Source organism: Rhinatrema bivittatum, chromosome 16, assembly GCF_901001135.1.
Source record: "Rhinatrema bivittatum chromosome 16, aRhiBiv1.1, whole genome shotgun sequence".
NCBI lineage: Eukaryota > Metazoa > Chordata > Amphibia > Gymnophiona > Rhinatrematidae > Rhinatrema > Rhinatrema bivittatum.
The window spans coordinates 20,799,925-20,937,295 of NC_042630.1; the positions used below are offsets into that span (position 1 = coordinate 20,799,925).

Here is a 137,371-nt window from a genome sequence, read left to right on the forward strand (position 1 = left end):
ATATCATGGCGATATTAAGTCGGAGGTCCCAAAAGTTAAAAAAAAAAGTTAAAAATAAAAAAAAATTTTAATGGGCCCGCAGCTCGCGGGTTGAAAACCGGACGCTCAATTTTGCCGGCGTACAGTTTCCGAACCCGTGGCTGTCAGCGGGTTTGAGAACCGACGCTGGCAAAATTGAGTGTCGGCTGTCAAACTCGCTGACAGCCGCCGCTCCTGTCCAAAAAGAGGCGCTAGGGACGCGCTAGTGTCCCTAGCACCTCTTTTTACCATGGACCCTAATTTAAATAAATTAACTTACTGAGTCGCGCGCACAGGAGGAGAGTGGCCTGTGTGCATGCTCTCCAGCGATTTTTACTGTATTGGCCCGACAGTGCAGACCTGCCAAGCAAAGGGGGGTCTTACCCTGATCAGCATCATCTCCACATTAAATAAGTGCTCTGCAGTACCATAGCTCTCGGTGGAAGCCTGCATGCACTTCTAATGTAACTGCTTAGCTAGCTACACCAGAAGCATAGGAGGCTACTGCGAACTGGGCTGAAGAAAAAGAGAAAGATAAGGTAAAGCAAAGGTGAGAGAATTAGCATTTGGCTGGGAGGAAGGAGAGGAACCCCAGAGGTTGACTATTTTGGGGGAGAAAAGTAAATTGGACCCGGGGGGGGGGGGGGGGAAAGACCTTCACCAACCCCGGCCTCTGTTTGGTAAACCAGCCAATAGAGGGCATTTTTGGAAGCTGGGAGCAGGCAGAAGGCTCTTTGGGGCTCTTTGGGGCTTTAGGCCCACCATCTTGTTTTTTATTTATTTTATTTTATTAACACAGCAGCACTTAAGTGGCTATAGTCGTTTGAATATAGCTGGTTAAGTCTCTTTCTAAGCTGCCTGACCGATCAAAAGCTCTACAGTAATTCAACATAAAATATAATCAGATAAAACAAGCTCTACATCAAATGCAACAAAGAGAATAACCCCAACACAAATGATAAAATTAAAAGGAAAATACCGAGGTACTCAGAGCAAGGTACAGCATATAAAAACATAGCAGGATCAAAATTACATATATGCTAAACAATAACTTCTAACTAATGAGATCCTTTAAAATAAAGGCACTCAATGTTCAGAACAGATCCCACAATCATGTAGAAATACATCATATAAACAAAAGAAGATACATTAAGTATACAAACATACTATCAAATACTATATAAAATCTTTTTTAAACTTGTTTTAATATAACAAACAAAAGCATGGAAAAATAGAAATTAGGAAGTGAAAAATAGTCATTCTAAAAAATTGTTCTAGTTGTAACAATCCTTCACCTTGTAATCATCCTGGATAAAAAAAAACAAAATCCCAAAACATTCTAAAAGAAAACAAATGCCAAAAAAGCCAATCTTCCTAAATTCCCAGCACATAGCAATGTATTTTCCTATAAGTTGCCAGAAAAAGTCATTGAAAAAAATCCCCAAACTTCATAGGGTCCTGGGAACCAAGAACATAAAGTATATGCATGCAAAAATGCCTGAAAAACTCATTCACAAAACATCCTGACAAAAGGGCCTTTTGTCACCCGAGTATTGGCTTTCTCAAGGGAACAGGTTTAAAAAAAACCCAACACAAACATTTATATAAACCATAAGGAACAAATAAGGCTACATAAAAAATAAAACAGAATAAAAAATCATAGATAATCCAATATCGCGGTGCACTTAGAGGGTAACTTTCAAAGGCACATTTTCAGGTTAAGTAGTGCTCTACCCGCAGAATTGGCTCTTTACAAAATTGTGCACAATTTACATGAGCACACACTGTGCGTAGTTTTACGTGTGCATAAGGGAGGGGTGGAGTCTGGATGGGGCTGGGAAATAAGCACACACGTTTTTTCATTTTATGAAAGCTTTTCATTCGCACGTAAATTCTCTCAGCAAAACTACACGCACCAAACCAACAAGTGCCATTGTGCAGGCATAGCTTCACCGGGATCATTTTCAAAGAATTCACACTTTGAAAGTATCCCCTAAAAGAATGAAAACATTCTTTAATAATTACAATAAAAAGGGAACAAAGGAAGGTACTGGAGCACCTAGTGGCTTGCCTTTTAACCTTTTCACTAGAACCTGTCCATGATTTTCCTCAAATTCTGGCATAAAAGAATTACAGTTTGAGTATTTGATTAGTCTAAGCCCAGTGAATCTCATCTTAGGTACCTCCATAATTGCTCTGGAATTGCTATTTAAGAATCTTCTCTTATTTTTGGTAGGAGAAGTGGGGAGAATTGACAGTTTCATGAAGCTCTAAAGAGTTTCACTATCAGATACATTTCTCTTATTCTCAAATAAACCACCCGCTAATTGCCATGATTGCTGCTCAGAGAGTCTTTGCCCCTTCACAACTCCACCCCCTCCCCCACCCTTTTTATGGACATTTTCCGCTATTAAATCATCAAACCAAGCTGATAGCATGGTTGGGGGGAGGTGGAAAGTCATTGTATGAGCAGTGAGTGGAAAAAGCCAATACTTTCCAGAAAAGGGGTGTGTGGGAGATTAGGTTTGTTCAAGGAGCACTCACACAGCTGAAGAGCCTGAAGTAATAAACCATGACACTGAGCAATAAGGCGGGGGCGGGGGGGGGGACAGAAGTAGGTGGGATCCATCTGGTTCTGGACTGCTATTCCCTGTCATATCAAGCTCTCCATCTTTACAGTTTACCCTTCTGCTGTAAAAGGCTGTCCAGAGAAAAGAGTCCAAAAAGAACAGAATACGTTGTGAGAAGATTTTGTAGTAATCCCCAGCACGTCCTTTCCTAGAGAAGTGATCCCTATTATGAGAACATCCCCCAATTGGAAAGAAAAAAATAAAAAATGAAAATGAAAGTCTCTAGTTATTTTGTACTTGTATTCCATCTCCTTCAAACTGAAGTTTGACCTGAGGTGGTTCACATCAGTAGTAAAAAAAAAAATCATCAAATTAATAATACAATACAGTAGTACAATACAAAACTAAATCAGATTATAAAATGCATCTGTAATGTAGAGGTTCATCCGAATAACAAAATAATTCAGCAATAAGCTATAACAATAGCAAAATCTAAAATAATTCCCCAGCTTATAAATACATCAGCAATTTAGGTCACCAGAATTACAAGTCCACGCAGGCAGTAGGGAAAACCAAGGTTAGATCAACATGTCCTGAAAATCTGGATCCAGTTGTATCCTTCAGTTACTGAAGGAAAAAAGGATCAAAGCCCTTTCTGGCTCTAAACTGGAGGAGTAGTAGGAGAATTATGTTTCTATGTAAGAAGAAGTTTAAGGACAGTTCAATGAATCTTTAACTGGAGAATCAGGTATCAGGGTGCACTTCAGATACAGGAATTCCTAGAGCCCAGTTCCAAAGGAATTTTTGCCGAGGAGAGCAAAAGATCTAAGAAGAGTGACTTGGCGATTGTACATTTGTGCAAGAATATGAATTTTTCACCAAAAAAATGTGTACTCTGTTAAATCATCACCATAGAGCAAGTTGTGAACCAGCAAAATTGTATTTGTTGGAACATTAGCTTTGGTGTGCCCAGTGGTTTTTGAACAACTAATTTCTTACTCCCTAAGGGCCTTAAAGGCTTAATCTTTCCCCATATTCAGGACAGACCTAGGTCTGGGACTTCAAAGTCAGGTTCCAGTACCCCAATGTGTCCCCCTCAATAGTGAGAACACAGGAAGAGGGATATTTACACAAAATGCTGCCCAACATGAGGCCTCCGGGGATTCCGGACTTCACTTCCGGTGATCTGTTGTTGAACTTGCCATTCTTCCCACTATGCAAAATTGCCATTTCAACCCAGGGGAAAAATTCTGGAGTGCAACAGCATGGCCACTGTTTCTGCTAAAGGAGAAAGTGCACAATGATTCAAAGAAGGGTCTAATGCACATGACTGCAACATCAGCAAGATCATGACCACAATGGTGGGGATGGGGAGTCATTCGGTTGTTTTGTTTACACTAAAATTTTCAAAGTTTGCTTATGCTGATCTTCATTCTCCTTCTCACTCCAAGTTATTGATTCCCTGTTATATGTAACTGCTTTTCTGCACTGTTGTTCAAATTGTAAAGTTTGTTATATTTGCACCCCGTGTTTCTTGTGAACCAGCATGATGGGACTACAGTCTTGAATGTTGGTATATAAAAAAACTTTAAATAAATAAATAAATAAATAAGGGTCACTGATTTATAATGTCTTTATGGGTAGTTCAGGGTGCTTCTTATGGTTTAAGAAGAGTGCCCTTACATGTGGATGAAAGGCATCCTGCTCAACAGGATTCCTCTTAAACTATAAGAATTACTTCACAGCGGCTTTAATGATAAAAAGAAGGGGATATACAAGGCCACCTATTTTTCTGTCTGGGGCTGTTCTACTACTTCAGTTCATGTCTGCTTATCTCTCTAAGGGCCTTATTTTCCAAACGTATCGCACACGGTAAGGGACGTTTCACACGCGAAATGTCCCTTTTCGCGGGCGATACCAAAATGGGGGCGGAGTCGGCCCCGGAAGAGGAGGAGTCGGGGCATCACCGGGGCCGACTCCACGACGACGGCGCGCACAACGAAAAGGTAAGGAGCCTTTCCGCTGCCGGTTTCGCTCCCAATAGCTACACACCTCCTATGGTGGCGCTATTGGGTGCGAAACCGGCAGCGATCGCATCGCAACAGTACGATCGCTGCCGGCTAGCGCAGGCCTGCCCCCCTGTTTCGGCCCCCCGCCCCTCATCTTCTAAAGTATCGCAGGCCTGCGATACTTTAGAAAATGAGGCCCTAAGTCTCTGTTGTAATTCCCAGCTCTGCCATTGACTGTGTGTGTGGCCTTGATTGAGTCATTTTATCTCCTTTTGCAGTGCCACATTAACAGGCCGATGCAGAATTTTGCGTGAATTTGAATGCGTAGTTTCTTTGCACAAAACTTAACTGCCAATGCAGCAAGGACTTTTGCGTGCAAAAAATGTGTGTACCTAAACGGGAGTACTGCTTGGCGCCCTCGCATGGAAATCCTATGCAAATGAGGGCATTAAGCACTACTCCCCGATTCAGAGAGACTACATTTGGCCAGTACACCTTAGTAATGAAACTTAACCCCGGGTCAGAGCTGGAGGTTAAGTTTCTAGGGCTACTGCACTAACATTTAAAACCCTTAAAAATCGGGGAGGCAAAAAAATGAAAAAAGTCCAGAACATTTATTTGGGTAAGCGGCGCTAGCCACCACCACTTAACCTGTGTTAGTACTGACTTGTCTGGCTATGGTGAGTTGCTTATCTACTACTTATTGAGCTATCTGTTATAGTTTGCCGCTAATTAGCCAGATGAGTATTAGCCGCAGTGCTTGACTAACGATTAATGGACAGATTTCTGCTACCTTTGAATTGAAAGGTGGTACTCGGCAAAGATGTCTGCTCTCCCCTTTCTTATATAAATTGATGATAGAGCCTTTAGCTATCAAACTTCGAGACAGTTCTAAAAGCAGAGGCCGGTTTGGAGCAAAAAATCTGTATGTTTACAGACAATATTTTCATATTGTCTGTATGTTACAGACAATATTTTCATGAATTAGCCATGCTGTATGGATACGTCATCCATGCCCCTAGGTGGCGGAGCTCTCAAAGTCTAGTAAAGACTTTAGTAGTATCTAGGTACTTCCCTCCCTCCTGTATAGAGACAGGATTACCTCAGGCTCCCTCAGTCAGTTTTTTTCCGTGCACGGAGCTCTTGCTCTTCTCTTCAAAAAAAAATAAAAAAAAATATATATATATATATATATCTCAAATAAATCAAAGAGACAAATTTCTTATTATAATTGATAGGATCGACAGATCTACAAAAAAAAAAAAAAAAAGAAGAAAATCTCCTGAAGACCTACCCTCGAGAGATCCTTTTTACAGATCTCTGGGCACCCCCTTCCCCCACCAGCAGATTCGATGCCTTCTCTTACTTCCTCGGTGAAACTCCGGATCGATACTGACTGCAACCGGGGGAAGGGCACCTCTGTTCAGTGGATTGTTTTTGCCATCGCTAAGATCTCCATCACGGCCATTAAAAAAAAAAAAGGAGACAAATCCACTTGGGAAAATCCCCTGTCCTTTGGAGACTTCCCTCATCGGGCCTTAGCAGCCCCTCGAACTGCTTACCTCCTTGGTAGCCTCCCAGTTTGACTGGCCTGGCACAGAGTTGAGCTCCCACACACCTGGGGCAGTAGCAGCGGTGATGCGCCTGTGTATCAACGCACTGCCATGTACGCCAGCTCATTGTACAAGGCCACGTGTGTCGGGCCCACCGACGCATTAAAGCACGGCTGCGTCCGCCAGTTCATCGATACAAGGCCGCGTGTGCCGGCCCATTGATGCCGGAGCATCGGAAAGCAGGCTGGGCTACTGAAGCATCGATGCGCGCTCAGGGCTGCCGACGCACCCACACGCGCACAAGGCTGCCGGGCGCATTGACGCGCAGACAAGGCTCCCCCAACATTAGCGCGGACGTGTCACGGACACGCAGCTGCCAACGCATGGGCGCAGATGCGTCCACGTATACTTCTATACACGTGCGTTCACCAAATGCTGCAGTATCCTACGGCGCATCAACGCGTCCTTGATCCCAACAACCAGTGCCATCCGCAGCCACATCGAGTACTCCGTTGGCATGCTGATGCGTACACTGGAAAAAAAAAAAATTCACAGAGCCCCAAAGCGACAGCCACGGAGGACTCAAAAAAAAAAAAAAAGAAGCCTGACAGCGAAAGCCCAGAATGGGCATGCCTATAAAAAAAAAAAAACCAAGTACCACCCCTTAACGTGTACCTTGAGCACATAGCTCCTGCCTGAAAACTGGCTTACAAACGACTCGATGCGTTCTGGGTCACTTTCTACACAGTCCTGTGCAAAATCAGCCATCACACACGGTCTGTCGGAGTCTCAACTCACGCACACAACTGCAGCTTGCATGATGATTAACCGAGCTCACAGGCCACAACACCAGTGGTAAGCCTTCATAGAAGGGTCTTAGAATAGACTTCAAATATGGAATGACAAATTCTCTTTTCCACAAAGCTTCAAAGCTACCTGGGTAACATCAAGTTAGGTGGAGAGAACATTGCCCAAATCTCATCTTTGGGTGACTTTCCTCTATCCGTAGGTCATCAGATCTTCACAAGGGACCACTGTTCTGTTCGTATGTCTCACGTTGAATGTCAAAGTGGCCCCTAACCCCCTACACTAATACCTAAACCTCACCTCGAGTTACTAGGTGGGCCACCCATAGGGATACAAATACCTATCTAGGGAGAGGACATTATAGTTAGTGTCTCTCTCTCTCTCTGAAAAAGGTGTAGTTAAAATTGGTGTTAAGTCTGTGCAATAGCACTTCACAGACTGGGAAAGCCACCCCTAACTCCTCTTTTTCAAATTTGCATTGCACCATACAATATGGTGCTATTGTATGCATTAACGGGGCTTTTCGCATGTGATAAGCCCTTAGCGCATTTTGATAGATGACCCCCTAAGTTTGTACCTGAACCACTGCAGGATAAAGTGACTTGCCAAAGGTCACAAGCAGCAATTAATCCACTAATCTGTAGTAATTAATCAGCAATGCAAATGGATCATAAGTACAGAATCCGTTCCGACATACCACCGACTAGAGCCAACTTGGGATGACTGCGCAATACGTCATTTCATATCCGCTGCTCAACGCCTGCATTCAAACCATTAGTTTTATACAGCAATATCCCTTTGATACTCTACAAGACTCGGCTAATGCCTGTTACCTCCTCAATACCTTCTCGTTGAGGGACGGTCGAGGTACTATTGGTGATCCATTTATGAAGCATTAAGGTCCCTTCTACGACTTCAGCAAATGCCTATGCATCCAGATGCCTTACAGAGTTACATACTACCGCCATCTGATATGATGTTCATGTCAAGTGGGTGAATTTACCAAGTCATCCAGTAAATTACTTCATAGAAACATAGAAACATAGAAATGATGGCAGAAGAAGACCAAACGGCCCATCCAGTCTGCCCAGCAAGCTTCGCACTTTTTTTTCCTCATACTTATCTGTTTCTCTTGGCTCTTAGTAACCTTTTGGTTCTATTTCCCTTCCACCCCCACCATTAATGTAGAGAGCAGTGTTGGAACTGCATCTAAGTGAAATATCTAGCTTAATTAGTTAGGGGTAGTAACTGCCGCAATAAGCAAGCTACAGCCATGCTTATTTGTTTACCCAGACTACTAATTCAGTCCTTGTTGGTTGTTGTCTGTATATAGATCCACTTTTCTTCATTCCCCTGCCGTTGAAGCAGAGAGCTATGCTGGATATGCGTGAAGTATTGGTCTTTTTCCCCTGCCGTTGAAGGCAGAGAGCTATGCTGGATATGTGTGAAGTATCGGTCTTTCTCCTCTGCCGTTGAAGCAGAGAGCTATGCGGATATGCGTGAAGTATCGGTCTTTCTCCCCTGCCATTGAAGCAGAGAGCTATGCTGGATATGCCGTGAAGTATCGTCTTTCTCCTCTGCCGTGAAGCAGAGAGCTATGCCGGATATGCATTGAAGTGAAATATCAGGCTTATTTGGTTTGGGGTAGTAACCGCCATAACAAGCAAGCTACTCCCCCACTTTTTTGTGAATGCAAATCCTTTTTTCCACATTTCCTCTTGCCGTTGAAGCTTAGAGCAATGTTGGAGTTGCATTAACCGTGTGTATGTTTATTGAATAAGGGTATTTATCTCCAGGTAGTAGCCGTCATTCCTGCGAACCACCCACTCTTCATTCATGTCCTCTAGACTTTATGGATCCACAGTGTTTATCCCACGCCCCTTTGAAGTCCTTCACAGTTCTGCACTTCGGACATCAGTCCACCATGCTATGACGATACTCAAAGAGCAAAATGCACGGGTCCTCTCCTAACATTCCTCAAGGTCCATCCACATTCCGAGGTCAGTTTCAGGCCCCCTACTGAGGGTTGGCCTTTACCACACTTAAGCCATACCTTATTATACGCCTCCGTCTTCTCAACAATTGAGACAGAAGGCTTAACAGTGTCTGGCACCACGCCAACACACTGGACAACCTGGCTAGCCGAAACATAAAACGGACTTTCAATCTGCAAAACCCAATCAGGGTTTTAGCCATCAATATGACACTGTTATTTCCTGGAGGAACGGTGTCCTGTTACCTTCCACCATGAAATCAGTTTACAACTTGCCTACCTGAAATCCTAATAAAGATTTCTTCCCATTATTTCCTTGTTCCCATGAACTGGGGACCTTTGTATCTCAACATACACCTCCACAAGGAGAAATCCAAATACCTTCTATCAGGTCCATACTTTCCTCTTCACTGCAAAGATTGGATGAGCTTATTCACCTTACAAGATGCATAAGCTCACATTCTGATCTACACAGTTCTGGCTGTTCCTCTGTTTTCCAAGCAGACGATCCTCACTTCCAAGACCAGTTCTTCCATTCGACATAACCTCTGACCCAAGCTTTGCACCATATGCATCGTACGGTCGGGGTCACACCTTTTTCTTCGGGAGTTGAGAAAAAAAAATTTTTTTCTTCCCTACCTAACTGATGGGCTCCTACTAACATTCAATCAACCACTACAAGAGATAATCTTTGCAGACGTTTCTTGCCTAGACAATCTAGGCCGCCAGAGTGACTACAATCAACTGGAATTGGAGCCCACTCGCTCTTACACTTCAAATATGCCCGCATCGACATGATTCCAGTCAAATTTCCTACATTACCCGAGAGCAATAGCTCTCCCCACACTGACTATCATTCTACTTCACAGGACCGTGGCAACACCTCGCCAAGTCCTACCTGGATTGGCACATATGGTGGTAGTCATTTACTTACAAGTTTACATATACGCCGCCTTCAATGGGGTCTCAAATACTATCATTATGGAAAGACACCTCCATCTGGTGACTATTCCTGTAAACAATATCGACGGGCTAACCTCTGCACTAATACCCACCGGGAATTACATCCCTTGAAGGGAATTCATCTGAAAGACTTACGGACACAAGGTCTATGGGCTTCGTACAAACGTACACTGCACAAACACCTTCTGGTTCCTAGAAGGCAATCAACGCCCTTCGACACTTCAAAGATTCCCTACACGTGAACATAGCCATGATTCACATATACAAACAAACTACAATGTCTTATATAAACATAATGGAGGTCTGAGTTCAGGAAACGTCTGCAAACCAGCAATTCCAGTACACTGCAATTCCATTTCACTGCAAATAATTTTCTCTTCCCAAAATTTACAATTCCAGAGTGGCAAACTCAAGAGAAAAATTTTCTCCCTGCTACTGACACTGAAATTCGAAGTAGCTCATAAGACAGAGCCTCTCTACAGTCGATATCTTTCCAGCACACAATGGGCCACTGCCGATATTCTTCGGTTTAACCGAGCCACTCTCTGACTCGCGCCTAACGCTTGTATCATCAATTGGTCACAGGCTCCACTCTCTGCATTCCCTTCAATACCACTCCTATCTCGCATATCCAAAGATACAAAGCGAACCGGTGGGATCTGTTTCTCACCCCGCTCGCATGGCCAACAAAACCAGGCTACAGTTACCTACTACATTTCAATCCGCAACAAAAATTCCCTAGTCGCCACCTCGCAGCGTCTACCCAGGACAAGTGAATCACTGCAGCATCTTCATCACTCCTCCCTACTCCTCAGGGCATAGGGATTAATCGAGCTCGATGGATACCATTTTTAATGTTTCTTCTACCCTTCGGGATGTCTTCTCCTCAGGAAGACTATCCACTGGCCTCAGTTACAAGGAAAGTAATTCCGCTATGCTTCCTGGTATTCATCACCGGGTATCGATCCATTCACCTGCCGCCTACCCAATTCGCTCATACCTCCATCGACTTAATAGCAATGACCTTGCTACTTCCTCGCTACGTTCTACCTTAGGAGCCATACCACCTTCTCACATTCATCTAGATGGAGAACACATTAATTCCAGATTCATGAGGGAGGTATTCTACACACCTCCACCTCTGCATAAGCCTTCGGTACAGTGAGCCATTACTTTAGTTTCAAACAGCTCAACAATTTCTCCCTTTGAAACTTTTGGACACTTGTCACCTTCGCTACCGCATGAAAGGTATTTTTCCTGATTGCTTAACTTAAGCAAGAGGACCAAGTAACTTCTCAACATTAGTTAACTAACCTCCTTATTTCAATTTCACCACGACAGGATGACCTTCTGCACTCACCCTTAATGTCCGATAACGACAAATGTCAGTTTCCACATTAGCCAAGATATCACCTTACCACGGCTTCTTAACCCTCATGCAAATGACTATGCAAGACGGTTACACACCTTACCTGGTAAACGTGCACTAGAATACCACACGCAGCGCACTTCTTCACCCAATCGACCATCACTGCTACGTATTTGTTTCACTCCAAGCGCACAAGCTCATCCACTAACAAAAAACACTTTATCCACAGGAATATTCACCTCCATCCAGTTTGTTATAAGACAAGGTCGTAAGCACGATCTGCGACCCAAGGACACATCAGGTGCGTGCAACGGCAGCCTCAATTGCCTATCTCCATCATGTACCTCTTGGGCATATGTCAAGCGCAGATGTTGTCTTCGCTACACACTCCACATCCCGCCAGTGTTTAGACACACAAACGGGGATGATGCCCTATTGCGACGGACTATCCTACAGAAGAGCACTGCTTCCACGCAAATACAGCCTTCATGGGAACTGTCCGCCCTTTTTTATCGTATTGAGCAAAAAAGAAAAAAAAAGTGAACTACATAGCACTTCACAGATATTCATTGCTCAGTACATCAGCTGGGGACTCCCATACAGCATGGCTAATTCATGCTGCTTATCTACATGAAAAGAGCAAGTTTGCTTACCATAAATGATGTTTTCCGTAGATAGCAGATGAATTAGCCATGCTGACCCGCCCTCCTCCCTGGACAGTTCTTGCACACATACCTTGCTTTGATACTGACTGAGGGAGCCTGAGGTAATCCTGTCTCTATACAGGAGGGAGGGAGTACCTAGCTAAAAGTCTTTACTAGATTTTGAGAGCTCCACCACCTAGGGGCACAGAGGATGTACCCATACAGCATGGCTAATTCTTCTGCTATCTGCGGAAAACACCATTTACAGTAAGCAAACTTGCTCTTCTTTTATTTGTTACTAATCCTATAGACCCCCAAACAAGACAATATTGGAAGCGAGAGTAGAGAACAACAAAATTAATCAGCTGAACATTCCACGCTTAAGCAAAAGAGCAAAATAGGTGACTATGAAGATCAGCAAACCAACCCCTAGATTCATCAAAATATGTTAATAGATTGATAACGCCCATGTTAAGAAAAAGGGGCATGTTTAGGGAAATTTTAGAATTACTGCACCACGCAGTAACTTACCACTTCGCATTGCATCCTGTGATAATCCCAATTTTTCACATCTTGCACAGAGAGAGAGAGAGCGCCTATCTACAAGGCTCTCATAGTAGTGAAGTATTTATATGTCTATGGGAAGGCCATCTAATAGGTCGAGGAGAGATGGTGGTGGTGGTTTAGGGGCCAGTTTCACATGTAGAGTGAGATGCCCAAACAGCACAGTACACCTTGGTGAAGATTTGAAACGAGGAAAGTCTCACAAAGATGAAATTTTGTACTATGTTATCTCACCCTAGCTTGATGGAGAGTCCAGTAGTTTAGGGGCCATGCAAAACTGGCCCCTAAACCCTAAACCACCACCAACACCTCATCTTGACCTATTAGATGGCACTCCTATAGAGAGATAAATAGGTGCACACAGTGCAGCCCTCCCCAAAGGCTCTCTCTCTCTCTCTCTCTACTCCACTCCACTCCACTCCACCCCTCTCCCCTTCCCAAGCCCAGAAATGGCCAAAATACAATTCAAAAAATGTATCGCAAATTGTGTTATGGCTATTTCGGGCATATCGCACGGCCTAACCTGGAAAGTTATGACCACAAATGCTCATAGCCTGGGCAACTAAATCCAAGATGTACAGGCCCCAATGGTGGAGGCGGACTTGGCCATTGTTGCCATTATGGAGACATGGTTCACGGAGTCTCACGATTGGGATACAGCCATCCCGGGCTATAACTTGTTCAGGGGCCCTTTTAAGGAGATGGCAGTCCCTTGAGGTTGGGGGCCGCCATTGTGTTAAAGGGCTGCTCACATGTGTTCTTTTGTGTCTTGGTGTTTGGCTGCGACTCAAAAGAATGCTCTGTTCATTCAAAGATGTTGTGAGACGAGGTCGTCCTGTTTGAAGAGAAAAATGTTTTTTGACAAAGAATCTTACACTCTAGCTCCTGATGAAGCAGCATAAGCTGCGAAACTTCGGCCGGTTGTTGAGCTAATTTCGAGCTAATATCGGACTTTGTCAAAATATCTTGTTTTGAAAAATATGCTCTAGGAGGAGCGTTTTGAAAAATATGCTCTATGAGGAGCGAGCTTTGTTGAAATACAATATTGAATATTTGAAAAGAAGATTTAATGAATTGCTTTTAAGAAAGGCTACAGAATCATAATATATAACAAAAGAATATCAAGGACTGCCGCAAATGATTAGAAGTCCGGGCGGCTCTCGTTTTGAACATCATAAGAAAGCACGCCGACAGGCTTGATGATGCGGCTAGATATTATATATAAAAAATTAAAAATTAAAATTAAAAATTAATAAAACTCGATTGGGAAGCGGCATATAGATCGATATTTCCTTTTTCATTGTTGATTTGTTTTTGATGGAAATTGTTTGAGTTCTTTTTTGAGTCGACTCAAAAGAATGTGCCATGCAGCCACCAAGCTTTTTCAGGGGAGGGGGCCCCACTATCTCAGTGACAGCCCCCACAATAGTGGGATCCCACCTGCGAGAAAACATCACGGCTTAGTGCATCTAGGGATTAGATTGTAAGCCCTCTGAGGATAGTACCTGCATGTCATCCGCTTTGAAGTGCCAAAAAAGCGGAAAATAAATGCAATTAAAATAAATGTAACTATTATTGTAGCAGTTTTAAAAATCTACCCATGCAAAGTGCAGTTATGCGGGAAAATCCTATGTATGATTCAATGGCACATATTGTAGCAATTTTCAAAAGCCCACTTACATGGGAAAAATGCATTTATACGCATAAAACCAAATTTTAAGTGTGTAAATAAATACTTTTGAATACAACAATGGACTCCTAAGCTGTTTGCCTCTCATTCAGTTGTTAAATTATTTCTTAGCTTGTGACCTAAAGATAATAAAATATCTAACATCCCAAGTTAACTAGAGCACCTTTGGTGAGATTAGCCACTAGATGGTCTAATGTAATTGGTACTACAGTCACTAAAGATACTTTGGAATGCTACATAGGGTTACTGTGAATTCCAAATGACAAAAAATGCAATGTAAATTTTAGGTAGAAGCTATTATGCTCTGAATAGAACAATGCAAATGGATATCACCACTTCTAATTTATCTGTTAAATGTAAGATTCATAAGAGTAATCTAGCACATCATTTTTTTGCTCTGTATAACACTATATTCTTTTTGGGATGCGATAGTAATGGCTGTGCTGAAGATTACGTCCATAAAATCATGTTTTTTAGGGAGTCTCTTTGTTGAGGGCGACAGCTTGAGCAAGACAGTTATCTAAGGGGATTTTTTAGGTTTGTGACACAGCCCTTATCATTGTCAATTGAAGTTATCCTGACTTTTTGGATTAAGGAATAAACCACCTCTCCTGTGCGTGCATGGTATACTTTATGTTCAAATAGAAGCAGATAGAAGAATTGGATACTAAAATGTTCTCATCAGTATCGTTCCAAATATTATGTTACAGTGGGGGAGACGTTTGCTTTAGGTAGTCCAAATATTTGTATAAAATATTGAGTTATGATCCAATTCTGTCAAGGTGATTTATTGTGTGTATGAATAGTTTTACTTGCTGTGTTTATGTAGTTGCCACCGCAACAAGTTATAAAGAAAAAGATATAATAGACAATGTATATTATTTTTGTGTTTTACATGTTGTACTTTCCTGTGAGATGTATTGTTACATGTTTAAACAAACATAATAAAAAAAAAAAAATACCACAACTTAGTGAATCAGCCTCTTTACCTCCCTGTTCCTCAGTTTACTTAACAGTAATGGAACTATAATAAGTGTCTCCTCTCCTGCCCTTTTCCTTTTGGTGGCTGGCATGCAGTCCAAATGCCAGAATTGTGCTATCAGATCATGACCCCAGAGGTGGCTGCATGACAGTTTCTGCATGTACAGTGGGATGGATGCTTGACTGACACATGCAAGATAAATTGTAATTAATGTTGTTACGTTCAATAGGGACAGAAATATCAAGTCACACCTCTCATTGACACCTCCTGACCCATCTGTGTTCAGCTCAATTCTTCTGTCTGGGTCTGGGTTTATAGAACTATTTACTATTGTAGTTCATTTCTAGAAGATATTTTGTGTGCTAACATTGCCAAGAACTCCTCCTTGTGTACATCACACTGAAAATTCTCCTTCACCCTTTATCTGTTCCCTCTGCTGACTTCTATCATGTGCTCCCATTGTTCCATCATGTGATATCAGGGCCCCAAATCCTGACTCTATCTTTCCGGCTTGAGCAGCCAGTTCAGGGCGGTGGGGATCTGCCAATGATGTTACAAATGCAGGTTCTCTCCTGATGGACACAGCCAGGGCCCCTTCCCGACTCCGAGGCCATGTCTGCTTGTAATAAATAGGCAGGGAGCAAGGGCTAAAATAGAGTGAGCAGATAAGCAGTAGGACTTGAAACATGGGTGTTTACAAAGCAGAGGGCAAAAGGTGAAAGCATACCTACCCACTTTAAGCTATTTATTTATTTATAAAAATGTATAGCCTACTGATCCGAAAATCTCAGCAGGGTATGACATACATACATACTTATAAAACTCATATAGCACAAAAAATACCTAATAAAACAATACAATAAAACATAATAAACTGCATTAACAGTCATGTATAAAAAAACTTAACTAACACAAAACAAGAGCTGCGGTTTATAGACTGATAGATATGTTAACAAAATATGAAAGCCTCATTAAAAAGATATGTTGTAAATAATTTCCTAAAACTGTACACGTCTTGGGTTGCTTTTACATTTTCCAGAAGTGCGTTCCAAAAAGGGACCTGCTACCATGAAGATACGGTTGCGTGATTCCTGTAAATTAACTTGTTTCAAAGGTGAAGCCTCCAGCAAACATTTAGTGGCTGATTGTAGTACCCAGGAAGGCTGATAGGTTCGTAAATCAGCTTCACAACCTGGTTAGAGGCCTAGTATACGGTATTTTCATTACACTTCAGTTATTATTCTCAGTGACAAGTGAGGCCCTCTAAGAAGGCTACCAACTTTGTACCTCCAACACAACTTTATTAAAAAATAAAACCTTTCAAATATATCATGCAGTGCAGGAGATGATAGTGGTCGTACTTGTGAAGTGCCCAAGCCTAGAATAAGAATCATATGATGCTGGTTGGGGACTCGGAGCCTACGTGATAGATTGCTTTTGGCGGGGAAGGGTACTACTTTAGCAAGATGGAAGATGATGGCACCTCCTACTTTTCCCGACTACTGTCTTGAATTAGAAAGTGAAAAAGTGCCTGAAAGATCTGATAAAGTGGACCCTAAAAAGTGTCTACTTTAATGAAATCTGCTAGCCTACAAGTTGCCACTAGCATCTCCGGCCAATGCAATATCAGTGCAGAGAAAATAAGCGCTCATGATTGAGCGCCTGCTCTCCCAACACATGGTGATCGACATCTCCGGGGCACCCAATTTAATATTTAAATCGGCTGCCACGGTAAAAAGGAGGCGCTAGGGGAAATTATGTGCTCCTAGCGCCTCATCAGCAGCGGGCGCCCAGGAGAGCTTGGCTGTTAGCCGGTGACGAAAACAAGCGCTCAATTTTACGAGCATCCATTTTCCTAACCTGTGCACAGCCACAGGTTAGGAAAAAGGACAATCACTAGGTGAGCGTCCTTTTTCCTAACCTGACCGCCGGCACTTTTTTTTTTTTTTAAAGGTTGTCCTCATTTTTGTTCCTCTGAGTTAATATCGCCACAATATTAAGTTGGAGGAAGTACTGAACAGCAGTATTTTCTGCTTTTCTGCACACTTTCTTGGACTGCTCAAAAATTAACTCCTACTCCTGGCAGGCATTAATTTCTGAGGGTAAAAATGTGCGTGTGGAGCACACTTTTTAATTGGAGGAGAATAGCTAATAGCCTCATCAACATGCATGGAGGAGAATAGCTAATAGCCTCATCAACATGCATTTGCATGTGATGAGCCTTATTAGCTTCACAGGGGGTTGGACATGCATTTTGGACGCACTAATCCCCTTACAGCATAAGGGGCCATGGGCAAGCGACCAACCACAGGTTAACTAGTACACTCAGCTGAGTACACTGTATTGCATTGGCCTGTCTCTGTTATTTTTGCCACTACAGATAGGCTACACCTTAAAAAAATCTGGGCACCCTTCACTGCTTAAATCAAAAGATAATCAAAGACATGTTCAATGACTTTAGGCCGGAGCAGGTGCCAGGGAGCTTCCCATTACTTGTAGAGTCACGGAGGGACTCAATGAGGGGGTGAAGATGAGAAGGAGGCTGGCCTTATTGGAGTTTAGGGCAGAGAAGCTTGGTTCACCTGCCAGTATACTTGGCATCAGATTCATGTTTCTGGCTAAAGTAGAGCCAGAAAAAAATAAAAAACTTGCAAAAAACCTAAAAGTCAGTTTATTTGCAGAAACTTTCAAAACAGCAGCTGTTCTTATGCAAGGATTTCATTTTCTACAATTCTGGGGCAGGAAAAGAATCTACAGAAAAAGGATTGAGCAGAAAGCATAATTATTAAAAAATTAAAAAAAACTCTCCTGCAATACTTTGGCCAGATTTTTCTTGTCTTTTTTTGCTGTGAAAATTGTTCATTCTTCTAGAAGTTGCAAGAAATGGCCAAAAGACACACCCTTTCACAAATGTGCGAGCAAGGGGATAAAATAAATAAATAAAATTTGTGAGCTGGTTAAAAAATAAAAATTTTAAACCCAAAACTTAAATATAGGCCCAAGCACTCTGGTAGATATGCTGGTATTCTTTGCTTAATTTCTTTTTCATTTAACTGGATTGCCTTGATCTGTGTTACGAGCTGATCCAGACTGAGGCCCCACTGGTGTCCTGTCAGGCCTCTGGAAGTGAATACACGTGGAGGCTTCTTATGCAGTAATATAATAGATACCCAATTATTCCTGACCATGCTGCTGGGGATATAATCCTGGCTGCCAGCCATAGGAGCATGGCCGCTTGTAAGATATCGTTTCCAGTAAAGGGATGGTTACGAGTGACCTGGCTAAAGTAGATCGTGGTCTCCTTCTAACTTGTCCTTCAGCTCCTTGGCAGCGTTCCTATCTCAAAGCCAAGAAGGCTCACTATTTCAAATCCTCGCTAGAAAAAGAGATGGCCTACTGAGTGTGAAACCTTCATAGGCCCATAGGATTGGTAACTGGTTCCATGTCCTAAGGAACAAGCAAATCCAGCCTTGTGCTTTATCCTATTACATGCATGTATTTGCATTTCTTATTTTTCTTAGGAAAATCAAAGGGAGAATCAGAATTAGAAGTCAATAAATGCAATACAGCAAAATCAGGACTGGAATAACATAATCCTTATGACATGGTGTCAGTTGGCAACCCTAATGGTAAAAGCTATTTTGTGAGATCATTTTGATTTGGAGAGCGACTTACTGTAAATCTCCTTTGAATCACGGCCGGTGCAATGGTATTAGGGGCTCTAGGTGAACCTTCGATCTTGCACACGCTCCTCCCCCCCCCAATTTTCACACTTGCACAACAGTGACAGCTCTGGCAGCCTCCCCCTCTTTCATTGCATTCAGCATCCACCTCTAACTCTCCTCTCATCTCTCTGCCAAGTCCTGCAAACCCCTCCCTTTGCCCACAGGGCCTCCTTCTGTCTTTTTCCCCCAGAATATTTCTTTGCCCCCTTGTTGTAGTGCCCAGGAACCTCTTTCTCTATCCTCTAGCTGCTCAGAATTCTCTTTCTACCCCACCCTCACCTGCTCAGCACCCTCTTTCCACAACTTCCCCAGTTTCCTCTCGGTCTCCACCTCTCACATCTGCCCAACATCCATTCCCTTTCTCTTGTGGTGCCCTGCCTTTAAAGTGGAGCTTTCTGAGTACTTTGCTGCCCCATCTTCCCCAAATTTTGATGCCCTAGATAACCCCCTAAAATCTGCCCTGCAAGTCACTGTTTCAAGTAAAAATTGAGGAATCCCTTCAAATGCAGGAGTGCTGGCCGCTCTAATCATCATGGAATGGAAGAAATAATTAGTCAGCTGGGGGAAGTGGGGAGCAGTGTGCCTTTCTTTTCTCTCACTGTAATGATGCCTAGAAACCCTGGAAAGTACAAGAAACATCCCTGATAAAAGTTTCCAGAGTTTTGCCCATTAGAGGGGGGTATTTGAACCGGACATCTGCAGTATTAGGACCACAGCATGTAACAGCATCTGCGGATTCCTCGCAGCCCATTGCACATCACTGTCATCTGTTGAAAGCATCTGGAGGTGCCAAGGGAACCAGTTTGCGCTTTCAGCACTATGTAAATTAGCTGAATGCGAGGGAACTAGTAATGCGCTGCCTGGCAGACTTGAGATTGCAATTGAGAGCCACAATCTTTTTTTTTTTTTTTTACCCACCTGTAAAATATATGAGGTAAAACACAATAAGCAATTTTTTTAGGCTTTGTATCTGGGCAAACTGTGTGCCAGCTCCTCTGCCAGCCCTGTGACAGTACAGGTGTCCCAGCAGCCTGCAGCATTTCACAGAGCTCATTCTGCAATCATCACCTCATCTAAACCAGACCCTCTAAATTCACTCAGGCAGGGCTCACTCAGAATGGGTGGGACCAGTCCAGTCCTGCTGGTGGCTGGAATAAGAATATAAACCAGGCAGAACAGGACTGGTAAAGGTCTCAGAGAACAGCAGCATCTGACAGAGGGTTCCCCTGACGTGCTGGGAGCTGCAGGTGTACCTGGACCCTGGGAGCCCTGGTTAACTCTTCTCTGAGCCTGGAGGAGGAGGCATGGGCCTTACAAAGAGCGAGAAGAGGGCCCCGCCGCAGGAGGAGCAGATGCTGGGGGATCCCCTGGCCAGAGAAGTGCGCCTGAACAGCCAAGCAGAGAGCGAGCTGACAGAAGGGGACCTGGGAGACCAGTATTTTCCAAAAGAGAACGAGTCAGTAGTGAGAAGAGTAGCCAGGAGCTTATTGGCTTTTTAAACGTGAGTAAAACGGGAGCTTACAAATTGGTTCTTTTATTTATTTATTTTCTTTAAGTGATTTTTGCTGTTGCTGAAAGTCACTAAAAATTGAAAATCCTCCATTTACACAGAGTACAGGTAAGAAGCAGCAGTGCCAGTGTTTCACACGCAGGCTACAAATAATAGAAGACTTTTAGTAATTTACAAAAAAGAAATTGAAAGCATGGACAAAAAGTTCTGGAAAACAATTCTAGAAAGAAAATACAATGTTTTTAAAATGCTTTCTTTTTTCCTGTTATACTTATTTCTGATTTTGTCATATTTTATAAAGCTTAATTTATAAAAATTATTTCACATAAACTGTATCTTTATAATTATTTGTGTGTTTGATCTGCATAAAAGCAAAATCTCACACACACACACATTGCTCGATCACTGAGCAGGTACAACATGAGAAGTGACTGGTGTAAGAACAGGGGATTGTATCCCTGAGTGTCTGGTATAAGAGGAGGGGACTGGATCGGTGAGTGAGTATAATTTATCTGCATTCTACTTTCCAGGCACTTCAAAGCAGATAACATTTAGATACTGCAGGTATTTCCCTTTTCCCAGTGGGCTCCCAATTTTACAGGGCCATTCATCAAAATGCCTTATTGCCCTAATGCCTGCCATATTTATCGCAACACCAGCGCACATTTTTTGAATTTATTTAAAGGGGCAGGATTAGGGAGAGGTTTGGGTGGGATCAATGAAATTGAGGAACCTTATTGTTTTTACATGCTTAGTGAGACGTACAAACAGCACAGTATACCCTGGAAGAGAGTCCATCAAGCTAGGGCAAGAGAACATTGTAGAAATCTCATCTTTGTGTGACTTACCTCACTCCATATCATGTCAAATCTTCACTGACGTGTACTGTGCTGTTCGTACATCTCACTGTGCATGTAAAGCTGGCCCCAAAACCCTAAACCACCACTAGCTGGCCCTCCTCGAGGTGAGGTTTTGATGGTGGTATAAAGAGTTGACTACTATGAAAGCCTTATAAAGAGTCTCTCTCTCTCTTCACATTTTGATGAATTTAGGCCTGAATTTGTACCTGAGGCAATGGAAGGTGACTTGCCCAAGGTCACAAAGACCAGCAGTGGGGTTCAAACCCTGAGTTCCCTGGTTAGCAGCCTGCTGCTCTAACCACTAGGCTACTCCAGTTCAGTGAAAGGCAAGGCACTATATCACCCATTGTCTAATACAAGGGGAGGAGCTGTACCACTGAGTGCCTGATGTAAGGAGAGGGTCTCTATCGCTGAGCATCTGATATAAGGGGAAGGAGGGGTGGCGTGGCCTGTGCTGGCGAGTGTCAGCTAATGGGCTGTATCCTGAGCATTTGATGTAGGGCAGAACTTCCCAAATCTATCCTGGAGAACCCCACATCCAGTTAGGTTTTCAGGATATTGACAATGAATATGCATAGATACATTTGTGTGCATTGAAAGTCCAGTGAATACTGGTATATCTTTTACTTTACATAGATATTACTTTACATAGATATTGACAATAAGGAGAGCATTTAGCAACATTAATTTATGTGCCTCTTTGTTAACCGTTGTGATGGCTCCCAGCTTAACGACGGTATATAAAAGAATTTAAATAAAATAAATAAAATAAATCTGGAAAGAGAGAGAGAGAGATGGAGGGAGAGCAAAGATCCAGGATGGTTGGAGAGGAAGAAAGGACTTAAGATGGAGGGGGAAGGATGCAGAGAGAAGGAGACAGAGGACTGAGGGAGGGAGAGACAGAACCGGTTATTGAGTGGAGGGAGGGGGAGACAGGACCAGGGAACATAACAGAGGGAGAGAACTAGAGATGGGGATGAGAGAGAGAGACAAAGGACCCTGAATGGAGGAGGGAAGGTGTGGGAAAGAATCAAGGAAGATAATATAGGAAGAAAGAGATGAGAAAAGAAGCAGAAAGCATAGGATATAGACGAAAATAGGAAGAATGGCAAAAGAAGGAAGAGAATGTATTAAAATATCCCCTCCAAAGGGAAGAGAGAGAACTAAAATGGAAAAGAAAAAAGGGCACCAGAGATAGAGAAAACAAAAAAAGGAACAGAGAAATTGAATCCAACCAAAACAGAGCTCTTTTGGATTAGTTGAAGGAACAGATAGTTATTGTGTCCACCAAAAGTGGGGGATAGATCACTTGTTCCCAAAAAACGAAGTCTGGAGCTTAGGAGATTGGCTAGATAGAAAATTAACTATGAAAACACAGGTTTCCAGTGTGTTTAGATTGCCTTTCCTATCCTTAGGCAAAATTATCTTTCAGACCTGATTTGAAACAATAGTGCAACAACTAATTACTAATAAATTAGGTTACTGTGGTGGGGTATGTCAGGAGCTGCCAGGAGTGATCCTGTTCCACCCGCTGGCCTGCAATCGTTCAGAATACTGCCGCTCGTTTGGTAGGAGCAAAAAAAAAAAAATATATATATATATATATGCATGAGCACGTTTCGCCTCTCTTGCTCCATCTTCACTGGCTGCCAGTTATCGATCACATCCAGGTTTAAAATTATGTCGCGGCTGTTTTAAATATTTGTGAAAAGATTTTCCAATGTACTTGGCAAGGGTTGGTAAAATTTTACTAACCATCTAGATCTTGATGCTCCTTGCAGAAAGCCCTTTTGGAATTGCCAGTTTGCCTGTTGCTCGGCTCACAGCGCTTATTTTTTTTTTTTTTACAGTCCTAAAATGTGGAATTCTTTACCTTTTGGATATGAGGCTGAAAACTGAATATCTAAAATTCAGAAAACAAGACCTGGCTATTGACTCAGTTTGGTTGGTTGATCTGTTTCAGTCACTTCATAGATTCACAGGATAGATTAGATTAAGAAGATAAATAGTTTTATTTGGGTAGGGTATTAATTTGGTTGATTCTACTATTGTGTATTTTAATAATTTGTTAAGTGGATAGGAGGAAGGGGGAGTCAGTTGTGGGATTCGGAGAGTAGTTGTTATTTTATACAAATGTATACCACACTTTGATGTTTCTATGGATGTGAAATGTGTAATTAAGTTTTGATAATAAATAAAAGACCACAGAATGAGAAAAAAAAGTTGCTGAGCCAGAAATTCAACTTGGGACACCAAAGGCTAGAAACTTGTATTGCCTGATAGAGAATATTAATATAAAATATCCTGGAACCTGATTCAAAGTCTCTGACCTGTACATGTCACCTATACCAAATGTAAATCTTACACAAAACGGCTCACTGCCTCAAAATTTATCAACTAACAAAAGACAATTATATTTGAGGATTAATGCTTAAAGGCATGTGTTGTGATTTGTAACGCTTTAACAAACTATACCGGGGAAGGTATCAGATAGAAGTGCTCACAGTCTCACAGGCTCTTGCCCTATACAGGGCTACAACCCTTCTCATGTATCGGCACTGTTAAATCACGTCATCTACCATTGCCCCATGGTAAGCCTGTTTTATTTGTGTTCTTTATAATAAATCACCAAAAACTTTTCTTAAAAATTTTTTTCTTTTTTTACCCGTGAAAACTAATCACCATTATATTGTTATGTGATCTCCCTATTCAATAAAATTATTTAGTACTGTAACTTAATAAAATTACTTATCTTCACTTATTGTGTGCTCATTTGTTTGTTATCGGCTGGCTTCCTGCCCGACATTGTCAATGTTTCGGCGCAACGAGTGCGCCTGCTTCAGGGGCTTACTGCTCAATATTCTACAAAAAACACATTTTTGTTATTATCTTCTTATAGATACATTTCTTAATGACTAAACACTCAATGGTACTCACTATTCACGTTAGCACTTTTTCACCCGCTTTCTCACAGCATTCAAATATGGCGCCTAAACACCTTCTCTATCTCAATGCCGGAAATACCTATGCTCTTTATTTCCTGTCAAGCATTGTTACAACACCTATCAGCTGATTTGTCTAGAACACTGACCAATCGACCTCCTTATTAAGGCCCGTCTGGGGCTACTGTTTGTAATTTAAAAATCCACTTTTGCTCATGTTGTAATAAACGTAAGTTTAAATTGCCTCCTCTTTCGTCCTGCTCCATCACCTCTAACACCGTACTTTTAAATTCCAAAAATCATGTGATTTATCTACACAGTGGTTGCACCAGCGGGGCCTCTAATCTATTACGTTTCAATGCACTCTTATGCTCTATTAGGCGAGTTTTCAACTGTCTTGTGGTTTTACCAGTTGAAAACTCGCCTAATAGAGCATAAGAGTGCATTGAAACGTAATAGATTAGAGGCCCCGCTGGTGCAACACTGTGTAGATAAATCACATGATTTTTGGAATTTAAAAAGTACGGTGTTAGAGGTGATGGAGCAGGACGAAAGAGGAGGCAATTTAAACTTACGTTTATTACAACATGAGCAAAAGTGGATTTTTAAATTACAAACAGTAGCCCCAGACGGGCTTAATAAGGAGGTCGATTGGTCAGTGTTCTAGACAAATCAGCTGATAGGTGTTGTAACAATGCTTGACAGGAAATAAAGAGCATAGGTATTTCCGGCATTGAGATAGAGAAGGTGTTTAGGCACCATATTTGAATGCTGTGAGAAAGCGGGTGAAAAAGTGCTAACGTGAATAGTGAGTACCATTGAGTGTTTAGTCATTAAGAAATGTATGTATAAGAAGATAATAACAAAAATGTGTTTTTTGTAGAATATTGAGCAGTAAGCCCCTGAAGCAGGCGCACTCGTTGCGCCGAAACATTGACAATGTCGGGCAGGAAGCCAGCCGATAACAAACAAATGAGCACACAATAAGTGAAGATAAGTAATTTTATTAAGTTACAGTACTAAATAATTTTATTGAATAGAGAGATCACATAACAATATAATGGTGATTAGTTTTCACGGGTAAAAAAAGAAAAAATTTTTAAAGAAAAGTTTTTGGTGATTTATTATAAAGAACACAAATAAAACAGGCTTACCATGGGGCAATGGTAGATGACGTGATTTAACAGTGCCGATACATGAGAAGGGTTGTAGCCCTGTATAGGGCAAGAGCCTGTGAGACTGTGAGCACTTCTATCTGATACCTTCCCCGGTATAGTTTGTTAAAGCGTTACAAATCACAACACATGCCTTTAAGCATTAATCCTCAAATATAATTACCTATACCAAATGTACATGTTGATAACAGCTGGATTTTGTTGACTTATTTGAATTTTTCTGGGGTAGAATGAATTCTACATAAATATATAAGAACTGTCATGCTGAGTCAGACTGCGGGTCCTTCAAGCCCAGTATCCTGTTTCTAACAGTAGCCAATCCAGGTCACAAGTACCTGGCAAGATCCCAAATAGTAAATATATTTTAAGCTGCTATCATGCAGTGGCAAGTAGCAGCTATTTCCCAAGTCTACTTGACTATAGTTTATGAACTTCTCTTCCAGGAACTTGTCCAAAACCTTTTTAAACCCAGCTAACTGCCTTAAGCACATCCTTCAGCAATGTATTTCATAGCTTAATAGTGCATTGTGTGGAAAAAGAATTTTATCTAATTTGTTTTGTTTTGAATGTGCTACTTACTAACTTCATGGAGTGTCCCTTAGTCTTTGTATTTTTTGAAAGAGTAAATAACCAATTTACATTTACCTGTTTTATTCCACTTAGTATTTTATAGACCTGTATGATGAATATATCCACCAGCTCTTAGGCTTTTATATTGGATCCAAAATATTTTGTAGTAACAAAGAATGTGCTTTTAAGCATACCTTGAAAGTACATTATAAGTTTTCCATGGGGTCAGTCCATCAGAGAATGAACCCCCACCCCAATGAACTGATTGCTCACTACTGAGACTAAGGCTAGGAAAAGTGTCCCAGATTCACCCAGGCAGCCTTACTCTAACCCCACCACACTAACCCCTGTAAGCAGAATTTAGACACTTTCAACATTGTTGAAAAAAGAGAGAAGCCAGTGAAGGGTTCCGATAGAATCTACCAAGGAAGGAAGAGGGGGAGGGCAACAAAACACCTAGGGTTTCAACTAGGACTGACTGGATCAACCTATTGTTTAAAGACAAAATGGATCCTATTGGAGATGGGCCCTGCCAGCTGGCATTTTGCCATTGCAGGCCCAGGTGGCAGTTAGGAGCTAACCAGAGACCTAGAGTTGAGCTAGAAAGCCCTGAAATCCCTGCTGAGATTCTGCAAGTTCTCAGCTGTCATAATGATTCTAGCTCTAACAGCTTATGCTTTCAAGAAGGCATTGGTGTAATAATCTGCAGGGCGCGGTGGTTACAATTCTAACAGCGGTGGTATGACTGCATTGGACTTCCAAGAAGGCATTAGGGTAACCCCTCATGGAGAGATCATGCTTAAAATCCAGACTTCAATGAGGAAGATTACTGAATGTTTTAGACAATGGCTTTGTTAGTTTTGGTTAGCTGCAAAATTATTAGCAAGTTTTCTAATCATCTAAATGGCTACCAAAGGCATGGAAAGGAACCTGGGTGTTATTTATTTTTATTTATTTATTTTTAATTTTTATATACCGACCTTCTTGCATAAAATGCAAATCAGGCCGGTTTACACTGAAAACTGAACAAGCAGGAAATATAATTCCTTAGTCGAATACATAGAACATCTAGAATTACGTTAGATAATGTTAGAATCATAGGAGGAAGATGACAAGGCCCGAAGCATTCCCAGTGGGCATGGTAGAGGCTGGCACTCTGGACCTGTTTCTGGGATTGATCTGGAGGGCTGTGATTAAAAGTTCAGGTCAAATGCATGGCAGAGGGAGCTGGGATTGGGTTGTTTTGGAATTTCTATGCTTATTTACCCAAAGTGAAAGATTTGCAACTGAGCAGACTGGATGGGTCAATTTGTTCTTTTTCTGCTGTCATTTCCTATATAGATGGTCCTGTTCCATCTGTGTAAGCAAATTTTATCTCATGTATATTCATTGTGAATATCCTGTAAATATGGTCCGCTAAAGCAGGGGTGGCCAACTGTCGACTTGCGAGCTGCATGTGGCTTTTCTGAGCTTCAACTGCAGCTCTTGAGTAAAAGTCCTTCTGCGTTGCCGACCGCTAGGGTTGCCAACCGTCCAGTTTTGGACCGGACAGCCAGGTTTTCAGGCATTCTGTACAGTGACCTGACTGGACACTAAATGTCCGGTTTTCCAGGTGGATCCTCCTTTTTCCCACAGTCTTTTCGTTAGAGGAAGAGAAAGGCAGGTCAGAGCCTATTGGAGGAGAGCAGTGCTGTATCCCTGCCTCCTTTTCCATGCTGTGATTGGACAGCATAGGGAGAGGAGGTGGTGCACAGCACAGTCCTCAGCTCCTGGCGGTTCTGCAGATACATAGATACACTGTTTAGGCAGTTCACTGGCAGGATCTAAAATTTATGCAAATGAGGGGGTGTTCTAAGGATTGGTGTGATATTTGCGGTATTGCCTTTTCATTACTGTATGAATGCTGGCAGTTAGTGCTGTTTTGGTATGGGAGGTTATATTGTAATTATAATTCAGTTTACTCATGGCTTTCTGAGGGCTTCTGTATGAAATGGAACCAGTGAGTCTCCTGGAGAGTAGTAGGGTTGCCGAGAGAGGGTGGAAATGGGAAATGGAGGGGACTGCTGCAAGCTGTGGAAGGGCCAACAGCAAGCAAGCAAGAGCTTTATATAATATGGCAGTGCTGGGTTGGGGGGGGGGGGGTGCTCATTGAATGAGTACATGACCAACAGCACAATGTTTGTGTGTTTACGGGACAGTGTGTGTGTCTTTTTGCTCCAGAGAGAGAGAGTGTGTGTGTGTAGCTAGGAGAGAGAGGCAGTGTTTGTCTGTTTGTGGTTGGGAGAGAGAGGGAGTATATATGTATTTTTGTGGCTGAGAGAGAGAATGTGTGTCTTTTTGTGGCTAGGCCTTTTCTTTTGGAGGGGCAGCTTCATCCCCCTCCACACTCATGATAGGTATGGTGGTTCTTTGCTACTGTGAATTCTAGTTTTTTGGCTCTTGATATATGACCGGTTGGCCACCTTTGCACAATAGGATCACCAGGATGGGTTGGGAAGCCATCTGTTATGTTTTTATGTTTGTTTTATTGTTTGTGATTTGATTTTTTTGATTTACAATGTTTGTTTATTACATTTATGAATGTACTTTGTAAATCGCTTAGAAATGTTGATAAATGATACATAACTTTATAAATAAATAAATACTGGCCAAGATAATTCATTCATTTACCATGCCCTTATCTCAAAGAGCTTTTTACTTTTTACCTCCTGAGCATAAGAATTTTACATAGCTTATGCAAGGTCACACAGTACTACTTCTGAGACCTACTCTACTTTCCACATTCATCTTCTCATGCTAATTGGAGGCATTTAACTGGATGGATCCAGAGTTTCTGGGTTTTCCTGAGGTGAAACTCTTCCTATATTTCCTAGAAAGAGTTGTGTGATGCCAGCTTAGGCTGGGGCTGAGCCTCCAGGCACCAGCAGAAAACCTGGCAGTACAGGAAGAGCAAGTAAGATAAGTCTTACATTGACACACATTCGCATGCACCACTTCACCTGTTTATGCTGTATTCAGATTTTGGGCGTCTCCTCCCCCGAGGTCTCTCTTCAGCTGTGTGTGCTGTATTCAGACTTTGGCTTTCATTGAGCTCTTTGGCTGTATTCATACTTCAGGTATCTCAGTGATGTCTCAAGGTATTGTCATCTCCTCCTCTCCGGAGGTCTCTCTTCATACGTTGGGTGAATCATAATAGTTTTAATGGTGTTTTTTGATCATAAACAGCATAGTTGCACCTTGATGAACCTTTAAGGAAGGTGAAGCTTTCCAAAATGACAAACCCTATTTTTTTTTTAATAAAGTAGAAAAAGGAGATTGAAATATATAAAGAAACAAATAAGAGAGAAAAGAGAAATGGCAGAGACGAGAGAGGAGAAAGAGCTACAAATAGCAGAGCAAGAGAGATAGGCAGGAGGGGAGAAGAGAGGGCAGACGTGAATCTAAAGGAGAGTAAAATTCTTGGGTTCCCTGGGTGAAACTTTACTCGAGTGTGTTTCTCTTGCAGCTATAAGCCTATCCATCCGGAATCAGATCATAAAGTTTGGCGAGGATTGGATATTTCTCTTCCTACTGGGAATCAGCATGGCCATCATCAGCTTTGGCCTGGACGTCACCATCTCCAAGTTTCAGAGAGGTGCTCCATGTTTTCCCCCCTTTTCCTAACATCTTTAGCATTAACTAAGAAGGAAAAGAAAACCCCTTTGAGTTGGATCCCATTTCCTCCAGAGTTAAGTCATGCAGAGGGACAAAGATTGTCCTCATTGGGAACCAATTATCTATCAGTAACTGTAGACCAACAGAGGAGTTCTTTTTTTTTTTTAATACTGCACATGTCCTTACATTCTGAGGAGAATGCAGGTATCCTTAGTTACCACACATATATCAGCCCAAGAATATGGCAGGTCTCCTTTGTACACTACACACACACCAATCCAGCCTGAGGTGGCAGGTCTCCCTTATACACTGTACACACTGATTCCAGCCCAAGGAAACAAAAGGTCTCCTTTGCATACTACACACACTGAACAAGTATTTCTGCTTTGAACCCGCAGTAAGCAGCTGCATCACAACTGATTATTTTCTCCTACACAATTAGTCAAGTTGTGGCTATATCACTGGATTAGTCCCACAGCAGTGGATAGATTAAGCCTGCCAGTCGCATCCCCTTCCCCTCCTACCTTCCTGACTCACTGCATTTTTTTCTTGCAGCCAACCTTTGGGTATACGATGTATTGGAAGATTATCGCTATTTACAGTACTTCTCCTGGGTCCTCTATCACGTCCTCCTAATGATGGTGTCCGCGGGTGTGGCCAAGTACATCTCCCCTCAGGCGGCAGGTAACTGTGCTGCTGCAGAGCATGCTGGGTACAGAGTCCAGAAGTGTGCCTTGCTCCTCCAGGCCTTCTCTGAGGTACCATCGAGAAGAGGCTCTGTAGGAGATCCTACCAGACTTCCAAGGCATATGGGTAGTTAGAAGGATAACCAAGAAAAGTTGATTCAGTTCTCATTGCATGCAGGAACTTGTAGGTCTGATTTCCCTACATCAGGACTTCCCAAATCTGTCCTGTGAATCCCACACCCAGCATATGCAAATTGTATCTCATTACATATTCATTGGGAATGTTCTGACAACCCGAGTGGCTGTAGGGTCCCCAAGACAGGTTTAGGAAAATTCTGCTGTAAAGGTTTGCCACCTCACCCAGATCAGTCCGAAGAGGCTGATCCTATCCTGGTTTTGCCCCACTGCATGCAGGAACTTATAGTTCTGTTTTCCTTGAACGAGTAGATGTGACTCGGTTATTTACACTTTTGAATAATAGAAGGACTAGGGGGCATTCCATGAAGTTAGCAAGTAACACATTTAAGACTAATCGGAGAAAATTCTTTTTCACTCAATGCACAATAAAGCTCTGGAATTTGTTGCCAGAGGAGGTGATTAGTGCAGTTAGTGTAGCTGGGTTCAAAAAAGGTTTGGATAAGTTCTAGGAGGAGAAGTCCATTACCTGCTATTAATCAATTATACCTAGGGAATAGCCACTGCTATTAATTGCATCAGTAGCATGGGTTCTTCTTAGTGTTTGGGTAATTGCCAGGTTCTTGTGGCCTGGTTTTGGCCTCTGTTGGAAACAGGATGCTGGGCTTGATGGACCCTTGGTCTGACCCAGCATGGCAATTTCTTATGTTCTTTTGTACTTGCAAAAATATATGACTATCTCCCTGCATGCTAGATCAGCTTCTTCATGTTGACCAGGATGAGGTGGTGACCCTAATCTCTTTTCTAAAGGAGGTTCAATTTGTGGAAATAGAGCTGAGCATCAAGGGCAGACTGAGCAAGTCCTGGTTTTATCCTCATTGTCTTTCTAGACTTGTAGTGCCAGTGTCTCTCAAAAAAAAAAAGCAGCAGCTACAAGTCCAGGTTTGCCCTGGTGGGCTAAACCCAGGATTAGATCCGCCTGTCTCGGATTACCTGGGAACAGCGGTAACTCTAGTTTCAGGTAACCAGGGAAAGCTGAGCCAGACCGCACATGAATGCCTTTCTGATTTCTCCCACTCAAAGCAGGAAATATGTTTGTTGAGGCACTGTTGTGGGGGAAATAAATCAGGAACTAACCCAGCCTGTCCTTGGTGACGCAAGCTTGTTGTCCAACCCAAGGAGGAGATGAGGTGACAGTTCCCTTGCTGCTTCTCTCTCTGCCATGTCGTCAGATGACTCATAAAAGGAAACAGAGGTAGCAGATTTTGCGACTCTCCTGTTGTCACAACATCACTAGGTGTTTGCATGTAAACAGCCCGGACACTGAGGCTTCTGCAAAAATGTCTTCCCTTTCTCTCTCTCTTTCTCCTCTTTCCTGCTTTAGGCTCGGGGATCCCTGAGTTGAAAGTCACCTTGCGGGGTGTGGTGCTGGCGGAGTTCTTCACGTTCAGAACCTTCATAGCCAAGCTGATTGGGGTGATCTGCACCCTGGCCGCTGGCAGCACTATCTTTCTGGGCAAAGTGGTGAGTCTGGAGAAGGCTGTAAGAGAGGGCATCAGCTGCAATTTGGAGGGGGTGGGTGGTTACCCCATTACCTGGTGTGGAGATCCTGCCATATCCATCTCCAAGTGCTTCTCAAGGTGCAGACCTTGTGCTCCACCAAAGAGCCCTACCAATGTTCAGGACATAGCCAGACAAACCTTGTGTTTTATATTACCCTCTCCACTCAATGACTGTGCTTTAGTTGTGAAGTCATAATATGGCTAAAACTTAGATGGATAAGAAAGAGAGGTAAATTGGGGTGTTCAAGGACGTGGTGTGCATTTACCCAACTAACACTGAATATCATCGCCAGCTGGGTGAAGTTCTCCGACTAACTCTGGATGGGACCAAGCTAGTCCTAAAGATAACCAGAGGCCTGCCAAAAATATTTTTAAAAATGTGTCGCTGCTACCACCACCCGGGACTGCCATTCCATCCCCTTCAAATGTTTAAAAAAAAAAAAAAAGGAAATCTGTAGCTGGTTATGGCAGTGTGAATCCCTGACCCTCCCCATTTCCCTGTTTGTGCCAAATTATACCCACTAGTTGGCTATTTCCCTCCTCATCTGGACCTCCACTCCACAGGATCTCTACTTCTGAATGTGAGTTCCTAGCCGAGCAGAGGAGGCATAGCTTCCCATCGGTGTCCTGTGTTGTTCTGACAGCGAACTGTAGGGACCTTGTCTCTGAGCCTCACACAGCACTAGAGCCACAGGCTGCAGAAACTGGAGCTTTTCCAGCATAGCCTGCATCTCAAGCTTTTGGGACTAGGACATGCAAGGAGATACCATAAAGGTATTGGAAATAGAAGTGGTGAACTCTAGGGAATAACCATTCTGTACCACATCCAAGACCCATTGGTCTGAAGTGATGCGAGTCTACTCTCGGTAATACTGTCAAAGGCATCTGCTCACTGGCATCACCAAATAGGGGACCTGTTGCTCCACATTGGGTTGCCTGAGAGTAGTTCCTGTCAATTTCTGGTTTTGTTTTTCTGGCTCCACGAAAGGATTGATTCTTCCCTCTATACCTCATCTGAGAGGAGGACTGCTTACTCGGCCTGTATCTTCTTGCTGCCATGAAATGACCACAGCCTCTGAAAGATCAAGAGGCCTAATGGCCTCAGTCTTCAGGGAGCTTTGGAGGCTTAGTCTCACCTAGATCCTTGACCCCTTTCTCCATCAAAAGGGAAGCTTGATAAGAAGGGACTGCAACTGCAGAGGCCACTGATCCACAGGAAATCCTAAGAAGGAGAACAGGTTGATAACTCTGTCTGTGCCTTAGATGATGCATATTGGAGCTCCTGAGAGTTCTTGACTATCCCCCTTGCTGTTTAAAAGTTTTATGAGGCCTTGTGCAGAAAAATTCCAAAAACTGGGTATCATTCGTCGTTTATATATTGATATCCGGTTTCTGATTCCAGCTGGGGTGAGATCAGTGAAGCAGTGACTTTTAAATATTTGTATTTAGCCAATTTGGCTTCTTGGTTTGCAGATGAGTCATTCTCATGTTTAATAAAAGAAAAAAACAGAGATTGTATTTGTTGTTATGATAAAATACTTTTGGTTATGAGTTACCCTCCATTTTTAGAGGACCATGTCATCAAAAGTGAGAAACTTGGGGCTCCTTTTGGATTCTAGCTTATCTATGGAAGCATGTGTTGAATAAATAGTGCAGAAGGCATACTTTCAACTTAAAGTAATTCAGTATCGTTGACCCTTTTTGGACTTAAAAGCTTAAAATTGGTTGTGTAGGTCTTAATTGACTACTGGAAAATTCTTTTTGTGGGCTGACCAGAAAATGAGCGCACAGGCTTCAGTTGATACAGAATACAGAAGCACGATTCTTGGGAAATCAAGATTTAATTGCAGAGAGGATGGAGTTTTAGTTTCCTTTTGGGGAAGGGAGGAGTCCTTCCACCCCCGAATTCAAGAAAATCCTCAACAAGGACCTCCCCCACCCAAATCCAGTACCCCACTGGATAACCTGAGATGCTTTGCCACCGAGACTTCCCTGGAAGAAGGGCAAGGGAAATTCTTTGGACTCCAGCACCTGGAGCACTTCCCCCACTAGGGCATCTGTATGGCACAGAAGGCCTGGTGTAAAAAAAACAAAAAAAGAATTCTGGTGAAAACCCCACCTGAGGGACCTAGATAGAGGCTTGACCTGACGCTCCCTCTGGTTCATGCTGCTAATGCACTGACTTCCAAAGCCAAATGTGCAAAGGCCTGCTGATGTTCGTTCCCTCAGAAAGAAATGAAAAGAGCACCCAGAGCTGACATAGTCAGCAACCAGCCAGTAGGGGAGAGAAGAGAAAGAGGGCTGAGAAAAGACAGCTCAGACAGAGGCCCCGGACCCACTTTGTCCAAAAGCGCTTCCAGAGTCCAGGCAGAAGACGCCGAAAAAGATGCCCAAGTAAAAAAAAAAAAAAAAAAAAAAGTAGCCCAAAATCCCGCAGCCAAAAAAATGAAATGAAAACATTTCTCACACACGCTCATTGAAAAGTAGCCCAGTTGGGCATGAAAAGTGCCCATCTGACAACACTGGTGGCTTTTTCCTACATTGTACCATCTTATATAGTAGTAATGATGTCACAAGAAAGGTGTGTCCTCTGTCTTCATCTGCTAGTAGACAGTGTAAACCCAAGTGTCTAGACTGGTGTAGCAGGATGATAAAGAAAGGGGTCAATATTCAGACAGGATTTAGCCAGAATAACCACGGGTTTAGTGTGCAGGGATTTATAACAGCCTGGCTTGTTCTGTTTTCCTAATAGGAGGTATATTGGTGTTTTAGGGCATTGTTGCCTTTTCATAGTAAGATGGTTGCTGTTTGAATTCTAGCAGTTAATGCTGTTTTGATATGGGAGCTTTACTACATTGTAATTGTAATTCAGTTTACTAAGAGCTTTCTCAGAGCCAAACCCACATGCAGCATGCATTATGATAGGCCTAATACCATATGGATTCAAAGTGACGTTTGTAGGGTTTTTTGGCTGGCACCACAGCAGTGCATTTAAACAGCATGTTGTTGTAAGTGATATTTTTATCTCAAAAGATTTTCCTTTCATGTAAAATCCGTTATTAGAAATACATAATTTTTTACTTTGTATGAGGAGGGCTGGGTTGGGAGGGGCAAGGCTGTAAGATTCGCCTAGGGCGCCTAACACCCTTGCACCAACCCCTAGGAACCAAATAACTCATGCTCTTATTTCTGTTCAGCAGTTCTAATAATGCTGGAGCCACATTGTACTCCTTTGCTCTTTCTGGTTATTTGGATGCATCAGCCTAGTGGTGCACACCTACTGATCAGCTGCTGTGTACCGTGTTAGAAGAATGCAACCATCCTTTCCATCTTCTTGGTTGTGCATATGGGGGGAAGGGAGGAAGCCTCTTGTGCCTCTGTGTGTATCCCAACCTCTTCTCTTTTACCTTCTTCTCCTGCAAGGGTCCCTTTGTGCACATGGCCACAATCCTGGCGACACTTCTAGGAAAGATCATGGTCAAATTTGCTGGAACTAAAGAGGTAAAAAAAAATAAAATCTCTCTTTACTGAATTTGTCTCTCTGCACTGTCTTTTATATGTGTGTCATCACTCCAGGGTCCGCAATGACTGTCACCAGGACTTAAATATGAAATTTTGTGCTAGAGAGGAGAAGGAGCAGCATAGCACCATGAGATAGTCACTGTTTTTCTAAGCCTTTATTTATGTATTTAAAATGCTTCTAATCTGCCATTTTGAACAGTGTAGTACAAGATGGCTTGCATTGTTCAAACATTGAAAGAGCAAGTTAAAAACAAGAAGGACAAAAATTATTGCAACAATAAACAAAGGGGTTAATGGTCAACATCTTCCACTTGACACCTAGAACCCAAGCAGAAAATATGAGATGCTGATCGCGGGAGCAGCCGTGGGAGTAGCCTGCTGCTTCGTTGCCCCTGTTGGAGGTAAAATATCATGAATTTCTTTCCTTAAAGGTGTATGAGTTAGGGGACTGGCCTGATGGACCCTGGGCTTCACTCCCAGGTTAAGATCTTGTCCATTGGGTTTATTGGGTCCATAAGCTCAGTAGAGGGGAAGTTTAAGTCTCCCCTGGGGGGAAACTAGATTTTTTTATAGGTTATGATATTTGAGTTATCCTAAGATGATGATTTTATTTGATTTTGAGGTTGCAGAGTTCCCTTCATCAGATGTCTGAAAAAGGAACTTCTATAGTCTCAAAAACTCCCATTCTAGGTAGGAAGGAATCTTGCTCATTACTTTACTATAATTTCTGCTGGTGAGCAATAGGATAGGGTGAATTGTACCTTTATGTGAAAAAGTGACTTTTTTTCACCCCCCACATTGTCATTCAAGAGAATACATTTCAATGGGCTATGATTTGCATCTCCCCTGTCTCAGGAGGAGTTGGAAGGAAAGCTTCTCTGCTGCCTGTGACTGTTCTCTAAGAATCCTACATCACTTATTTATTTGATTTATATTCTGCTTTTTGACACTTCAGAGTGGATTACATTCAGGTACTTGTAGGTACTTCCCTCTCCCCAAAAGGCTTACAATCTAAGTTTATACCTGAGGCAACGGAGGGTAGAGTGACTTAACCAAGGTCACAAGGAGCAGCAGTGGGATTTGAACCCTGGGGTCCCTAGTTCATAGCCTGCGGCTCTAACCACTAGGTTACTCCTCCACTCCCAAGCCAGGACCCTTAATTCTTTCTGCCAGAGCTACCAGATAAATTTATAGGAATTTAATTTATTCTTGTCTGTATCTAACTTCAGCAACACTGTTCTCCCCATTCCACAGGGGTCCTGTTCAGTGTGGAGGCCACTGCCACACACTTTGCTGTTCGCAATTACTGGAGGGGCTTCTTCGCAGCCACATGTGCCGCCCTTATGTTCCGTCTGCTGGCCGTAGTGAACCAGGAACGAGGTGGGAGACTTTTACTATTACACCTTTCCATTCAGTTCTCATCAGGGATCTTCACCCCCTGCAAAGCCCTTTTCCTTATTCCTTCCCAACCAAACGTCTTTATATTTAAGACAAATGCAGTTATGCATTGAAGTGCAGGTATGTTCAGCCCAAAACTTTTCGGTTCGCTTCACTTTTTTGTTGGGGGGGGGGGGCGGGGTGGGTAGGGTTGGGTTCATTTTTTTAGTTTGTAATTTTATTTTATTTTTTTTTTAAGAAAACTTTAACAGCCCACCAAAACAAAAAATACTCCAAACTTAGCCCCTCTCCTGCTCCTAAGACATTAATGGGGTTAGGCCTACCCAAGCCCAGCTAGTACCTCCCTGGGACCCTCCAACCCTCTGGAACACGACTTAAAATAAATCTTGGGGCCTGGGCCTTCCTGGTGGGCCTGAGCCAGAGTCTCTCTCGGCCACTCCTGCTCCCCCTCCAAAACACTGGCCAGAGTTAGAGACCTCCCTGGGCCCCACTTACTCATTTCTGTGGGGTCTGGATCCTGAAAAGGACAGGAGAGAGCCCCACTCGCTCCTGCCCTGCTTTCCCACAGATATAAAAAATGATGCCAGTGGTCTGGATATTGATGCCAAAGTGATGTTATTTCAGCGCCTGTCTCTAGTGTCACATGTGCCATTTTTGTTAAATCTATGAGAAGGTACCTACCTTTTTCAGAATCCAGACCCACAGAAGGGCGGAAGTGGGGGAAGGGGAGGTCACCGGCCTCTGCCAATGTTTCTTGGTGGGCAGGAGGGGCATTTTTGGGGATTAGAGAAGGCCCTGCCTTTTTTTTTTTTTTTAAATAGAAATGAAAATACATGATAATTTTTAGGTATTTGATTTACAGAACTAACTGAAAATGGTCTAATTTGTCCCTATTAATACATTTGTTTTAAACAAATGCACATTTCTACTGAAGTGTGCTATTATGACAGCCCCATGTAAAAGGAAGTAATCCAGCCTGCTAAATAAACAGCAGTAACAGAAATTTTGCCCTCTCTTTTCCTCAGAAACGGTAGCTGTCCTCTTCCACACCAAATGGAGCGTTGAGTTCCCTTTTGATCTTCCAGAGTACCTGTCATATGCAATTCTGGGGTAAGATTAAAGTGATATCTGTGGAATACAACAGATAATGATTGATGGAGGGAAGCCGATGTACAGTCTATCAGGACCATCACTAAATCATTACTTTGGGTTTGGAAAAAGAGCTTCAATGCAAAAAAAAAAGTGTAAAATCATGCATTTGGAATACAAGTATCCATTAGCCACATATCAATCAAATATACAAGAATTGGAAGTTGTCAAACAAGAAAAGGGTCTAAGCGTAATCATCTCAGGTGACTTGAAGGTAGCCAATCAATGAAATAAAAACAAAAACTGGTAAACTAACCATATGCTTGGTTGCACAAGTAGACGCAGGAACATCAGCGAACACGGTGTCCCAGGCAAGGGTCCTTCATCATTCTCATCTATATTTATCCGACACCTTCCCTAATTAACACCCAAGACAACTGGAAAAGCAATGGCGGAAAAGCTAATCTACAGAATCCCTAAGAAAATACAAATCACTATTAACAAAATACCGTGAACAAATCAATAAAGCAAAAACAGACTATTATGCTAAACAGATTCATGGTGTAATATTTAATCCAAATTACTCTTTGAAACAGTTAAAACTTAATCAAAGACCCATCTTCCTCCATCTCAAATAACTACGACTTCTCAAAGAACTGATGCAATGAATATGCCACTTCTATGTTAGATAAAATAAATAGGTTAAAAACACAATTATCCACCTGCTTACCAACAAAAGAACCAGAAAAAAAATATGGGAAAGCAAAATGGAACACATTCGACAAAGTATCTAAACTTGAAAATAACCAAATCATTACAAAAATTAAACCTGCTATCCACCTACTGGACCCAATCCCTGTAAGTTCCCTGAAAACAGTGCACAGCGTAATCACTCCAACAATCGCAACCATGATCAACCACTCACTGTCAGAAGGATTGGTCCCCGATATGGCAAAACAAGCTGTGATCAAATCAAACCTAAAAAAGTAAAACTGGCAGAATTGATGATTGGGACAATAGCAGTCCTATTACAATATCTAGAAGACAATAACATTCTATACTGAAACCAATTCGGATTCAGAAAAGATTGCTCAACAGAACCCCTACTCATGTCATTATCCGACCCTGTATTACAGGCGTTTGCATCCTACACCCTAGTATTAATTGATCTAACAGCACCCTTTGACACAGTAGACCATACCCTGCTATGCCAGCAGATGAGAAAAACTGGAATAGACGGAAATGTGATCAGATGGTTCTCTTCCTTCCTAGCAGATAGGTCATTCCAAGTACAAATGGACAATTGGGCAGGGGGCAAGATAGCGGCGTGAACCGGTCGTCCGTAGGCTGCGCTGGTTACCTGCTGAATTTTTACTAGGAAAATGCCTGCTAAGACAAAGGGGAAGGTCCGTATCTACCCTTCAGACACAGCCCCTCCAACAGTGCAGCGTTTGATCACAGCCTACATACCCGGTAAGGCTACTAAGCAGGGGGAGGAAGCCCCCACTTCAATGGTCGGTGAAGGAGCATCAATGTCATTGGGGGAAATCACACTAAGTCCCCCGGATCCTTATTCTCCTATGGTGATTACTTCCCCTGACCTCACACTGGCTGCTGCGTCACAGAGCATTGATGCAGCTTATGCGACACTGACGGGAGGGGGCCAGAGAGGAGGAGAAACCGCGACACTAACAATGACTGTGGGAGCCTTGGGAGTACCGGGAGGTGTGGATATGAGACCGGAGCTGCCAACATCGACCATGACTAAGGAGCTGGAAGCAGGGGGAAGGCTACGCTGGCTGGAATACCAACGGTGGGGAAGATGGGTGAGTCCTTGCAGGTTCCCCATTTTCAGATGCCCCCTAAGCCAGCGATTAGTCAATTTGGGGGCAATATGGGACCTTATAGCTGCTTTAGGTGGTTCTATGCAGGACTACAACAATAAGCTGGACTATCTTAATACTAAAATGGAAACCCATGAAAGTCAATTAAATGAAATAAAACCATGGTTGGACACAGTTGAAACAGAATTGCAGAGGTCACAGGACTGTAATGCAAAACTGATAAAAGATCTAAACTGTCTCCTACAGGTTGGAAAGTCTGGTAAATCATTCGAGACATTTAAATTTACATTTCCTCAATTATTGAATTTTCCCAAGATAGTGGGAGAACCTCCTATTATTATATTATCACCATGGAGCGATACAGAGGCATTATGACATTTTCTGTTTTATTCACCATTCCCTTTCTAATAATTCCCAACATTCTGTTTCCTTTTTTGACTGCCACACCACACTGAACCGACGATTTCAATGTGTTATCCACTATGACGCCTAGATCTCTTTCTTGGGTTGTAGCACCTAATATGGAACCTAACATTGTGTAACTATAGCATGGGTTATTTTTCCCTATATGCATCACCTTGCACTTATCCACATTAAATTTCATCTGCCATTTTGATGCCCAATTTTCCAGTCTTACAAGGTCTTCCTGCAATTTATCACAATCTGCTTGTGATTTAACTACTCTGAACAATTTTGTATCATCTGCAAATTTGATTATCTCACTCGTATTTCTTTCCAGATCATTTATAAATATATTGAAAAGTAAGGGTCCCAATACAGATCCCTGAGGCACTCCACTGTCCACTCCCTTCCACTGAGAAAATTGTCCATTTAATCCTACTCTCTGTTTCCTGTCTTTTAGCCAGTTTGCAATCCACGACAGGACATCGCCACCTATCCCATGACTTTTTACTTTTCCTAGAAGCCTCTCATGCGGAACTTTGTCAAACGCCTTCTGAAAATCCAAGTATACTACATCTACTGGTTCACCTTTATCCACATGTTTATTAACTCCTTCAAAAAAGTGAAGCAGATTTGTGAAGCAAGACTTGCCTTGGGTAAAGCCATGCTGACTTTGTTCCATTAAACCATGTCTTTCTATATGTTCTGTGATTTTGATGTTTAGAACACTTTCCACTATTTTTCCTGGCACTGAAGTCAGGTTAACCAGTCTGTAGTTTCCCGGATCGCCCCTGGATCCCTTTTAAAATATTGGGGTTACATTAGCTATCCTCCAGTCTTCAGGTACAATGGATGATTTTAATGATAGATTACAAATTTGTACTAATAGGTCTGAAATTTCATTTTTTAGTTCCTTCAGAACTCTGGGGTGTATACTATCCGGTCCAGGTGATTTACTACTCTTCAGTTTGTCAATCAGGTCTACCACATCTTCTAGGTTCACCGTGATTTGATTCAGTCCATCTGAATCATTGCCCATGAAAACCTTCTCCAGTACGGGTACCTCCCCAACATCTTCTTCAGTAAACACCGAAGCAAAGAAATCATTTAATCTTTCCGCGATGGTCTTATCTTCTCTAAGTGCCCTTTTAACCCCTCGATCATCTAACGGTCCAACTGACTCCCTCACAGGCTTTCTGCTTCGGATATATTTTTAAAAGTTTTTACTGTGAGTTTTTGCCTCTTCGGCCAACTTCTTTTCAAATTCTGTCTTAGCCTGTCTTATCAATGTCTTACATTTAACTTGCCAACGTTTATGTATTATCCTATTTTCTTCTGTTGGATCCTTCTTCCAATTTTTGAATGAAGATCTTTTGGCTAAAATAGCTTCTTTCACCTCCCCTTTTAACCATGCCGGTAATCGTTTTGCCTTCTTTCCACCTTTCTTAATGTGTGGAATACATCTGGACTGTGCTTCTAGAATGGTATTTTTTAACAATGACTATGCCTCTTGCACATTTTTTACTTTTGTAGCTGCTCCTTTCAGTTTTTTTCTAACAATTTTTCTCATTTTATCAAAGTTTCCCTTTTGAAAGTTTAGCACGAGAGCCTTGGATTTGCATACTGTTCCTCTTCCAGTCATTAATTCAAATTTGACCATATTATGATCACTATTGCCAAGCGGCCCCACCACCGTTACCTCTCTCACCAAGTCCTGTGCTCCACTGAGAATTAGATCTAAAATTGCTCCCTCTCTTGTCGGTTCCTGAACCAATTACTCCATAAAGCTATCATTTATTCCATCCAGGAACATTATCTCTCTAGCGTGTCCCGATGATACATTTACCCAGACAATATTGGGATAATTGAAGTCTCCCTGCTGGCTGCTGTCTCTGGGCTGAACCATCTCCTACCTGTACTTAACATTGAGGCCCGCCTAAGTCCTGCCGACCCCGGCACCCGAAGGCTCAACCCGAGGGGAACGTGGGCTGGTATAGGTGAAGCTCCAGTGGCCTCCAGCTTCAGCCCACTCCGCCTGCTGATGGTAGGGAACCCGTAGGCCCTCAGCCCAAGGATCCACATTCTACGCAACAGCAACACTACAAATATTTAACCAGGCCCTACACACCAATATATCTCCTATTAGCCAAGCTGCTATAGATCCCTACAAAGAAACTACAAGCTTGCAGAATACCCTTAGCTGGGTCACACACGAGGAACACAGACAGACACTCACCAAATTCAGAATAAAGTGATCATTAAGTTAATGGTTTTGTTTTCCCATTGTTGCACTGCATACTCTGGCTTCTTGCTGTTTCCAGTTCAGTTTTTGTCTCCACATTTCAATTTATACATTTCTCAAGTAATATAAAATTATAAAACTAGAATAATAAATATACTGTTTCAAAACAACTGATAAACATAATAACATCCAATCATTAAAACTTACAAAATAATTAAAAATTCTCTAAACACCAATAAAATATTTCAAACAGCAAACACATCACATAATACCCAATAATTAAAATGGCAGTCAGTCAAGAAAGATAAACTTAAAAAGCCACCTTTACTTACTCTCTCCATCAAATCACCTACTCCTTTCCCTTGTAGGCCAATAGCACACACCAGAAGCAGCAAGGGCTGCTGAAGCTCTGTCCTCAGGATCCTCTTCCTTAGAGCCCATGATTAGTCTGTCTCACACACCAGTCATCTTTCTCTCTCTCTCTCTCTCTCACTCACCAGACACCTCCCTGACCAGTCTCTTGCTCTCACATGTTTTCTCTCTGTTACACGCACAGTCTCAATCAAACACATTCTCTCACAAACTTGCATGCATGCTGGCTCACTCTCTCTATCTCACTCACCCCCACCCCCAGCACACAAGGCAGCCGGTATGCTGCTTTTAAAGCAGAGTTGTGACAGGCTGGGAACTGCAGCAGGAGTGTCTCCCCTTGGCCCCGCAGTGGTAAGAATGCAGCAATTAGCTGTTTGCCTGTGCTGCAATCATTGCAGTGCAGAGCAATCAGCTGAGAATGTGCCTGTGGGGATTTCCTGCCGCGTTTCTGTTTGGGAAATCCGTCAATTAGTTGCCCCGGGTCTGTGGCATTGGGTAGGCTGCAACTTGGGGGTGTCAGTGCTGAAACAGCAGGGGGAGGGCACTGAGGAAGAGAATTGAGATAAATGAAGATCCTCTGTGGAGGGAAGGAGCTTGCTCAGCTCCCAATCACACTGGGGTCATGGCTCCCTGTGCCTTTCTATAACCAGCCTGTAATACTACTCCCTTTCCTTGCTTAACATCCCTCATCTAAAATATCCAGGTCTACTTAGAAATTTGTCCTTTCACTAACTGGACAGTTATAGGCTGATAATTAATAAAGCGATGGCCTACCAAATGACTCACTACATCCAGCTGAGGAAGAGCAGCCATAATTGAAATTACTCATGACAGTGATTAGATTACTGAAAAGTGCGAAGTGCCTTTAATGTCCACCTTCCATGCAATCAGCAGAAGCCAAGCACTGATCTTATCTGGGAGGCAGCTTGCCACTTCATTCATCAGGGACCTGAGACAGCTAATCGACTGATTTCCTAAAGAGGCCCTTTCTTCTTCCTGCGTATCCGATAAACATCACTTCTTCTAGGCCGCAGGGGCGGGAAGACGAAAAGGCCATGTTGCTGTTGCCAGCTTCCACAAACACTACTCCGTTCCCCTCAGGACTTGAATGTGCTGATAGCTAGGGCAGAAACGGCAACAGTATTCGTTGAAGAATTCTGTGCATCTCGCTGGGGTGAGGAGAGGTAGTGAAAGGCAGCGGGAGACCAGGAAGTGCGTGACTCACCTGCTGGTGCTTAGCGACACACTGGTGTGTCATGATACACCAGTTGAGAACCACTGACTTAGAATATGTACTTGCTGCTGCACTGATCTAGAATCTGAATGTTAACCCAGAAGCTGAATGCTGATTTTGTAAATCATTGTGATCTTACAAAACTGAGTCCCTCTTCCCTGCACCATCGTCTCATCCACGCATTGAGACTCTGGAGCTCTGACTGCCTCTGGGGACCTGCATGTGGAACAGGAAGCATTTCAGAGAATGCCACCCTGGAGGTTCTGGATTTCAGCTTTCTACCTAAAATCTTAAATTTGGCTTCCAGAACCTCTCTCCCACATTTTTCTACGTCGTTGGTGTCCTCGTGTTCCACGACAGCCGGCTTCTCCCCAGCACTGTCTATAATCCTATCTAGGTGACTTGTAAGGTCCACCACCTTCGCACCAGGCAGGAAAGTTACCAGGCGGTTCTCATGTCCACCAACCACCCAGCTATCTACATTTCTAATAATTGAATCACCAACTATGATGGCCGACCTAACCCTTCCCTCCTGGGCAGTAGCCCTGGAAGACTTGTCCTCAGTGCGCGAGGACAACACATCGCCTGGAGAGCAGGTCCTTGCTACAGGATCACTTCCTGCTACACTAGGGTGATGTTCTCCAGCTGGGAGACCTTTCTGATCCAAGGCAGCACTGGGGCTGCCAGACTGAATTTGGGACTTGGCTACTATGTCCCTGAAGGTCTTATCAATGTACCTCTCTGTCTGCCTCAGCTCCTCCAGGTCTGCCACTCTAGCCTCCAGAGTTTGGACTTGTTCTCTGAGAGTCAGGAGCTCTTTGCACCAGGTGCACACATATAATCTCTCACCGGTGGGTAAAATATCATACATGTGACACTCACTGCAAAAGACTGGAAAGCCCCCTCTTGCTGCTGGACTTCTGCCTTCATCTTAATTTTGTTAAGTTTCTAGTTAAGTTTAGGATATTAAGGGAGTTGGAATTAGAGTACTTTAAATTTACAGGTGTATTTACTAATTAATCGGCTAGTGTCCTACAAGGGGATGATTAAACTCTCAATAAAGGCTGGTGCAATAGTATGATGTAGATAAAAGCCTGATTGATTTTTAATGAGAAAATGTCTCTTGCCTAAAAATCAAGAGTGGGAGAGTGGGTGGGAAAGAGACACTAGAATTAACTCCCTCTGGCTTGCTTATTATTTCAGACACACACAAACTCTAAAGAATATATCCCACTATTTCACCTCCCTCCAAACCTTTTTAAGTCCTAAGATTTCCCAAAGCTATACTTACCAATCCTCTTCAATCACCATTAAGTTGATCTTCACTTAAAGGACTGAAAGGTTTGAGTAATGACGCGCGCTTCCAGTCTTTTCTTCTGCTAAGGGTATGTGGCTTCTGGAAGCTGGGGCTTTGGAGTTGAAAGCCTGGATCGCTCGCTTTGACCTCTGGAGTCCTCTCCTGGGAGATACTAGGAGCAGTTTTCAGATAAGCCTTCCGGTCCTCTTCTACTGCAAAGGGTGTGGGGCCTCTGGAAGCTGGGGCTGTGGAGTTGAAAGCCTCAATCACTCGCTATGATCTCTGGAGTCCTCTCCTGGGGAATGCTGGGAGCAGTATGCAGATGAGCCTTCTGGTCCTCTTCTACTCTTCTAGGAGGCCGGTAAGAATGAGATAGAGGAAGTCTTTCTTTTGCTAGAGGAAGTACTATCCTCCGCCTCCTTGCTCCCGTCAACACATCATGGCTCCAGTGATTGTCCCAGGCAGCAGAGAGCCCTCAAGCCCCAGCTAGCACCTCAATCCACTCTAGGGATGGGGTTTTGACTGGGTCGTAAAACCAGCACCTCAATCCACTCTAGGGATGGGGTTTTGACTGGGTCATAAACCAGTGGCCCAATATAACCTCTGTCCAGTGGTTCTCTCCATCATCCATCAAGGGTACCAATTGAATCTATTGGGTGTTCCACCAAATTGCCCTTCAAGCCCATTTTGGGAGCAGGTAGCGCATCAGGAGGTGCTGCTAGCGTAGCTCTCCTCCCTCTTAACGGTCAGAGCGGTTGAGCCTGTTCCACCAGAGCAAAGAGGGCAAGGATTCTACTCCAGGTACTTCCTAATTCCAAAGAGAACAGGAGGACTCCAACCCATCCTAGACTCAAGAGCCTTGTACAAATTTCTAAGAAAAGAAAAGTTCAATATGGTTTCCCTGGGCACCTTGATCCCCCTTTTATCAAAAGGGGGCTAGTTATGCTCCCTCAATCTAAAGGATGCATCACTCACATCAAAATCTTCCCCAGTTACAAGAAGTATCTATGTTATGTGGTGGGAAAACAGCACTTACAGTACTGGGTGTTGCCGTTTGGACTAGCATCAGCCCCACATGTCTTCACAAAATGCCTGACCATGGTGGTGGCACACCTCCACTGGCTGGGGATAGATGCATGTTTTCCCCTATCTGGACGATTGGCTGGTCAAGAGCACTTCTCAGGTAGGGGCCGTCAAGTCCATATGCTTGAGCATCCGGTTGTTGGCGTCGCTAGGGTACGTCATCAAGTACCCGAAGTCCCATCTTGGCCTGTCACCTCAATAGAACTTTAGAGGAACCCTGCTAGACCTGGCTCAGACCAAGGATTTCCTGCCTCGTCAAAGGGCCATCACTTTGACGACCATCACGGCAGAGATTCAGCAGAGCCTGCAGTTCCCTGTACGTACCAGGATCAGTCCAGACAGTGGGTTATGTCCCCCTTCCAGCAGATGGAGTCAGAGAGAACTTTGAAGGGTGCTTCCTTATGAGGCAGTGCACCCTCTGCTAATCCTCAGTATTCTCCTGACTCCAGCAGATGACAGTGGTGGATTTTCTTCCCCACTGGGATGACTAGAAAGCTAGTTTAGGAATTTTTCTCTATTCTCTTTGGCTTTCTTTTGCTTTGGATGGATCAAGTCTGATTTAAAAAAAACCCCCAAAACTTTTGAATTTCAGCAGGAATTATTTCGAGAGCTCTCCTGTAGCCTCCGCTCCTGGTTTAGTGGGAGCATTCTATAGCTTGCAGGCAGTACTATTTGCAGGCAGATGTCAGCCTGGCACATTTTGAGGCTGTTGGGCCATATGGCCGTAACCGTCCATGTCACTCTCTTGGCACAATTACATACGTGCAGAGCCCAATAGACCCAGAGTTCACAGTGGTGCCAGGCCATGCAGAACCTCCAGGTCTGCACCCGAGTCACTTCTTTTCTCCGGGATTCATTGTCTTGGTGGCGGTTACTTTAAAATCTGGAGCCCTTCTACCCAAATTGACCTAAACATGGATGTGTCCACCCTGAGCCAGGGAGCTCATGTAGATGGGCTCAGCACCCAGGGTCTCAGGCTGACATCTGCCAGCTCAGGAAAGCTGTTGTCAAATCAACTTCCTGGAGCTTCGGGCAATCTGGTACTTGCTATGAACCTTCAGAGATTGGCAGTCCAACAAGTTGTCCTGATCCAAACCGACAATCAGGTAGCTATGTGGTATGTCAACAAGCAGGGAGGTACAGGATCATACCTTCTGTGTCAGGAAGCAGTCCAGATCTGGTCATGGGCCCTGTCCCACAGGATAGTGCTCAGGGCCATGTACCTGTCTGGGACGGAAAATTTGGTAGCGGACAGATCCCACTAGTGGTCCCTGGACCAGGGCATAGCGAATCGGATATTCCATTTCTGGGGGAGCCCAGATGTAAATCTGTTCGTGACTCCTTCCAACAGGAAGGTGCCTCAGTTCTGCATCCTGTACAGGACAGATGGCAAACCAGCCTTGGACGCCCTTGCCTGTCATTGGGGCAAGGTTCTTCTGTATGCTTATCCTCCAATTCCCTTATTGGCCAAGACTCTCTTGAAGCTTCTCGAGGACAAGGGGACTATGGTCCTCATAGCCCCTTATTGACCGAGACAGGTCTGGTTTCCATTCCTATGGGAGCTGTCCATTCGGAGACCAATCAGTCTGGGGACCTCCCCAGATCTCATCATGTAAGTTGCAGCATCCCAACCTCCAGGTCTTGTCGCTTACAGCCTGGATGATGAGAGGTTAATTCTGCAACCACTTGATCTCTCAGAGGATGTGTCTCAGGGCCTGGTATCTTCTAGAAAGCCTTCCACTAGAAAGTCCTATAGACTGAAGTGGAAGAGGTTTTCCATGTGGTGTGAGCAGAAGGTCCTCGAACTGTTCTCTTGCCCCACACAAAAACTGCTTGATTAACTTCTACAACTAATGGAAGCTGGCCTAAAAACCAACTCCTTTAGAGTTCATCTCAGTGCAATTGGCGCATACCACCATGGTGTAGATCTCTATACAGCCTATAGTTGTACGCCTCCCCTAAGGCCTCCTGCTGTGTCTTGGGACCTTAACGTGGTGTTAGCTCAGCTGATGAAAACTGCTTTCAAGGTGCTGCGCACCTGTGATCTGAAGTACCTGACCTGGAAGGTCATATTTTTGGTGGCGGTCAGGGAGCTCCAGGCCTTAGTGACTTACCATCTTATGCTAAGTTTTACCATGACACGGTGGTCTTGCATACACACCCTACGTTCTTGCCTAAGCTGGTGACGGACTTCCATCTTAATCAGTCCATTGTCCTGCCAACATTCTTTCCCAGGCCCCATTCGCACCAAGGTGAATAAGCACTGCACAGTTTGGACTGCAAGCGAGCCTTAGCCTTCTATCTGGAGTGGACAGAAGCCCATAGACATTCTACCCAACTTTTCATTTCTTTTGATAGGAATAGGTTGGGCGTTGCCATTGCCATACAGATACTATCTAATTGGCTAGCAGACTACATCTCCTTCTATTATGTCCAGGTGGGACTATATCTTGGGGGTCATGTCAAGGCTCATTCTGTCAGAGCCATGGCAGAGTTGGTGGCGCAGGTGCAAGCAATTCTCATGGGGGAGATCTGCAAAGCTACGATGTGGAGCTCTCTCCATACAGTCACATCTCACTATTGTCTGGATAGGGTTGACTGACGTGACAGTAGGTTGGCCAGTCTGTCCTTCAGAACATGTTTGAGGTGTTGAACCCAACTCTCCCCACCTAGGGCTTATATATATATATATATATATAACAAAAAATTAGGAGAAACCCAACTCTGTGGGGTGGCAGGCGGGTTTTGTGAGGACTAACATTCTGCTATCCTCGGAGAACACCTGTTACAGGTAAGCAACTCTGCTTTCTCCAAGGACAAGCAGGATGGTAGTTCTCACACATGGGTGAATCCCTAGCTACAGGCTGCTCCCCAACACAAAAGGGGTCCAACAGACACCCAACCAGGTGCAAATGGGCACAACAACAACAGTGTTATGGTAACAGAGGGGGGAGACAGCCTGACCCCAAACAATAAGCCCTAGGTGGGGAGAGTTGGGTTCAACAATAGTGAGATGTGAATGTATATAATATATATAATTCTATGTTAGAAGACTGGAGAAGGGACCCCACATGGATGTGCAGTATAGGGCATGCTGGGCATGCTCGGTGTGCTAAGACAAAGTTCTAGAAACGTTGACATAAGTTTTCCATGTCAGGGCTCCATCTGATGTGGAGGACTAATATCCTGCGGTCCTCGGAGAACACTTGTTACAGGTATGCAACTCTGCTTTCCATAAAAGGGGAAATTCAAGGGCACGGGCTCATTACATGAAGTTACAAGGAGGAAGGTGTAAAGGCAATATGAGAAAATATTTATTTTCAGTGAGGGTGATTGATGCCTGGAACAGCCAACCAGCAGAAATAACCAAAGCCGTGATGGAATCTTATAATGTTTTGGGGCAGACACAGAGCACGGTGGTACAGGACTGGTACGAAAAGACAACATTGCAAATATTCTATGAGGTCCTGTAACATCAATATGCTTCCTATTGGAAAAACAGAACAATCTGCACTGCTACAGATCCCTACAGAGAAACTACATGCTAGCAGAATAATCACCTTGGCCACACACACAGAACACGGACACTTACCAGATGCAAAATAAAGGATCACAAATCAGAAATAGAAATATGCAGACAACTGAATTATCTATTCTACTATCTTCTCCAGCTTCACCCCTTCCCTTCCTGTTTCCTGCAGATAGGGGAGAGGGGGGAACAGAAGGAGAGGATATGTTAGATTAGGGAGCAGATGGCACTTCTTTGCTTTGCACTGTGCTCCTGCCTGCTTCAGGCTCACATCCCATCCCATCCCACCCCCTCTTGTTCTTTGCAGACTGCCTGGCAATGGAGGGACTGGAATAGGAAGCAGAAGGCTGTTTGCTGGCTGAGATTCAGAGCACTGGTCAAAAAAGTCATCAGGGCAGAGCCCTGCGTGCTCATGCATTTAGCCCCCTGCTATGCCCATAAGTAAAAGCAGCCCTACTTCCTTGGGCCTGACATCCAGGGCAGCCCCTCCCCCCCCCCCCAACCCAGCACTGAATAACACAGAAGACCTCTAAAGTTAATCTGGCGATGACACTGTCATTTGATTTGAAATCGTTCCCTGACTGATAGGTACACTGGCATGGCATGCCTATACATCGTTAAACCTAGAATCAGATGGGCTGCTTATAGTGTAGGGTGACCACCTGCATCTAGGGCATCAGGACAAACTAGTCCAAACCTGAATTCCCTCCGCAATATATCTATGGACTTGTAGTTCCATTATCTTTAAGAAAAGCAGGAACTACAAGTCCAGAGGTAAAACTAGGCCTGGATCTATCTGCCCCTGATGACCTGGAGTTATTTGGTCGCCCTACCATAGTTCCTGCTTTTCTAATACAATTCTCACATCTCACAGTAGTGAAAGCATTTTTGCTTCAGACTCATTACTGTTTGTGTAAGAAGATTAGACAGTGAGGTCTACATTAATTACTGGAGTAGCTGATTTCACCTAGGAAGATAGCTTCACTCTTGGATTAGTTATTTCTGGACTAACTAATGTTGGATTAAATGAAGGCATATGGATGCTTTTCAGCTGCGAAATTAACAATTAGAAAATAATCCACATTTATTTCTGGAATAAAATTCCCCAGGGTGAATGGAGCAGGAATTGAAGCCTGACTGTTGGAGTTACTGGTCTTGGAGCGGAACAATCTCTGCATGTGAAAGCAGTATTAGAGAAAATGGAAATGGAAGAGGCAAAACCAGAATGGTGTGATCACCCTTCCAGGGCACAAGATCCAAGTGACAGCACCACACGCACACAAATCTGACATCCCTTCTGCCTTGCCTCTCACCTTTGCAGGTTCATCTGTGGCTGCCTCTGCTGCTTGTACCTCTTCTGCCACCGGAACATGCTCATCTTCCTGCAGAAGCACAAAAGGATCAACAAATTCATGATGAACTAGTAAGTATTATCCACTGAATTTCTCACCATGGGAGTAAAGAACAAGTTCTGATGATCTGAAAACAATTTGGGTGTCATCTGGAACAGGAACCTCCTGGTGGAGACCATGGTGCCTCTTCTGATCAGTAAAAATTAGATTTTTGTAGTTCTTATTTCTCACCACTAGATGGGGCACCTTATATGAGAGCAATGGCATTCACAGTAGGGGAATTCATGGTACGATCATCTCTTCCCTCTCTCCCCCACCTCCCTGGCATAATCACCTTCCCTTCCTTCTTCCACCCACACCCTGACATAATCACCCTCCCTTCCCTCTCCCCATGCCCAGTTCTCTAGCATAATTACTTTCCCTTCACTATCCCCCACGGCACTTCATCCCATCCCGTTGGTATAATTGCTTTTCCTTCCCTTCCCACTTGACATAATCAGCTTCCTTTCACTCTCATCCTACACTCTCTTCTGAGAAAGGAGATAAAACAGCCAGTTTGTCAAGTAGGAGAAGCCAAGCGGAATGCTGTTATGCATGTTTGTGTGTATTTGTTTTGGGTGGGAGGGGGGAACCAGAGAATAAGGGCAATGGTATTTGCTTTGAATTTAAAATTTTTGTGATCCTAGGGGTACCAAGACATCTAAAGCTCTTGAAAGGAGTATGTAGTAATGTGGCCAGTTATGGCTTAGAAAACAGCCAAGAGGAATAAGGAGGCAGTCTCCAGCTGTATCCTTAGGTGCAAATATATTTGCATTGAGAAAACAAATGCAGCTCACCTTGCAGAATGAGTAGCACTCAGACAATACAAATAGCAAGTCTTTGCATAAACTGAATTCCTGTCTGTTCCCCGGGGGCTGTCTAACTCTTCTGGGCCCTGGCTCCTTATAGTATGGTGAAAGGAGCCTCCCTTCACCCAGAATCGCTTGTGGGGCTGATCCTTAAAGAGGACCAGACTGGATAGCTGTGGCTGGTCTCTTAAGGTGGATGGAGGGAATTTCTTGTATACTCCCTCACAGGGTACAATAGTCATGAACATTTGAGAACCACTGTCCTACTACTACAAGACCTTCGTACTAAGACGTGCAGATTGGAAAACGGAACAAATTGAGAACTCCTGGAGACTGGAGGGGTGGAGACCGAGACTGCTGGGGACTTGGAGAGAGGGACTGAGAGTGTGAGGCTGCTGGGGAGGTGAAGGGTTGAGAGATACATGGTGGGGCTTGAAGGATGAGTTATAGCTATTTCTTCTGTTTCTGTAGTAGAGGATGGGAAATGGAAATAATTTGATTCTCCCTGTTATTTTGAGAAATGTACCTCTCTGAATATTTCTATTTTGTACAGGATAGGAGAATATGCATTTCTGTTTTTATTTCTCCGGTGTTGCATGGCAGGTAGAGTCTGGCTTTTTGGGGCTTCCAGGTAGTCCAGCTTTTGTTTCAAGTTTCTGTTTCTAATTTGTCACTTATTCTGTATTTGATGAGTGACTGTGTGTTGCATTTATTTATTTATTTATAGGGGTTTTTTTATACCGATATTCGAGGGTACATCATATCGGTTTACAGAGAGCTTAACAGAACTTACAATAAACAAGGGAGGGGAGAACAGGGGAAGTTAGGGGACACAGAACGCTGTGTCCAAAAGAACAAGGATAGGTAACTTTATCTACAGGGGAGATAGAAAAATATACAATTGGAATGTACAAATAGGATAAATAATGAATAGTACTGTACAAAGGGTGTAAGTGGAGGGTAGAAAGGGGGGTAGGAAGAAGATAGGAAATCAAAGGGAAAGGAGAAAGGGGGAGGGAGGGTGGACGGAGTCTATTCTGGGTAAGCCTGCTTGAAAAGCCATGTCTTAATTTCTTTTTGAATTTGTGTGTGCATGGCTCTAGGCTGAGGTCAGGGGGCATGGAGTTCCAGAGGGTGGGGCCTGCGAAGGAGAAAGCTTGTTGTTTAGTGGAGATGAAATGTATGGTCTTAGGGGGACCAAGTGAGATATTCTGCTACCAAGTGGTTTCTGTGTAAAGATATGTAGCAGCCTATTCTGCAACCCCCAGTCCCCAGCAACCTCATTCTTCCCCCAAGTCCCCAAGTAGTCTGTCACTCTTAGCCCCTCCCCATTCCCCAGCAGTCTCACTTTCAACCTTTTCTCTCCTCCTTCCCAAGACCCCAGCAGTTTCACTCTCAGACCTCTGTACACCCCAAATCCCTCCCCAGCAATTTCGTGCTGAACTTCCCCTCCAACCTTCTCGAGTCTCTCCAAGATATTAATGCTCCCTAAGAACCCAGGACGCTATTCCTGCTATTTCTGTAACATTACCTTGCCTCAACCATATGCTCGGTACAGGCCACACAGCACAGCCAGAGTGGCCTGAATCAAAGTCCTGCTTTCTGCTGTGCACGGTGCAGTCAGGACAGCATGGGGAGGAAGGCAGAAGTAAGGTCCAGCCTTCTGCCCTGTGCTATACTGCTGACTACTATGCTGAAAATGCTGTCCTTGTTGGCCCAGCCAAGATGCTACTTTCTGCTACTTGGCTCCTTGCTATTGGCCCCTCGTGCTACCTTTGTCAGCTTTCATTGGCCCCACAGTTCCATCTGGTAAAAGCAGAAGAGGACTGCACACATGGCAATGATATTGCTGGAAAAAAAAGTCAATTAGGACCAGGGATTCAGTGAATCTCATGAAGGTCCTGGCATATGCCACTGCATAAAAGCCATATGGAGAGCACTGAAGGCAAAAATGGCAATTCCTCTTCATCCAGGCAAGCCAGTCCACACCAGTGGGTTGTGCACTCCAACCAGCAGATGAAGACAGAGAACAAAGACTCATTGACATCACCCTCCTATAGCTCTGCTCAGGCACCAGCCAGTCAGTTTTTCTTCGTCTCCAGCAGGTGGTAGACATGCATCCATGCTTGTGGGTTTTTGCCTGCCTGGATTGAACAGGCCGGTTTGACCTCCTGTGGTGAAAGCAGTAGCTCCCTCCCTCAGTTGAGTGTCTGAGAAACAATTTCAGGAAACAAGCATAAATAGGACAGGAGTGAGGTGAAGGCTGTGACCCTCCAGAGAGGAGAAGAGATCAGGTAGGGTAAGGAGGCCTTGGGCTCTTCCTTGCTGCATAGTCCTCTTCTCTGTCTGATCCTGCTTTCTTCCCTCTGCTCTATCCCTACCTTTCTTTTTTTATCTTGCCAGTTTTATCTGTGGAAAGTTTATTTGAAAAAAAGAAAAAAGCGAGCATGTCAAACAGTGCTGGGAGCGGGTGCCGGTGCAATCTTTTGCAAGCCGGATCAGGAGGTCTGTGGGGCTAATTTTAAAAACGGCATAGTTTTAGCAGCAAAGCCACACTTGTCTAGCGCTATTTTGATTGCAGGAACTGCTGAGTCACGCGGTGGGTCACGTTTGCTCAGCTTTTAGAGGAAGAGAGAGAAGAGAGTGTGACATGGCATCAGGGGAGCAGCGCAGGAAGAAGCTTCGCATCTGCTCAGCATGCCATATGAGGGTCCTTAGTCCCAGGAGGTCCCTCAATGTGTCAAAAGTGTGTGGAGGCCCAGGAGGTTGTCTCTACGGGGGAGTTTGTTCCTGCAGGGAGGAACCTCAGAGGCCCCCGCTTTACAGCCAGAGACTGTGGCAACGACTCTTACCAGAGCGGCTGAGGAGTCTTCCCCGCCTCCTCTCCTGCCAATCCCCTTGGGAGTGAGCTCTGAGAGGATTTTCCCTACCCCGGGGATGGATCATTCTGCCATTTCATGGGATCCAGAAGAATGGGAACTGGCTCCCAAAGTGTTTCATTTTATCATAGATTGTTGGGTCTCTAATGGTGACTCGCAAGAATGCAAAAGTGGAGAGATTTTACAGTCGGACAATGTTACAGTTTGGCCCTTGAGAGGTCTAGGTTCTTAAAGCGAGGTTACTCAGGGGAAGTGGTGGAGTGCGCAAGTTTTCCACCTCCTTGGCATATATTTGTGTTTGGCGGATGTTTGAGCATTGGTGTCAGAATCATGCTGCTTTGCCTGCTTTGGCGCCTGTTCCCTTAATCTTGGAATTTTTGCAAGAAGGTCTGAGTAAGGGATTAGCCTTGAACATACTGAAGGTGCAAGTGGCTGCTATAGCATGTTATTGGGACCACATGCAGGGGAGACCACTCTCTTCTCAGACATATCTAGGTTCTTGAGGGGAGTAAAATATCTTAGACCTCCCTTGCATTTCCCAGTACCCTTGTGGGATTTGAATCTGGTTCTCTTCTTTCTGCAAATCTGATCTTTCGTCTTTTCTGGGGTATTTTCTTGTGGTTACTAACTCTGAAGACGGTGTTTTTGGTCACTATTTGTTTTGTGAGGCTTATTTCTGAATTGCAAGCCTTGTCATGCAGAGATCCTTTTTTGATCATCACTCTGGATAAGGTGCAGATTTGGACGGTACTTGCCTTTCTTATGAAGGTGGTTTCAGAGTTTCACTTAAACCAATCAGTGGATAAGGATATGGATGATCAGGAATACATGAAATTACGGCTGTTGGACGTGTGGCAGCACTTACTGTGTTATCTGGAGGTTACAAATAAGTTTCTGAAATCGGGTATTCTTCACTGGGGGTGAAGAAGGGGGAGGCAGCTTCTCAGGGCACAGTGACTCATTGGATTAAAGAAGTAGTGTCAGCAGCCTATGTGGACAAGACAACTCAGAGCGCATTCGACCCGGGCTCAGGCGGTTTCCTGGGCAGAATTGCGTTAGCTTTCTCTGGCAGAGATTTGTAGAACGCCAACATGGTCTTTTTTTGCATACATTTGCCAGGTATTACTGACTGGATGTGGCAGCACAGGAGGATTCTGCCTTTGCTAGGTAAGTGCTGCTTGGGCCTCAGGCAGCCTCCCACCCTTTGGTACATCCCACTGATGTTGACTGGCTTGCCTGGATGAAGAGGAAGGGAGTAACCTTGGAGACATTGGACTGGTTGGTGCTCAAAACAGATGTGAGTCTTCTGGGTTGGGCGGCTTACTATCAAGAGTTGGAGGGGCAAGGTTGGTGGAATGCCGAGGAGCAGCAGTAGATTAACAATCATTTGGAAGCATGTCTGGTTTGACTGGCATGCTTGTGGTTCACTATGTGGTTGGAAGCTCGAGTGGTAAGGATAATGTCCGATAATGCCACGATGGTAACCTACATCAATCATCAGGGCAGAACCAGAAGCCAACAGGTGTCTGTGGAGGTAGATGTTCTCATGGTGTGGGCGGAACAACATCTTCAGGACATAGCTGCCTCCCACATTGCTGGGAAGGTCAACATATGAGCTATTTCTTCAGCAGGCAGGTCTTGGACCCATCTGCTTGGGAGCTGGCGAACGAGGCCTTTCAACTCATAGTAGAAATTTGGTGTAGCCCATGCCTAAATTTGATGGCGAGTTCCAACGATGCAAAGGTACCATGGTTCTTCAGTCACAGAAGATATCCGAGTGTGCTGGGAATTGATGCTCTTGTCCAGGTGTGGCCGCAGAGCAGAGTGTTGTATGCTTTTCCCCTTTGGCTGATGATCAGCAGGGTGATTCGGAAGATGGCGAATAAGACTGATACCATACTTCTGGTGGCTCCAGATGCCGTGGTATGCCAATCTTCAGCAGCTACTGGTGGACAGTTCTCTTGGACTTCTACTCATGAAGGATCTTTTGCATCAGGGGCCAATACTGCACGATGATCCTGGTCAGTTTTTTCTTATGGTTTGGCCCTTGAGAGGGCTCAGTTGCTGAAACATGGTTATTCCTTAGCAGTGATTTCCACTTTGCTATGGGCCAGGAAGTTTTCTACATCCCTAGCTTAATCTCATATTGCGTTTTTTGGTGGATCCTACATTTTGGCCACTGCATGCTCTTTCTTTGCGGCTGCTTACTTTGAAAACATTTTTTCTGGTGGCGATCTGTTCAGCAAGGTGAATTTCCAAGCTACAGGCTCTTTCTTGCCATGAGCCATTTCTGCAAATGACTCCAGGGGTGGTACAGCTTAGGGAGTGTACTTTCCTTTTTATCAAAAGTGGTTTTGGAGTTTCATTTGAATCAATCTGTTTCCCTGCCCACTCTGGAGAGAGAGAGAGATGAGCGGGATTCATGTTCGTTGCATATCTTGGATGTCAAGAGGCATCTGGTGAGGTACTTGAAGGTTACTCGCTCCTTGAGGAATTCATTGCCAGAGGATGTTGTTACAGCAGTTAGTGTAACTGGGTTTAAAAAAGGTTTGGATAAGTTCCTAGAGGAAAAATCCATAAACTGGTATTACGGTAATTAATAAGCAATAGTAGCTTGTGATTTATCTAATGTTTGGGTCCTTGCCAGGTACTTGCGACTTGGATTGGCCACTGTTGGAAACAGGATAATGGGCTTGATGGACCCTTGGTCTGACCCAGTATGGCATTTCTTATGTTCTTATGTTCTTACTGATTGTTTATTTGTGCTCCATGGTGGAGATAAACAAGGGAATCCGGTGACACAGATGACAATACTCCATTGGGTGAAGGAAGTTCTCACAGCTGCCTATTTGGATATGGATGTACCATTACCTAGATAAGTCAAGACGCATTCACTAGAGCTCAGGCAGTCTCTTCAGTGGAAATTTGGTTGTTGTCTCCTGTCGAGATTTGCTGGGCAGCGATGTGATCATCCTTACATACCTTCTCCAGGCAATGTTAGGGCTCATGAGGGACACGGTTTTTGCATGTGCGGTGTTGAGGGGACTGTAGGCAACCTCCCATCCGTTTCGAGGGTAGCTTTGGGTACCTCCTACTGGTGTGGATTGGCCTACCTGTGTGCAGAGGAAGGAGAAATTACTACTTATCTGATAATTTCCTTTCCTCTAAGGAAGTCAGGCCAGTCCACAACCCACACTGGGCTTTTTATTTGCTTTTAATTCATCCTTTATACACAAATGATGCAGAGTGTTATTTCTTTTGATTCATTTGAAGAACTGGTATGTGAAAGAAACAGTCCCTAAGATGTTAACTTTTTTACTGAGCTCAGTGTTTCTCTGTTGGTTTGGAGCATGAGTGGTTGACAGTTAATAGTCATGTTCAAGTATATCAGTTTGTTCACAGTTTGGCTTTTCTAGAGATACAGGCAGGCGGTATGTCAGTGACGTCATTGAGTCCGTTTTACTCTGTTTCCATCTGCTGGTAGGAGTCCATAACCTACTAGTGTGGATTGACCTGCTTTTCTTAGAAGGAAGACAATTATCAGGTAAGTAGTAATTTCTCTTTATGTCACAATGCTGAAAAGCAGTTTATAAAAGAAACTTTTTCCAGAAATGATCCTTAAGGTGTGTCTATTTTGTCTTTCTACAGTCAGATCCTGTATGCTGGTTTTGTGGCCTTGGTGTTAGCTAGCATCACTTTTCCACATGGATTGGGACAGTACATTGGTTCTAGGGTAAGGAAATGGTCCAAGAAATGGTAGAAGTCACAAAAAATAGGACTGGAAAAGATCTTCATCTAGAATCAGAAGAAAGGGCTGGAATTCTTCTAGAAATACAGAAAAGACCTCACGATATCATCCAGTGTCACAGAAAGATTAGAAGGGAGCTTAAGAGGTGCAGGGCTGGGGTGATTCAGTCAGAGTGGGTCCTGTCCACCCCCCCCCCCCCCACCACCATGAATAGAGCAGAATGGGTCCCCCTGAGTTACTGTGCGCAAGGGAGGGGTAACTGTACTTCCTGGCCCAGCACGGTATCTCCACTGCTAGAGTCACTGATGCTCCAATGTTTCCGAATGATGTTAGACATTGGGGGGGCTGGGTTACCATGGCAGTACAAGGCCTGGAGCATTTGCCCCAAATCCCCCACTCCCCCTAAATGTGCTCGTGTTTACAGGTCATCTAGAATGGCAGGACCCACTCTATATAATCCCAGACAGATGTGTGCCTGATCTGCTCTTAAAAAACCTCCAGTAATGGAGATTCCATCATCTCTGTAGGTAACTTGTTCCAGTGCTTGACTAGCCTCGCAATCGCTGAGCTCTACGACTATCCTAAATCTTCCCTGCTGTGATTTAAGCATGTAACCCTATCTTAGGGTGCATAAAATATAACTAGTGGTTGAGAGTCCAAATCTTTTGCTGGGGTTCTTGAAATGTAGTCGAAGCTGTGCTGAAGGTGGGAGCGTGTAAGTTCCTACCTCACTCCCAGCAGGGACATTTTTAGTTTTAGGGGGGTTGGGGGGTAGGGGGTACCGTGCTGCAACTTAAGACTGTGGCGGGTTGGGGTGGGAGGGTCCAGTGGCAGCATCATATTAAGCATATTTATAGAATCAGGAAAAGGGGGGGCAGCAGCGGACCCAGGGACATTTTTAATATTAGAAGAGGATGTGGAAGGGGGTGTGCACAGCCTGATAGGGCTTCTGTGAAATTTGATGGGCAGGAAGGAGGACATTTGACATCACTATTTTACTGCCTTGGGTGGAGCTGGAGCCTCCGCAGGACCCTCAGGGGGGGGAAGGGGAGGTCAGAGCACGAGGTCTGCCGGGCTGATGTTGCAGGCCCCAGGGGGGGGTCAGAGAATCAGCGGCCTTTTCGAAAGCACTTGGCAGGAGCCAGGAGGCCCCTCCCCTGCTGTAAGTGCCAGTATGAAAGTTAGCCTTTAACTTGCTGGAAAAAGCTAACTTTCATACTGGCACTTATAAGGATCTAGCCGGTTTTATTCAGCTGACATCTTTGCGAGTGAAATACCTCTGTGAAAGGACAAATAAGATAGTCACTCTACTGCTGTAAGGAACCGAAACACTGAAACAGTGCTGGCAGTGTCGGGCGGCTCGCCATTAAGAACAAGAGGAGTTTTAAGTTAAGTTCTTATTCTCTCTATTCTTCTTAAAAATTGCATACAGAAAAATTCTTCAAAAAATCACATTTGTATGACCAATGATTATAACTTAAGACTAGGTCTGGAAAAGACCATTTTCTACTAATAAGTAGACAATACCATCTTTTATATGATAGTCATATATGTTTGTTTCACAATAATAGGTCATAGAAGTACTGGTGAATTTTGAGTTCCGCTATTGTTTGATTGACTATTCACCCTTCAGTTTCATTTCCACCATTTGAGTGCATGCCATAATGCAGGTATAACTTTGTGCAGCTCTTGAGACTATGTTAGATGCTATTATTTCTATTTCCATTTCTCCTGTTTTGTACTGTATGTAGAGTGGCTTTTTTGGGTTTCCATTCCAATTTCTGTCTCCATATTTGTAATTTGTGGACCTTGGTGAAGGTCGATTTTGTGTGTATGATCGAGATGAAGTATTTAACTAGCATATAGACTAGTAAAATACCTCACCTTATTTGTTGTGTTTTCTCAATAGGACATGCATTGGTGGTGAACTGCTATCTTTTTATAAGTAGGGCTATTGCGCTTGGTAGTAGAGGGAGTTTGTATTGCTGTTATTGAGAAACATCAGAATATCTTTTTTGTATGGTGAGTTGTATAGGGAATGTTCTAGTTCTGCTTTTTCTCACAGGACAAGCAGGATGGTAGTCCTCACATATGGGTGACATCATCAGGATGGAGCCCAATCACAGAAAACTTCTGTCAAAGTTTCCAGAACTTTGACTGGCCCCTACTGGGCATGCCCAGCATGGCACTAACCCTGCAGCCAGCAGGGGTCCCCCTTCAGTCTTCTTTTTTCCGCGCAGCAGTAGCCTCGCGGTAAAGGAGCTCTGAAGAGATTCCTGACAGGAATTTTCTTCATGGAATTACTAAAAGTTAATTGCCCCACAGGGGTCCCCCCTCTAACTTTTCTCAGTCCACGGTACTCCGGTAAGTTTTAACCTGCTTTTCCGTCGATTACCGTTGAGTTTGTCGATTACCGTTGAGTTTGGCCTTCGCGGCCTACTGGCCGTCGACCGTACCACGGCTCGATTTTTTTCCATGGCTATGGTGTCAGGGTTTCGTCGGAGCCTGGACTGTACCTGCACCATGTCTATCACAGACCCCCATAAAGTCTGTGTAATGTGCCTAGGACGCGAGCACGATATCTTGACCTGCACCAGATGTGCCTTAATGACACCGAAGGGTCGCAAGGCCAGAATGGAAAAGATGGAACTTCTCTTTCATGCTCAAACCCTGACTCAGTCCATCGCATCGACATCGTCAATGCGATGGACTGCATACTATGAAACAGTGCTGGCAGTGTCGGGCGGCTCGCCATTAAGAACAAGAGAAGTTTTAAGTTAAGTTCTTATTCTCTCTATTCTTCTTAAAAATTGCATACAGAAAAATTCTTCAAAAAAACACATTTGTATGACCATTGATTATAACTTAAGACTAGGTCTGGAAACACCTTACAGGCAAAGGCTTTCCTATCTCAACAACGAGCACTGACTCTTGCGTCCCTTGCTCACCAGCTGCAGTCTCAGCACTCCGCGACTGCATGCCAATTTCTTGTCCTCCTCGGACACATGGCGTCCTCAGTCCATGTCACACCAATGGCCCAATGGCCCGCTTGGCCATGAGACTCATGCACTGGACTCTGAGGTCTCAATGGACTCAAGCTATTCAGCCTCTGTCAGCCATTGTCCGCATAACCGACTCACTCCGTCTGTCTCTCGCCTGGTGGAAAAATCAGAACAATCTCCTCCAGGGATTGCCCTTCCAGGCTCCAAATCCTCAAATCATTCTCACCACCGACGCTTCCAACCTCGGGTGGGGAGCCCATGTAGCCAATCTGCAGACACAAAGCTCTTGGTCTCCAGAGGAAGCCAAACACCAAATAAATTTCCTGGAACTTCGAGCAATCAGATTTGCTCTCAGGGCCTTTCAGGATTGCCTCTCAAATCAAGTCATCCTGATTCAGATGGACAACCAGGTGGCAATGTGGTACATCAACAAACAGGGAGGCTCAGGCTCCTTCCTTCTGTGTCAGGAAGCTCTCTCCCATTCAATGTACCTCAGGGCCACCTGGTTACCGGGAGTGGACAATGTGTTGGCAGACAAGCTGAGTCGCGTCTTTCAACCGTACGAGTGGTCTCTCAACCCCTCGGTAGCGAACTCCATCTTCCAACAATGGGGATATCCTCGGATAGACCTCTTTGCGTCCCCACAGAACCGCAAAGTGGAGAACTACTGCTCTCTCATTCGCAGCAAACACTCTCAACCCAGAGACGCATTCTCCCTCTCTTGGGCAACCGGTCTGCTTTACGCATTCCCTCCACTTCCTCTTCTCTCAAAGACTCTCGTGAAGCTACATCAGGACAAGGGAACCATGATCCTGATAGCACCTCACTGGCCACGCCAAGTGTGGTTTCCAATACTTCAGGACCTCTCCATCCGCAGGCACATTCCATTGGGAAAGGACCCGCTTCTGATCACTCAAAACGACGGGTGCCTACGACATCCCAATCTTCAAGCCTTGCCCCTGACGGCATGGATGTTGAAAGGTTAATCCTTCAACCACTTAACCTTTCTGAGCCAGTTTCCTGTGTCTTGATTGCTTCACGGAAGCCTTCCACGAGAAAAGCTTACTCTTACACATGGAAACGTTTCACGTTATGGTTCTCTTCTCAGTCCCTTGACCCCTTTTCCTGTCCAATCCCGAAATTTCTGGACTATCTCTGGCAACTATCAGAGTCAGGTCTTAAGACTTCCTCCATTAGAATGCATGTCAGTGCAGGAGCCGCCTTCCATAAAGGTATTGGGGATGTCTCTATATCAGTACACCCCCTTGTAACATGTTTTTTGAAGGGCTTGCTCCACATCAAGACCCCGTTGCGTCCTCCGGCCCCTTCTTGGGACCTTAATCTAGATCTGGGTCGGCTCATGAAACCACCATTCGAGCCTCTTCACTCTTGTGAAATTCAATCTCACATGGAAAGTGATTTTCCTTTTGGCTATCACTTCAGCTCGCAGAGTTAGTGAATTGCAGGCTCTAGTTACCTATCCACCTTACACTAGACGTCTGCAGGACCGGGCGGTACTCCGCACTCACCCGAAATTCTTACCTAAGGTAGTTTTGGATTTTCATCTAAATCAATCCATTATACTACCTACCTTTTTTCCCAGGACCCATGCCAACCCAGGAGAACAGGCTCTGCATACCCTTGACTGTAAACGGGCTCTAGCGTTTTACCTAGACCGTACAGCGACCCATAGGGAAAACACTCAATTGTTTGTCTCTTTCCACCCAAACAAGTTAGGGAAGCCTGTGGGTAAGCAGACTCTCTCCTCCTGGTTGGCGGACTGCATATCCTTTTGCTACCAGCAAGCAGGCATTCCATTTCAAGACCGTGCTAAAGCACACTCTGTGAGGGCCATGGCGACTTCAGTAGCATACCTACGATCGGTGCTGCTTCCTGACATCTGCAGGGCTGCCACTTGGAGTTCCCTCCACACTTTTGCAGCCCACTATTGCTTGGACAAAGCCGGAAGACAAGATTCCATTTTCGGCCAATCTGTCCTTCGTAACCTATTTACAACGTGACGTACCAACACCCTTCCGCCTGCCCGGTGGGGTTCAGGATGCCCTCTACCAAATTCCACCCTAGTTGTTGTGCCTGTGCATGCCTTTGGGTACATTTGGTGCATGTTCGGACATCCTCAGCTTGGTACTCACCCATATGTGAGGACTACCATCCTGCTTGTCCTGTGAGAAAGCAAATGTTGCTTACCTGTAACAGGTGTTCTCACAGGACAAGCAGGATGTTAGTCCTCACGAAACCCGCTCGCCGCCCCATGGTATTGAGTTCGTAACGTTTTGTTATTTTATTTTTCGGCACCACCTGTAGCTTTCAAATAAGACTGAATGTGGACCCCTGCTGGCTGCAGGGTTAGTGCCATGCTGGGCATGCCCAGTAGGGGCCAGTCAAAGTTCTGGAAATTTTGACAGAAGTTTTCCTTGATTGGGCTCCATCCTGATGATGTCACCCATATGTGAGGACTAACATCCTGCTGTCCTGTGAGAACACCTGTTACAGGTAAGCAACATTTGCTATACCCATTCTTGAGGGTTGGGGGGGGGGGGCGGGGGGTTTCCTGTGGATGCAAAGTTTACATTTATATTTAGTCTTGTGACTGTCATGTGTTCAGTGTGTCACACATGTGAGAACTATCTATCAGATGTGTCCTGATAGAAAAAAGGGTGAGAACCATTGATCTAGGCCTCTTGTAATCTTGTTACTCTCTCCCACATCCTTCAAGTGTCAGCTCAAAACTGAACATAGTCATTTAAGAAAGGCTGCTAAAGCAGATTCAGTGAAAAATTATAATCGTGTTCTGAAGCATTGCTTAATCTGTCATATAATTTAAAAAATCTCTGCTGACTCTGGGTTTGCCTGAGATTTTTTTTTTTTACCTTGGGAACAAGTGACCTGTTAAGAGGCTCTGCCTTTGCCCCAGTGATCCTTGACACTTGGGTGCTTCCACAGCTGAGCATGAAGGAACACCTGGAGACCTTCTTCAACAATCTGACATACGGCATCGAAGAGCTTGCTGCACAGAACACCACCAGGCAGCCCCCCTTACCCAACCTACCAAGAGAACTGGCTGCAATGGACCCACCCGTACCTCTCCTCTCTTGAAATGTTCATCTTCTTCACCATAATGAAGGTAACAGCCATTGCATAGCTAACCTGTTGAGGAAAACTGGTTAGTGCTTTCTCTGATCTCTTTAACCCTTGTGTATAGAAGTCAAGATCATGTCACCAGTTTGTTTGGAGAACTGTTAGTAAAGGTTATCGGTTGGGAAGTTGCCTCTTTTCAGTTTGCCTTCAATGTCTTCTTGCATTGTGCAAGATGTATTTGTTATGTTGGCTCTCATGGAGCATTCCTGTTTCAAGAGGAATTAAGGTGATATCTACCAGTCCATGGGCAGTCTTTGTTAAGAGGCCAACCCACTAGTTTAAGAAACCTCTGTAGATGGAAAGTTATATCTAGAATAAGAAACAAGACATAAAAATTATATCCTGGAAGTGACTTACTGTATGTGCTATTTGTCTGTGTGCATTATAAATTATGTATGTTTTTTTGTACACTGCCTAGAATTTTAGATTATGTGGGTTACACATTTTTTAAATTAATTAAATCTGTAGACATGCAAATACTTAAAATACTATGACCCAGCATAGTACATTCTTAAATGAGTCTTAACTAAGCATGGGGGGAACATAGGATTGCCAAAAAATAAGGTGGTAAATGCTTCTCAATTACAGAATATAAATTTAAACACAATTTAGAAAAAATATAATTAATCTTATTTTATCATACTAAGCAAACATACAAATCATGTAAATAACATAAAACTCCAACAACAGCAGAGTGATGAGCGGCAATTAAATTTACTTGACAACAACACTTTAGAGAACCATAAGTTTTTTATTCTATTTGTGCACACAACAGTTGTGCACAAGAGTTCGATCACAGAGTTCAATCTCAGAGTGAAATACTGTTTGGAAAACCCCGACACGGCCGTGTTTTGCGTCGGGCTGCATCAGGGAGATCAAAGTTCAAAAAATATCTGAAAACAAACAAACTTTATGCAGTTATTGTGCAGGTAGGCGGACACATGGAACAACATATAATTAATTGAGGAGTCAATGAAAATAGGACCAAGACACGGAGATCAACATGGTGGTAATCGTATGCAAACACCAAGGCAGGTGACTGGAAGTGTGCAGGGGCAGCCAACTCATTGGATGGGAAGGCTGGGATCGGTGAACCTAGTGAATATGACCCAGTGAGTGTAGGGATAACCTGATGTGAGAGAGATAGGGAAAGAGGAAAAGGGAGGGGAAAGAGGGAAAGGAAAGGAGGGGGTAGGGGAAAGGAGGGAGGGACCAAAGGGGGGAGGAGGGGGGAAGGGGAGGAAAGTAGGAGATGGAGGGAGTGAAAACATAATATAATAATATAATAACATAAAACTAACATACCCAGAAAAAAAAATTAACCAAACGGAAAACAAATCAATTAAAAATGTGTGTTTTATAGTAAATATCCAAAGAAGGACAAATAATCTTACAAGGAGTATAAAGACCCTAAAATAATCCTCCATGGATACAATTATCCAACTATGTACTTACATGAATCTAGGATTGCCACTGGCTCTAATTTTGCTGTTCAGGCTGAGCTTTACCTCACCCCCACTATAGGACACACATTTGTTGGAATTGTAAGTTTATAGATGCAGTGAGGGGTAAATCCAGGTTTGGCTAGGCCTAGCCTTGGCCCTGATGACTTGGAGCCAGTTACTAAACCTCGCTGTGTGTGAGGGGGCTCTTTGGCAGTCATGATGCAGTTTAGTTTGTATGTCGAGTTTTTATAATTTCCCTGATTTCCAGGTTTTGCTTGCCAACTGTCACTGTCTTATTTCTTTTTATCTCTTTTTTTTTTTTGTTTGTTTTTACAGTTTTTTATGCTTTTATTTGCCACCAGTATGATCGTCCCAGCTGGCTATTTCCTTCCAGTGTTTGTTTATGGTATGTCCCTGCATTTATGGGGAGGTGGGGTGTGACCGGTACCTTTCACTATGGGAGAAGCACAATGAGAATAGGGTTGGCATGCTACCCCAGGTCAGCTGAATAGGGTGAGCGAGTCCTGGGTTTACCTCATAGCATGCATGGATTGTTAGTTCCAATTTTCTTAAGCACATCAATTGAAAAATCAGAACTAAAAGTCCCTGCATGCAAACCCAGGACTGGATCAACCTATTGGGTTGGTCTGAGATGAGGTGGCCATTTAGTCACCCTATTTAAACAGCTTTGACATCTCATTCACTGTGGTGGGATCAAATTAGTGAGAGAAACTTTCAGTACTATCTCAAGAATGAGCTAAAAATCATAAGGATAAAAGTGGAAATATAAGGCTCTGGTTTGCTTTTACAGCCTGATTTAAACACAGTTTCTATGCAGTGCTCCTCCTTCAAATAACTTTATATCATGCAAGATCAATACTAAAGTGACCAGTTGGCTTCAGGTCATCAGGGATAGACTTAAGCTGGTCCAGGTTTTACACTCATTGCATGCATGGAAATGTAGTTCTGTGCTATTGTTTTTTAGACCCTAAATTATAGCTCAACACCACTTCTTGCATGTAATGAAAGAAATACCCAGGACTGTATCAGCCTCTTTGTGTCGGCAGGTCTGCTTTCTGCTGATGGCACAGTATTATATATTGCAGCTTTGGCAACTATAAGCTCATATGCCCTCTGCAGTAGTTTGGCACATTAAGAAAGCAGAGGATCCACTGCTTTAGGGAAATCAACTGTGAGTTAAACCAGATTGGTGGTTGGTCTGAGTTAGTTGGTAACCTTAGTTGCAGGAGTAGAGAATGTAGCGTGCTATCTGTGAATAATGTTATGAGTTGCAGAGTGGCACGTGTTTGTCTGTGCTCTCGCAGGTGCCGGTCTGGGAAGACTATATGGTGAGATCATGGCGAAAATATTCCCTGAAGGCATCATCTCAGAGGGTTTGCATATCAAAATCACGCCAGCAGGCTATGCGCTGGCAGGTAAGGTCCTTTGCAGGGGCAGTTGTCATTTTCTGTTTTTCTCATAACGAGAAGGCCTATAGATCACCTCAAAATGGTGGGAGCTTTCTGATTGGTCATCACTGTTGTCATACCAGTGTCAGTATAGCATCTCCAGATAATTCAAGGTTACAAGATATTAATTTTTTGACTTTATTATTATTGTGCCTTTTCTGTGGTGATGGCATCAATGTAATTCTATTTTTATGTTACAACTTTTGTTCAATAAATACTTTTTATGGTTGCACTGGATTACAGCTGTAAGAAATTTACATACATAATTAAAATGAAACCCAACTTATGATACAGACAAGGCTAATTTAACAAAAAATAAACAATGAAGACCATCAGCATCTGACAATAGTCTTGACAATAAGTGTCTGCCTTCTGAGAGCTAAGTTCTAACATGTTTGCATCCTCAAAGTCAATTGACAAATTCTTGCTGGAACAGCTGTTTTTAAGGCCTTCTTATATGCTCTAGTATCTGTCATAATTCTCAGTTGCTCTGGCATGTTATTCCAAAGAATTGGGCCTGCCCCTGAGAAGGCCCGGTCCCTAATCTCACCCAAATATGCTTAACAAATAGACTGAATGTTATGGTTAGCTGGCCGTGGACTCCTTCCGGGGCAGGCTGCACTCACCCCCGGGATTCAGCACTGCCTCCTTCCCCCTCCTGGTACTCAGAATGCCGCCACCATGCTGCCTCTATGTCTCTAATAGGCACATGAGCACCCAGTCTTCAAGGCCTCATGGTGGGAAACTCTCTAGTCTGCACCTGATGATGACATCACATGATTGGGTATTTAAATCCTAGCCACACAATAAATGATGCCTCAACCAGAGATCCACCTACCATAGTAGTGTGTGTTGCCTTGCCTCTCCAGCCTGCCTTGTCCAGCCCAGCCTCACCTTGCTTCTCCAGTTTCCCCCGCCTCATCTCATCTCATCTAGCCTTGCCTTGTCTGTCAGTCTGTCGTGCCTTGTAGTATCCAGCTCCGCCTTGCCTACCTAGCCCATCCTGCTGTGTCAGTTCCTCTTGTCTTGACCCTGTCTTCTTTTCGGACTGAGTCCTGGATTCGACCCTTATCCTGGATACCTTCTTCTGCCTTCTTATCAACAGAGTACATGAATGTACTTACCTTTACAAAGCTCTGTGTTATAACACTCTATGGTATACATCTGTCAGTCCTGAGCTCAAAGCTTCACTGAAGTCAATTTACACTAGAGAAGTCTACCCGCTGGGTATTCATGTGACAGCTTCACCATTCCTTATCTATGGGGACAAAGCCAAAGAACTGGCATCCTTGTCAAATAGGATATGTGAGAGGCAGTGATTCAGTGGTACTCTGCCACCATCTTCCAAATCAGATACTGAGGTGACCTCACATTACAAGTGGGTCATGATATTAATGGGCAGAAAGGAAGGGTCAGAGGAAATACGAGAAATTTCTTCTTTATTGAGAGGATGGTACATGCCTGGAATAGTTTACCAGTAGAGGTAGTAGCAACCGGAATTGTGATAGAATTTAACATGCTTAGGATGGACACAGAACGTAGTGGTAAAGGGCGGTTAAGGGAAAAAAGAAATGAGGGAGGAAACTGGAGAGTTTGCTCAGTCATATGAAACTTTAGAAGGCTAAAGAGGTGAGAAAACCAATCAATGGGCAGAGCATGGCCGTACGGCTGCCTCAGGCTTCCAAGCCGGTTGGGGTAATGTGCATGGAATGACCATAGTTATAACCTGCACTTCAACAAGCATGGAACAATCAGATGTTTGGACAACAGCCTCAATAGTATTGGTGGCTGTTTGGATTATTACAAAGTGTTGTGATAAGAAATAGGAAGGGTCCTCGGGGTTGGATTAAGCATGGGACTTGTAAGAACCAAAGAGGAAGATAACAAAACCTGACTTGGATAAGGGGTGATATTCCACAGATGGTCAAACTTCTATGGCTGATTGCTGGGATATATCCTTAGCAGAGCATGACAGGAATAGCCAGACAGACTGAATGTTATCAATGTGAGATCCGTATTCAGCGCATTTGTCTGGCATATTTGGCACTTAGCCGGACAAACTTCAGTATTTAAAAATCTCACCAGGCTGACCATTCCTGATGTAGCTGGATAAGTTTTTGTCTGGATGAAAACTTATCTGGCTATGTCAGAGGTGTTCTGGGGCAGAGTAGCATTAGCTGAATATCCCCAATTTTCAGAGTTGTCTGTCTATGGTAATCAGATAACTTTAGTACAGCTGAAGATGAGTCCTAAAGTTAGCTGGATACCCTTATCCAGCTAAGTTTAAGATAGCTAGGTATATTCAGTGGGGCAAGTGCACCGCTGAATATCCCAGCTAAGTTAGCCAGATAAAGTTTATTCGGGTAACTTATATGTTATCTTCATCTGCAATATGTTAGGCTCAGAGAAAGCATGAACCAATCCAGTTGCAGCCATCTTTCTTTGTTGAAAGGGTGGTGATATCAGGTTTTGAGCCTCTTCAGATGTATGCCAAATGTTTGAGACCTTAAGCTTGGCTTTATTTAGAATAATAACAGAACATTGGCACCCTGGTTTACAGATTGCAGCTTAAAGCATAAGCAGGGCCTTTACTTCCAAGGACATTTGCACAATAAGGATTTCTGTTCAAAGCACCTAGATACAAGTTCCATTTCCATTTCTTGAATCAGGTCCATTCCAGATTTCAGAGTCTTCAGGAATCAATCCAAGAGACAATTTTCTTAACCAGCAAGTATTCATGGACTCTCCCACTAGTTTCCAATGTATCATCCCGACATCCCTCAAATTGCTAGGAACAAATTCCTTTCAGTAATTCCTCAGGACCAATCCAGATCCTTGGGGACAGGGGTGTACGTCTTACATCAGACTTCCTGCAAACTCCTTTCTGGGATGCTCATTTCACATTTAGTAGGGTCAGCCACTGACAAGAGCAAAACTCCAGCATCCTATCCTAGCCATCTATGAATCCAAGGCCAGCCAGAGTACGATTCATACGGGTCTGCTTCATTGAAGCCTCCCTTCATGGGACCTCAATGTGTTTTTTTCCAGCTGGTGGAAGCTCCCTTTGAGCTGCTATGCTCCTGTGACCTGAAATACCTGACCTGGAAAGTTGTATTTTTGGGGGCAGTTATTTCAGTACGCAAGGTCAATGAGCTTCAGTCATAAGAACATAAGAAATTGCCATGCTGGGTCAGACCAAGGGTCCATCAAGCCCAGCATCCTGTTTCCAACAGAGGCCAAAACCAGGCCACAAGAACCTAGCAATTACCCAAACACTAAGACGATCCCATGTTACTGATGCAATTAATAGCAGTGGCTATTCCCTAAGTAAACTTGATTAATAGCCATTAATGGACTCCTCCAAGAACGTATCCACACCTTTTTTGAACCCAGCTACACTAACTGCACTAACCACATCCCCTGGCAACAAATTCCAGAGCTTTATTGTGCGTTGAGGAGCGGATTTTCAGAGCCCTGCTCGCCTAAATCCGCCCAAAACCGGGCGGATTTAGGCGAGCAGGGCCACGCGCGCCAGTGAGCCTATTTTACATAGGCCTACCGGCGCGCGCAGAGCCCCGGGACTCGCGTAAGTCCCGGGGTTCTCCAAGGGGGGGCGTGTCGGGGGAGTGTCGGGGGCGGGCCCGGTCGTCGCGGCGTTTCGGGGGCGTGTCGGCAGTGTTTTGGGGTGGGTACGGGGGCGTGGCTACGGGCCGGGGCGGTCCGGGGGCGTGGCCGCGCCCTCCGTACCCGCCCCCAGGTCGCGGCCCGGCACTCAAGAGGCCCGCTGGCGCGCGGGGATTTACTTCTCCCTCCGGGAGGCGTAAATCCCCGGAGAAAGGTAAGGGGGGGGTGTAGACAGGGCTGGGCCGGTGGGTTAGATAGAGGAAGGGAGGGGAAGATGAGGGGAGGGCGTTAGAGGATTCCCTCCAAGGCCGCTCCGATTTCGGAGCGGCCTTGGAGGGAACGGGGGTAGGCAGCGCGGCTCGGCGCGCGCCGGCTATACAGAATTCATAGCCTTGCGCGCGCCGATCCAGGATTTTAGTGGATACGCGCGGCTCCGTGCGTATCTACTAAAATCCAGCGTACTTTTGCTTGCGCCTGATGCGCCAGCAAAAGTACGCCTATTCGCGTTTTTCGAAAATCTACCCCTGAGTGAAAAAGACTTTTCTCCGATTAGTCTTAAATGTGCTATTTGCTAACTTCATGGCATGCCCCCTAGTCCTTCTATTATTCGAAAGTGTAAATAACCGAGTCACATCTACTCGTTCAAGACCTCTCATGATCTTAAAGACCTCTATCATATCCCCCCTCAGCCGTCTCTTCTCCAAGCTGAACAGCCCCAACCTCTTCAGCCTTTCCTCATAGGGGAGCTGTTCCATCCCCTTTATCATTTTGGTTGCCCTTCTCTGTACCTTCTCCATCGCAACTATATCTTTTTTGAGATGCGGCAACCAGAATTGTACACAGTATTCAAGGTGTGATCTCACCATGGAGCGATACAGAGGCATTATGACATTTTCCGTTCTATTAACCATTCCCTTCCTAATAATTCCTAACATTCTATTTGCTTTTTTGACTACTGCAGCACACTGAGCCGACGATTTTAAAGTATTATCCACTATGATGCCTAGATCTTTTTCCTGGGTGGTAGCTCCTAATATGGAGCCTAACATCATGAAACTACAGCAAGGGTTATTTTTCCCTATATGCAACATCTTGCACTTGTCGACATTAAATTTCATCTGCCATTTGAATGCCCAATCTTCCAGTCTTGCAAGGTCCTCCTGTAATGTATCACAGTCTGCTTGTGATTTAACTATTCTGAATAATTTTGTATCATCCGCAAATTTGATAACATCACTCGTCGTATTCCTTTCCAGATCATTTATATATATATTGAAAAGCACCGGTCCAAGTACAGATCCCTGAGGCACTCCACTGTTTACCATTTTCCACTGAGAAAATTGACCATTTAATCCTACTCTCTGTTTCCTGCCTTTAACCAGTTTGTAATCCACGAAAGGACATCGCCTCCTATCCCATGACTTTTTAGTTTTCGTAGAAGCCTCTCATGAGGGACTTTGTCAAACGCCTTCTGAAAATCCAAAATACACTACATCTACCGGTTCACCTTTATCCACATGTTTATTAACCCCTTAAAAAAAATGAAGTAGAGTTGTTAGGCAAGACTTCTCTTGGGTAAATCCATGTTGACTGTGTCCCATTAAGTCATGTCTTTCTATATGCTCTATGATTTTGATCTTGAGAATAGTTTCCACTATTTTTCCCGGCACTGAAGTCAGGCTCACTGGTCTATAGTTACCCGGATCGCCCCTGGAGCCTTTTTTAAATATTGGGGTTACATTGGCCACCCTCCAGTCTTCAGGTACAATGGATGATTTTAATGATAGGTTACAAATTTTAACTAATAGATCAAAAATTTCATTTTTTAGTTCCTTCAGAACCCTATGATGCATACCATCCGGTCCAGGTGATTTGATACTCTTTAGTTTGTCAATCTGGCCTACTACATCTTCCAGGTTCACAGTGATTTCATTCTGTTCATCTGACATTAAGGACTGTAGTCCTTAATGTCTATTCAACCTACACAAAGTTTTTTCATGTTAGGCTAGTCTTGCGTAATGCTCCCCAAGTTCCTGCCTCAGTTGGTATCAGAATTTCTTCTTAACCAGTCAATTGTCCTTCCAACATTTTTCCCCAGGATATGCTACCAAAGAGAACAAGCCCTGCACAGTTTGAACTGCAAGAGAGCCTTGGCCTTCTATCTCGAGCGGACAAGCCCATAGAAAGTCCACTCAGCTTTTTGTTTCCTTTGATCAGAACAAGCTGGGGATCGCCGTTGCCAAACAGACGACTGCACCTCCTGTTACGCTCATACAGGCTTGGCTCTGGTGGGCCATATCAAGGCTCACTCTGTCCAGGCTGTGGCAATATCGGTCGCTCACTTGCAATCTGTCCCCATGAAGGAGATCTGAAGGCTGAGACATGGAATTCTCTCCAGACATTCGCATCACATTATTGTTTGGTCAGAGATGGCCAACATGACAGCAGGTTTGGCCAATCTGTCCTCTGGAACTTGTTGGAGGTGTAAAACCCAACTGTGTTCCTGCCAAGAGCCCATTGTTTGTTTGTTTTTTCAGGCTTCCCCTTCCTTAGTATATGCATTAAAAAAAAAAAAAAGCTTGCTGCCAACAAAAACATTATTGTTGTGCCCGTTGGCACTGTTTTTGTTATTTTCCCTTTTTTATTGGGGGTCTCTCTAATGTTTTGGCCAGCTGCGGGATGGCCTTTGACTGGCTGCACGCTCTTCCAGCTCCCCAAATGGCTGATGCGGCTGAGACGCTGTACCGCCATGTTTCTGGGACCTTCTAGGTGTGTGCTTGGTGTGGAACCTCTTAAAGGCCCCATGGCAGGCAATTCTTCAGCTGGCGCTCCTTGATGACATCAGCGGCCCGGCTATTTAAACCTTGACCACCCGCCAGGGCCTTGCTTCAGCAACAGGTCCTCCTGCATTCAGTGCATATTGCTTCTCTGTCTCCTCATCTTGCCTTACTTTGTTGTCACCTTGCCTTGCCTGTCTGCCCTGCCTTTGTCTTGCCTTGTCTGTGTTCTGCCCATTTGTCTCTACTTGACTTCTGGTTCTGACCCTGGACTTGGTTTCTGACTACTCTTCTGGTCTGCTGTCTGTCCTTATCCCGGCTTGGACCTGGATATTGTTTGCTTGCCACCTGCCCAGACTCTGATATCCTTGCTCACTGCCAGCCCTGTCCACTGCCCGAGACCTGTCTTCCTCAGACTGTTCCATACCAGATGTTCGCCTAAGCCCTGCCAGCTCTTGGAAACCAAGGGCTCAACCTGTGGGGATCGGAGCTGGAATAAGTGAAGTTCCAGTGCCAGTTCCAGCAGAGCGAGTCCACCTGCTGTTGACGTGGGCCTAGTGGGTCCGCCTACTAGGCTGCGTCAACCATGCCACAACCCAAGGGCTCACATCCGTGACAGCTGCCTGTAGCTAGGGAAGCCTGCTTGTCCTTGGAGAAAGCAGAGTTGCTGACCTGTCACAGGTGTCTCCAAGGACAACAGAATGTTAGTCCTTATGATTTCTGCCTGCCTCCCCATGGAGTTGGTCTTCACTTCATTGTTTTATTAGACTGGAGGGACCCTGCCTGGACGCATGATAATGCATGCCGTGGGCATCCTCAGTGAGGCTCAAAAGTTCTAGAAACTTTGACATACATAGTCCATGCCGGGCTCCATTGGATGATGATGTCCTTGTGTGAGGATTGATATCCTGTTGTCCTCGAACATCTGTTATAGGTAAGTAATATTGCTCTCTATTTGATGGACTAGTTGATTCTCACCTGCCATCACTGTCCATGTACTATGTGATGTACTATGGCTAAGGACTTAGCCAGATAACTTGTGGGCGGGCAATGGGCATAATGGGGTGGCACTACTTAGCCAGATAAGTTATCAGTCTAGGTTAGACGTGCTCAATAGCAGATATGACTTATCCGGCTAAGTTGCACCAAATACAGGGATATTCAGCTATATAGCCATGCAACTAAATATCCCATCTAAGTTAGCCAGATAAGTATTTACAGCTAACTTAGATATCTGGCTAAATTTTGAATATTGACCCCCCCCTTATGTTTACAAGGCCAATTAATTAAGGACAGTGTTAAAGTATGCCTGGAGACTTTAACTGTTGATTTCCTCATTTGGGTCTGTTGGTCAAACCCAAGTCCAGGCTCTTAATGCCACTACAGTATCAACAACCTAACTCTATGTTGGTATGAGATGCGAGCCCATTCTTGTACTTGTAGTTCCCATCTCTAAACATACTGCAGGACAGCAGAGACTGGGCTGTGTTGTGGCAAAAGGCAGGACACCACAGAAATAGCAGCAGCCTCATTTGGCCTCTGACTCCCTTGTCCATCTATCTATAGACTAAAGATTATCCATTTGAACCCCTCTGTTTGTCGCCCTGTCTATAGATCAGCGCTCAGTCTTCCTATCTTTGTGTCTGTATATATAGATATGCACATCTGAGGTTCTCCGGCTCTTCTCCTGCCAGGTGCAGCTGCCTACTCAGGCGCCGTGACCCACACTATCTCCACAGCCGTGCTGGTGTTTGAGCTCACTGGTCAGATGTCTCACATTCTTCCTGTCCTCATCGCAGTGTTGATAGCCAATGCGATCAGCCAGCGGTCACAGCCATCCTTCTTTGACGGAATTGTCATTGTTAAGAAATTGCCATATCTCCCAAAACTCACCGTGGGCAAAACTAGGTGAGAGAGCTGTTGACTTCTGCTTTGTGGGTTTTGTGTGGAGCTTTTACAACTAAACTCACCTGCAAGTTTTTCTTCCATGCATAGTCACCAACAAAGAGACCACAGTTTGTTTGTTTATTTATTTTTATATTCCCCCTTTCAGACACTTCAAAGTGTATCGCATTCAGGTACTGTGGGGTCAATATTTATTTATATAACATTTGTGTATTGCTTATCAGAATTTCTAAGTGGTTTCCAAGATCACATTCATAAAAATCATTCGAAAACATAAAAGCAATAAAATAGACATATCAAACATTAAAATAGGTAAAATCATAAAACAGATACGATATTGAATATAAATTCAATAAAATACAAAAACTCTGCTCATCTAATTTTACAAACGTTAGGTCCCAGCCAATGACAGTCATCTATCAAATCATAAATCCAATCCAGTAAGTCACTCAATATGAAATTTACCTTAAGCCCTTTAATATTCCTCATGCCTATAAAATACAATTAGTTAAAAGCTGGTTGAAAAAAAGCTTTGGTTCACATTAATTCCCAGCCAGTAATCCTCATCTGCCAAATCAAAAAAAGCTTATTCAGTAAACCATAAAATTTACATTATGCCCAATAAAATCCCTTATGCCCACAAAATATTATTAGTTAAAAGCTTGTTGAAACAAGAAACCCTTAACTATCTTTCTGAACTTTAAAACTGAATTCTCTTTTATAGGCCGAGGCAAGGAGTTCCACAATTTAGGCTTTTGTACATAGAATAACTGTCCATGAGATTCATCCAGTCTGACTACGCTACGTGTGGGAACATCCAATAGACTTGGTGAAGCTGATCTCAAAGGCCTAGATGAATGATAAAAGTTAAGGGAATCATTAAAACTGGAGGTTACAAGGTCATTAAGACCTTTAAAAACCATCATCAGAATTTTAAATTTAATCCGCCACTTAAATGATATCCAGATAATCCATTAAAATCGGAGTAATGTGTTGGCAGATTGGAGTCCCGGACACACATCTAGCTGCCGAATTTTGAACATTCTGTAGAGCTATTATGGTAGCATGGAAGGCTAAGATGCAAGGCATTGCAATAGTCTAGAGAAGACATTACTAAAGAATAGACAACAGTTTTAAGGTAATTTTATTAAGATAATGCAGTCTTTGCAGCATATGAAGCTAGTAATAAGGCCTTTTACCACCTTACTGATGTTAGACTTCAGAGACTAGGAAGAGTCCATAGTGACCTCAAGGTTACATATCTGTGTAATGATTGGGATCTGTGCCCTGTCAGTCCTGGGCACATCTTGCATTGGTTACATAGCTAAGTAAAGAATTTCAGTTTTACTCATAATGATTGCGTACCGGCGTATTCAGAAACAAAGAAGAAATTTTATCAGTTTTTTATTTAAAGAAATAACCAAACCTTTGAGAATTTAAATTAGTCTGAGAGTTCTTATTAACAGAAGAAGTTAATGTCTTTACTATATAAAATAGTTCACGTGACTGATTTAGGGCAGACTGGATCTGACTAGCTAAGAAACAATGTTTCTTCAATTCAGCTTTAGACTGGTGGTCCCCAAGTTTAGAGAGCTAAGATTCTTGATCAATGTCCAATTTGGTTTTTCGACAACTACATGTCAGGATTTCTGTACTCGGGGGTACATCACCCCTGGAGCTGTACAGGACGACAAGGCAGAATATTGGTCTAGACAAGGGCCGGTCTTCCGCCTAGCCATCCCTCTCCCAAGCAGGTTGAGCCCTTGGGTTCTGGGGGCCAGTAGGTCTTTGCGGCAGCAGTACACATGGTGAGGCAAGCTGGATTGGTAGGACAGGCTCCAGCAAGGTGTGTTACAGGTTAGACAAGGCAAGACTTAGTAAAGGCTGGACAGGGCAAGTTTGGTACAGGCTGAGAACTGGGCAGGGCAGGACAGGACAAGACCAGACAGACAAGGACAGGACTGGACAAGGACTAAAAAGGTAGATGAGTAACAGAGAACTCAGAAGCCCAAAGGCAACAAGGCTGGAGGCCCATAGGCCACTAGGTTATAGGAAGGCCTGGATAGGCCACAAGGCAGGATACAAGACAGAATTAGGCCCGAAAGTCTCAAAGGCAAGGTATTGAACAGGAGCAGAAGCCTAGAGGGCCACAAAGCAAGGTACAAAGCTAGAGCAGGCCCGAAGGCCACAAGGCAAGCCAAGGAGCAAGAAGTCCTGAAGGCTATAAGCAAGGCACAATGCAAGAGTGGCTAGGTCAGAGAGCAAGGGTGTCTCCATGAAGAGGCAAGGATACAATGGCAGGGCTGGGTTACATAGGGCTGGAGCTTGGGTGTGATGCAGGCAGTGAAGAAGAGCTTGGAAAGGCTGGAGATTAAGCTGAGTCAAGAGGCCATTGAGGAGATGGCTCTGATAGCTCTGAAAAGAGCTCACTGGAGGCCTTTGCAGATGGGGAGGTGTTATAGTAGTCAAAATCGGGGTACGATGAGGCTGCACAGCAGACAAAATAGTAACATTACATTCTATAAGTTGCTTTTTAAGATTAATAATTTTGAGGCCAAACCATGGAGCTCTATTTTGTCTATTCACAAGCCTATTCTTCAAAGGGGCTATTTTGTCAAGGGCTTCTTCAAGAGATTGCCTCTAAAAAAAAATTACGGCTTCTTCCATATTGGTCGGAGTTATATCCTAGATTTTGGAATCCGTATTTCTCGAAGGGAGTCAATTTCAATTTGATTATGTTTACATATTTTAAATTTGGAGACAGGACTGTCCAGTTTGGTCTTTCTGAGGATATCCTGTACATTAATTTGATAATGGTCAGGCCAAGGTACACTCTCACAGAATGGGTGGAGTTAATTCCGACAAATACCAAATCCAAAGTGTGTCTGTGTGAATGGGTGGGTTGATTTGTTATCTGCACCCACTCCAAAGAAATCATCGAGATTAAAACTATATCAAAACTTTCAGAGCGAGGAAATACATAAAAAAGGAGATTAAAATCTCCTAAAAACAGAAAATCTTTCAGTTCTGCATTAAAAGACGCTAGCATGACAACCAAAGCTGATGGATAACTATTTAATAATGTCAGAGGGGAATAAACTACACACACCTTCCATTCAGAATTTGCAAGAGTGAGGGCTTCAAGATTGGGGAAAGCATCTAATTGAACTGAATTTAACTCATGAATAATTTTGGTCATAATTAAAATAATCCCCTTCTCAAAGGGCATGGACATGAAAAGGTTCAATGATAATATAAATGAAGCTGATTAAGAAGTAGTGTATCAGTTTCAAGGAGCCAAGATTTGGTTATACAGACCCTTTAGTTCTACTAATTAAATCAGTTATTATGAGAATCTTTTTTTCTAATAGCCTAAATATTAATGAGATACACCAAAAAAGAACTAGAAAGCGAACACAAATAACCATGAACCTTGTTGAGAACAGACAAAATTCTTAATGGTCTAAAATGTTTGGACTTAATCCCAGCATAACGGCCCCAACCCCCAAATGACAGGAATAGACTTGTCTGTCGTAGCAAGATATAAACTGTGGCTCAGATGTCAACAAGCACTTAGGTAGCACTCAATAGCACATGGTGCACAAAGAGGTAGACTCTTTGTGTGCGCTCCTTCAGCATCTGGGCCTCTCCCTAGAACCCGGCCCCTCAGATGACGTCGGGGAGGAGGCAAGCTTTAGTCCCACTGGGTACAAGAAGGGAGATGTTCCGGCTCGTTTGCAATGCAGGCAGATGCTCCAAAGATGGAAGGGAGCTCAGAGGCAGATGTGGCACAGCAGGAGATGGTAACTAGGCTGTAGGTAGGCAGTCCCAGACATTGAAAGCTGCCCAGATATAACTTATCCGGCTAAGTTACAAGGAATATTCAGCGGCACGGCTATGCTGGTGAATATCCGTGTAGAAGTCTCTACTTAGCCGGATAAGTTATATCGAGGTTATATCGCCCACAGCCCACCCAAATTTTATCCAGATATTCGGTGACCACTAGATAATCGAAGAAGCCCTACTTATCCAGCTACCTAGCGCCAAACGTGCTTTCAGTATCAGGCCCAAAGTGTTTATGATCCTAACCTTTGGACTTAGGCTTCTAAATTGGCCTTTTTGAATTCCTAGTGCTGAGTTCCTAAGTTTAGGCTTCCAGTTTCATTATGCTCCTAAATTTAGGAGCCTAAACAGTAGGTTGCTACAGGGGCAGAGTTAGGCTTGGTAACAAAGTTAGGAGCTTAGCACTGACTTTCAGAACTGAGCACTTAATTTGGGGGCCAAAATCCAGGCAAATAAATAATAATCATAAATTTAGGGATTACATGTAGGAGTTCTGCTTTTTTTTGAATATCAGCCCTATTATTATTGTTATTGTTAATTATCTAGTGGAGGATAATAAATTTGGGCATAACCTGACAATCATTTGCCCCAGAGAGAAATTCCTCTCTGACGCCCAAATAAGAATCCAAGCAAAATCATCCTTTTTTTCCCCTATTTTCTCTTAAAAAAAAAAAAAAAGTAGTAGAGGTATCTTCTTTAACAATTGACTTTTTGGCTAAGATCAAGTGTAGTAATGGTTGCTTACAGTGCATTAGGAGGGCAAGTTTCAAAGCCATTTTTGCAGGTGAAAAAGCATTCTACCTTTGGGGGAGTTTAATTTTGCCCAATGTGGACAAAATTAACCACTTTGTGCAGTTTTGCCTACAGAGACAGGTAGTTAGAAAACGGATTACGCAACAACGCCTTTGGGTTTGTATAATCAAAACCACACACATTGTTTCTGATGAAAAAATTACCCTCAGAAAAGGAAGGCACAAACTTCTGCAGGTAATTTTTACAGGGGCAATAATCAAAGCAAAACTACCTGCATAATTGAGCTTTATTGATGCAAACCCTGCAGGTAAAAAGTACCTGTGTGGGATTTCATTTATTTTGCTAGCAGCTAGATGTGAAGTGGCGAGGCAGTGGAAACAACTAACAGCATCTAGAAGTAATTGATTGCTCACCAAGCTAGAACATATGTACAGCAGGGAGCAGCTTAGGGCTTTAAGAAGAGATCTTCTACCTGCTTTCCGCACAGTATGGGATACTTATGACCACTGGAAAATCGAGAGAGCAAAGCCACTGCTTAGGGAGTGTGACAAGGGAGGAAATAAAAGGCTAATAATACTATTGGAGAAAATTGTAAGACGTGTAGGTAGAGTGATTTACAGGGATAACATATGTCCACTACAATGTGTTGAAGCTTACAAAGCTATGTAATTACAGATGAAAATTCTCAGTTAAATATACATTTCAAAAAAAAAAATGTACCTGTGGAATTTGCAGCAATGCAGGCAGTCTGATTATTGTCCCATATGCTTTTTCCCCCCCCCCCCCAGAGCTCATGATATCTATGCTGAAGACTTCATGGTCACTGACCTGAAATACTTGGTGAAGGGTTTCAAATACAAAGACATCCGCATTCTGCTGAAGGTCTCCAACCTGAGACAGTTCCCGTTGGTGGATTCTGAAGGTAGGTCAGGAATGACAGTGGATTGTGGACCGTCCTGCTGTCCATATGCAGCACCATGAAGAGTTGCGTCCTCCGATCAGAAGAGTTTGTCCATCCTGGAACCTTAATCTGGTCCTTTGAGGTTTGTGTACGGCACCTTTTGAGCCTCTGCGGAGAGCGACACTGAAGGACTTGTCTCTCAAAGTGTTTTTTCTTGTGGCTATATGCTTGGCTAGAAGGATTTCAGAGTTGCAAGCTTAGTCCTGTCGGGACCCCTTCCTTCAAATTTTGAATTCAGGGGTTTCTTTGAGGACAGTGCCTTCTTTTTTGCCAAAAGTGGTTTCCACATTTCATGTGAATCAAACTGTGGAGCTTCCAGCCTTTCCAATGGTAGATGCATCCGCTCCACATACGAAGGAGCTCAAGCAGTTAGATGTTCAGGGAGCTCTATTGCACTATCTCGAGGTGACGAATGATTTCAGGAGGTCCAACCACTTTTTAGTTTTGTGGAGTGGTGCGGTTTCAAAGCTTCCAAGGCTACTATTGCGCGTTGGTTGAAAGAGGCGATTCTGGAGGGCTTGCGGGCTCATTCTACGCATTTGCTGGTGGCCTCTTGGGTGGAGGCGCAATTGGTGTCTCCTCAGGATTTTTGCAGGGCAGCGACTTGGAAGTCGCTACATACCTTTGCGAGACACTATCATTTGGATGTGGAGATTCAGGTTCTCCTTCTTTTGGCGAGAGTGTTCTGAGAGCGGGACTCTCTAGGTCCCACCCTAACTAGGGGGCTTTGGTACATCCCAGGAGTCTGGACTGATCCAGGTACATACAGGGAAAGGAAAATTGGTTCTTACTTGCTAATTTTTGTTCCTGTAGTACCACAGATCAGTCCCAAACCCGCCTGATTTCAGGAGGTGGAGAGTCACCCATTCAGCTGTTCTTTTTTTATGGATAACCATTTTTGTAATATAGTTTAAGAAAGTTTTGATTTGTTGGTTTTTTTCAGTTGTTTTGTTCTATTGCTTGGGTACAGTTCAATACTGAGGAACTGCAGGTGGCACTAGGGGTTATTAAGCAGTGTCAGTGAAACTTTCTCCATCTGCTGACATGGATGCATAAACCCAGGAGTCTGGACTGATCCAAGGTATTACAGGAACGAAAATTAGCAGGTAAGAACCAATTTTCCTTTATATGTCATCAATTGGTCCATTTTTTTAAGAACTAGGGCTATCCTATTTCATCTATGCTGATGATGTTAAACTGTTTTTTCCTTGTTGTAAGGGTAATTTTTCAGTGTCTCATTTTTATAATTGTATGAATAATAATAATAAGATCTGGTTGGGGGAAAAGGGCTTTGCTTTGAATGTTGCCAAGACAAAGTTATTATGGGTGGGTAAATCACTCCTACCGGAGGGCCTACGGATTGTTCTTGATGGGGTTTTTTGCCTATACTGACGGAAGTCCATAGCCTGGGTGTATAGATTTTAAATTAACCATGATACCCCGTGTGAAGAATGTTACAAAACTTGCATTTTAAAAACTTAAACTGGTGAAACCATTGAAAGCATTTTTACCAGCTGATTTTTTCAGAAGTGTTGCAAGCTTTACTACTGAGTCATATTGACTATTGCAATAGCTTGCTTATTGATTTATCAGATAAAGTTTTGAAGGTGTTACAGCTGGCACAGCATGCTGCAGCAAGGATTATCAGTGGAGTCAGTAGGTATGACCATATTTCACCAGTGTTGCGTGATCTCCACTGGCTCCTGGTCGTTTTAGTCACGATTTAAATTGTTAGTGACCGGACACAAGTTACTATATTTTGATAATCAGTGTATCTTGGGAAATAAATTGCAGCAGTATATACCAGAGCATTCCTTGAGATCTGAAGGAACAGAAATGCTAGCATTACCCTCAAATTGGGACTTTTATTCGAAATTAATCCGTAGAAGAGCCTTCTCTTATGCTGCTCCCGTAATGTGGAATGCTCTGCCTGTGTACCTGAGGAAGGAGAACATAAGAACATAAGAAATTGCCATGCTGGGTCAGACCAAGGGTCCATCAAGCCCAGCATCCTGTTTCCAACAGAGGCCAAAACCAGGCCACAAGAACCTGGCAATTACCCAAACACTAAGAAGATCCCATGCTACTGATGCAATTAATAGCAGTGGCTATTCCCTAAGTAAACTTGATTAATAGCCATTGATGGACTTCTCCAAGAACTTATCCAAACCTTTTTTGAACCCAGCTACACTAACTGCACTAACAACATCCTCTGGCAACAGGATGTTAAAAAGAAATGTAGAAAGGATCTTAAAACCATATTGTTGCAGGATGCTTTTAACTGATATTGATTATATTAAGTGTCTATGCTGACTGTTTCACTTTTTATTGAATGTGTTATTCTAGCAACTGTTTGGAGGAGCGGTATATACATTTTATAAATAAATAAATAATAAATGAATAACTTGTACCAACTGATAGGTGGATTGGATGCACACTGAACAGATGGATTAACTGGATAAATGATTGGATGCACAGTTGTATCTTTTTTGTCTTTGCCCATTTTCATTTACTGACCTACCTGTTTATTTTTACATAAGATCATTACTTTAAGGTTGTTCTTCCTTTCATGCTTCAACTCCAGACTCCAAGATTCTGCTGGGTTCTGTGAAGCGAAAACATCTGGCCAAACTTCTCTCCCAGCAACTGAGCAGTGAGCGAAGGCTTCAGTATCTTCTCAGTCAGTCTGCAGATAATTCAGAAGGGACCACTGACCTATCTGTGAGTGCTCAGGGAATGTATGCTGATTCTATCAAGGGCAGTAAAAGAAGGAAGGGAGCAGAATAACGATATATAAAATGTGTGAATAAATAAATAAGGAAAGATTTAAATCAGCAAAGAAATATACAATGGTTTGAATGTTTATGGGATTTCTTGTTCTGTTCTCCAGATTCTGAATAAAAATTGGACATCTGAATCAGACAACACTGGTGAGAGCAGAGTCCTCTTTTTCTGCTGGCTAAGTGTGTATGGGTCATGGCAGTGGGATCCTGCAGTCATATGACTTGCAAGAAACTGAGAAGGCTTCCAGGACTAGGGCACATGGAGATTTTTCTCTTTCAACAGCACAAATCAACCAATTGTGTCTTAAGTTGATGATGACATTGTGGTTTGACATCCCCAGTGACATTATCATTTGAATACATGGAAAAAAATGAATCATGTTGTCTACACAATGGTTCTTTTGGGTGATAGTTATGCCTTGCAGGTACAGTGGCAAATATTTTAGCTAACCAGCCCTGCCATTCCCTATATATTTTGTATTACTACCATGCTATGCCACAAACCTCAAAACTAAAAGTTGTTGTCGAAAAGCACCACTGTAAATGAATTAAAACCTGAGGAGTCGATATTTAGCAAGCCAATGAGCAAGAAAATGTTACCCGATATTCAGTGGAGCATAGTTGGATAAGTGTTTCGCTGACCATACCCTGTTAAAGATACCTGGATAAAGTTATCCAGTTAACTTTGGGACAGATATTATTCCAACCAGACTTACTCAGCTAACTTTTAACTGTGTAGCGCTGAATATCAGCACTTGCTGACTAAATTGTAATCACATTCCAGGAATGTCTCCATCACCTCCTCTTTTTATCTGGATACATGTTGTGTAGGTAATGAGTTACCTGAATAAACTGTAGCCAGATAGTGATGGGGGGAAAAACTCAATTCTTGGGTTTTGTCTGGGTAACTTGAAGTTACTTGGACAAGCCCTTTGAATATTGACCTCCGAGGGTTACCTTAGCATCCACCTTATCGTAACACAACCAATAAAGTTTACTGGAGTTGGCAGTACAACACTGGCAAGACATCTTCCTGCCCTTCTCCCTGAAATCTCTTGTTGGCATATGACAATTCCTGTGAGTAGTTCTTGTGTATCTGTCTTCCTTGCTCTGGTAGGCAGTGTTTGAGGGCTTTGCCTCTTCCCTCTCATGCTGTTTCAGAAAGCCTGGTTCCTGGGGACAGAACGAAGAGCTCAGAGGATACCGTGACACTGGAGTGTGGAGAGGTGAGAGGCAGGTGAACTGGCCCACAAGGAGAGACCAAAGGACAAATATGTGGCTTTATAGTGAAAGGAGAAGTTGTAAGTAGGGTGTTTACTAGAAAGCATAGCTGTAGTTTACACTAAACATGGTTTCGTTTTAAGGAAACATGTCTTGGTTGAGACAGGCTGCAGCCATCCTGGTGCTGTCAAGTGATATTTGCAAACTTTTATAACTGAATATAGCTGGGTCCAGACAAGAATGTATTGAGACATATTTCCCTGAACGTACCCGGATCAGTCCAGATTCCTGGGTTTTGCACCCCCTCTAGCAGATGGAGACACAAGTTTAGCAACAAAACTCTGCCTTATCTAGGATGGTGCCACCTACAGTCTGGCAGTATTCTTCTGTCTCCAGCAGGTGGAGGAGGTGCAAAACCTACAGTCTGAGTTAGGGCCTAGCTGAGTTGCAGGCCGATATCTCCCAAAGTGGAAGATGATTTTGAGTGACTAGCACAGGAATTAGTTGAGTGAGTGATTTGGGGTGAGAAGCACCCAATTTGGGTAAATGAAAGGTGATTATGGATCAATGGAGGGTGATTTACAGGTTAGTAGTCCTTCAAAGACTCCTACTGGGCTGCCATATTCATGTTAAAGGGGGCACTCACCTCGTGACTCTCTGCTGCCATTTTTTATTGAATTTAAAACAGTCATAACAATTTCTTCCTTACTATTGCCCAGTAGCAAACGAGATCTTTCCAGGGAGGAAGACGTCGGAAGTCCAGCAAGAAGCGTTTCCAGTACTATACCATGGTAGGTGATACTTAGATGTCCTCTGTGTGCCAGTATCCTTTTCTTGCCATTTCTGAGGTATTCCCGGGCCAGCCTCAGCATCCACTTCTACACCTGCTAAACAGAAGTACTTTCTTTTCAATCCTATAGGCTTTTCAGTGTGATCAATGAGTTCAACTTATACCGCTTAGCATATGTCAAAAAAGGCAACAGTTTTCACACACCATCAATAATGTAATACACACTGGGGCAGATTTTAAAAGGGTTAAGCACGCAACTGCGAAAACCCGCTCCTGCGCTCACCGAGCCTATTTTGCATAGGCCTGGTGATGCACGCAAGCCCCGGGACGCATGTAAGTCCCGGGGCTTGAAAAAAATGGGCGGGGAGTGGGCGTGGCCAGAGGTGTAAATAAAAAAAATAAAGGTAGGGGGGATTTAGGTATGGCTGGGGGCAGGTTAGATAGGGGAAGGGAGGGGAAGGTGGGGGGGGGGGGGGGGCGGAAGGAAAGTTCCCTCCGAGGTCGCTCCGATTTCGGAGCGGCCTCAGAGGGAACGGGGAAAGCCATCGGGGCTCCCCTAGGGCTCGGCGGGTGCAAGGTGCACAAGTGTGCACCCCCTTGAGCGCGCTGACCCCGGATTTTATAACATGCGCGCAGCTGCATGTGCATGTTATAAAATCTACACCCACTGGTGCTGATTTATCATTCTGTGCAATGCAAGACAACTTGGCTTGATCTCTATGTGATGCCCATCATGTAGTGCCAGATTTATGGCAGTCTATCTGTTTGGAGATGTTGCATGCCTGCGAGTAGGGGGTAGCCCTTTGCTGCGGCTTTTCTTTATGGGATCAGGAGAATATGGAAAGCAGAGCAGCAATCAGAAAGCTTTCTGTAAATAGCAGCAGCCCAAGGCACCAGTGAGGGTGAATTTGAGGCTTTGTGGCAGATTGCCTTGAATCCTCTTTGGACTTTTTGCTGTAGAATTTGCCACAAATATGACTTTTACTTTAAAAGAAGGTCCGTTGTGGGGCTGACATCCCCATAGCTCGTCCATAATACTGGGTTTTATAATGATAGGGGATCTGGGATCTGTCGGGGCCAGTACGGTCTGGGTGCAGTCATGGAAATGGTGTGTTTAGGAGATGGGTGGTGGGGGCGAGAGGATAGCTGCTGCTTCTATGGTAGACCAGGTAGCCAACAAGAGTGGAAGAGTGTGCCTCAAGAGGAGGTGCCTCTCCAGCCTTGAGGCCAGCAAGGGTCATTTAGTGCTACCTGGGCAAACTCCCTGATATTCAGGGAAAGGCCAGGGGATATTTACCCTATGGTTTCCAGGTGGTTAGATCTGCCATTGGAAGGTCCCAGTGGTTCAGCATAGGGTGTGCCCTGATTGGTGATAGTATATAAGGATAGCAACAGAGGCGCACCTTTGCTGGTACACCAGACTTCTGGGATGTGTCCTCTGGAACCTCTGCTCATTTGACCTTGTTCCTGTGATATATTCAGCTCTAAAGTCTTGCTTCCGTGTTCCTGATGTATGGCTTTAACAGGGCCACGTGAAAACATAGTAATTTGCACTACTTAATCACTTCATTGCATGCCCCCTAGTCTTTGTACTTTTTGAAAGAGTGAGGAACTGATTTGTCCAACATAATTTTATAGATTTCTATCATATTTCCCTCAGCCATCTTTTCTCCAAGCTGAAGAGCCTTAACCTCCTTAGCCTTTTCTCATAGGGGAATCATTCCATCTGTTTAATCATTTTGGTCTCCCTTCTCTTTACCGTTTCTAATTCTGTTATATCTTTTTTGTGATACAGTGACCAGAATTGCACACAATACTCAAGATCTGGTAATACCATGGGGCCATACAGAGGCATTATGATATTCTCTATTCTCCATTCCTTTCCTAATAATTCCTAGCATTCTATTTGCTTTCTAACCTGCCGCTGAACAGTGAGCAGAGAATTGCAACATATTATCTACGATGACACCTAGATCCTTTTCCTGGGTGGTAGCTCCTAATATGGAACCTAACATTGTGTAACTACCGCATGGATTATTTTTCCCTATATGCAACACCTTGAACGTCCATATTAAATTTCATCTGCCATTTGGATGCCCAATCTTCAAGTCTTGCAAGGTCCTCCTGCAATTTATCACAGTCCGCTTGTGATTTAACTACTCTGAATAATTTTGTTTCATCTGTAGATTTGATAACCTCACTTGTCATATTCCTTTCCAGATCATTTATGATTATATTGAAAAGCACTGGTCCAAGTACAGATCCCTGAGGCACTCCACTGTTTACCCTATTCTACTGAGAAAATTGTCCATTTAATCCTACTCTGTTTCCTGTCTTTTAACTAGTTTGTAATCCACGAAAGGACATCGCCTCGTATCCCATGACTTTTTAGTTTTCTTAGAAGCCTATCATGAGGGACTTTGTCAAATGCCTTCTGAAAATCCAAATACATTACATCTACCAGTTCAACATTATTCACATGTTTAACCCCTTCAAAAAAATGAAGCAGATTTGTGAGGCAAGACTTCCCTTAGGTAAATCCATGCTGACTGTGTTCCATTAAACTATGTCTTTCTATATGCTCTGTGATTTTGATCTTGAGAATAGTTTCCACTATTTTTCCCGGCACTGAAGTCAGACTCACTGGTCTATAGTTTCCCGGATCACCCCTGGAGCCCTTTTAAAATATTGGGGTTACATTGGCCACTCTCAAGTAGTCAGGTACAATGGATGATTTTAATGATAGGTTACTAATAGATCTGAAATTTCATTTCTGGGTTCCTTCATAACCCTGGGGTGCATAAAATCTGGTCCAGATGATTTGCTACTCTTTAGTTTGTCAATCTGACCTACTACATCTTCCAGGTTCACAGTGATTTGGTTCAGTTCATCTGACTCATCACCCCAGAAAACCATCTCCGGAACTGGTATCTCCTCAACATCCTCATTAGTAAACACAGAAGCAAAGAATTAATTTAGCCTTTCTGCAATGGCCTTATCTTCCCTAGGAGCCCCTTTAATCCCTCAGTCATCTAACGCTCCAACCGACTCCCTCTTAGGTTTCTTGCTTCGGATATATTTTAAAACGTTTTTATTACGAGTTTTTGCCAACTTCATTTCAAATTCTCTCTTAGCCTACCTTATCAATGTTTTATACTTAACTTGACAATGCTTATGCTTTTTCCTATTTTCTTCAGATGGATCCTTCTTCAAATTTTGGAAGGATATTTTTTTTTGGCTAAAATAGCCACTTTCACCTCACCTTTTAACCACGCGGGTAATCATTTTCCTTCCTTCCACCTTTTGTAATGCGTGGAATACTTCTGGACTGCGCTTCTAAGATTGTATTTTTAAACAATGTTCATGCATGTTATACACTTAGGGGTAGATTTTATAAATGTACGCGCGGGCGTACTTTTGTTCGTGCACCAGGCGCGAACAAAAGTACGCTGGATTTTATAAGATACGCGCGTAGCCGCGCATATCTTATAAAATCCGGGGTCGGCGCGTGCAAGAGGGTGCACATATGTGCAACCTGCGTGCGCCGAGCCCAGCGCGCGCTGCCTGTTCCCTCCGAGGCCGCTCTGAAATCGGAGCGGCCTCGGAGGGAACTTTCCTTCCGCCTCCCCTCACCTTCCCCTCATCTTCCCCTACCTAACCCACCCCCGGCCCTATCTAACCCCCCCCCCCCCCTACCTTTGTTGGCAGTGTCCACACTACCTACATAGTCCAACCAGCTCCAGGCTACCACAAACAGCAATTACCACACCAGTCTGTAGTTGTGGAGTCAGCACAGAAAAAATCTAAACGTGTGTGTCCACACTCATCCATCCCACCAGGTAGAGAACACAGATTCCTGGATACACTAGGTAAGAAAGTCTACCAGAGTTCCATGTTGAGCGCCAAAATTTCTGCGTATCAACTCTACATCACTCAATACCAGAGGAACCTCTGGAAGCAGATGGAAGAGTTTATAACCTCCTTACCTACCCAGTTCCAGGAGCCTGCACAAGCTGTAATATCAAAGGGACTGGAAGCAGGCAAACATGAGGTGAGAGCAGTCTATGATAATTTTGAGACTGCTTCCAGGACAGCAGCAGCTGGAATCGCTGCTCGCAGATTGGCCTGGCTCAAAGCATCTGACCTCAGAACTGAGGTACAAGACAAACTTGTGGACCTGCCCTGTCTTGGTGACAATCTGTTTGGGGACAAAATTCAAGAAGCTGAACAACAGCTTAAGGACCACACTGAGACTCTACGTCAGCTGTCTCAAACCCCTCAAGAGCCTGCTACTCAGTCTTCTCGTCGTCCTCCACGAAGAGATATGAGACGTTCCTATTACAGGCCACGCAGATACTACCCACACACTTCTAGGGGTAGATCCAGTAGACCTACACAACGCTCCCAGGCCAGACAATCCAGGCCTGCTCGTCCACAACCTCCTGCACAGACAGGCCCTGCAACAGGCTTTTGAAGCAAAGACCAGAGAACAAGACCCAACCTTACAATCCCAAGCCAAATCTACCAGTGGGAGGAAGAATATCTCATTTTCACACAAATTGGCAAAACATAACATCAGATCAATGGGTACTTTCCATAGTCTCTCGAGGCTACAAACTAAATTTCACCACAATTCCTCCAGAATTTCCTCCAGCTTCCTGCCCACAACAAAATTCTCAACTACATCAATTACAAGCAGAATTATCCACCCTTCTGAGATCCAGGGCCATACAACCAGTGCCCCGGACACAGCAGGGCAGAGGATTCTACTCCCGATACTTCCTCATTCTAAAGAAAACCAGAAATCTCAACAAATTTCTGAAGAAAGAAAAATTCAGGATGGTGTCTTTAGGCACCATGCTTCCACTTCTTCAAGCAAGAGATTGGCTTTGTTCTCTGGATCTTCAAGATGCTTATGCTCACATTCCAATATACCCTCCTCATTGCAAGTTCCTGTGCTTCACGGTACACCATCAACATTACCAATACAGAGTTCTACCATTTGGACTGGCATCTGCTCCCAGAGTCTTCACCAAATGTCTAGCGGTCATAGCAGGACACTTGCACAAAGAAGGTGTCCATGTTTTCCCATCTAGACGACTGGCTCATAAGGAGTCCATCTCAACAAGGAGCAATAACTTCTCTCACTCGAACAATTGCTCTACTTCACTCCATGGGATTTCTCATCAATTATCAAAAATCCCATCTCACTCCAACTCATCTGCTTCACTTTATAGGAGCAGAGTTGAACACAGATCTAGTAAAGGCTATTCTACCTATAGATCGTGCAGATGCCCTCATTCTACTAGCAAACTCCATTTCCTTACAGACACAAACCACAGCCCATCAGTTTCTGAAACTGCTAGGTCATATGGCCTCCACAGTTCACGTTACACCAATGGCAAAGCTTGCCATGCGAGTTGCCCAATGGACTTTAAGATCACAATGGATTCAAGCCATTCAACCACTTCATTATCCAATTCAAGTGACCCACCAACTAAGATCATCTCTACTTTGGTGGACCAACAAAGACAACCTGTGCAAAGGCCTACCTTTCCAACTACCAGTCCCAGAGATTACTTTAACTACAGATGCATCCACCTTGGGATGGGGAGCTCATGTAGATAATCTCCACACTCAAGGGACTTGGACAAAACTCGAAGCAACATATCAAATCAATTTTCTGGAACTTCGAGCTATACGTTATGCGCTGCATGCGTTCAAGGACTGCCTTTCACACAAGACTGTTCTAATCCAAACAGACAACACAGTAGCCATGTGGTACATAAACAAACAGGGCGGTACGGGCTCGTACCTCCTTTGTCTAGAAGCTGCACAAATTTGGGGCTGGGCCCTGAATCACTCAATGTTCCTATGAGCCACTTATCTGGCAGGCATTCACAATGTAGTAGCGGATCGACTCAGTCGTCAATTCCAACCACACGAATGGTCCCTGGATCCTGCAGTAGCGACCAGAATATTTCAGCGTTGGGGACAACCAACAATAGACCTCTTTGCGTTACATCTGAATCACAAAGTGGACAGATTCTGTTCTCTTCACAAACAGAAGAATCAGCCAGCCAGGGACGCCTTCGCTCACCCTTGGAGCTCAGGCCTACTATACGCATATCCTCCGATACCACTCATAACCAAAACTCTAGTGAAGTTACAACAGGACAAAGGGTCCATGATACTCATAGCCCCATACTGGCCTTGACAAGTATGGTTCCCCACACTGCTAGACCTCTCAGTCAGGGATCCAATTCGTCTGGGAGTAGCTCCCACTCTCATAACTCAGGATCAAGGTCGGTTGCGCCATCCCAACCTTCAATCCCTATCCATGACAGCATGGATGTTGAAAGCTTGATCTTGCAACCACTCAATCTTTCATCTCATATATCTCAAGTGCTTATAGCTTCACGTAAACCTTCCACACGAAAGAACTATTCTTCTAAATGGAAGAGATTCACTTTGTGGTGCTCCGAAAAGAACATAGATCCTTTCACCTGCCCCACCACTTCTCTACTAGAATACTTATACCATCTTTCGGAATCTGGTCTCCAGACTTCCTCAATAAGAGTACACTTAAGTGCAATCTCTGCTTACCATAACAAAATGGGAGATGCACCTATTTCCACACAACCTCTCGTAAGCAGATTTATGAGAGGTTTAACTCACCTTAAACCACCAATTCAACCACCTGTCCCAGAGTGGGATCTGAATTTGGTATTAACAAGACTCATGCGCTCTCCTTTCGAACCCATAGATTCTTGTGATCTTAAATTTCTCACTTGGAAAACTATCTTCCTCATAGCCATTACATCAGCTAGAAGGGTTAGTGAGTTACAAGCACTTGTAACATATTTACCCTATACTAAGTTCCTACATGACAAAGTGGTTCTCCGTACACATCCAAAATTCCTTCCCAAAATAGTTACGGAATTCCACTTGAATCAATCCATAAATTTACCCATATTCTTTCCAAGGCCTCATTCCCATCCAGGAGAAACAGCCTTGCATACCTTGGACTGCAAGTGTACACATGCTTTTTATATAGACCGTACTGCAGTCCACAGAAAATCCACTCAACTTTTCGTATCTTATGATCCAAACAAACCGGGTAAAGCAGTGGGTAAACATACTCTGTCCAATTGGCTAGCAGATTGCATACAGTTTTGCTATCAAAAAGCAGGCCTTCCTCTCCAAGGTCGAGTAAAGGCACATTCAGTAAGAGCAATGTCAACTTCAGTAGCACACTATCGTTCAGTACCAATCCTTGACATATGCAAAGCCACAACATGGAGTTCTCTTCACACTTTTGCAGCTCATTACTGCTTGGACAAGGAAGGAAGTCAAGATTCAGCCTATGGACAATCTGTCTTAAAGAACTTGATTCCAGTTTAATCCCAACTCCTTCTACAACCAACCTACTGTGATCTTCGGCTGACTCATATTCAACAACAATACCTCAATGTTGCTTCACCATGAATTGACTCAGCCTCTAGCTTGCTATTCACCCATATGTGAAGGCTAGCATCCTGCTTGTCCTGGGATAAAGCAAAATTGCTTACCTTGTAATAGGTGTTATCCCAGGACAGCAGGATGTAGTCCTCACAGAACCCACCCACCACGCCGCGGAGTTGGGCCTCATACCTTTATTATTTTATTTTTGCTAACGCTTTTGCTACATACGAGACTGAAGAGAGACACCTGTGGCAGAGAATATCATAGCATGCTGGGCATGCTCAGTGGCCTCTCAGGGCCAGTCAAAAGCTTCTAGAAACTTTGACAGAAAGGTTTCCCGCGCAGGGCTCCGTTCAGTGACTTCACCCATATGTGAGGACTACATCCTGCTGTCCTGGGATTAACACCTATTACAAAGTAAGTAATTTTGCTTTCTCTCCTGAGTTCTCCTTAAACCCCTCTCCTCCACAGGTAAGGAGTAAATCCCCACCTAAAGATCTTGCCTTTTCCAATTTCGTACAGACTATAACCAAATCTATCCCTATTCAGTTGTAGGTTGAGGGAAAGCCTGGGGTCCCATTATTTGACCTTCTCAAATTCCTGGATGCCCCATAATTATTGGTGGGAAGTGCCTGTTCATCCCACACTCCCATCAGAACATGTATAAGAGGATATGAGAAACACCAAACTTTATTCTCCTGGTTGGTAAGAAGACAGACACCACATAAGGTGTCTAGGAAGCTGAAGGATTCGACTGATTATAACTGCCACATACATTTGTGGAGGTCAGATCTGCATTAAAATGCACCAAAATAATCAGAGAAACAGGTCTTGATTCTCCTGGGATGTCAGTCTCAGACCCTAGACAGTAGATTCTTAAAAAAAAAGAAAAAAGACTATTTCATGATCTAGCACTTGCCTACCATTGGGAAAGAGCACAGGAATTCACCAGTCACCTTTGTGGTTCACTGTTGATTGAAGGAGAGGAATGTGAAAAGCATCCTGTCCGTTCAGCATATGACAATTTTGAGATATCTAGAGCTTCTGTAATGACAGTAGAAAGCACAAACTCTCATTGCTGTGGGCATTTAGCCTTTGTGAGGACATGGGCCTTATAATAGAGGAAATCTTTGACAACAGTCAAGGAGGCTGTAGACATCCTCAAATGGCTCAAGTCACTATTCAATACGCCAAACTATTTCCAGTACAGCCTTCAATCCACTCTGTCTGTCAACGGTATCGGAATTAGGAATCTAGGAGGCATATTGCCCATTCAAAAGAGCTGCTTCCACGGCCCAACTCATCCCAGACAGCAACATGGCTTCAGACCTCGCTACCCCCCCTCTTTTACCCAATTTGTCATTATTAGGTTTTGTATTTACATTGTTCCTTGCATGTATTTTTATGATTGCATTTATGCCTTTTTTAATGCTTGTTCTCCTGTCACCCGCCCCAAACCTTGGAGGGCATGGGCTAAAAATAATTTTAAATAAATAAATAAACAGACATGGTTTTAACTGGATCCATAGCCAATACTCTGTCTTCATTTATTTTTTTGATGCCAGAGCATCTTCCAAGCTGGAAGGAAGATGAAGTTTTACGCAAATCGGTGGCCCTTAGTATCCTCTAACAGTTAGTCCTTAAAATAATATGAGAAGACTGCAGACTACACCTGTTGGGGATTCCTTAAAATTACCCATCTATGAAAGTATAGAGTCTAAGTGTGCACCAGGAATTAATCATTTTTGAGATCCCCACCCACATGCAGACCAAAGCTGTTGAACCACTTGTGGGTTATCTTCCTATAAAAAAAAAAAAAGAAGTTAAATCCCTCCAAAAACAGTTGTTTCACCCTATGAAATGATTTGTTAGAAACATAGAACAGATGGCAGATAAAGACCATACAATGATCCACATCTGCTCAGCTTTATAGTCCCTTCCTAACCGTCAGAAATCCTCTGTGCTTGTCCAAAAGGCTATTCCATGTGTCCACCATCCTTTCTATAAAGAAATATTTCCATGAATTACCTGCGTGTATCCCCTTTCACCCTAATCCCATAGCCCCTTGTTTCAGACCTCCTTTCTGTTGATAGAGGTCCAGCTCCTATACATGTTTTCCTTGGAAGTATTTAAGATTCTTATCATATTTCCTCTTTCCCTCCTTTCTTCCAGGGAATACATGTTTAGATCTTTAAGTCTGTTCCCATATGCTTTATAATGAAAACCATTGACCATTTTAGTAGCTGCCCTCTAGACTTTCTCTATTCAGTTTATATCAGGGATGGCCAACTCGGGTCCTTAAGAGCCACAAGCAGATCAGGTTTTCTGGATTTTCACCATGAATATGCATCAGATAGATTTCCATGCACTGCCTTCAATATATGTGTAATCTCTGTTCCAAGGGCCCACCTTCCCAGCCCTGGGGAGCATTGAGGTAATTCATCCAGGATGGAGTATGTCTCAGTTTCTTAGGCATCATGGACTGGGAAGCAGGATATTCTACAGGGCCTTAACTGGGCTGAAGACACTCCCATTCCTCACCGTCCATAAACTCCACTGTCCACACAATACTTGCTCCAAAAAAATAAAAAATGTATTTGAAAACTGAAAAATAAGAATAGCCAAATCATCAGATTTAAATCATAGTCCATGTCCATATCCTCTTTACTTCCCATCTTGGTCAGATCACAAAAAACTTATACTCCTTAACATAATAATGACAGCAGAAAAAGACAAAATAGTACATCCTGTCTGCCCAGCAAGTTTCTTTTAGTAGTAACTGCCACTCCGTGCAGTTTACCCCATGTTTCTGTTAAGGATAGCAACTACTACTCCATGCAGGTTACCCCCAAGCCTTATGTTAAGGGTAGTAATACTACTAGCAATATTTTTACACTGTGAGCAGTCTTGATAATTCGGACAGTGCTGCTTGAGCATGCTTTGCTTTTGGACTTGGCCGTAGAAGCAGTCCTGTGCTTTTTCCCTAATGTCTGTTTATCAGTACCCCAGACTGCAAAAGTCAGGTCCCAGTGTTGGCTGTCGTCTGAATCCAATTTCACTTTTACCTCTGCTGTTGAAGTGGTGAGTGATGTTGCAATTATGTCAAAATCATGAAAGCTAATTAGTTAAGGGTAGTAACTGCCGCTCCATGCAGGTTGTTTTCATGGAGCGTCAGTTACTACTTTGGTTATTACTCTGTTATTCTTCTTAGGTAATTTCTCAAAATCCGTTCACAGTCTCTGTTGTGTTCGGCTGGTCGCGAGATGGACCCGTGACCAGCCGATCTTACCTCCAGCCCCGAGCCACAAACAAGTTTTCCAACGATGGGGAAGACCTCCCAGACAGAAGCACGGCAAGCCGCCATGCCTGAACAGGCCCAATGGGCCGGTCAGAGGGATGCTGCCACCAGCTGCTCTAGGCGTGCCTGCCAAACTTGTTGCCTCTTAAAGGGCCTACAGTGGGAAATTCCCCACGATGCCCTCTGATGATGTCACGGGCTGTTCTGTATTTAAGGCTCACTCCGGTGCTCCTCAGATGCCTCAGCAATAGGTCAACTCCTTTAGAGTAGCGGTTTGCCTCTGCATTCCTGGTTCTTGATTCTTGCCACCTGGTTCCTGTTTCTGCTGTGTGTCTACTTGAGTTACTGTGTCCTGTTCCTAGTTCCTTCGCAAGTCTGGTCTTCTCCTGAGTTCTTGTCTTCATGGTCTGCCTCTCCTCATCTGTCTTCAGCTTCTTGTCTGTTCTGCTGTTCCTCCTCTCCTTGCCCCTTCGAATTGGACTCCTGGCTTTGACTTTGGATTGTACCTTGATGTTGCTTGACCTTTGCCTGCTTTTGACCACTGCCTGCTCATCAACTTGCTTGAACTCTGCCTGCTAGACCTCTGCTTGAACCACGACACTGAATGAACTCCGCCTGCCTCTGACCACAGTCTGCACCAGTCTCTGCTACCTGTCCCCTGCCCTGACCACTGCACGTACTGACTCTGCTTCTCTCTGTGCTGGCCTGTAACACCCTACGTGATGGATCTTCATCTCCACAGAGGCCTGAGCCTAAGTCCAGCCGGCCCTGGCACCCAAGGGCTCAACCTAAGGGGAACGAGGGCTGGTATTGGTGAAACTCCTGTTGGGCCTCTGCTCCAGACAGCTCCACCTGCCGACGGTGGGGATCTACAGAGTTCTTCCCTGCGGATTGCGCCAACTCTATCTCAGGCCAAGGGTCCACTTACTCAACAGTCTCAAACTCACTTCTAAATCCACATTGCTGAGGCTACTTTTAAGGCATCAGTTAAATCCAGTTCACCTTCCCTGCTTCTTCACCTGTGAAGGTTACTCCCAATACCGTTTAGGCCTGGTTCACCTCCGCATTGAATTTTATCACTTAGTTCCACAGGGGCACTATTGTACCAACTCACAAGGATATGATCACCCAGTCTTTCTTTACATAGACTCTAGCCATTGGCTAGAAATTCACACAAACCACTGAATAGGAAAATTGGTTCTTACCTGCTAATTTTCATTCCTGGAATACCACAGATCAGTCCAGATGCATACATTTTGCCTCCCAACCAGCAGATGGAGACAGAAGAAAAGCTTTACTGACACTGTGCTACTTGATAACATGCCTCCTACAATCCCTCAGTATGACCTGTACCCAAGCCAAATGAGATGACGCCATAAATCAACTTACCCCCTCCAAACCGAGCAGGGGAAAGGTCAAACCCTCCAAACCAAAACAAATAATTTCTTTACAGTCTATACACAGAAAACAGAGTGGTCTTTCCAGAGAAGGCGGGGCTCTGGAGTGATCTGTGATATTCCAGGAAAGAAAATTAGCAGTAAGAACCAATTATCCTCTCCTGTTCATACCCTAGATCAGTCCAGATGCATGGGATGTACCCAAGCTCCCCTAAACTAGGCAGGAATCTGAAAGACCCACTCATAGCACACACACTCGAAAACTGGCCGCTTCCAGCACCCGAACATGCAGTCAGTAATACTTTGTGAAAGTGTGTAGAGATGACTAAGTTGCCACCCGACAGATCTCTTGTGGGGGCACCAACTGGCACTCAGCTCAAGATGCCGCCTACACCCTAATAGAATGGGCCTGACACCCTTTGCAAATATAAGCTGACAAAATGGCATCCTATAGCCATCGAGCAAATGTGACCTTTGATGTACTGTTCACTTTATTTGTTCACTCAAACTGATCAAAAATATAATTGGACTTCCAAAACCTGTTGGTGATCTTCAAGTAGTGCAATAGCACCAACCAACATAAAACAAGTGAAGCTCTTTCGTACATGGAACAGAAGGGTCTAAATCCTAATAATGAGGGAAGTTCCACTGTCTGCCTAAGGTGGAGAACAAAGACTACCTTCCGTAAAAAAGGAAGGCACCGAGCGCAAAAACCGGCGTACCCCAAGACTCTGCGTTATCGGCAACCTTATTTAATATTTATTTACTCCCAGTCATCTTCTAGCCAGCCTCAGTCTGAACTTTTACATATATGCTGACGACATTCAGATACTCGTCCTGTTTCAGGTACTTTAGAGCAAACTTTCAAACTAATCACCATCTACTTGACTGCTATTAAACAACTTCTTTGCTATATGAAACTTGCTCTAAATATGGAAAAAAACAGAGATCATTTTACTGGATAGAAAACAAAAAAATATTACTAATAATACTCTTAACTTGCCAAACAACGTCAAGTTAACTCTTGCAGACTCAGTCAGAGATTTAGGGATAACTATTGACTGTCAATTAAACTTTAAAAAACATATCTCTACTAAACTAAGAGAAGGCTATTACAAACTGTTGGTTCTTAGATGACTAAAACCTTTGCTTGATGTGAATGATTTTCGCTCAGTGCTACAAGCTTTAATTTTCTCCTAATTAGACTACTGTAATTCCCTACTTTTGGGTCTTCCACAAACCACCCTACGTCCGCTGCAAGTACTCCAGAATTCTGTGGCCAGAGTTCTAACAAACTGCAAAAAATGTGATCACATTACACCCATTTTGATAAATTACATTGGCTCCCGATCACACAAAGAATATATTACAAAACTTGCTGTATCCTTCATAAAGCAATCTATGGGCAAAAAACCGACTGGTTGAACTTTTCAATCTGATTACACACCCCACAAAGAACACTGAGATCGGCACACAAAGGATTACTTCAAATCCCCTCGGTAAATACAACCCATCTCACGTTAGTGCGTGAGAGAATCATCTCTATCGCAGGACCCAGTTTTTGGAATACTATACCTGCTGAACTAAGACTCGAAACTGAGTTTAAAACATTTAAAAAAGCTTTAAAGACCTGGCTTGTAGAACAAGCCTATTCAGACAATCTAGAGAAAGGTCAATAATATCAAGACCAAAAGTTGTATTATGTTTGTATCTCTTTTATATAGCTGTATCCCTTCCTACCCAGTGTAAGATTTTATAAACTTTGATGTATACCCTGTGTTTTTATGTTATCCTAAGTAAACCGTTGTGATGTATTTTCAAATGACGGTATACAAAATATTTTAAATAAATAAATAAATAAAGGACCCATTCTATTGCCTCCTAGCTGTTCCTGGCTTGCTTATGAAGGGAAGACTGCCAAGTTGCTATTTGGTCAGCAGACCTCAAATTCCAGGCAGCAAGTTTTACAAATCTTTCATGATACGGGCTCCACTGTATCCAAATGCTCTGTTCACTTCTATGAAAGAGAGGCTCCTACCCCTTTTTCATAAATATGTTGAAACCCAGCGCTAACAGGCCTTTGCCATGACACTGTTGCCCACAGCCACCTGTGTGCCGAAGGCCAAGACGTCCAAACATCTTGTGAAGAGGTATTCCCATTTTCCTGTGTACACCCTGGCACTAGGAAGTGCCAGGCTGCAACTCCAAAAATCCTCCTAGAGAAGGGCCCCAAGATTTTGTTCTGGGGATCCTAGAGAGCTATGTTCTCTTCAAACTGAAGCAGACACCAAGGACTCTTCATGCAACTATGTGACTGGTAAAACCAACCCAATATGTACAGCGCTTTAAGAATATAAGATATGCTATCCTGGGTCAGACCAAGGGTTCATCAAACCTAGTATCCTGTCTCCAACAGTGACCAGTCCAAGTCACAAATACCTAGCAAGTACCCAAACATTAGATAGATCCCGAGCTGCTGATGCCAGCAACAAGCAATGGCTATTCCCTATTGATTAATAGCAGTGTATTGACTTCTCCTACAGGAACTTAACCAAACCTTTTTTAAACCCAGCTACACTAGCTGCCTTAACCATATCCTCTGGCAATGAATTTCAGAGTTTAATTGTGCCTTGAATGAAAAAGAATTTTCTCCAATTCGTTTTAAATATGTTGTTTGCTAACTTGATGGAGTGCCCCTTAGTGCTTGTATTATCTGAAAGAGTAAATAACTGTTTCACATTTATCCGTTCAAGTCCTTTCATGATTTTGTAGACCTCTATCATATCCCCCCTCAGTTGTCTCTTTTAAACATTTATTTTCTTTCGTTCAAGCAAGAAGAAGAGAGGCTGAGATATTTTTAAAAATCCAAATGTATGATCATATGTGAACAAATTCTGTTGTGTGACACATCCATTCTTGGAACATTAATCATTGGGTCCTTTTGTGACATTTATTCCTCCTCTTGACAATGCTTTGTGGTTTAGATCATTGTACGCATTGGGTTGGTTTTATCAGTTACGTTTGGATGTTGTGTAGGTTATTGGGCTATGTGTATGTTTTGTAAGGCTTTTTAGGTTTGTTTATATTTAAAAAATGAATAAATATGCATAAAAATTCATTAAAAATGGATATAATATATTTAGCATTTTCACAGTGTTATATACAAGTGCTCAATAGATTTATGTGTTTGTAACCCACATATATATATATATATATATATATATATATATCTACAATGTAACCCAACTTTGGTGGATGGGGTGGGGGCCCAACAAATTGTATGAATGGAAGAGGGGCCATGGCTCAAAACGTTTGTTCACCCCTGCATTAAGACATGTAGAGGTCCATATTCAAAAGCCATTAAGATGGATAACACAATAGTTATCCATCTAAATGGCTTACCCAGTTATATTCAGCTTTTATCTGGCTAAATTCTAACTGGGTAATAAATTAGGTGGCTAGAATTTAGATAGCTAAGTTAGGGGCGGTCCAAGGAGCATAACTGGGAGGAGTGGAGTTAGCCAACTAAGTTAACCGGCTAACTTCAATATTCAGAGTTAGTCAGATGACTTAGCCGGCTAAGTCTGTTCGAGTCAAAGAGCTGTCCTAAAGTTAGCCATCTAACTACTTAAGATAGCTGGCTATATTCAATAGTGTTGAATATGCCTCCAAAGTTAGCCGAATACGTTTATCCGGCTAATTTTGCTGTCTGGACTGTGTCTGAATATAGACATCATCCTTTATAATTAAAGGAGTAGAACACCCTCTAGTGGCACCTGTGGCACATAGGAAAATCTATGTCATGCATATTCATTTTGCATATACTGAAAGCCTTGCCTGTTTGTGGCTCTTGAGGTTGGAATTGGCCACTCCTGGTTTATATCATTTTGAAGATGTGATCTCCGGAATTTTATACAGAGCTGCAAAATGAGGTTTCACCAGAGTCTTATTTAGAGTGACTATCACTTTCTGCTGGCTATTCCTCTTCCGACATACCCAAGCATTCATCTGCCTTTTGCTGTTGCTTTGCCTACCTGTTTGGTTTGTTGTCTTCAAATTAAAACAAAGGAAACAACTCTTAGCTAGGGAGTCCTAGCTGTGAGACTTCTGTGAACTGCTGCTTGCCTTCAGAGAAAACAAGGTTGCTTACCTGTAACAGGTGTTCTCTGAAGGCAGCAGTTCACAAATCACACAAAACCCTCCTTTCTCCCTTTTTGAAGGTGAACTTAATTAGTGAACGAGGGAGCTGTTGAGCATGCTCAGAGGGGTCTTTATTTCTTTGGCTCTGGAAAAGTGTTCCAAGTCAGTGTTGTTGGATGACATCACTGATCTCATCACCCATCTATGCGGTTTGTGAACTCCTGCCTTCTGAAAGCACCTGCTACAGATAAGTTACTTAGGTTTCTGATTTCCCTAAGAAAAGCAAGGAACTATAAGCTTATGCATTGCAATGGGGTAAAACCAAGTCTGGTTGAACCTTTTTGGGTTGTGTTGACAACTCTACCGTAGCTAACATAGCATGAGCCAAGAGCTCATCGTGTTGTTCGTTGGGTACGTGGGGTCTGGTTTATAAAGGGTTTGGACATGCCTTTTAGAAATAGGGAGCCTTGTGTGCTGTGAGCCCCACTAACCTTCTCTCTCATCCTGTTCACCGGTGCTGGCTTAAGTCTTCCTCCCCCTGGGGCTTTCCTTGCAACCCTTTGTGCTTCTCGTCTCATGTGATCCTGAGCCTGCTGCTCAGTGGAAAAAGTCAGTGAAGCTGCTCTTTTCTAGACTCATTTAACCTATTTATATAAAAGGTACACATTCACATTCTCTGCTTCGATGGACCAAGGAGGTGGAGGGGAGAGGGGTAGAATATAAGATTTTGTACTTTTTTTTTTTTCAAATTTTACGTAAATAAACAGCAAGGAACTATTGCTGAGGCCTGTTGGGTCCTAGTCTCCCTCCTCCCCCCTCTGAAAAGTCTGTGGGATGCATAAATTAATCTTCTCACTTACTCCCCACTACAGATGGAAGAATGGGAGTGTCAGCAGCTGCAGGAGATCATCCGCATGGAGGATTTAATCATCGATCCTGAACCCTATAGGCTTATGGAGAAGGAAACTTTGTATGAGGTGAGGAAACCATTTCAGCATATAATCACCAGGACATTCTAGGTCTTCTGTATTTTTAGCCCCTGGACTTGTCTTGTCTCTGTTCTGTGAGTGCATTCGGGACCAGCTCTAGGCCCATGGGTGCGCTGTGCAAAAAATGAACTTGGTATACCTCCCCAACTGTGAAAAATACTGACTTGACTTGTGCCACCAAACACAGCCTCCAACTTTCCTCAGCTTCCATTGTGCCTACCACCTCCCAGCAGTGCACATCCAGCCATGGGGCTTAAACAATGCTGCCGGGTGTAGGCAGTTGCTCCTATGGCAACCCCCAAGGACATCCCTGAAGGATGTGGGGGGGGGGGGGGGGGGAACTGAGCTGCAAGAGCAACAGCTCTTCTCTGGCTTCAGCTCTGAGGGCTGTACAGGAAGGCGAGGGGGAGGCGGTTCTCCATCAGCCACACGCAGAGAGAGCAATGGTGCCCCCTAGTTGATGGTACCTTGTGCGATCGCACAGGGTCACACACCCCAAAAGTCAGTCCTGAGTGCATTATGTAGATTTCACACACAGGCGGCAAACTCCTTTGATTCCAAATGCAATATTTTATTCCCCTTTCATGCATAGTAGCAGAAAAACATCTAACAGTAAACTGCCTCCTGCCTCCAAGCTTTCTCCTCTTCCCCCCAAAAAAGGGGGTTCCTGTTCGTACCCTAGTTCAGTCCAGATAAGTGGGTTTTGCATCCCTACCAGCAGAGGGAGGCAGAGAGCTAAAAGCTTGGAGGCACTGCTACCTATCTGAGAGTGCCACCTGCAGCCCCTCAGTATTTCTCTGTCTCCCGCAGATGCTAGAGGTGCAAACCTGCAGTTAAGAAAAAGGACAAAGAAGGGACAGAAGAAGAGAAATTAGAAGACGCTCCCTGAGGTGTTAGGTTCCTTCGTGGGCCATCCCTCAGAGCGGGGGGGGGGGGATTGGTAATCCCTGATCAGCTTTAGCCTGCAGCAGATCCAGGGGTCTGACAGCCAGGGGTCCTGGCTCCCTCTTATTCCCTGAAGGCTCCTTCCCAGGGGTGTTGCCAGCAGCAGGGAAGTATTCCTTTTTTTTCCTTTGCTGTGGCTGCTGTTTCTTTAAAAAAAAAAAAAGTGTTACATTTTTCTTTCAGCAGCAACTGCTAGGGCTGTTCCTGGTTTGATCATCGGGGCAGGCCCGGGCTGGGGAAGGGAGCAGTGTACCCTCCCTCTGTTCGCAGCTTCAGGCTGCTCGGGGAGCCGAAGGCGGCATTGGGCCATGTTCCCCTCCTCTCCTGCATGCCGCCATCACGCGGCTTCTGTTCCTCTGCAGCAGGCCCGGCCGTGTGGAGACAAAATGGCTCCAACAGCGATTTCCCAGTGCGGGAAAGCTTCAGGCTGCTCGGGAAGCTGGAAGCTGCGTTGAGCCATGCTCCTCTCCTCTCCCGTGCATCATGATCACACGGCTTCTGTTCCTCTGCAACAGGCCGATTGCGTGGAGACAAGATGGCACCAACAGCGGTTTCCCAGCATGGGAAAACTTGTCTTGCCGGCAGCCTGGCTTGGGGACAGCTGTATGCAGCAGTGTTATGCCACAATTCGTTTCTGGAGGGGAGGAGCCCTCTGGGGGGGGGGGGGGGGGAACAAGGCTGGTAGGAGAGCCACAGGTTCTCAAGGCCCTGAGACGATCAATACTGGGAGCCTAAACAGCCTGTCACGTAGGAGAAGAGCTACAGTTTGGAAGGAGACAGACTCCCAGGAACCCAGGGACTCCCCTCCCCCATTGTCTCCAGTGATCCTGTCAGGGGGGGAGGGGAAGAGATGCGAACTCTGGGCCGGATAGGGAGAGGATGATGTGGAGTTTTCCTTTGAATTTGGAGAAGAATTCCAGAGGGGTTGTGTGCTTACCCTATTAGAGCACAGGCAGCGTCATGGGTCTAGTCAGTGTCACCGCAAGAGATTTGTAGAGCGGTGACGTGGTCTTCTCTTCACAATTTATCTTGCCATTACCGTTTAGATGTTCAAGTTCCAGGAGAGCTGATCTTTGGCGAAAGTGTGCTGAGAGGGGGTCTTTCATGGGCCCACCAGTGAAGGAGTGCTTTGGAACATCCCACTTGTCTGGACTGATCTGGGGTACGAACAGGAAAGGAAAATTGGTTCTTACCTGCTAATTTTCATTCCTGAAGAACCACAGATCAGTCCAGAGACACAGCCCCTTAATGTTCTCAAGACGGTTACGGCAAATCCGTGTTTTGGCATGCTTACTGGAAAGGACTGTCAGAATGTATATATACAGAACCTAAAGAAGCTTGCCAGGTTGTGGTTAGCCCCTTGGGCCGATTTGTGTTTTTTCTGTTTGGGGGTTCCAACCTTTGGGTTTGACGTTTGCCCTCATTTAGGAGGTTGTTGAGGAGTTGTCACTCTATGGGTGGCTTGGATACAGGGCAATACAGAGGGACTGTAGGTGGCACTCTTGGTTATGTTTAGCTCTCTGTCTCCATCTGCTGGTAGGGATGCAAAACCCACTTGTCTGGACTGATCTGTGGTACTTCAGGAATGAAAATTAGCAGGTAAGAACCAATTTTCCTACAGAATGCCCTGGCAAGGTCTCACTGAAGTCCTGGTCAGAATCCTGGGAAAGACTTTATTTGAATACTAGAACACACTCTACGTTTTTGCTGGAGTCTTCCCCAGCATTTTCAGCCCCTGCATGCTCTGCATTTTACTGGAGTCTCTGTCTGACCCTGTTGCCACCCTACTCTCTTGTCTTTATTTAGTGCTACGATTTATTCAACTTACTGGGACTAAGAACGGCTTATGTTACATCCATAGGAAGGCTGGTCGGAGTGGTTAGCCTAAATGAGGTACTGGATTTTATTTATTAATCACAATTATCCATGCGTTTTCATTGATAGCTGAAAATTTGTATGTGGTATGGGATGGGGGGGATGTTTCTGTTTTTCAAAATGTTTGCCATTGACACAAAATGGAATAGCAAATAGTGCCTGGGAGGCTGTTATGATCTGATCCAAATATGTGTGGACAACTAGCGGTATCATCTGTGGTGATTATGCATTATGAGAGCTCATGAAACAATTTTTGGGGTGGCCTGGCAGTTTCTTCCTACTTTGGACTTACTAGCTCAGTAGAAGCCAGGACCTGGATCTGATGCCCGTAAGCCTTCATTCACAACTACTAACTCCCAAATCACCTAGCCCGATCTCTGCAGTCATGGGCTGTAAGTCTGGCCACTAGGCGTTGCTGTTGTGCGACAGCTGGGGCTCCCTCAGCAGCATCGACCAGCCCGGGCAGCAGAGTCTTAGCCTGGGAATAATACCGATGTCCTTCTGCATAGTAATTTACAGTTAACCAGTCAGCTTTTTGTCTCTGGAGAAACAGCTACACAGCTCAGTTAAAACAAAAAAAAACAAACTCGTTTTCATGATTAGCCTCATGCATCTTAGAAGGGCTCTATAACTTGCCCTTCATTTTCATCATTAACCTGTGAAAATATGCCATCCACAGGTCACAGCATGTACCACACTTATTTTAAACTTATATTCCACCTTTTGTGACACTTCTGCGTGGATTACATTCGGGTACTGTGGTATTTCCCTATCCCCAGAGGATTTACAATCTACAGGGTCCCTTTACTTATTTGCGGTAAATGCCTTAACGTAGCATGGTATTCAATCCCCAATATCACAAGTATGGTAGTAAATGGAACTCTCTCTGAAGAGAGAGCGGTTTTAAGCGGTGTACCACAAGGATCGGTTTTGGGACCGGTCCTGTTCAATATCTTTGTGAGCGACATTGCGGACGGAATAGAAGGTAAGGTTTGTCTTTTTGCGGATGACACTAAGATCTGCAACAGAGTGGACACGCCGGAAGGAGTGGAGAGAATGAGACGGGATCTAAGGAAACTGGAAGAGTGGTCAAAGATATGGCAGCTGAGATTCAATGCCAAGAAGTGCAAAGTCATGCATATGGGGAGTGGAAATCCGAATGAACTGTATTCGATGGGGGGGGAAAGGCTGATGTGCACGGAGCAGGAGAGGGACCTTGGGGTGATGGTGTCTAATGATCTGAAGTCGGCGAAACAATGCGACAAGGCGATAGCTAAAGCCAGAAGAATGCTGGGCTGCATAGAGAGAGGAATATCGAGTAAGAAAAGGGAAGTGATTATTCCCTTGTACAGGTCCTTGGTGAGGCCTCACCTGGAGTACTGTGTTCAGTTCTGGAGACCGTACCTTCAAAAAGACAAAGACAAGATGGAGGCGGTACAGAGAAGGGCGACCAGGAAGGTGGAGGATCTTCATCGGATGACGTATGAGGAGAGATTGAAGAATCTAAATATGTACACCCTGGAGGAAAGGAGGAGCAGAGGTGATATGATACAGACTTTCAGATACTTGAAAGGTGTTAATGATCAAAAGACAACGACAAACCTTTTCCGAAGGAAAAAAAATCAGCAGAACCAGGGGGTCACGATTTGAAGCTCCAGGGAGGAAGATTCAGAACCAATGTCAGGAAGTATTTCTTCACGGAGAGGGTGGTGGATGCCTGGAATGCCCTTCCGGAGGATGTGGTGAAGACCAGAACTGTGAAGGACTTCAAAGGGGCATGGGATAAACACTGTGGATCCATAAAGTCAAGAGGCTGCCAATGAAGAGTGGGTGACTCGCCAGAATGACGGCTACTGCCTGGAGTCAATACCCTTATTAAATAAACATACACAGGCTTACTGTGACTCCAAAATCGCTCTAAGCTTCAACAGCAAGAGGAAATGTGGAAAAAAGGATTCACACTCACAAAGAGGGGAGTAGCTGGCTTGTTACGGCGGTTACTACCCCAAATCAAATAAGCCTGATACTTCACTTTCAATGCATATACAGCATAGTTCTCTGATTCAACGGCAGGGGAGAAGAAAAACTGATACTTCACACATCCAGAAAAGAGGGTTCGCACTCGCAAAGCAGGGAGTAGCTGGCTTGTTACGGCGGTTACTACCCCAAACCAAATGTGCCTGATACTTCACTTTCGATGCATATCCAGCATAGCTCTCTGCTTCAACGGCATGGGAGAAGAAAATCAACCAATAAGGGCTGTATAACAGTCTGGGTAAAACAAATAAACATGGGTGCAGATTGCTTATTGCGGCGGCTTCTACCCCTAACTAATCAAGCTAGATATTTCACTTGGATGCAGCTCCATCACTGCTCTCTACATTAAAGGTGGGGGTGGAAGGGAAATAGAACCAAGAGCTAAGAGAAACAGATAAGTATGAGAGAGAAAATTTGCGGGGCAGACTAGATGGGCCATTTGGTCTCCTTCTGCCGTCATTTCTATGTTTCTATGTTTCTATGTTTCTATGAGCTGCTTTGCAAATGCATGCGAAGTAGCTCATTATTAGGAAATCTCAGGAAAGCTGCAACTCTGTGTTATAATTAGTGAGGTTTGGGTGGACCCTTGGACACTGTTGCAGCTGACCATGCCCTCGGGGGGGATGTCCCATGAGGGGCCACAGGTCAGGCTCAGCTCTGGACACACAAACACAGAGACTGATCTTTTATTAAACAATGTGATGAAGCCACCAGAGGTGGCAGTGGTGAGCAGTTGAAGTAGTCCGGCTGGGCTAGTATCCCTCAGGCGCTGGAACAGCGACTCCTCCGGTAGCAGTGCTGTAGTGGAAGGAACTGAGAATAATGAGTACAATGGAATATGCACAAGCCCCAGTATGGAGAATCCCAGGATAGGGAGAGCAGGCCCTCGAGGAGCGAGTACCTGATCCCTGAGAGCTGAGAGGCTTTGAAGGTGATGTACTCACACAGCTCTTCCACGTAGGACATGGCACCAGGGCTGGAACAGAGGCAGGCCCTCAAAAAGCGAGTACCTGGTTCCAGGGAACAGCTCTGAGGTGAAGATGGTAGTACTCACTGGTGTTGAAGATAGCAAATCCTTCCAGGCAGAAGAGAAGGTATGAGCAGGCAACGAGTCAGGGAACATGGGCCCTCAAGGAGCGAGTACTGGTTTCCTGATAGCGACCTGAAAAGCAAGTGAGGCCTCCAAGGAGCAGGTACCCCATTAGCAGTGGCGTAGCTAGACAATTTGGCGCCCGAGGCAAGAGACTTCTTCGGCGCCCCCTCCCTCCATCCATGATTTGCATTGAAATCGGTGCTATTTTTTTGCACTCATTTTTATGAGCGCGCGTGCAAATAAGATAATTTCAAAACAGCTGATGAATAGAATATCCAATAATTAAAGATTAATGCAAATTTTGAAAGCTTTACCAAACACCAATAAAATATTTCAAACAGCAGACACATCACATACTACCCAATAATTAAAATGGTAGTCAATCAAGAAAAATGAACTTAAAAAGCCACCTTTACTTACCCTCTCCAGCAGTTCTCCTCTTAAAATTTAGTAATTTCATCTTTCATCCAACTTTTCAACAAAATCAGCACAAAAGTTGAGGTATGTGTATTATCACACTTCATTTTTTTTAAACTGGCAGATTCCTTTCTCACATACACTCACACACAGAAAGAAGATCGGCGCAGCCGGTCTAGCTGATCATGTGGCCGAAGAAAGGAAGATCGGTGCAGCCGGAGACCAGCCGCCGAGACTTAAGGGGTGCCGCGGCAGGCAGCCAGCCCCCGACTCTCCCTGCCTCCCCCCCCAGTGCCACCCTCCCGACGCCCCCCCCTGGTGGTCCAGCGGAGGGCCCGGGAGCGATCTGCCACTCCCGGGGCCTCGGCTGCCACTAAGCAAAATGGCGCCGGTGGCCTTCAGCCCCTGTCACATGGTAGGGGCTAAAGGTCACCGGCGCCATTTTGCTTAGTGGCAGCGGAGGCCCCGGGAGCGGCAGATCGCTCCCGGGACCTCCGCTGGACCACTAGGGGGGTGTCGGGAGGGTGACACTGGCGGGGCGGCAGGGCGAGTCGGGAGCTGGCTGCCTGCCGCGGCACCCCCTTAGACCCGGCGCCCGGGGCGGCCGCCCACCCCTCGCTACGCCACTGCCCATTAGCGTTAAGAGTCCAATGGAATTGGAGGCAGAGCAGCTGGGTACGGAGAGCAAATCCCTTCCGTAAGGAATTCCCATTGCTAACTCAAAGGCTAGCAAATATTGTAGGCTTTAAATAACCGGGCAGCATGACGTCATCACGGGGGGGGGATGCCCTGCCGTTTGCGCCAAGTAGGAAATAAGAGAGAGGGCCGCGCGGCGTGCACGCCCTAAGGTACTAGTGGAGCATGGGGGGAGGCAGTGCCCAAGCCGGTCCGGGAACACTGGAGAGGGCGGCAAGCAGACGCTGTGGCAGCCAAGCGTCCATCTACAGCAAGAGGAGGAGCAAAGAAAGAAAGGTAGGCGGAGTGAAGCCGTCAAGAAGGGATGGTTGCAACAGTACCCCCCTTCAAAGGGCGGTCTCCTCTGCAGGTACCAGGTTTAGGTTTCCAAGGATGCGAGAGATGAAACTGACTGAGCATCTCTTTGTCAAGGACATTAGCCAGAGGCTCCCAAGAATTTTCTTCGGGGCCAAAACCTTCCCATGAAAGAAGGTATTCCCAGGTTTTGCCTTGTTTGCGGACATCAAGAATGGCTTCGACCTTGAATTCTAGGTCATCTTCTGCATTAATAGGAGATGGTTCCTGAGATTTGGAAGAGAATTCACTAATGATGAGTGGTTTCAGAAATGAAACATAAAAAGCATTATGGATGTTCAATCCAGGTGGTAACTTCAGAATGTAGGTAAGATTGCCAAGACATCGGAGGACTGGAAATGGTCCAACGTAGCGAGGAGCAAATCGAGAGGAGGGTAACTTCAGTCTAAGGTGCTTAGTGGATAGCCAGACTTTGTCACCAGGTTGAAAGACAGGCGCTTTGGAATGACGAGCGTCATAAAACCTTTTGGCTCAATCACTCGCTTTGAGTAGCATAGCTTTCGTCTGAGTCCATAATTGATGGATTTCTTCAGCAGTGGATTGAGCTGCTGGGGATGTCACTGAGAGCTTCAGTGGAAGTGGCGGTGATGGTAAAAGTCCATATGCCACTTCAAATGGTGTTGATCCAGTTCATGTTGCTGGATGAGAATTAATGCGAATTCAGCCTATGGAAACAGTTCAGCCCAGTTATTCTGACGGCAATTCACATAGGCCCGAATGAACTGTTTCAGGGTCCTATTCATCAGTTCTGTTTGGCCATTAGATTGGGGATAATAAGCAGATGTATAATCTAGAGAGATGTTGAAGAGTTTGCACAGGGCCTTCCAGAATCTTGCCATGAACTGTGATCCTCGATCTGAGATTACGTGCTTCGATAGGCTGTAGAGGCGAAAGAGCTTTGCAAGTTCCGAGGCTGAGGGTAAGCCAGGCAGTGCCACGAAGTGGGCCATCTTGCTGAAGCGGTCGACTGTGACCCAGATGGTATTCATACCCCCCGAAAGGGATAGATCAACTACAAAATCAGTAGCGATGTGCGTCCAGGGCTGTTCCGGAGCTGGAAGCAGTTGCAGCAATCCCCACAGTTGGCCAGAATTAGGTTTGTGCTTGGCACAGTTGGCACAAGATGCCACATAGGAGAGTGTATCTTCCCTGATAGTTGGCCACCAATAATACTTCTGTAGCTTCAGCCGAATGGCACAGTCGTAAGATCTGTGTGGAGGGAGGATATCAGCAGCTTCTTTGGAAAACACATCACTGAATGATGCGTATTGAGGCGGCAGTCCTGTCATCACTGGAGTTATAGGCATGCAGAGAACAGGAGAAACTTCCTTGAGGCAACTGCCATGACAACCTGGGCCCCAGCGGGAGGGTTCCAAGGAGGACCAGTCAAATTGAGGCTGATGCAACTGCAACCAGAGTAACCCCAGAATGATAGGGTGCATAGCCTTCTCTAACACAAAGAAGGAGATTGTCCCCGCATGGAGGGCTCCGGTGCGAAGAGTCACTGGTTTGGTGCGAAGAGTCTCATCACCGGGCAAAGGCTCTCCATGGATGGAAGATAAGAGTAGTGGAGCTTCTAAGGTAACGAGGAGAATCCTCAAATGTTCCACTAGGCGTCGAAGTATAAAGTTGCCTCCTGTCCCCGAATCCACAAGGGCAAGAGTTTGGATTGTAGATGGTCTGCAAGTCAGGGAGACTGGTAGAGAGGGCGGAGGAGAAGGCGTGACCAGCTTGTCCACAACCACAAAGTAGACAATTTCTGCTCTCTCATTCGCAGTCACCACTCGCAACCAAGAGATTCCTTCGCCCTCTCCTGGGCGTACCCTCCACTTCTTCTCATTTCAAAGACTCTCGTGAAGCTATGGAAGGACAAGGGCTTAATGATTCTGATAGCTCCCCTCTCGCCACGCCAGGTGTGGTTTCCAATCCTCCAGGACCTATCAATATGCTGGTACATTCCCCTGGGGAAGGATCCCCTTCTGATAACTCAGAACGACGGGTACCTGCACCACCCCAACCTCCAGGCTCTGTCTCTGACGGCCTGAATGTTGAAAGGTTAATTCTCCAACCTCTTAACCTTTCAGAGTCGGTATCCCGAGTCCTGGTGGCTTCACGAAAGCCTTCAACGAGAAGGTCTTATCGTTCTAAATGGAAGAGGTTTACAGTATGGTGTACTTCCATGTGCATAGACCCCTTCACTTGTTCCACTGCGAAGTTCCTGGACTATCTCTGGCAATTGTCAGAGTTAGGTCTGAAAACTTCCTTTATTAGGGTGCATGTCAGTGCAGTGTCTGCGTACCATAAGGGTATAGGAAATGTCTCCATTTTGACACAGCCCTTAGTATCACGCTTCCTGAGAGGCTTGCTCCATTTAAAACCTCCACTGCACCCTCCGGCCCCTGCTTGGGACCTTAACATAGTGTTGGGACGGCTTATGCAACCTCCGTTTGAGCCTCTCCACTCCTATGATCTCCGTTATCTCACATGGAAGGTAGTTTTTCTTCTCGCGATCACATCCGCTCGCAGAGTTAGTGAATTACAGGCATTAGTTACCTATCCGCCTTACACTAAAATTCTGCATGACAGGGTGGTACTCCGCACGCACCCTAAATTTTTACCAAAGGTAGTATTGGAATTTCACATTAATCAATCCATTATCCTACCTACCTTTTTTCCCAGGCCCCATTCCAATCCAGGAGAACAGGCTCTGCATTCCTTAGGCTGCAAGCGTGCTCTAACCTTCTATCTAGACTGCACGTCAGCCCACAGGAAATCCACTCAATTGTTTGTTTTGTTTGATACCATCAAACTTGGAAATCCTGTGGGAAAGCAGACCCTCTCCTCCTGGCTGGCAGACTGTATCTCTTTTTGCTACCAGCAAGCAGGCATTCCACGCCAAGACCGTGTGAAAGCACACTCTATAAGGGCCATGGCGACATCAGTAGCGCACCTTCGTTCGGTGCCGCTTCCTGACATATGCAAGGCTGCTACCTGGAGTTTTCTCCATATATTTGCAGCCCATTATTGCTTAGATAAGGCTGGCAGACAAGATTCCATCTTCGGCCAGTCTGTTCTACGCAACTTATTTTCAGTTTGACTTCCCAACATCCTTCCACCAACCCGTTAGGGTTCAGGATGCCCTCCTAACCAAATTCCATCCCTGTTGTTGTGCCTGTTGCACGTCTTTGGGTGCATTTGGTGCTTCGCTCGGGCATCCTCAGCTCTGTTCTCACCCATATGTGAGGACTACCATCCTGCTTGTCCTGTGAGAAAGCAGAGTTGCTTACAGGACTAACATCCTGCTGTCCTGTGAGAACACCTTGTTCTCACAGGACAGCAGGATGTTAGTCCTCACGAAACCTGCCCGGCACCCTGTGGAGTTGGGTTCGTTTAAGTTTTCTTACTTTATTTTTCGCATGTACTTTTACTATAAGACGAGACTGAAGGGGGACCCCTGCTGGATGCAGGGTTGGTGCCATGCTGGGCATGCCCAATAGGTGCCAGTCAAAGTTCTAGAAACTTTGACAAAAGTGTTCCGTGATTGGGCTCCATCCTGATGATGTCACTCATATGTGAGGACTAACATCCTGCTGTCCTGTGAGAACACCTGTTACAGGTAAGCAACTCTGCTTTCCCCCCAAGCCCCGAGACAGCCCTAACAGTGTAAATTAAAAAATAAAAGCAGCTAAAGAGGTGGTGGTGGTGCATGCCCCTCCCCTCCCTTCCAAACCTTGCCCCATTTTTTTAAATTCCCCCCAGACCTCTTTATTTATTGCAAGAATATGGCACGTTAATAGCCGCGATTTAAAAAAAAAAAAAAAAGGGGGTGTGGTTAGGCAAATTTTTTACATACTGCATCACGTAGGTTAAAATAGTAACCTGCGATAATTGTTTGCGTTGCAGGATGCAGTATCGCGATGTGCGATGTATTAGTGCATCTCACATCCAAACCGGGAGATACACAGACAAGTCAGGCCAGTATGCGCAGAACGGCTTTTCAAAGCCACCTGAGTATGCAGGTATCTCCTGCTATGTGCACTTGTGAAAAGTATCGAAAAAGGAATGGAGAGTAGGCTTGTGGGGGGAGGGCAATAGATGTGCACGTATATACTTATGTGCACAGGTGCGCAGCAGGATCTCCCGCCTCTTAACTTTATTATTGCTATGGAAGGCGTGTAAGTCATAAAAGAAAAAGTCTAGGCCAGTCAGCGGGCTATGACGGGTTGGGTCTAACAGGGGGAAAGAAAGACAAATAAACTAGAGGGATTTGGAAGTCCTATCCCTAGACTGGTCGAACTGGGAACAAACTGGTGAAACTGGCAATGGGGTTGGCGTGTATTGTCCCTTTTAGTGTAAAAATGAACGTATAAAGTACAAAGTTGCAGTTATTACCTATAAATTAATTTCTGACTCTGTCACTGCATGGGGCAATGCATTATTACATCTATATTGCCCCACTCAACAACTTCGTTCCTCACAAAGAGGCCTCCTTGATGTACTTTCACCATCCCATGCCAGGCTGTGTAGTACTAGGGACTGTGCTTTCTCTGTTGCTGCCCCTATTTTGTGGAACACTTTTCCAAAGGAACTGCGCCTAGCAGACAGTATAAAAACTATCAAATCACTATTAAAAACATGTTTGTTTAAGCAGGCCTTTTATTAATTTATGGCATTATTGCAAGCATTTCCATTCTGGCCACTGTCTGTCTATGTCCAAGTATATTGTCAATAGATGTGCGTTATGTATAATCAGCATTTTTATGTATGTTTTTATATTGTACATCGCCTAGGTTTTTTAGGCGATTAATAAATTCAAATAAAAGATAAATCCTGCTTCCATCATGTAAGTGGGCCAATGAAGCACCAATAACACACGACTAATTCACTTCCCCCTAACATTGAAGATTTAGGAAGACAGAGCAGGTAAGTAATGGTACATTTTTTGGCCCAGCAAGGCTGTGTGTGTGTGTGATAAAAGCCCTCATTTATCGCTCGCAATAATAGCCCCCATAATATCCATGACTCATGACAACAGTTGCTATCCTGCGATAAAATCTTTCCCCCTGCCCCCCTCCTGCCAAAATAAAAGGTGTTATTTCCAATGTTAAATCCTGCGTTAGTGTGTGTTAATTTTTCATGACATGTGTAGGAGTCCCTCATTTGCATAAAAAGCTAGCTTTTGCATACTCATTATATTTGCATACAAATGCACAGCAGGATCGCGCATTAGACATACGATAAGGCCCTAACACGATTTGATGAATGTACCTGTGGCAACAGAGGATAAAATGGCTTGCCCAAGGTCACAAGGAGCAGTATTGGGATTTAAACCTTGGTTTCTTTGGTTTATAGCCCACTGTGCTAACCACTAGGCTACTCCTCCACTCCTGCAGGCAGTCTAGCTCTATTGCTGCTAGCAGAGATATGTCCTTAGCAAGGTGCACAGGAATAACTCTGCACACTGATTATGCCAGTTCTTTTTCTGCCACTATGTACTATGACAAAGTGGAGAAGAGAAAAAGCAGGGGCAGTAACCAGAGACACAGGAAATGCTGAGGGAAGATCGAGGAGCAATAAGTAGAGATACAGGAATTGCTGAGGGAAAAGTGAGGGGCAATAGAGATACAGGAACTAATAGGGGAGAGGGGCAGGCAGAGGTAATGAACAGGAACTGTTGAACAGAGAACATTAATTGAATAAAATCTTAAATTGTAGCCAGCAGTTAAGAATCCACCATTTTTTGGCTTTTTGTCTCTCTTCCAGCTGAAGGATGTGGTGAACCATTCTGTAAAAGGCACGTTCACTAGAAGAAGCCCACCCCATGACAATGAAGCCCATGACAGTGAAGAGGCAAAGACATCCTTCACGCTACAAGCCTCACGGATCCTTGAATCTGCTCCTTAGGATCTAGAAAGCCATTGTCCCCCGACAGACCCTCTTCTCCGCTAGACTCTACTATAGAAAGAATGATCAGAGTATATGTGTGCCCATAGCATGACAAGATGGCTCTGTTGCTCCACCAGGGTGGACAGGCTACACAAGGCAAGAACCTGGGGACAATACAAGCTTCTTATTCTGGAACTTGTTGTCCCTGTTTTCTTTTTTTCAAACTCTTTATTTATAACTTTGGCATACAAAGGTATCAAAGAAATATGCAATATTGCACCACCAATAAACAAGTTATGTGGTATACACATACACAATGAAAAATTGTGGAATTCTGCTAGATAATAAAGAAAGGAGAATCAAAAACAAGAATATCTAAACTATCCTATAGAATGCATGATAGATCCCCCAAACAGATTCATACTTGAAATTCTTATTTTAAGTGCATAACATAATTGTTCAGTGTCTGCTGTATCTTGGACCTAATCGTACCATTGATCTATGCAAGGGTTAAATTTCCAGAATGTGGCAAAAGGAAACCTAGCTGCCAACAAAAGCTGAGCAACCCGAGCTCTATATTTTTGAGGAACCAGGGACTCCTTCCATCTGCCAAGGAGACCAATTGTTGGCATAATATATGTAATGCCCCTACCTCCATGCGCTTCCAGTATAGCGCTGTGCTCCATGCAGCATCCAAGGGCCATGTACAGCACTTCCTGCAACCAGGAACAACTCTTATAGGCCCTGCAACCAGGACTTCCTGGGATGCTGGCCGATAACATCACATCCTGTCTAGGTATATAAGGAAGTCCTCTGCTACCAGCCAGCATCTCAGCAACAGGTCTTCCTGTGCTAGTTGTTGGTGCTACCGTTTCTGCTTTGCCCAGCCTTGTTTCTGTTTTCCTTGGTTTGTTCTGTTGCTGACCCAGATTGCCTCTTGACCCTTGCTTGTTCTCTGCCTGGACACCAACCATGCTTGATCTCTGCCTGTCTTGACCTCTGCCTGGACCTCAGCCTTATTTGATTTCTTGCCTCAAACTCTGCCTGGACACTGCCCTTGCTTGATCTCTGCCTTCCTTGCACCCTTCCTGAGAAGTTCGGCCAACCATCAGAACCTGTGGGCCCAACCCATGGGGAAGGTCAGGCAGAAGACCTTGCCTTGTGACATGTCAGCTGCCGCCTTCTAGGTCCTGGTCTTTGTTCACATGCCCCAGGCTGTGCCAGTCTAGCAGTAGTTCTAGGTCTTACAATCCCTGTAGCGTGAGAATATGTATAGGAAGGCCTAAAATGTCAGCAATTTTCTGCGTAACCTGTGACCAAAATTGTCAAACCCCAATGGCAGTTCCACCACATATGCATATATGTGCCCTTTTGAACATTTCCCTCTAACAATTGGCACTAGCAGCAGGAAATAATTTGTGATGATAAACTGGAGTACGATAGGTTCTGTATAGCAGCTTTATCATTAGCTTGACCCATCTAGTACATATGTGTCACGGCCGCACTGGCTTATTTGAAGGTATCTCCTAGGCAGGGGTATGTGGGGGTTAGAAGCAGGCAGGTCAGGTATGATGTCTTCTGCATTTTGTCATGTGCATGATATTAAACAGCCTTCTAGTATTAGATGTGGATACTTGCCCCTTCATAAATCCTGTTTAGTCACTATAAACCAAAAAGAGAATCAAAGTCCCCAGCAATTGTAACACCTTGGTCAAAATTTTTAAGTCTGAGTTTAGGAGTGAGATAGATCTGTATAAGCCACAATCTGCAGCATCTCTCCCTGTTTTGTAAATTAATTAGCAGTGTCAGCCAAATCTCCTAAAGCAGCCCTTTCAACCCAGCAACATAAAAAATCTGAACAAGGAAAGAAGAAACATCAGGCAAAATGTGTTGTTTTTTTTTAAGTCTATCTGGTAACCATCAGGACCAGAGTATTTCCTATCTGGCAGTGCCGTCATTGCCACTTGTATTTCACTCAGGAAAATAGCTTCAAATGTTTCCCTCTAAGCCTCTGTTAACAGAGGCAGAACTAGATGGGTTAAAAAGTCCTGAATAGCTTCCTGACTAACTGGAACAGGGTCCATAAGTAGTTTAGAAAAATATTGTACAAATAATTAATTGCTCAGTTTCCTCAAGGTTCATTGTGCAATCCCCAAGTTGTGCAGTCATTGGATTAGTGCCTTACCAAAGATCTAAGTACCCTCTAGAACAAAACATTTTTCTCAAGCCAGGCTGCTCACAGTTCCCCCACTGAAATCTGCATAGCTTTCCGAGACTAGAGAGTGTGCTTTCTCTGTTGCTTTGGAACTCCAATCCAGAAAATGTCTTACCTGTTGTTTAAAAACTTCAAGAAATGATTAAAAACCCATCTTTTCCAATTGGCGTTTGTCTCTGACTCCTAGTCCATTTTTCTTCTCTTTCAGTGCTTCCTCAGATTCTGGTTCTTGTCATTTCTTCATGATTTTTATTTTTATAAATCTGGGCCTATCTGATTATTACCTCACAGGCAATGCTATGTTTTTATGGCTATTTATTGTTTTAATTATTTTATGACCCTTTCTTTAGTCAGCATTGCATTTACTGTATATGTTTTGCTTTTGCACTGTGCTTTGAATTTTGTGTAGGCAATATACAAACCTCTTTAATTAAATAATAGTAACACTGTTGAATTTACAAGCCTTTTTCATAGGCCAAGCTAAAAATGACCCAGATGACTCCATGTTGATAGAATTTGTTTAGTGTATTTAAGGGCCCTCTCAATTTTATTCACCTCTAAGACCTTCAGATCTCTCCTTTTTTGTGTTGTGCCTCCAATGACTTAATGTTAAGAGTGAGTTTTTCCTAGTTTCTTTCTTAGGGAAGCTCACCTAGCTAATGCTTTTACCCTGGAGGTAAGCCTCAAAGGTTTCCCATTTAAGTACAAGCGTACAATCTGTCTTGGGATTATGCACATTAAAGTAGAAATGGCTTCTTTAAGTAGTACTGGAAAATGTTTGTCACCCAATAAGGACGTGTTTAGCTGCCAAGTAAAAGCACGAGACTTAGAGGCACCAAAGTGGATAGAAATTTCAACCAGAGAGTGAACCAATAAGGCATTAGATAAAATCAAACTATCCTTGATCCTAGAGACGAAGTGTGGAGTAGAAAGAAAATAATCCAGTGCATTATACATATTATGCCTCTCTGCAAGATGCTGTAAGCGCCAAATGTCAGTAAGTGTGAAAGCATCAAACAGAAACTTATTACTAGGCCCTGAAGAGGTATCTGATCTTGGAATTGAGGTTTTATCCAGAGATTAATCAGGGAAAACATTCCCGTCACCTCCAATATATAACTGTTTGAAACCAAATATTACTACAGCATCAATAAATACTACAGCATCAATAAATACGTTGGTATAACTGGGGCCATAAACATTAATCAATAGAGAATTCACATTCTCAAGAAAAGATAAACTTCAACATACCTTAACCAACTTTCCCACCCGCCCACCCCTTCTTAAACTAAACCCCAACCATATCCTCTACCTATCAAGCTCTCCCTCTGAGGCACCCCAACAAGCACTGCAAGAAACATCTCCAGTGGGTTTTCCATTGGGACCAGAGAAGCCAGGCAAACCAACAAAGGACCCCCTGTGAACATCTCCCACTCCCAAAAATGTTGATAAGCGATACATCAATTTATAAATAAATAACAACCAAGGTCAGTCTGGTGAGGGCAGTGCCAAAAGAGTAAAAAGCCAACCCCCCCCCAATAATATTGCTGTAAAGCCTGTGACCTCTGCAAGGCATATCGTACTCCATTGCCGTTTGATCGCGTATATAAATATATAGGATTCATGTGGATATAAAGATGAGTATGGAGAGTAAACTGACACGTCCCATTTTTAAATCACAAGCCTATAATGCTACAGCTCAAAAAGGTAAGCATCAAAAGTAAAAACATCAATCACTACATAAAAAAAAGTCAGACTCACGCATGACGCATAAGCATAGTTCAAGGGGTAAAAAAACCCCCCCAAACCCCAGAAAAATAAGCAGCGGGCAGTCTTTGAAGGGCTTTCCAAACTCGCTGCAGCAGAAAGATCTAAGTAGTCAAATAATGTTAAGTACTGTCCAGTGATTACTGTCAAGGGCTGATGGCTTAGTAAGGAAATCAGAGAAAACGCTGTTACAGGCCATATGCCTCCCCCATAAAGTCACCAATGTAAAAACAACAAATAAATAACAAAAAGTAGTGTTCGGGAGCGAGTTAAACCTGTGGAAGCACAGTAAACCAAGGTAGCTTATATTTTCCTGGTGTTATACAGATAAGCCCGCAAGTATTCCTGTCTGAATTTGGGGCAGCCATCATGAAAAGCAAAGCGGCAGCCAACAGGTAGGCCTCATGCTCGTTTCCATTTTCACTCTCAAGAATGTACCGCTCTGCTGCTGTAACCATGCCAAAAGCTTTCAACCTAGCAGGATATAACATCGCATATCGCAGATTTAGCTTTTGAAGTTCTTTTTTCATTCCAGCAAATTCCTGACATTTCTTTTGCAACTTGGCCGAAAAGTCAGGGAAAATCAATTTTATTTCCCTGAAAGGTTAAGGCCACCACTTCCTGTGCAGCATTAAGTATCTTGCATTTATCCTCAAAGTTGTGCAACTTAATTATTCCTGGCCTCGGGCAATTTTCTCTGCCCTGCGCTGGTATGAGAGATCGATAATCCCTATTTTTAGGAGTCCCTTAGGCAATCAAAGGCTGGGTGATCCGACAGTTATTTTGAAAAGAATCTGAGTCTATATCCTCAGCCTTCTATTACAAAGCCTCAGCCTGATATTACAACGCCTTGATCTATTTTCAAGATCATTGATTTTGTCTATCATTGAGGTATGAATGCATTCCAGCCTTTCAATTTTTGCACTGACTGAGGTAAGCGACATTTGAAGGGCAACAATTCTCATTTCTGATTCTTCTATTGTAGTGGAGTTTTCTTGCGCTGTTTGGACTAGGCATGCCATCTTTTCAATTATAGCACCAAGCTAGGAGTCCAGTCTATTAGAAATCTTATTTGTAAAACGTTCCATTAACAATGTAAAGAGCACATTCGCCAGCTCCACAAGCTCATCATCCTCATCCAAGGCCGATTCCTACACTTGAGGCAGGTGGTCTGTAGCAACTAGATTTGTCTTCTTACTACCCTCATCAGCCCATATCGAGGGAATAGAACATCTGCCATGATCTTTAGCAAAAGACATGTTGCTAGCTGGGCTCCCTTATATCTTTAGGATAGGTGAAATAAAGGAAAATTGGTTCTTACCTGCTAATTTTCATTCCTGAACTATCACAGAGCAGTCTAGACGCCTGGGTTTTGCATCCCTACCAGCTGATGGAAGCAGAGAATAAAAACTACTGACACTGCTACATAACCTAGAGTGCCACCTGCAGTCCCTCAGTATTGACCTGTACCCAAGCCAAGATGGAACCATTCAAAAACCTAACTCCCTCTCTAACTCAATCAGGAAAGGTGAAGCTACCTCAGCTGGAGCCTTTACATCACCAACAGGGATTGAAAACTTTCAAACCCTAAATAAGAATAGTAAATTCCTTTACTATATACACACTTTCCACTATACACACACACACAGAAAATAAATCGGTCTTTCCAAAGAGGGCGGGGTTCTGAACTGATCTGTAGTATTCCAGGAACGAATATTACCAGGTAAGAACCAATTTTCCTTTCCTGTTCATACCCCAGATCAGTCTAGATTTCTGGGATGTACCCAAGCTCCCCTAAAGCAGGCAGGAATCCGAAAGACCAGCTCGCAGCACACTCTTTCCAACCATGCCTCCTCCAGCGCTCAAACATCCAATCAGTAATGTCTAGTGAAAGTGGGAAGTGAAGACCATGTTGCCGCTCGATAGATCTCCTGCGGAGAAACCAACTGACATTCCACCCAGGACGCCATCTGTGTCCAGGTATAATATGTCCACAGGCTCTCTGGAATCGGTTGTCCTTTACTTATAAGTATATGCCGCTACAATTGCTTCCTTTAACCATTGCTCAGTTGTAGCCTTCAAAGCCTTACATCCTTTCCTTGCACCACTAAACTGTACGAAGAGATGATCTGATGTCTGAAAAACATCGGTGAACTTGAGATACCGCAACAAAGTCCAGCGGACATCCAATGCCTCAGGGGCTTTGACAATCAAGAATCTTTTTTACTCAACGCACAATTAAACTCTGGAATTTGTTGCCAGAGGTTGTGGTTAGTGCAGTTAGTATAGCTGTGTTTAAAAAAGGATTGGATAAGTTCTTGGAGGAGAAGTCCATTACCTGCTCTTAAGTTCATTTAGAGAATAGCCACTGCCATTAGCAATGGTAACATGGAATAGACTTAGTTTTTGGGTACTTGCCAGGTTCTTATGGCCTGGATTGGCCACTGTTGGAAACAGGATGCTGGGCTTGATGGACCCTTGGTCTGACCCAGTATGGCATTTTCTTATGTTCTTATGTATGAAAACATCAAGAGAAGGTAACTGTGAACCAGCGCTGTAAAATTACTTGCAAACCGCTGTCACATAGGTCTCTACTCGCGAGTAGAGACCTGATATGTGACAGCGGTTTGCAAGTTATTTTACAGCGCTGGTTCATAGTTACCTTCTCTCGATGTTTTCATACCATTGTAATTCGTCTGAGATTCTTGATTGTTAAAGCCCCTGAGGCAGCGTCTGTTGAGCTGCGAAACTCTGCCTGAGTCGGGCATTGTTATGAATACGTCTCTACTCTAATAAATATTTGGAAAAGATCAAGGCATCTATTCTCTCTTTTTGTTCACCTGACGGCCATTATAGATCGCCTACCTCTTTGTTTTTTGGGACCAGCGGACATCCAATACATGAAATCTCCTCACAGGCGTTGTCGCTGCATCCAAATATCAAAACCCAGGGAGCTCCACCATCTGACTAAGATGAAGTGGAGAGACTACCTTTGGCAAAAAAGAAGGCACTGTACACAATGATACCCCATCATCCACTATCTGACGGAATGGTTCCATACACGATAGAGCCTGAAGTTCAGAAATCCTTCTGCCTGAACAGATTGTCACTAAGAAAACTGCTTTCTGGGTAAGATCCTTCAGAGACGCCTGCCTAAGCAGCTCAAATGGAGATCCACAAACAATTATTATTATTATTTTTAATTTTTCTATACCGAAGTTCCTGTATGAATTCAGATCACACCGGTTTACATGATAACAACAAAATTCGCTTAGGAGCGTTACATATAACAAATAACATATGACATATAACAGAGAGCAACATAACTAAGGAGGCATCCAAATATGAAAAGATTTTTAAACTTAATATATAAAGCAGAACATATCTTAATATAAACATGATATATAGTAGAAACTTAATATATAGTAAGCAGAACATATCATATCGTATCAATTAACTTCTCTTAAATTAACCTCGTAAATATGTATCGGTGGAAAGCTATGGAAGGGTGGGTGGGAAAACAAAGTGTAAGCCAATTACGGTGGGAAGAGAGGGGGAATAGACAGTTGGAGGTTGCCGGAACTAAGAGACTATAAAGGCTGGAATCTGGATTATGAGAAGAATAGCATTAGGAGTCTGGGAAGGCTAAGCTGAATAGCCATGTTTTAAGTCTTTTTTTGAAGGAAGATGGACATTGTTCTTGCCTGAGGTCTGGTGGCAATGTGTTCCATTGATGGGATCCTGCTGTCGAGAGGGCCCTCTTTCTTAGGGCTGATTTTGCTTGTGGGGCAAACAGGGTGTCTTTATAGGCGCTTCTAATGGGTCTGGATGAGGTGTGAGGTGTGAATTGAATGGTGGAGTCGATTCTAATTCTAATTAAATTAAATTAAATTAAATTAAAAAATTCTAAGGACCAAATTAAGATTCCACGAAGGGCACATCTTGTGGACCGGCAGATGCAAATGTTCACACCTCTAAGAAAACGGATGCAAAGCTAGCGGTACCCCATGAACCTTACCTCAAAAACAGCCTAAGACTGCCACCTGAACTCGAAGAGAGTTTTATAAGCCAGACCCTTTACTAGACTCTTCTGTAAAAAGGCCAAAATGTGAGACACTGACACACACGCAGGTTCAAGCCCTTCCTCAAGACTCCACTTCTCCACACTCTGAAATACACCAGGGAAGTGGACAGCCTCCTGGCTTGAAGCAAGGTAGTTTTAACGGTTTCAGAGTATCCTTTTAAATGAAAGCATCTCCTTTCAAAGTCCAGGCTGCAAGAGAAAGGCGATCTACCCAATCCGAGAAGACTGGTCCTTGGCAAAGTAACCCCTGCAGATGACCTAGTCTTAGGAGTCCATCCAATGTGCGATATATCAGATCCACAAACCAGAGCACCTGAAATCTCACCTGCAACTGAAGAACTGGTTTGCCTTGGCATTCGTCGCTCCACCTGAGGAGAATCCCACCAGGCTCGTATGAGATCCTTGGCTTCTGTGGAGAGTTCTCCCTCTCCAGGATCCAACTCCTGCTGGCTGGGATAATCCGCTTGAACATTTATTTTATTTATTTTATTTTATTTATTTAGCTATTTTCTATACCGGCTTTCACGACCAGGGGTCACATCAAACCGGTTTACATTGAACAGTTTGTGCATTAAAACATAGAACTGGAACAACTAACTGGTGCAGAAAATACAGTTACAATGAACAAGGAATTATACAACTGGGAGAGTGGGAAGAAGAAGAAGAAGAGAGTATAACAATTAATAGAAATGCATTTACAATGGATCTTTACAAAATATGTAACTTAAAGACCCAGACTGAGAGCAGTCCTGGTCTGGAGTAGGTGGTGGATGATTAAGACTTTATAGTGGAGTTATGAGATGATGCGAACTCTGACAAAGTAATTAAGGGATAATATTAACATGGGTTAATCTAAGATCGGAAAGGCTTCTCTGAAAAGCCAGGTTTTTAGTCTTTTTCTAAAAGTTAGTAAGCATGTTTCCTGGCGCAGCTCTACTGGGATAGAGTTCCATAGGCGTGGTCCTGCTGTTGATGGTGCTCTGTCTTCAAGTGATTTGTGTTTGAAGGCTTTGGCGTGTGGAACCTGTAATGTTTCTTTATAGCAATTCCTGGATGGTCTGACTGTGGAGTGTTTTTCCAGGGGGATTTGTAGATTTAATGGTGCGATATGATGGATGACTTTGAAGATGGAAGTTATGGACTTATACATTATTCTGTATTGAATAGGTAGCCAGTGAAGGGCTATCAGGATCGGGGTTATGTGGTCGATTCTCCTAGAGTTGGTCAGAATTCTGGCAGCTGTGTTCTGCACCATTTGTAGCGGTTTTGTATGAGAAGCTGGAAGGCCTAGTAGAATGGAATTACAATAGTCCAGCTTGGAAAATATAATTGATTGTAAAATTGTTCTGAAGTCGCGGGAATGGAAGAGCGGTCTGATTTTTTTGAGGGTGTATAATTTGTAAAAACAGTCCTTGGTCGTTTGGTTAATGAATGGTTTTAGGGTTAGGCGGTTGTCGAGGATAACTCCTAGATCTCTTACGTTTGTGGTTTGCAGGTTGGCTGGTGGATATGTGGTGATCTTGTTGTTGTCGTGGGCTATGATGAGGAATTCTGTTTTTGAAGCGTTGAGAATCAGGTTCAGACTGTTGAGGAGGTGTTTGATCTCCGTTAGGCAGCTCTCCCAGAATTCTAATGTGTTTGTAATGGATTTATTTATGGGGATAACGATCTGCACGTCGTCTGCGAATAGGAAGTGTTTTAATTTTAGTTTAGTAAGAAGGTGGCAGAGTGGGAGAAGGTAAATATTAAAAAGGGTTGGAGAAAGGGAGGAACCCTGTGGCACCCCTTGTGAAGACAGATGGTATTGAGATTCTTTATTGTGGATTTTAACCTTGTATCCTCTGTTCTCCAAGAAGGTTTTGAACCAGGTCCGTGCAGTGCCTGAAACTCCAATGTTTGCCAGTTGGTTTAGTAGGATGTGATGGTTAACCGTATCGAATGCCGCCGAGAAGTCTAGGAGAATTAGAAGGTATGCGTGACCTTTATCGATGCCGGCTAGGAGGAAGTCTGTAAGAGAGAGCAATAGTGTTTCCGTGCTTGCTGCTTTGCGGAATCCAAATTGATTGGGCGATAGTATTTGGTGATCCTCCAGGTAGTTGGATAACTGTGTGTTAACTAGTTTTTCCATAATTTTTGATATGAATGGGAGGTTAGAGATGGGGCAGAAGTTGCCGGGATCATTGGTGTTCAGGTTTGGTTTTTTGAGTAGGGGCTTGATTGAAGCTGTTTTAAGGTCATCTGGGTAGATACCCTGGGCTAGGGAGCAATTTATAATGTCGGCTAGAGATTTAGAAATGGTATCCGGGATAAGTAAGAGTATTTTGGTAGGGATTTGGTCGAAGGGGTGTGATGATGGTTTCATTTTTTTCAAGATCGTTCGGATGTCATCGGTAGTGATGGGTTCGAAAGTGTTGAGAGTGATGTCTTTGTTTGGATGAACATATGAAGTATTGGAAGGTCCACTTGCATTTGGAGTCAACTTATTCAGGAGGTCGGATATTTTTCTATTGAAGTAGAGAGCCAATTCGTCTGCTTTAGTTTTTGCTAGGTCCTCTGGGATTGCTGGGGTGATGGCTTTTGTGAGGCTGGACTCGTAATTGAATAAAGCTTTCGAGTCAAAAATGAGGTGGTGAATCTTGCGGGCATAATAGTCTCTTTTTGTTTTTAATGTGCTGTTTTTGTAGAAGTGGAGGGTGCGTTTATATTCCTGAAGCGAAGTAGGTGAAGGGGTTTTTCTCCATTTTTTTTCCTTCTGTCGTAAAGTTAATTTGAGTTTTCGCAGATCCTCGTTGAACCATGGTTGACTCTTTGGTGCATTATGTTTGAGATTTTTTGGAGTTAGGGGACATAGTGTATTGGCTGCTGATTCTGTTATTTTCGACCAGGATTGGACTGCTGAGTTGGGAGTGGAAACGTCTAAGAGTGAAAGATCTGGGGCTAGATGCTTGGCGAGGAGATCCGAGGGGCATGTTTTCCTGTATAGAAATGGTTGAAGTGGGGGATTATTGTAGCTTGGTTTTAATAGAGAGAATGCGGTAGAGATTAATGTATGATCTGACCATGGGACCTTTTTGCACTCGGGATGTTCTGGGAGAGAGATGCCGGAATTGGTAAAGAGAAGGTCCAGCGTGTGACCCGCTTTGTGTGTGGGTTTGTTAATTTGTTGTTTGAAACCTAAGGCTATCATGGCTGTGAGAAATGTTTCGCAGTTAGAAGAGAGAGGGGACTTGTCCACGTGGAGATTGAAGTCTCCCATGATAATGGTTGGAGAGTCCAAGTTTAGCTGCGTAGTAATGATTTCCAGAATAGAAGAGGAGTCTGATTCTAGGAGGCTTGGAGGGGCGTAGACTAAGAGAATTTGAAGATATTCAGATTTAAAGAGGCCTATTTCGAGTTTGGTTGGTGATTTGATTGGATGATGGGTAAATCTCAGAGATTTTTTTACTGCCAGGAGGATACCCCCGCCTCTTTTTTTTTGCCTCGGGATGGAGAAGAGGTCGTAGTTTTGGGTAGGGAGTTGGTTTAAGAGGGCGATATCCGATGTTTTGAGCCATGTTTCCGTTATGGCGCAGAAGTCTGGCTTGTCATCTTGAAGAATTCTGGTCGTTGAGTATCAGCGTTTTGTTAGTAAGCGATTGCGCATTGAAAAGGATGATGGTGAATAATGTGAGTCCTAAAAACTGAGTTGTGGGGGAGATCATGATCGGAATGAGAGATTTGTACGTGGTTGGCCGGTTGATCATTGTAGATTTTGTAGATGATTAAACTGCCCGCTGAGAAGATGTTGTGGGTGTAGTAAGTATTGTCTCCTTGCTGATAATGTGGTTGTTCGAGGTGGCGTTGAGAGAGGAGTTTATGGTCCTGTGTAAAAGGTAAGGAAAATGCTTTGCTACTCGCTGTTCTTTCTCCGAAGTGTCGTCCTTACTGAGTTCTATGAAGTTGAGTCTGGTTGTGGCTGGATGGGTGTTGTATGGTAGTGGACGTGTGCTGGGTGTGGCTGGGTATTGTTGAGTGGGTCCTGGATGTGTGATAGAAGAATATTGATGTGTCCTGTCCGTAGCGCTCCTTAGTGCAGGGAGTGGTACAAATTTAAAGCCCTTAGTGCTAGGCTCTGATAGGCCTGCTGCCTGTCGTGGGACGTGTCTTACTCACTGCGAAGGATTCTGCTGGGCGGGGTCTTCTCTTTTATTTAGTTCCCTTTTTTGATTGTTTGATTGGCTCTTTCTCTGCCTTCTGGTTGGCTGGATTGGTGGCAGCGGGTGGATAGGCCGTCTGGGCCGTCTGGCCTGCGGGTTCGGGTGCAGGGCAGCTGGGGCTTTGATCAGCGGTCGGCGGGGCTGAGTCTACTCCGGCCACATAAGACACTGCCAGGTGCTGTTCCGCCCAGACAAAAAGCTCCTGAGACACCGTGAGACTTTGTTCTGCCTTGATGATTGATATTTGCTACCATCATTGTATTGTCCTACAAAACTCACTCCGCATATCGATGGGGAAAGGCCTCATCTCCGCTGCCCATATAGAAAATGGGTACAAGATGTTATTTAGGTGGTATTGGACTCCGGAGAGAATACACCGCATCCAACCAACCCATTCCAATAAGTGTTGGAAAACTTGCCAAGGCATTGGCACTTTTTTCCATTTATGGTGGGAGTGCCCTCATTTACAATCCTTTTGGGCTTCTATTTCTGCTTGGCTCACTTCAGTTTTGGGAAGAACAATCTCTCTCACACCTGACCAGGCATTACTCAATAAAGACAACCCAGACTATACGCGATATCAGAACACTTTTATTAAATACACTGTGACAGTTGCAAGAGGGGCTCTTGCTCGACTGTGGAAAGACCCACAGGTACCTACTATTCAGGTTATACACAACCTTATGATATCCACCCATACGTTGGGGGAAATCACAGCGTACAAACACAAGACGATTTCAAAATTTAAGAAAATATGGTCATTATTTGAATAATGGAAATCGTCTAATAACTTATCTAACTGAGTGTGGTATTGTGCGATACTTACAACATTAGGGCGGGAGACCTGGATGATTAGCCTCTACCTGTTCTGCAGGGATTATATTGCTATGTTCTTATGCACTAGGGCTCCATATATGAGCAGGTATATTTAAGTGGATAATATATGTGGATTTATTATGAGAAGTTCGGGGGGGGGGATTGGGGGGACAGTCTAAGGGATTCAAACAAAAATTAACTACTGGTTTGTTTACTTTCCATGTACACTATGTTAGGAATATTTTTATGACGTGTCTGTATATGTTCTTTGATGTATATCCTGAGATGGTGAAATACTTGTTTTGTTACAATTTACCAGTTAATAAAATTTATAAATTTAAAAACTCACTCCGCATGACCTTGCACCCCCGTAAAAAATGAAAGCAACACCATGCGCACCGCTCTTGTCTGTAAGCCAATCGTTGAGTGTAGGCCATCTATTCCTAACAAACAGCCCCCCAACCTCTCAGATTGGCTTCGATGATCACCATCACTCAGTCCGGAACTTTCAGCTCACTCCTCTCTCCTGACTGGGGTGAGAAAGCCATCACAAGATACTGGACCTGGAACTCCCCTGAAGTGGTAATGGAAGCTGAAATTCCTCCAAGTGTGGACTCTAGAGGACAGAAAATGCCCTCTGAAGATGCCACACTGTGTAAACGCCCATGGAACTGAATCTAGCATAGATGCCATAGAACCTAGGAGCTGCAAATAATCCCTGTCCCTGGGTACCAATAGCCATAACAGTCGACTGATCTGGGCTTGCAGCTTTGCCACCCTGTCTGAAGTGAGAAACACCTTGCCATCTGGGTGTCAAAATGTGCCCCTAGGTTCTCCAGTGATTGGGAAGGGACCAGATTGCTAGGTTTACCATCCAACCCAGAGTCTGCAACTTCCGCATGACTTGCTGAACCAACTGTCTACATCCGGACTCCGACTTTACTCAAATTAGCCAGTTGTCCAAGTAAGAGTGTACCAAGACTCCTTCCTTTCGCAGTGCCGTGGCAACCACCCCCATTGTCCATGGCCTCATCGCCAATCGAAATAGAAGAGCCCAAAATTGGAAGTGCTTACCCAGCACCGTGAACCGCAGGAACATTTGATGCTCTGGCCAAATGCATATGTGTAGATAAGCTTCTGATAAATCCAACAATGCTAGGAACTCCCTTTGCAAACTGCAGCAGTCACCATTCTCAATGTCTGCATTCGAAATCATGAATACAAAGATAATTTATTAAAGATAATTGTGCATTGAAACATTTGATTTTAGTCTCTCGAATAAGTTGACCATTAAGTTAAAGATTTTTGATTAGATTAAAATATTATCAACCAAAAGAAAAAAATTTTTGAGCTGGAGAGAAAAGTTTCATACTACGTTATTTTTACCCCCACAATCGGGTAATATATTTTTTTGTAATCATAAATGATCCTCCACCAGCCTAGTTATTTTTTGTTATATTTTTTTTGTAAGAGCTATAGCTCGTTCTCTGATTGGAAGTGGTTTGAGATGCTGAACCACATTAAAAACCGTCAGCTTCAGGGACTTCAGTATGAACAGGTGGAAACAGTTTGCTGTGCCGCTGTGAAGAAGACGATTAAAAGATGAAAAAAATACCGGAAAAAAGTCTGACAATTATGAAAAATCTCACTGAACAATAACGAGCCGTAAATTAGCGACAGCTTGAAGGAGAGAATATCCCCTGAGGAAAGATCCATTGGATCTGAAACGCGGCCACGTTGGGACACAGCTACCAAACAGATAAGTCGGTTTAATTGGATATAGTCAACGAACAGACAAGTCAGTTGTAAATTTACATCAAAGTTTCATATAAAAAATGGGGGCTTGAAATAAGTCATATTGGTATGGCACACTGTAAAAAAAATTTAAATTCACGCTACACAAAAAAAAATAACCAAAAATAACTAAGCTGGTGGAGGATCGTTTATGATTACAAAAAACTATATTACCCGATTGTGGGGGTAAAAAGAACATAGTATGAAACTTTTCTCTCCAGCTCAAAAAAATTTTCTTTTGGTTGATAAAGATTTTTGATTAGATTAAAATATTAACTTAATGGTCAACTTATTCGAGAGACTAAAAATGAATATTTCAACGCACAATTATCTTTAATAAATTAACTTTGTATGAGGTGATGTTAAATGGAATTTTGGATATTATCATATAGATCCCTCTGAAAGCCCTTAATATTTTGCATTCGAAATCATGGCACGCAGTCATGCATTGATCTTTTTCAGATCCAGGATGCTATGAAAGGTACCTTCCTTCTCTGGCACCACAAAGTATTCCTCTGGTGGCACATGTACTATTGGCTTAAGTGCTCTAGCGTGTTCTGCACTGCCACTCTTTTGTCGTGAGATGTGCAAGAGGAAACCAAGCATGCCTCCCAGAGTGGATACGTAAATTCTAACGCATGACCATCTCTTATCATCTCCTAGATCCATTGGTCCATAGTGATGTTGGTCCACGCTTCGTAAAAGAGGGCTAACCTCCTTCTGATGACTTTCAGTGGAGTGGACCAGCCTTGTTTCGTTGCATGGTCTTGCTTCTTCTAGATTCCTAGCTAGAAGTTTCCCAGGCAGATCTTGTGGCCCCCCTGAAAGGACTACTGTCACCCCAAGCCTTTCCTCTGAAAAACAGAAGACCTTCTGTTGGAACAATATCTTCTTGAGACTCAAAACCTTCTCCTAAGCAGGATACTCTTTTTGCCCCCATTGGGCTTATCTTCAGGCAGCTTATGCTCCTTTGACTCCCCTACGTGCTTAGAAGCTGTTCTATGTCTTCTCCGAATAACAGCTTGCTTTTGAAAGGGAGGTTACCCAGCTGTGACTTGGATCAGAATCCACTGCCCAATTATGCAACTCAGGAGCCATCTTGCTGGTCCAGTAGATACCATATTCCTGGTGGATGTATGTATAAACCAACAACCACAAACAGCGACCTGCCAACTTAAGCCGATAATCTAATGTCCGGTATTGCTTGTTTTGGGGAATGACCATTCTAGGTTCAAACTTATTCACAAGCTAAAATTGTTTTGCTCTCTAGATAAGCAACCAATCACTTTTTTATAAATTTTTATATGTAATGGAAATAGGATTTTTGAATGAAATGATTTTTTCTTTTTATATTGCTTAAAAAACTGTTTCAAAAAGGACATTTATCAGTTAATCCCCCCTCATAGAAGCCATTGCCCAATACATAAACACGGACTCCCTAGCAACGATCATGGGGGATTTTAACCTCCACGTTGATTCAACGCCGCCCTCCTTCAACTGCGAAGCCTTTCTCACCTCCTTCAGGGCCATGGGTTTTAAACAAATCATTAACAAGCCTACCCATAAAGCTGGCCATACACTAGATCTTATCTTCATAAACTCTGGCCTCACACTGTTTCTCCTGACTGCACCCCAGTCCCCTGGTCAGACTACTCGCTGATATCCACCACTCTCATGGTGAAAGAAAGTCCGACCCCCCTCCCCCAAACCACTATTCACTTCAGTAAACCTTGCTCCTTAGATGACCTCAGCGATCATCTCGCCAAAGAACTTCATTTAAAACATCCTACAAAGATTTTCTTCTTACCCGTGTTTTTGAGACGTAATGTAATGAAGTTAAAGTCATCTAACTGATTAAGAATTTCTTCCTAACCGTGTACTTGAGATGTAATGTAATGAAGTTAATGTCATCTGACTTCATATACAAATGTGACAATGGTCTGTTTGTTAGCCTTATTTTGATGATTTTTATTGTTTATAATATTTGTTAGTTTAAATTTTATTGTTGAGTTTAGTTTCTGTGAAACTTTTAGATTTAATTTTGTGTGTGTAATTATGTACATCGCTTAGGCCAATTGTGTTAAGCGATTAATAAATTTTTTAAAAGAAAAAAAGATAAGCTAGATATCACTCCCCCCAACTGAGCCCTATCCTCCTGGTATATCACCGAAGCGATAGCCAACAAATTATGCCCCCCGTCAGAGAAAAAAATCAACCCAGCCCTTAAGAAAAACAACCTTGGTTCACCCCTGAACTACAGAAACTAAAACAAGATCTTAGACACAAGGAATGCAAATGGCGCAAGGCCTCATGCCCCAATACTCTGACTTCCTACAAATCCTCCCTCCACTGCTACAGGAATTCCATCTTACGAACAAAAAGAGACTTATATGCCCGCAGAATCCATGACCTCCAATTCGATGCCAAGGCTCTTTTTTCATACGTTTCAGAACTCATGAAACTATCCACCCCAGCCATCCCTGACAACCAAGGCCAAACTAAGGCCAATGAATTCGCATCCTTCTTTCGGAAAAAAATCTTCAACCTCTTAACACTTCTTTCCCCCAACACCACGTTATCTCCCCTTCCATTCACCACCTCATCTTACGCTGGAGCCAACCTTGACTCCTTTGAACTTACGTCCTCCCTGGAGATTGAGTCCATCCTAAAGAAACTGAAACCCTCCACCCACCCTTCCGACCACATCCTGACAAACTACTTATATCTATTCCGGACATTATCTCCAAGCCTTTGACGGATATTATAAACTGTTCCTTATCACAAGGAATCGTCCCACATGCACTAAAACTCGCTACCCTGAAACCTCTACTGAAGAAACCGAACCTAGACCCCAGAGATCCTACCAACTTCCGTCCAATCTCCAATCTGCCTTTTATTGCCAAACTCATGGAGAGACTGGTCAATACCCAACTCTCTGACTACCTAGACAATTCTCTATCCAACTCAATACGGTTTCCGCAAATCTCTAAATACCGAATCCCTCCTTATCTCACTCACAGATTTACCTTATTATGGGCCTAGACAAAGGACACTCCTTCCTACTAATACTTCTTGACATCTCTGCCGCGTTCGATACAGTGAATCACTCTAGCCTACTAAATCGTCTATCAGACATTGGTATTTCTGGAACTATCCTCAGATGGTTTGAGTCATTCCTCAGCAATAGACACTATAAAGTCAAAATAAATGACAAAGAATCCTCCAGCATCAAATCATCCCTAGGAGTACCTCAAGGCTCTTCACTTTCTCCCACTCTCTTTAATATCTACCTGCTGCCTCTCTGCCAGCTGCTATCTAACCTAAAACTAAAGCATTTCCTATACGCTGATGACGTGCAGATTCTGATCCCTATAACAGAATCATAAGAACATAAGAACATAAGAAAATGCCATACTGGGTCAGACCAAGGGTCCATCAAGCCCAGCATCCTGTTTCCAACAGTGGCCAATCCAGGCCATAAGAACCTGGCAAGTACCCAAAAACTAAGTCTATTCCATGTAACCATTGCTAATGGCAATGGCTATTCTCTAAGTGAACTTAATAGCAGGTAATGGACTTCTCCTCCAAGAACTTATCCAATCCTTTTTTAAACACAGCTATACTAACTGCACTAACCACATTCTCTGGCAACAAATTCCAGAGTTTAATTGTGCGTTGAGTAAAGAAGAACTTTCTCCGATTAGTTTTAAATGTGCCCCATGCTAACTTCATGGAGTGCCCCCTAGTCTTTCTACTATCCGAAAGAGTAAATAACCGATTCACATCTACCCGCTCTAGACCTCTCATGATTTTAAACACCTCTATCATATCCCCCCTCAGTCGTCTCTTCTCCAAGCTGAAAAGTCCTAACCTCTTTAGTCTTTCCTCATAGGGGAGTTGTTCCATTCCCCTTATCATTTTGGTAGCCCTTCTCTGTACCTTCTCCATCGCAATTATATCTTTTTTGAGATGCGGCGACCAGAATTGTACACAGTATTCAAGGTGCGGTCTCACCATGGAGCGATACAGATACCCAAAACACTCAAGTTCTGGGAAAGCTGCTTCCATTCTATTAACCTCCTCCTCACCAGCCTAAATCTAGTCCTCAACTCAGCCAAGACCGAACTCCTCCTCATCTCCCTTGATCACATTGAATTTTCACTGCCAACCCCTTCCACCACCATGGTCACCCAAGTAAGAGAAACACCAATCGAGGAGATCACATCACACCCATCCTCAGGAATCTACACTGGCTCCCCATAAGCTTCAGAATCCTACATAAGTCCCTCACCATTATTCACAAGACCATAAACAATCAGCACTCACTCGACCTTCATATCCCGCTAAGACTGCACACTTCAACAAGACCTATAAGAGGCTTATAAAGGAACCCTGCACGCCCCCACCACTAAATCCACCACTCGTACATCCACCAGCGAATGAGCCTTCTCAACAGCGGGGCCAGCCATCTGGAATATCATGCCTCCAGACCTTAGACAGGAACCCTGCCTGGTGACCTTTAGGAAAAAAACTCAAGACCTGGCTGTTCCAACAAGCCTTCCCATAGCCCTTTCCCCTCCTCTCCCTACCCCTTCTCCCCTCCTAACTCCTGCTAATCCTCCCCCCAGTACTGTCACAGCCCCGCATTGTTAGCCAATTTCATGATTGTATATAAGTTCTATATATATATTTAGAGTGCCTTTTTTCCGACCCAATGCACTTCCAGTATAGCCTTGTTAAGTTTACAATGTTCTTCCTCTGTCTCCGGCACATTTCTGTTTCCAAGTTCACATAACCTTGTTTTATTGTAACTTTTCTTCCTCTTCAATATTATTTTTACAACCCCTCTGTTCCTTGTGAACCGATATGATTTGTATCATGAATGTCGGTATAGAAAATAGTTAAATAAATAAATAATCCTCTCGATGGATGATGATAAAGTACAGCAGTTAATACTTAATAACCCACTTATCTTATGCACTAGTGTGCTGATTCTTTCCAACCGGTGTATTTTGCTCAAACACTCAAAACATACTTGCCCGACACTGCGTCTGTGTCGGTATTTGCATTACATATAAAAATGTATAAAAAAAATGATTAGTTGCTTATATATAAAGTAAAACCGCTTAGGCTTGTGAATGAGTTTGAACCTAGATCGGTCATTCCCAAATGGGAAGCGCTGGCCCTGCCTGTGCTGTATATTTATTTATTTATTTATTTTTAGATTTTTATATACCGGTGTTCCTATATGAAATAAAGATCACATCGGTTTACATTGAAACAGAACATGAAAATTGCCAAAAGGCATTACATAGAACAAGGTTATGAAACTTGGAACAGTGTACATAAGTTCAAA

At 43.8% G+C, this 137,371-nt stretch overlaps 1 protein-coding gene across 1 annotated transcript; it reads left to right on the plus strand.

Moving 5' to 3' along the window:
* Positions 1-20,191: 20,191 nt before the first annotated feature.
* LOC115077467 (chloride channel protein ClC-Kb-like) lies at positions 20,192-119,651 on the plus strand. Its single transcript, XM_029579760.1, is given in 24 exon segments — positions 20,192-20,350; positions 20,466-20,505; positions 29,450-29,578; positions 30,154-30,282; positions 31,804-31,943; positions 35,405-35,482; positions 35,826-35,904; positions 36,758-36,883; positions 37,927-38,011; positions 51,315-51,416; positions 58,721-58,805; positions 64,787-64,867; positions 64,869-64,967; positions 66,763-66,832; positions 67,752-67,862; positions 75,991-76,204; positions 81,586-81,719; positions 84,343-84,479; positions 84,649-84,688; positions 85,703-85,767; positions 86,485-86,553; positions 103,724-103,828; positions 106,592-106,678; positions 117,021-119,651. Coding segments are annotated over 24 exon segments (2,505 nt in total). The 3' UTR covers positions 117,162-119,651.
* The last annotated feature ends 17,720 nt before the right edge of the window (positions 119,652-137,371 follow it).